General features: G+C 35.9%; 1 protein-coding gene, 1 long non-coding RNA gene and 1 pseudogene across 3 annotated transcripts; all 3 read left to right on the top strand.

The window, feature by feature from the left end:
- Window positions 1–30,591: 30,591 nt before the first annotated feature.
- On the top strand, window positions 30,592–41,350 carry GMNC (geminin coiled-coil domain containing). The gene is made up of 5 exons (XM_081234674.1): window positions 30,592–30,867; window positions 32,418–32,592; window positions 34,624–34,712; window positions 35,630–35,746; window positions 37,258–41,350. The coding sequence occupies exons 1-5, from the start codon at window positions 30,865–30,867 to the stop codon at window positions 37,873–37,875; spliced, it is 1,002 nt and encodes a 333-aa protein (XP_081090800.1). The 5' UTR covers window positions 30,592–30,864; the 3' UTR covers window positions 37,876–41,350.
- A 24,303-nt stretch (window positions 41,351–65,653) lies between these two features.
- On the top strand, window positions 65,654–123,707 carry LOC308617358. The gene is made up of 3 exons (XR_014015858.1): window positions 65,654–65,816; window positions 122,924–122,997; window positions 123,600–123,707. It is a non-coding gene; the product is annotated as an uncharacterized lncRNA (long non-coding RNA).
- Window positions 76,870–80,290, top strand: LOC308617522 (putative E3 ubiquitin-protein ligase HECTD2; annotated as a pseudogene). Its single transcript has 2 exons — window positions 76,870–76,896; window positions 78,644–80,290. The product of its transcript is annotated as a putative E3 ubiquitin-protein ligase HECTD2 (transcript).
- Window positions 123,708–144,179: the final 20,472 nt, after the last annotated feature.

Below are 144,179 nucleotides of genomic sequence, written 5' to 3'. Positions count from 1 at the left end.
CAATTTAGTGGTAGTTCAATACTAAGGAATTAGGACTCTTCTAGGTCTGATCTTATTCTTGATCTGCTCAAAAAACTTCCATCAGCTGAAATGAATGCCCTAGAATGTAGGATTATTTTAATGAGCAAATACATAACATCCACTGTGCAGGGCACCATGAGTGAGTGTCACCAGTCAGCTAATCAGACCTGGAACGCAGGTAGCCTCTGATGAAAAGCCACCCTCTTTTGGCCATATTGCAGAAGTTTTCAAAAACTAGAAGTTCTAAAGAAAGAAATCATTGATATGTGAGCTCCCGAGGTCACCTCTCAGTGTGGGGCAGGCAAGTTTTGTGGTTGAAGCGACCCTCTCTTCACTGAACAGACCCTATGGAACTCTTCTGCTCTGTGTGGCTTCTTTAACTAATGACTTTAATAATTTCTATTTTTAGACTTGATAGAACTTCACCATCTTGGTTTGCATTCACTGTTTCTATGAAATTTACCCTGAAGTGTCAGGCCACCTAATGACAATTGGAACTATATAAGAATAACATAGGTCTCTCTCTGTCTCATTTTTAGCGAACCTATATCTAGCACATAAATTTTGCCAGGACTGATGCTAAAAACCTTATGTACGTTACCTCGATTTATCTTTACACTAACTCCCTGTGGTAGATCTGGTTGGTCAGGTGCTATTTATGGATAAAGAAACTGTAAATTAAAGAAGTTAGCAATTTTCCCAAAGTCACATTGCTACTAAGTGTCAAAGCCTTGCCCAAAACTAACTACAGATTCCATGCTCTGTACTGTCGCACTTCTTGTCTTTCTTGTTCCAAGATTCTTCTGGGTGTAATTTTCAGCAATTTGTAGTTTGGGGTGTTTAAGAATATGTTGTAGCCAATTTAAAAAAGAAAATCTGTACAAACCATTCTCAGAAAAATGAACAAAAAAATAACCATATTCACACACGCACATATTCATTCACACAAAGCATTGTTCATGTGTATTCTTTATAATGGCAGAACACAGAGGTGAGTCTACTTTGTCATATCTATAACATGTCTTCCACCTGAGTTCATTAATAAACAGTGTGAAGTTGTTGGTGACCATCTAGTAAGAGAGGCTACATAATCACTTTTATATAGTTAGTAATGCCAATTTAAATGATATATAAAATATCTATAATGTCTATACCATCCTGAGTAATTAACATAAGAAAATCCATAAATGAAGGACAGGATTTGAAACTATTTAGCAAATCTTTCAAGAGGAAATATTTACTGGTTGGTAAACTCATCTTCCATAGACATCACAGAGGTTTTTTTTTTTTTTTTTTTTTTTTTTTTTTTTTGGTATTCAGAAAATTGGAGTTTTCGATTAAGTTGATATAAGTTAGACATAGATGTTAGAGTCAATGAACAAATCTCTATTGATTGTGTCTGATTTTGAGTGGAAGATTTTATGGTACAGAGACTACAGCATCCTAAACATTTGGGTACAAGTAATGGGTACCAAGTACAAGCTCTGTATACAAACTTACAGATGATGGAAAAATATTTATTTGGTATAGCTATGCAGTTGAATACCAGGAGTGTGTGTGATTTTCCAATTTACCTGATAGAAATAACATTCAAAGAATATTTCAAACTATCCACTATTAATTTCCCAAGAAACCTTCCTTTCTATAAAATAGAATATCACTTTATTCTTTGTCAGACCCAGTGACGGCCCAGTCTAATATTTCTCCTCCTTTTTATACATCTGCCTTTTTCTCAAGGTAATTCAGTTAAAAGTAATGTACTTGCATGGCTCTCACTAAAGGCTTTCCTGTAGTCTTTTCTCAAGGCTTCTCTTATTCCTCTGATGGCAATCACACCAATAAAAGATGACATCTGTGCCTCAGATCACTGTGAACCACTTCAGGTAGGCCATGTGTTGTACCTTGACCTAACATCTCATTTCTGTTCCCACCATTGTGGCCAATTAAATGGGGACCTTGTAAGGAGCCTGTTGACTGGTCGTGTGCCGGCTATCACCACAAGAGCTTAAGGGCCACAAATCTCTGTTATTACCAAGCTGTTGCTGCCAGAAGCATGCTGATTCCTGACAAAAAGAATAGATTAGGATCAATCAAATCGCCCCCAGGCTTGTCAGTGGGACTTTTAACCACACCTTCTACCTCAAACTTTCCCCTTCACCTCCTTCCAAACACCTACGCAGCAGCAAGCTAACAAGGTGTCTGCCAAACCATATGTTCATAATTAGTTGACTTCTTGCCTGTCGTTAGAGGCACAACTGATTCAGCAACAGCCTCAAGGGTGTTGGGCATCCAATAAGACACCACCAACCAGCATCGGCCCCTCCCCTCAGCAGTAGGAGAAGAGGCATACTTAATTCCAGCTGTGGCATTGTTGAGTGAATTAACTTTATCCTCAATTTAAAAAGCCAGCATGAAATCAAAGGAGATCCCAGAAAAGAAAAATAGAGAAAATGAAAAAAAAAAAATGCTTGTAGGTTAACTCAACAAGTCTGATGAATGAAACTCAACTTGTTGGCCTCATTTAGCCAATCACTGCAAAGCAGGTTTCTGGCACCGTTGTTACTTCTGGCATAATTCTTCCCTTTACTTCCCAGTTCTGTGGTTAAGGTCTCTTGTTACACACAGAGGGGATTGATGATATAATTGTTTATGAGCCAGTGGAACACATTTTTAGGTAGTAGTGAGGTTACTGAGCAATGAGAAATTAATGTCAGAAACAGCAGTGTACAATGCTGGCTAAGAAATCTCATCTCAAGGTAAGAGTGCTACATATAAAATTAAATTTGCAATCTCCTCTTTGAAGCTATGTCTGAGTGTGTGGTTTTCTTTATGGGAAAGGGTTGGCAAACATTTTTTAAAAAGTTCTAGGGCAAAGAGAATTCCGAATTCTTTTTGTTTTCATTGACTAAGGAAAAAATGTCTAATATTCTGAAAAAATGTGCATTTTCATTAAATTTATTTACATGAGTATCACTGATGGGTTTCACTATTTTCAATGAAGTAATTTATACAGTGTTCCAATAAATTTATCAATATTACTTTACAAATTAATACTAAAGGCATATATGATCCTGAATTTTAGTAGGCAAAATTGGGTAAAAACCAAGAAATGTCATTTCTTGGCTTGAAACTTTCAAGACTATGATGAATAAATTTCTAAACTTGAAAAACCTTAAGGATACATTTTCTATGAAATAAATATTATAAACTTAATTTAAACTTTATATAAATTAATGAAATTATTTAAATTAGAATGGAAAATATTAGTTAAGCAAAAATATGTATTCTTAATATATAGTCTTAAAATAAAAATTGCTATAAAAATTGAGTGCCTAAAAGCAATTGTGTAAAAAAACAATATTTATATTTTTATAAATGCTGTTATGAGACCAAAAAGGTGGATATAAACATGGAAAAAGATAGAAAATTTAAATTTAAAATAATAAAATTAAATAAGTTGTGTTAAAATAATTATAAATGAGAAACCAGTTTATTGTTTTAAACAGCACTAGTCTCAGAATATTGTGATTTTGATGTTGTAGTTGATGTTACTGTAAAATCCTCTTATGATGCAATCTAAGAACTTTGGACAATGTAAAGAAAAGGAGCAGAACAAACCCAAGATCTAGATATCTACCAAGGATAGGTCACTGTTTTAAGCATCAGCTTGAGACCTAATTTCATTGTCAATTACATAATCTCTGCTACTGTGTTAAAAATCCATTGAGATTGGCAAGGGACTCAGGGGTTTTAAGTAATAGACATTGTCATGATGATATGTGGCTTAAAATGAATTAAGAAAAAACTGATGTGGTTTGGGACCAGGGAATTAGAAAACATAAGCCAAAGGGAAACTGCAGAAACAACAGATTGGTACAAGTTACAGGCAATTTTCTTAATAAACCCCTTTACGATAATGTCAGACAAGACACGTTAAGCATCTCCTCTCTTACCCTCTATGGAACAAACCAATTTACAATCAGAGCCAAATGTTTGCTTTCAAAGGAAAGTTGCCATCCTAAAAATATTTCTTAAAAATATTTTTTTACAACTTAATTGTCATTAAGCAACATCTTTTTCTTTTTCTTTTTTTAAAAAAAACAAGAACAATAAAATAACCAGCTTAAAAACTCCCATCGATTAATAAACGCTCATTTCAGTTTAGTCTCTCTAAATTTTCAACTTTGTTATATTTTAAATAAAATAAAGCATGAATCAACTAAAAGTATAGTATTTTTTTCCTAGCCAAGGATATTTACAATCCCATAGTAGGGGGTCTTTATTTTAGCTTTTGGTGTGATTAACTTATAATGAGATTTACCTTATAATGAGTATTATATTATGGAACATGAAGATACGCATACTAGAAATATGAAATAATTTTGATCAGATTTTAAGAATTGATTTTGAGGAATCTTAAAAATCTTGCAATAAGAAATAGTGAACCATTTCAGAACAGTAAATAGTGATCTAATATGATGAACAGGATGCTTTAACAAAAAACTGTTGGTAGTGAGCGTGTAGGTTGGAGGAAAACAAGAGGCTTATTGAAGATGCTGTGTTCCATATTAGTGATAAGCACTTGGCCAAGGACAGTGACAATGGGACTGGATAGAAAGAGACAAATATGAGACATAGTAAAGACTGAATCAGATGGCTATAGCTAATGAACAAAGGAGAGATTCAAGATGATAAGGTCAAATTGGCAAGCTTGAGTAGCAAAAAATATGACAGTGGGAAACATGATGTGAAGGAAGACAAGGAGACAGGAAGTCAGTTTTTTGGCAGAAAAAATACTGAGTTCAGTTTTAGTCAAATTAAACTTGAGGCGTAATATGCATAACAGGAATAAGTATCTGACAGACCTAAGGTTCTGATGAGCAGATTGGGAACATTTCAATTTGGGAGTTACCAAGATGGTAAGGATTACTAGACACACATGAATGGTGTGCTCTTCAAGGGAGGTGATATAAATCAAGAGGAGAAATAAGTCAGGCCCTAAATGTTAACTCCCAGAGTAAAGGGGCAGAAGGGAAAGGATTTAGGAATGAGAACATAGGAAGAGTGTCAAGAAAAGAGTCAGTAACAGAGTCTACTAGACTTAATGAAATTCTAAAAAGCGAGGAAAAGTAAAAACACCTTGGGGAGCATAGAGCTCAAGTATAAGGAAAATGGCTAAAAATCCAGTTAAGCCCAGTTAAACATCATTGGCATTTTTCAAATTCCATTTGTAAAATATGGGAACAAAAGTGGCCAAACAATATGAAGGCAGTGATAAGTAAACAGAGGCAATATTTTATGATGTATTATCTAGTAGTTTACAACTATGCTTATAAGGAAACTGGTCAATAATTCTCCTTTCTTATGCCATTTTTGTTCAGATTTTGATATGGAGGTTATACTAGCTTCATAAAATGATTTGAGGTATGTTTTCTCTTTTTCTCATCTCTGCAACTATTTGCAATAAATTAAGATCATCAGTCCTTTGAAAGTTTGATTAAAAACTCACTTACAAAACCATCTGAGCCCAGTATATATGCTGGAGGGAGATTTTTGACTATGCATTTAGTTTCTTTAAAAGTCATCATGATATTTTGAGTTATTCTCTTGAGTCATTTAGTTTTATTGATATATTTCTGAGGGGTCATTTCTTCTGTTCCCAAAAATATTTGGATTAACAAATTCACTTTTTTATAATTAAAAAAATACTCAACCAAAACTAAAGTTATAGCTTCCTTTTTATTTCTAATGTTTAATTTTTTTTCATAATGAAGGATGTATGTATATCTATTGGACTAGTGTATTTCAAATAATTATTATTGGGTTTGTTGATTAACTCAACATTTTTTTCAGTTCCTTGTTGCAATTCCTCTTATTTTTTAAAATCATTTCCTCTCTTCTACTTTTAAAAATTTTGTTTTACCCTAGTTTAGATTAATCTTAGATTAAAAAGTTAGTTAATATTTGATTTTTCTTGTTTCCCAGTATTTTAATTTGAGCTTGTGAATCATCTTCTACATCTTTATTTCTAAAAAAAACTTTTTTACAAAATTATTTTATGTAGTTCTAAAAATTTTATAATATGCATTGTGGTTTTTTCTTTAGCTGATTTATTATTTAGTCATGTAGACATCGGGTTTTAATTTTTTCAGTTGTATTGGCTTTGGTTTATAGTATTGATTTGTAATTTTATTTAAAGCTCCGGTAACTTACTAGAAATTACTCACTAATCTCTGAGTTCAGCAAGGCTAAAGAGTGACTTTATTGTCATTATAGTGCAAGACAAAACATGACAGAAACTTGGACCATGATGGTGGACTGGGAATAGAAATAACTGGAGTATTAGAAAAGGCATTTAAGATTGAGATTCCATGACTGATGGGTTGTAGAAGGTGAGGGTGAGGGAGGAGTCAATTATGACTTCCATGATCATGGCCTGAGTGACAGGATAGATGGTGCCACCATTTACTGAGATGGAAAAGGTTGAGAATGATAGCAAAGATTGTGTTCAGTTTGGGACAAGTTGTGCCTGTGTTGCCTGTGAGATAGCAAGCAAAAGATTATAAGAATGTAATAAATATACAAACCTTGAAATCACAAGAGAATTTCAGGCTAAATATATAAATTTTAAAGTCATCAAGGTGTAGAAAGTCATTGAAAAAATGTCAGTGGAATAGTTTGCTCAGGAAAAATTCATAGAATAAATTTTGGAAAAGCGCAAGTTTGAAAGCTTGAACAATTCCAGTGTTCTGATAGAGGAGGAGGAGTTGGCAATGGAGACTCTGAAGTGGCAGTGAGTGAAGAGGAAGATCCCTGGTATCACAGTGGACAAGAGAACGGAGTATTTTGAGAAAAAGGGAATAATGAGCAAAGAGATGCCATTAACAATAAAGTTAAGAAGAATGAACACTATATTGATACTTAATATATATTACAGAAACTGGATTATAAACTGATGATTTCCAAACTGAAGTCTTCCTTAGTATTATGATTAATAGGGATTTCAGTAGTTCAGGAAGTCCTATGAATTGTGCATATTTTATTGATAGGATTGAATGGAACTGTCAGATCATTAAATCCCGTAAAAATTCTCCTAGCAAACTACCATGTAGTAAGAGTCTGCCACTTTCCAAAAAGAGTGATAAACACCTTATCCAAAGCAACTTTGAAAAAAATGTATAGTTTCCATCTGGAGCACAAAATGGTTTAAATAAATAAATGCCTCCCTTAGTAAAGATAGTAAAACTTTCAATTTTGTTTTGTGATTTAGAGTTTGCCAAGTACCTTTCACGTGGTTTCATTTAATTATCACTGTCGTGGAAGGAAAAGAAAAATCTCTACTTTTCTCTTCATATATCTGCCTTAACCCATAGAAAAGGACACTGTCTACAGCTCTAACTTCTTTCTTACTCCCTTTCTGGTTTCCATCCATAGGAAGAGGGGTTGGTCATGGACTCTTCTGAACATCAGTAATTGGCTTGTATTTTGCTGATAGGCAAGGCTTCATTTCTGTAAGAAGCAGGCAGATATCCTGCTTTCTCCTTTACTTGAACTCCCATGCTTTCTACTCCCATGTGTAAAGCACACCTAGTCACATGGTTCTTAGGTCTACTCTTGCAATGCAGACCATACATTCACTCTCTCTGTTCTGTCCGTGCTGTAAGGTGACACAGAATAGCTACAAATGTTTATGTAACCAGCTGAGTGAATGTAGCTTGTACCACAAAACTGGCCATTCTAGATTCAAAGGAAGCTGACAGATATTCAAGCCTAAATGCATTCCTCTATCATATTTTACCAGAGCAACCTTGTATTGGGGATTATCAGGTGAACACCCAAATTAGAGCACACACCACACACACATACACACACTTTTCCCTCATTGGGATATTCTTTTCGTCTGTGTGTACAATGTTTTAACAAGTAATCTCAGAGGAGAAGAAATTATTACTCATATATTATATACTTAAAAACTGAAGTTCTAAGGTCTTGGAACTTAACCAATTTCAAACTATTAATAAAAAGCAGATTGAGGATTTAAATCCATATCTTTTCAGTTTAGTTTTAGTATTCTTATACGTAATCTGTATTTTTTCACACAGACATTATGTAATAAGTCAACTTTGATTAAGCAAACTTCTAACACTTTTCCTTTTATAAAATCTTTGTCATATTTGTATTCATCAATAATTCCGTTAAATATATTTTATCTATTTTACTAACACCCAGTAATATATGGGCTTTATGGACTTCAGAATAGAAAAATAGTGCTCCAAGCTAAAGCAACAACATTTTGAGAGTGGGAGAGAGAATGAGAGGGAGGGAGAGAGAAAACATTAAATGATAACATAATTTTCATACCTGAATAAGAAATGAAATACTATCAAATAAATCAGTTGATGTGTCATCTTTATACAAGCATTATTAAAATGTGGGGCTCTGTCTTATGTTGCCTCATCAAAACTTTTATAGATCAGAAAAAGAAGAGAACAAATGCAGAGTCACACTTAATGGACGGAAAACAGCCATAGCTATCCCAACCTTGAAATATTATAGTCACAAAAGGCAGCTGAGAGTCTCATGTGAATAATGATGAGTTCACAATAAAAATCCTTGCACCTTCTGAGGAGTGTAAATACTCTGGGGGATAATAAATGAAATATCTGATACTAGAGACCATAGAGCTGATGGAACAGAGAAAACAATTATTTAAAACACGGATATAAATATTCTTAGAAATATAAGGGAGGATGTTGGAAAACAAGAAGTAAGAATCGGTTGGAGATATTGGTTGTCAAAAATATATTAGCTGAAATTTTAAAAAAAAAAAAAGCTGAAAGGATTGGGTAAGAGAATGGATACAGCCTAATAAAGAAATGGAAGTTAGAGACTTGTTAATATTCCCATAGTAGGAATACCAGAAATGAAGGAAAAGAATGTAGAGGAAGCAATTAGTGAAAAGAATAACTGAGAATTCCTCATAATGAAGCCATAAGATCTCAGATTGAAAAGCATTGTAAAGGTTCAAATCTTAAGAAGAAAAAAAAACCGAACACCTAAAAACATATTGAAGTATAAGAATGTCAAAGATAAAACCTAACAGATCCCAAGAGAATAAGAAAATATTCTACAAGAGAAGCAAAGAATCAGATTAATGTCAGCTCTCCTTGATCTAAAGATATGTTAGACAGTTTCTTAATTTAAAAAAATAATAAAACAAATGCAGATTAACATCTCATCTCAATCTATATTATCCTTAAGATGATGGATAGATCTTTATTTGTTCATCATAAATTTCACAAGCCTACTTTCTTTGGAATTTAAGAAAAGAGTTCATAATATTTTTATTTTTAAATGAATCTTCATCAAATTACATTTCTTCATTTTCCACAACATGCTCTTAAAAATACACAGGACAATCGTAACACTTTTTACAATATCATCAAACAAAAAGTTATCTTAGTTATGAACAATGGCTTTCAGAATCCTACTCATGATTGCACTCTCTTTCATTGGTTTAAATATTTTCATAAATTTAAAGATAGAGGATAGAAAAGTCTAGACCTGGTTGGTATTTAAAATAAATTTAGTCTCATGCTAGAAAGTCATATTAATACAAAATGTTATAAATGCTGCCACATATATTTCTTTCACATTTACTTTATTTAAAAAGTGAAATCACATTTCTCTTTTGGATTGCCGTTTAGAGGCAGTCATCCCTTCCTTGAATCTGGATATATTGGAAAAGTCTTCAGGAAGCCCCCTCTAGTGTCTGAAGGATGCAACAGCTCACTGGCAAAGGATTTGGGAGAGACAAAGTTGTGGAAATTTTAGTGTATCCTCTAAAGTGGCTCAAAGGGACCATGGAGATTGTCAACTCCAATATCTGTTCTATTTACAAATAGGAAAGCTAAAAGCCCATGAAGAAAATGTTTTGTTTAAACATGGTATATCACTTATATAAAGTCACTGGTATATCAAGTGTATCAGCTCAAATTTCCTGACTCCCAGGTCACAGAACAATCTACTCTACACTACGGACTTGGATTTGAGCCAAGCAGGCCCAGAGTAGAATAAAAGCAAGGAACTGGGGGGATGTGGGACTTTTTAAATGAACGAGGTATAGAGATGAGAGACGGGTCATTGGGATAAAGGAGAAAATAAGAAGGTTAGCATTAAGGGTTAGGGAACTGTAGTAAAGAAATGTCACTTAGCAATTATTCTCTTATTCTTGTCACCTGTCTCAATAGAGTTTACTGACAATGCAGAACATGAATGTCATAACAAGGCAATAAACCTTTATTTCCTGCCCCACTCCAGTTCATGATAATGGACTGGAAATGGGATTGTTAGTTAAAACAGTCATGATGTATTATTCTTAAATAGGATGTGCAATTTTGGCCTCCTCATCCTTCCTTCAGAATGTATAAAGTGCCGTAACCAGCTGATCTCTAAGACATGTTATTAAAGCTCTAATTACACCAAGAACAGTTGATAGTTTTCACCCCTCCCACAACTTCCCTTTCTTTCCACCACTCACATTCCTACCCAGGAGCTTTCAGTTACTCACAAGAGGGACCCAAGCCCAGCAGATTATTCTACAAATGAGTACTCCAAAAGGATGGCTAAAGTAAGTCCTATACTGTATTCAAGAGGAAGAGATCAAAATACATTTAAGTAGTTTTGGGACATCCTTCAAAAATCTATGTTCTCCCATTTTCTGGCAATAATCCCCTATCTTTCCAGTACTTTATTTACTTGTTCTTACTATGCTTGCTCTCTGACTTCAGTAAGGTACCTAGTTTCTTAACTGTTCTGTTCTAAGTCTTTCAATCCTCTTGAGACATTTTTCTTTATGATCCAACACTTCTAAAGCCTTCAAATCTGTGACTAAATTGAAGTTCCTATAAAACTTTTTAACAAACCCTCAAATAGAGATCAGTTCAAACATCCTTATTTTTCTTTCCTTTTTTATTCTTTTTTTTTTTTTTTTTCTTTTGTGGTACGCGGGCCTCTCACTGTTGTGGCCTCTCCCGTTGCGGAGCACAGGCTCCGGACATGCAGGCTCAGCAGCCATGGCTCACGGGCCCAGCCGCTCCACGGCATGTGGGATCTTCCCAGACCAGGGCATTAACCAGTGTCCCCTGCATCGGCAGGCGGACTCTCAACCACTGTGCCACCAGGGAAGCCCCTATCCTTATTTTTCTTTATTCATATGGTACCCCTCCAAAGTCATTCTCTTTATTTGAACCCTTATCTGATGATCAGCTCCCTCTTCTCTCTCTTTTGTGGCAATTTTGAACCTTCATAGATTTCCACAAGCTTGTATCTTTGTCTCTTAATAGATTGATTGTTTCCTTTACAAAAAAATTAGAAATTATCAAGTAGGTACTTTCTCAGTTTTCTATCAAAAGGTATGTGACATCAATATTCTTCCATATATTTTTATTACCAATTAGGCCCTTTTCCTATTGAAGCTCTAATTATTCTTTCTCTGGATGTTGAATCCTATATTCTTTCTGTCTCCAGGGGTATTATTATTATTATTTTATTTATTTATTTATTTATTTATTTATTTATTTATTTGCGGTATGTGGGCCTCTCACTGTTGTGGCCTCTCCTGTTGTGGAGCACAGGCTCCGGACGCACAGGCTCAGCAACCATGGCTCACGGGCCCAGCCACTCCACGGCATATGGGATCTTCGAGGACCGGGGCACGAACCCATGTTCCCTGCATTGGCAGGCGGACTCTCAACCACTGTGCCACCAGTGAAGCCCCCAGGGTTATTATTTTATTAATAATTTTGCATTTGGATACACAGTGTTCGTGTTTATAAGGCTCAATGTTGTTAAGATAATAATTATCCCCAAAATGATACACAGATTCAATGTAACCCCAACAAAAACCCCAGTAGGCTTTTACAGGCTGACATTGAAGATGTAAATGGACAAGAATATAGTCAGATAGTCTTTTGAAAAGAATAAAACTGTAAGATTTCAAGAACTTAATATAAAATTATAGTGATTAAAACAGTGTGGTACTGGAGGAAAAAAAAGATGACTTGAATAGATTAATAGGAAATACAAAGTAGACTTAATTATATGATTTATAGCAATAGTGAAAGTGCAGTGCAGTGGAGGAAAAGAACAATTGTTTTAATAGATATACTGGATCAATTGACTATGTGGAGAAAGATGAATCTTAAACTCCACCTCACACAATACAAACATTACATCAGAGAGAATGAAGATATAAATGTACAACATAAAGCAGTAAATCCTTAAGACGAAAAGATAGGAGACTATCTTTACGACCTTGGGGCAGCCAAAGATTTAAAAAATAATACACAAAGGAATTACCATGAAGGAAATATTGATCAATTGAATTATTTTAAAATTCAAAATTTCTGGACATCAAAAGATACCAATAGGAGTGCAAAGACAACATACAGAATAGATGAAGATATTTTGTTTATCTTGATAGGATTAATGTATGATGAATTTTGGATTCTCATTAAGTATTTAATTATTTTGGAAACTATGTATTAAGTGCCTACTAAATGTCCAGGACTCACTGGATATTTAAAGTCATTATTTCATTTATTCTTCACGACAGTTATGCAAAACACATGGTAATCTATTTATAGAGAAATTGAGGCTCAGAGGGATTTAGTAATTTGCTCACAATCTCACACCTACTAGGAGACAGAGGTGCAAATTAAACAATTCAAAGTCCAAATTCTCTCTGTCTTGGTTGACTTAATTCAATATGTAGATAATGCATATTTTATGTTATCTACTCCACAGATATTGTATATATTAAATTTTGAATAGGAAGAGATGTGAGTATAAATTTTATGCCATAGAACCTCTCAGTGGATTCTTGAATTTGGATAATCTAACAGCTAAGCAAGCTTGAGGCAATGCTGAAGAGAAACCAGAAGAGGAAAGGAAATCTTCAAATCTTCAGTGTAAAAGAAGAATAGGGAGTCCAGAGAAAGTCTGGTACAAGGAGACATAGAAACAAACAGGCAGACATTATATAGCTTAGAAACAGAAAAGAGTATTTCTGTGTAGTGGAAAGACTGTACCGGCCTAGAAATATGAAGAAGTGTGTCCAAGAAAGAGCTCTGCCAGGGTGTCCCGTGAGAGCCTGGAAAAGTCCCATGATCTCTTTGCTGCTAAGTACCTCTGTCTGTAAAATGAAAGAAATGGACCAAAGTGTCTCAGATGTTCCCTCCATCTCTGGTACTAAATGAATCTCTCTGTGTATTGACCAAGTGCTACACATAGGGCAAAGAAACCATACAGCCTTTACAAAATGAATACCAAATTATCTACAACTAATGCATTTCCTTTCCATTTGTTTTTCAAAGTTAGTGATCGTTCAACATTTAAATCAATGTTTTAAAGAATTGAATTTTTTTAAATCACAATGCTTTTTTTTCTGTAAACTTCAGGTTTTACTTCTTCTACTAGACATGTACTCTATATTAAATTGTAGTGAGTTCAGTCTTATCATGTCAAAGACACTGATTTAGTTTTCCACGTGACTCTCTTGGTCATTTTAATGTATATTCCTTTCACACATAGCTTTCCACATAGGTTTCTTTTATGTAAATAAATATCACTGTGCAAATCTCTGGGCCACAGTAAATAAATAAATAAATAAATAAATAAATAAATAAATAAATAAATAAATAAATAAATGAAAACAGTTTCTGTGGAGCAGCCAAAATCCCATAGAGGGCAGTGTGGTTTTAGCTGACTCAGTACTAAATCTTATTTCATTGTAAAGAATGTAATAACTCTTTAAAAAATAAAAGAGTAAGGGGCAAAAACCTGATTTTAAAATAATATATAACCAATGTAAAATCTTTGGCATACGCCAAACTAAAAATAATTTTTAAATAACAAATTATCCCTAATTTCAGACAGAACTATTTTGAATTTATATATAATTACTATCTGATTATGTGGTTTTGTATACATTTTTTTTACTTTTTTATTTTGAGATAATCATAGCTTGATAGACAGTTTCAAGAAATAATACAGAAGGATTCTACTTACTATTTACTCTGTTTATGCCAATGGTCACACCTTTTATACATTTTTTTGAAGTCATATTTAAAATGTTTCTTGTGTGATTGAATTCTTTATATGTTATTTTGAATGGATCGGTAAAATCCCTTTATAAGGATATATGTTAATTTAAACCATTCATCTCTTGATTGAATTTTAGGTAAATTTCATATTTTCACAATGAATGCTGTGAGAAACATATTTTCATTTAAATTTATGTCAATTTCTGGATATTTATTTATAATATGTTCTTAAAGTGGAATTAATGAGTAAATAGGTATTACTATGTAAATATTCTTTATATCTATCACCAAACTGCTTTACAGAAATGTTATACCAACTAACACTTGTGTGACTATAGCTTTGACAACACTTAATTTTATTTTTACTAGGAAAAATAATATTTCAGTTTATTTGTGATGGGAAAAAAGCATTGGTATGAATAATAGTTGAGAACTAAGCATTGTAAATTATCGCAGCAAAATCTAATAGGTGGTAGGCAAATAGAGTGTAAAAGCATTTTAAAGGTTTCTTGAGAGGGGCAGAGGAGAATAAAGTTGAGGGAAATGAAAATATTTTTAAAATATTATCTTATTGGAATGGAAAGAAGGAATGAGGAAGTATAATGCTTCCCTAAGGTAAACCATTAAGTCAGTGAGAATCGGTGTATCATTTAGAGTTTCACAGCTTTGGCTAGACTCAGTCTACCTGGTTTGAAAAACCTTTGTTTCACTTCTTAACTGTGTGACATTGGCTAAGTGGCTCAATTCCTCAGTAGTTAGAAATGATAAGTATGTCTACCCTAGAGGATTGCCATGCTGACAGAACTAGATAATATAGATGATTATAGATTAACTACAATTGTAGCAAACATATCACACTAATGGAAGATGTTAATAATAGGGGTAATTTGGGGGAGGGGGAGGGAAGAGGGAGTATATAGGAGCTCTGTACTTTCTACTCAACTTTTTTGTAAAGTTAAAACTGAGCAAAAAGTAAAGCCTATTAACTTAAAAAATAGTGTAGAAACCTCTGCTGGATTATATACATTATTTAGTAAAAACATTTTTTTGTCAGCTGTACAACAGAATAAATTTACATAAGCTTTTAATATGTTAATTGCTTTTATATTAATATTTCCTTAAGGTATTGCGGACACCTTAAAAATTTATATTTTTCAAATATAGATAGATAGATATACAGATAGATAGATAGATTATTTCATCATGCCAGTAATCCCAAGAGCTACTATTTATGTCTTATGGATTAAAAAAAAAAAATGGTTAACTTCACAGAACAAGAAAGTTGTTTAGTAAAAATAAAGACTAATTCTTCTGATTTCTTGGACCTTGGAATGATCCATGATCATCAATATGAAAATAAAATAGACATTGTACAAAAAATGATAAAAATAGTAAATCAAATAAATAACATAAAACAAAATGAAAGATATAAAATGTCTTATCAATCATTATTTAAGTTGGGAATGGACTATAATCTCCCTTTAAAATGCATGTTTTTAAACTAGATTTTAAAATATCCAGCTCTATGCTATTTATAAGACTCAGAGTGAAAAACAGTAATGAAAATCTGAAAGTAAATGCAATTGAGAGAGAGAGAAGACATAGCAATATTAATGTCAGAAAGCGTACTTTACAATTGAAAGCACTAAACAATATATAAAGGGGACTCATATTAATAAAAGACACATTTGGTGAAGAAGATATACAGTTACAGACCTTTGTAGCACAAACAATATAGTAGCTAAATATAAAAAGAACTATATATTAGAATATTGGCAACTTGATGAAAATATAATTACAATAAAAACCTTTAGTATGTTTCTTTTGAAATTTAAGTAAATTTAAGCACTTCCTGAACATTAACTGATTTAATCCTCACCATAATAACCCTGTGATGTGGACATGATTTTAATCTCTATTGCAATTGAGGAAAAGTACAAAAGATAAATAAATCAAAACTTTCTTTTTTTTAGATGTCTAATAAAAATGATAACCCCCCCATAAACCTGATTAAGAACAAAAGAATGGAAGTAATATATACACGATTAGAGAAGATAAGACCTAACTGTGGAGGATATTAAAAGAATAATAAAATGGCATGATATGCAATTCTATGGCAACACGTTTGAAAACTTAAAAAAAATGGATTTGGGGGAACAAAATATATAATTATCACAAATGAATGAAAAATTAGTGGAAATTTTTAAATGGTTATTATAATTGAAAAATATTGAAGGACTGGATAGGTTCACAGGTGATTTCTATCAAATATTTAAATTATAGATACTCTAGGTATATTAAAATAATACGGAAAATATCAGAAAATCTATAGATAGAGCTATTGAAAATAAATGTGATAAAATTTAGTGGTCATTCTAGTAATAACACCAAATAAAATCAGAAAGAAAAGAAACTACTAAATTTAATTCTTGACTATGCAAATAAAACAATATATTGTTATAAACAGCAAAGCTGTAAAGTAATTTTATTTAAGGTCAAAGGAGGCCAGCTTTTGTCATTAGTTTTCAGTGTTGGCTGGATGTGTAAAAAAGCAAAAAGGTAAGGGAAAATATTAGTATTGATATTGGAAAAGAAAGAGTTTCATTTCTTTCTGTTGTTGATATGATTGTATCCAACCCAGGAAGTTCTAAAACTATAATGAGACTTTGTAAGGAGTCTGAGTATAAGATATATGTAAAGAAATAGTTTTCTCTTTAGCTCTGAAGTGTATAGAAGTGGAAAGAGTGAAAAAAAAAACACCTCACTGATAATAGCAAACACACACAACTGAAAATACTTAGAAATTAACAGAGTAGAGTAGGACCTATATAATATATATATATATTTGAAGTGTATATGAAATTATATATGAAATATATATATATATATATATATATATGTATATATAATCTTATGAGGGACATAAAATATTCTCAACTAATAGAAGTAATTGTATGCTGATAGTTGAAATGTGAAGTATTGCAGCCAATTTAAAGAGAAGCGTCTAGCAGCATCTATTAAAATTATAAGACCTTTGACTCAACAAATACTCTCCTAGAAATCTACCTCTAAGAAATAAATTGCCACTACATCAGGATATATGCATGGAAAAAGTTAACTCTGTAATGTTTATAGAAACAAAAAGTATGAAAATAATCTAAATTTTCATTAAGAGAAATTATTGAATATATTATGTAATATTGTATATCCAATGTATTATTTTATAGCCAATAACTCTGTTAAAATTGTTCCAGTTTACTTAGCTTCTACAAGGTATCACTGAATGAGAAAAGAAATATTATATAGACAAATCTATATATCCTTTCCATTCTTTTGTAAAATTATGTTAAAACGTAAAATATGTTAAAAATAGCCCTACGTGGTATGTATGCATGTACTATCTATAGATGTTTAGGTACATTTAGTTACATGGGCATGGATAAATTACCTAAGTGGAACATGTTGGTGGAGGTCAATGTCCAGGACAAGGAGAGACAAGTGATCACTATAGCTGCATAACAATCCCAAAACTTAGTGGCTTAAAGCAGTGATTCTCCACTGGGAGTCATTTTGCCTCCCAAGGGACATTTTTTGACTGTCATGACTTGAGAAGGGATTGCTACTGGCAGGAGTCCAGGGATATTGTTAAGCATTCTTCTGATGCACAGGACAGCTCTCCAAGGCAAAGAATTGTCCTGTCCAACATATCAGTAGGACAAAGCCGAGAAATCCTGGCTTAAAGAAATGATAATATTTATTTGGCTCATGGATCTGCAATTTGAGTCAGGAAGAGCTGAGTGAGAAGAGCTCGTTTGTGCTCTACCCAGTGTCTGGCTAGAAGGCCAGGCTGAAATCACATGAAGCCTCTCTCGCTTACATGGTTTGGTTTTGATACTGACTGCAGGCTGAGACCCAAGACTGTCAACAGGAACGTGGATCTCATGGACCCTCTCCATGTGGCCCCGCCTTTCTCATAACAGTGTGGTTAGTTTCCAAGGAGAGAGAGAGAGAGAGAGAGAGAGTGAGTGAGAGAGAGAGAAACCATATCATCTTGTGATGTTAATTTCGTTGAGGCAGTCACGACATCCCCTGTAGTTTCAAGAGGAAGCAAAATAGACCCCAGACCCCACCTCTTGACAGGAGTGGCAAGGTTCTAAAGGCACATATAGGAAGGGAAAAGATACTCTGTCCATTTTTGAAAGATATAATTTGCCACACAGCAACAATGAAAGATACACATTTTAAAAATTACTTCTGGGCTTCCCTGGTGGCGCAGTGGTTGAGTCCACATGCTGATGCAGGGGACACGGGTTCATGCTCCTGTCTGGGAAGATCCCACATGAAAAAAAATACTTCTGTAAAATTATCTAAGTGTGTACGGACATTTTAGCATTCCTGGTAAGGTTAATTATTTTACACTTTGGTAACCATTTGCTGTTTTCTTCTGTGAATAATGTCCATTGCACATTTTTTTCTATTGTTAAGTTTAGAGTTTCCTTATTTATTTGTGTATGTTCTTTATTATTAACTATTCTCCACCTCTTTCCAGAAAACACTTAAACTCCTTAAAGGAAGAGAAAAAAATACATGAAGTTGGCATAGAAAAAATAGGAGAGACAGAAGAAGTTAAGTAAATGCAAGGACATCAACCAAGACCAAAATGAGGGTAAAAATCAGTGCCATAAAAATCTTTACCTTCCTATAGGCTCTACACTTAAACAGCCAAAGAAAAGAGGGAAAGCTGGACCAAATTCTCAATGTTCATGTTTATTTTGACATAAAGAATAGCTTTGGTCAGGGGACTGCTGGGGAACCATGAGAAAATTATACAATATTTAATTAAATACAACAATTTCATTGACATGACAAACCTCACAGTTACTCCATACAGACAATCCCCGACGTACAATTGTTCGATTCCCTTACAATGGTGCAAAAGTCATATTAACTAGTGGAAACCATACTTTGAATTTTGAATTTCAGTCTTTTCCTAGGCTAGCAATATATGGTACAATACTCTCTTGTAATGTTGGGCAGCAACAGTGAGGGTTAACACAAGTATAAACAACCATTCTGTACCCATGAAACCATTTTGTTTTTTTTTACTTTCAGTACAGTATTCAATAAATTAATTGAGATATTTAATACTGTATTATAAACCAGGCTTTGTGTTAGATGACTTTGCCTAACTGTATGCTAATGTAAGTGTGCTGAGCCCATTTAAGGTAGGCTAGGCTAAACTATGATGTTTGGTAGGTTAGGTGTATTAAATGCATTTTCAACTTAATATTTTCAACCTAGGATGAGTTTATCAGGATGTAACACCACTGTAAGTTGAGGAGCATCTTTTTTGTTTTTGTTTTTGCGGTATGCGGGCCTCTCACTGTTGTGGCCTCTCCCATTGTGGAGCACAGGCTCCGGACGCGCAGGCCCAGCGGCCATGGCTCATGGACCCAGCCACTCCACGGCATGTGGGATCCTCCCGGACCGGGGCACGAACCTGTGTCCACTGCATCATCAGGCAGACTCCCAACCACTGCGCCACGAGGGAAGCCCGAGGAGCATCTTTATACAATAGGAAAATAAACCTTTGAAATAGTGCATGTTTTTCCCCCTGTAGATAATTTTATGTACATATATGCATGTAATGGGATATTATTCAGCCATTAAAAAAAAAAGAAGGAAATCTTGCCATTTGCGACAATGTGGATGGAACTGGAGGGCATTATACTAAATGAAATGTCAGACAGAGAAATTCAAATACTCTATGATCTCACTGTGGAATCTAAAAACAAACAAACAAACAAAACAAAACCAATAAATACAGAGAAGAGATTGGTAGTTGCCAAAGGTGGAGGTGACGAGGTGGGCAAAATGGGTGAAGGTACTCAAAAGATACAAACTTCCAGTATTAAAACAAATAAATCATGTGGATGTAATGTATAGCACGGGGACTATAATTCATAATCCTATATTGCATCTTTGAAAGTTAGTAAGAGTAGATATTGGAAAAATATGCATTTATGCATAGAAAGTTATAGCTGGAGTCCAGATTACTATTAAGAATATGGTAGCTTTTTATGATATAAATACGTTAGACTGAATAAAGGTGCTTAAACAAGTGGCATGATATGGCTAATATAACTACTGTAATTTAATTTCAAGGTATTATATAAGTTTTTATCACAATATTTAGAATACCCAAAGAAGGCCATTAGAATAACTTTTTAACAGTCCTAAGCTGTAAAATAAAATCACAATAGCCTAAGACCTCAAATTTAAAATGTGACTGCCTAGTAAACATTACAGAATTATTATAATCGCTAATCATTAATAAAAAAACAATATTGATTAATAACAAGATTGGATGGAAATTTGGAGATTCAGTTTCTGGTTCCAGCTTTGCACTTAACAACAGGTGGTCTTGTGCAACTCCAGAAACCTCCTGGATGTGTCTCTGGAGATGAAAGATTAGATAGGATGATGTCTAAAGCCTCTTTCTATTCTAAATATTATGAATACACAGATTTAAAGCCTTAAGCATAACACAAGATCAATGAAAAAAGATATTTTGGTTTTGTTTTTAAATGAAAGTTAGTTCTGCCCAAGGGTATAGGGACCTGAATTGCCCAAGGTGTAACTGGTAGGATGAAGTGCATCCATTTTGCAGAATCTTGAATTTGGAAGACCATTATTTTACCCAGTAATTGGTTCTTTGGAAACAAACATCAGTTGACTCATCTAGTTAAAACCCTTCAATATTGGCTTCCATGGTGGTGCAGTGGTTGAGAGTCCACCTGCCGATGCAGGGGACACGGGTTCGTGCCCCGGTCCAGGAAGATCCTACATGCCGCAGAGCGGCTGGGCCCGTGAGCCATGGCCGCTGAGCCTGCGCGTGCAGAGCCTGTGCTCTGCAACAGGAGAGGCCACAACAGTGAGAGGCCCACGTACCGCAAAAAAATAAAACAAAACAAACAAAAAAAACCTTCAATAACTTCCCACTGCTTTTTGGACAGAGCTTGATGCCTGCATCAAGCTTTGTCTCATCTACCTCTCCCACCCATTACTCATCACTTTGTTTCTGAATATGTGTCTCAGGGTCTTTGCATGTGCTTTTTACCTTCCTTGTTGTATATTTCCCTCTCCTCTACGTGTTCAACTCCTACTTTTCCTTTGAGTCTTTACTAAAATGTCATTTCTTCAGGAAAAAAAACCTTGACACCTCAGTCTACTACCGGTTTTCTTCCTCCTGGTAAATGGGTTAGGAAAACAGGTTCAACACTCCTACACCCTATAATTAATCTTTTATTGCATTTATCACAGTTTCAATTTAGGTAAATATGTGGACAAAATTTCCCTCCTAGAGTAGAAACACCATTAAGGTAGAGACTATGTCTGTTTTGTTCATGATTTATCCCCATTACATATATAATACAGTATAAAGTGGAAGAGGAGTTCACTTACTTTTTGAATGAGTGCCTGTTTGCATTAACTAAATAACCTCTTTGTGTTCTGGTCTTTGATGGAATACCTCCAGGAATGAAGAACCTACTACTGCTTAAAGAAAAAAGAAAATTATTTCCTTTTTGACAACTCTGTTAAAAAAAATCTTCAACTATTAAACGTACATCTGTGTCCCTGTAAGTTCTACCTTGTTTCTGTTTTAGCCTCTGACTATATATAGAATAAGTCATTCCTAAGGGCCATAAAATATGTAAGACTTTGTCTCTTCCATACGTACATTTTCGGCTAGGATATAGTTACACTTCCAGTGCAAAATGAATGGTAAAACCTGATGTCTGCAGCAAAATGACTACATAAAGGAGAGCAAAAGACGAAAGGTCAACATTTGTTTCACAAAGAGCAAAAAGTAAAATACTTATTTAACTTGTGGTTTTTTTAGCCTCAAGAAAGCACAGGATTCAGTAAGACAGTTTTCACATTCTCCTTCTCTTCTGATTGCCCACATTTTTGGCCCATTTTCTCCTTATAGGCTTTTATTTATTTATTAAATTTTAAAACTTATGCAAGATGTCATCATCTACTTTGTGTATTTTTCAGTTTTCTGGACACCCGAGTGTCTCACAATCTGAAGTTCCCACAGGCATAATGAAAGCATCAATGTGGGGGCTTCCCTGGTGGTGCAGTGGTTGAGAGTCTGTCTGCCGATGCAGGGGACACGGGATCGTGCCCCGGTCTGGGAAGATCCCACATGCCGTGGAGCGGCTAGGCTCGTGAGCCATGGCCACTGACCCTGTGTGTCCGGAGCCTGTGCTCCGCAACGGGAGAGGCCACAGCAGTGAGAGGCCCGCGTACAGCAAAAAAAAAAAAAAAAAAAAAAAATCAATGTGGGAGGAATGCTCAACCTGTTAACCTTTAATTTTCCCTTGAACCCTGATAAGTTTTGAATTAGTTTAACCTGACCCATGAAGGTCCTGTACTCCAAATTCTCATTTTTCCCTAAAACTTAAGCCCTTAAGACCTGGAATGGACTCAATATATCCTCTCACTTAATGTGCTCCTTCTATTTATTATGACTAGTTCTCAGGACCTAGTGATCCTGAGATTGAAGGAAAAGATGCTAAAGGAATGGGGATTAGCAGTGATCCTTCCCTACCACCAACATTTTCACCCACAGCTGCTTCTTCCCATCTTCCAAAAACCCTTTGTCCCTATGGAAGTTCTACTAAATCACAGCAGAACTCTAAATCTCTATTCCCATATAAGAAAGGGCAAGGAGATCTCAGTCCCTTTAAAGATATGCATGGAAATTAATTACAAAGACAGATTTCTAATCTCAAAATCCTGTTGAATTGTAAGTTCTCATTATTGGAAATAATTTTAAGGAGCATATTTTCTTGGTATTACCAGTGTATGAATGAAATATAAAACATCTGAGATTACTGGTTATCTGGCCTTTTTGTGAATTTTTCTAGTGACCAACAGCTCACTACTCACAGAGTATCAAGTTCTATCTTTATATAGTACTGAGTGTTAGAATGTCTTCTTTTTAAGCTGAAATCTGGCAACTTGTTAATTCTACCTATTGACACTAGTTATATTTAATCTCTTCAATACTTTGTTTTAATTTAAAGATTATAATAATTTATTTTATTTTCTCCTTCGATATATTTTAAAAAGACCCTAACCTTCTTGTATTTTGTGATATTTTTATCTTAGTGTCAAAGCCTCACTAAGTCTTTGTAATTTTTGGCATTTTGGAGCAATGCAGTAATTAAATAAAGTGGCTATTTTGTGGTAAAGTGCTTTTCTCCTCTCTGTAGATTTGTACAATTTTTAAAACAGTTTCAAGGTTGTGGAGAGAAAAGGAATAAAATATTTTTTCTGCCCCCATTTCACCCTTCATACTGCAAATTTGCATAAAAGTAGAAACATGTGGAATACTTATTTTAATCAATATACACATAGACATTACCTATCACTACTGTTCAAGTTGCTTTAATTTTAAATATGATGTTATTCCACAAAAATTTATCAATAATGATTTTTCCCTTATTTTTTTCAGTTGTATGAATATACTTGTATGTATCTTAATATAGTTAACATAATGTTGTTTGTCCATGTCTTTAACTCTTTTACAAAAATATCTTCTATGAATACACAGCCTATGCTATGAACCTACTGCCATTTATTGAAAGAGTCTCATTGGACATTTAGAAAGTTTTTACAAATATTTGTTATACTGATATGATAATCAAAGTTGTACATTATTTTTGTTCAAATTTATTATCTTCATAAATAGATTATTTTGTGCTTGTTCCCTTAAAGGATATGGATATTTTAAAGTTCTTGAAATATATTCACATGTGGTTGATTTCATATAATTTTTTCTTCTGATTACTTATGTTTTATTACAAAGCCTACAATTTGTGTGTCCGTGTGTGTATAGCAATAACACTTTTTTTCTTTCTCTCCTGAGGCAAGAAACCAGCAACAGACATAAAAGGCAGGTACATGGATATAAAAGTTACCTTTATTACTTGAAAAATATAGGCTTGATTATCAAACATGATTTATATTTGTAGTTTTTTTTTTTTTTTTTTTTTTTTTTTTTTTTTTCGGTATGCGGGCCTCTCACTGTTGTGGCCTCTACTGTTGCGGAGCACAGGCTCCGGACGTGCAGGCTCAGCGGCCATGGCTCACAGGCCTAGCCGCTCCGCGGCATGTGGGATCCTCGCGGACCGGGGCACGAACCCGTGTCCCCTGCATCGGCAGGCGGACTCTCAACCACTGCGCCACCAGGGAAGCCCTATATTTGTAGTTTTAATAGGCTTCCTAATAGTATTTCTAAATAATATAGATTTACTTGCCCTATCACAGGTGACACTGGCTAGCTACACACAATTCCAATTGGGACAGAGCTTTCCCTACTTCATTTCCTCAGGGGAAGCAGAAATAGTTTGTGTCATGTAGATGTTGACATGAATGTGGGTAACTCATTTCCTTTCCTTCTTTCAATCTCGCCAATCAAATCAATCCTTTCTATGGGAACAGTTGCCCATTTATAGAAAAGTGAGGAGTGAAGAATAAGTCTTTGTTTCCCAACACCTTTTCTTTTCACTCTGTAAATATTTCAAGGCAATGGGCTCATTGATTCCTCCAGATACATACATATGTATATAAGCAAATATATAAACATGTACATTTATACATATCTAAATAGATACTAAAGAATGCACAAAGAATAACTGTTAAATTTTTTTTTAAAGATAAAAGTTCTTCAATATGCAACTTGCATTCTTACCAGTTGTGTTCTGGGACAATAAACCATTTTTTAAAGAGCTTAGTCAATTTGCTTGCTTGTCTTTTGGTGCCTTCTCACCTATAAATGAAGCCATGGAAATTTATTGTGTTTAAAATTATTGGCTATGATTTGGTCATGCAGGGCTAATACTGCTGTTCCAGAGGTGGCAGGCAGCAGGAAAGCTTCTGGTTGGATGAAGCAAAAACAGATTATTTACACTGTCTTCATCGTGACTCTCTTTTTATACATTAACAGAGGATTTTGGAGTTTTACTTTATTGCTGGCATCGTACTTTATTCATAGTCTAATGCTTCTGCTCATTCATTCAAGTGTTATTTAGCATTATTAATTTCATAGCAATTATAATTCTCTGTATTTTTCTCAGATTGTTTTTGAATGTATAAATGCTTCCCTTAGCTAGAGGTTTTTTATTATGCTTTCATTTTGTAAAAAAAAATGTGGAAAACAGTTTGACTAGAGACACCCAAATTTGATTATTACAAATTTCAAGTAAGTTCCTTTGATTTGATTGTAAATCAGGTGGTTTTGCCACAAATTATTGGACCAATAAGAATTCCGCTAATATTTTGTGGATTGTTATGGATTACAAAGATATGGAATTATAACTTCACTTTAACATTTTGCATCTAAATATATTTATTTGGCTTCTTTTAATGAAAGATGTCACATTGTTTCAGATTCTCTAATTCCAGGCTTAGAACGAATGAGGTTCTGGTGGTCCTGTTTTGCTAACACCATGAACTAAACTTTTTGAATAAACCAGCCAGTGATGTGTCTATTTGTACTATCTTCAGGATAAAATTAGATGTCATGGTCTGTGCCAATGCACCTTTTAGGTCTTTAGTGCCTAGTCAGCAATCCATCTACTAACCCTGAGATCAAAAATCCTTAAGAAAGATTTCAGGAGCAATGAAGGTACTGGAACCTAGTTTATGAAAGTATTACTGCTCGTGAAGCAGAAATTCATTTTATTTCAAATTAGAGTTGGACTAGCATAACTCTGATGTATAGTAATCATAATAGCTCACGATTTCCATTATTTTCTAATGTGGTTAAAGTAATGAGCAGTAGAGTTGTGTTTGTTTTATGTTGTTTGGGATTCCACATCTCTAATCTTTCTGTTAATTCAAATAACTTTCACTACTTATGTATTTACAGTGCTAATGAGATTATCTTATTTCAATTTGGCCAGAGAGGAGAGCAGGGCTTCCCAACCAGTGCACCAAAGTGAAATGAGTTAAAGCTCTGGGAGATAGTGTTGTCCCCTGTCCTCATGGTGGCCTGATAGGGCCTGGGAGAAATGTGATATTTGCCCACAAATATAATTTTCTTAAGTGCCATATTATGAGAAAAGCCAGAAAAAGCAATTTCACAGAGTACGAAAGAGGTTTCCTGCACTTTACACGATGAATACCGATTTGCATCCACTTGCTAGGTATCCTTCAATATGAAGTACACAGTTGATATTTGAAAGATTTGTGAATATCATTATAGTATATGATGGTTCTTAGTATAATACAATCCAATACAACTGAAAAATTAAGCAATCACTCAATGAGTCAATAAGTAAAGGTCTAAAGCTGGTTATAAAGCTATTGAAATAAATTCTGGTTAAAACATCCAATAAAATAGTATCATAAATCTCCATCCCCTGACCCCTTATTCTCCATAGCACTTATCTGAGTCAGGCCTGAATCGAACATTTCACTCTATAATTTGTCCCTGGCACTTCTCTTCTCTGGCTAATAACCTGATATTAACAGCTGACTTTATTTTGTATACCTTTTGTTCATGTAGAAATAGTTTTCACTAGGGCATGAGTTATTGCATATGTGATGGTTATTAGAAGCTATAGGTAGGTGGTGAAGAGTAGGCAAGACTGTCCATACCAGCATGATTGATCTCTGCACGTCACTCTGGAGGAGAGATATTCAAAACTAAAACTAAACACGTCATGGTTCTCCAGATATGCTGAAATAAAACATGCAAATGTTAAATCTCCCACTGTAAATCATTTACTGAATTGAATTTTCTCTAATTTTTTCTAAATTTCACTTTTCTTTACCTATATGTGAAAGCAGGCCTAGTATCTTTTTATTCCCGGGAGACTTAGCTGTAGAAGTTATAGGGAAATGTTATGTTTGTAAAGAGGATTTCTTAACTGTTCTTTTATTATATATGCTACTGAATTCACTAACAAGGTAATCAAATAAAGTGTCCTCCAGGGGCAAAATAAAAGAACATTCCATATGCCAATCTATTTATCTCCTTGGCCCACCTCTGATCACACTCTCCCCTTTTCTGTCTGCAGACTTGGTTTGTGTGCAGGTTAAATTACCTCCTATTTTGTTACATCTTTGGCCTGGCAGGAGGCAGTGCCCTGATTCAACAATTGGGCTGTTATTAGCCACCTTCCTTTAAACACCATCCCGTCAGCCACAATACAAAAAAGCAGTTTTAAACCGATCTTATTTTTCATAGAAGAAAAAACATCTACATGGATTGCAATCACTAAGGAAGGTATACCTTCTTCTTTGATACTTATGAATAAAAAATGGCCAAAGGAATTCACATTATTGCTTAATTGATTCATTTTTCAAAAAATAAACGATAAGGCTTGTACCTAAGCAGTGGACCTTAAATAAAAATATGAGCTTAAATCACACCTTAAGTATTTAGAAATTTTTTTCCATTAGTTTATGATTGCAGGAAAGCTTTATCTTCTGATTTATGTTAAATTGTCAATAGCTCTTTATCGTTTAAAGATTCTCTGCCACCATATACACTTCCAGTCTTACTAAGCTAAAGTAATTAATGATTTATGAAATATTTATGTGCTAAAAATCCATCAAAAAGTTTTAAAAAATATTTCTACCCTTCAAAAAAACCCCTGGGGGCTTCCCTGGTGGCACAGTGGTTGAGAGTCCGCCTGCCGATGCAGGGGACATGGGTTTGTGCCCCGGTCTGGGAAGATTCCACATGCCGCGGAGCGGCTGGGCCCGTGAGCCATGGCCGCTGGGCCTGCGCATCTGGAGCCTGTGCTCTGCGACGGCAGAGGCCACAACAGTGAGAGGCCCGCGTAGCACAAAAAAAAAAAAAAAAAAAAAAACCTGGAAATTTACAAATGTAGTTTGTACTTTTAGTTATTTTTAATAGGCAAGGCACTGCAGCATATATGTTCAGAGAAAGAGTCTTCTACACCTAACAGTAATAATAGCTACTAGTCATGATTTAGGCAGTGAATTAAGAATGTTCAAGCATTAGTGATCAGTTTTTTAACAAACCTCTCAAGTAGGTACTTCTTTCTTAATTTACCAGAGGAGCTAACTGAGGATTTGGAGACCATAATACAGCCTCAGGTGACTTAGTCTCAGAGGGTAGAGCAGGAATTTGAACCCAGGTATATTTGGATCTAAAGCCTATGCCCTTTATGTCTTACCATGCTTGCTCAATTGCCTGTTTTGTGTCATTTTTGGAGTCAAGAAACTGTATCTCCCAAAGGCTTACATGTCTCAGTTATGACAGTTTTCAAAAACAAAACAACCTCCCTCCTCCTTTTTCTTGCCCCAGGCGCTCATTGCAAAACTAATTTGGATTTTCTTTGCCCTGAACAAGATCATTGATTCCTACCACCTAAATCAGTTTTGAACTGTTGCCAGGGCATCTTTGCCCTTTGTGCAGTGAGAGAAGAGAGGGGACCACTCTTTCACGCCACTGAATGAAATGAGTCCTGTTGAGTAACTCAGGCAGTAACTTCCAGGCAGTGATCTTCAAATCTGGTACTAGTCACTTAAAAATGTGTGAATAGGGCTTCCCTGATGGCTCAGTGGTTGAGAGTCTGCCTGCCAATGCAGGGGACACGGGTTCGTGCCCCGGTCCGGGAGGATCCCACATGCCGCGGAGCGGCTGGGCCCGTGAACCATGGCCGCTGAACCTGCGTGTCTGGAGCCTGTGCTCCACAACAGGAGAGGCCACAACAGTGAAAGGCCCACATACCGCAAAAAAAAAAAAAAAAAAAAAAAAAAAGTGTGAATAAACAGTATTAGAACAGAATAAAAGGACTCTACTGAGTCTGGCACCTTCCTCCTCTTCCTCTTCCATCTCTTTCTTAATTTTGGACACAAAGCTTAATGAGCATCTGCTATATGTTAGTCACTGCTAAATGCTATGGATGGTAAATACAAGGCCGAATGAATAAAGGTTAAAACCGGTTTAGAGAAAGGACTATGCAGACCAGAATCAGAACTTTTCTCATTTCCTTCACTTTGTCTGTATGAGTTTGCTAGGGCTTCCATAACAAGAACCACAGACTGGATGGCTTAAAACACAGAAATTTATTTTCTCACAATTCTAAAGGCTGGAAGTCCAAGGTCAGGGTGTCAGCAGGGTTATTGGTTTCTCCTGGGACCTCTTTCCTTGACTTGCAGATGGCTGCCTTCTCTCTGTGTCCTCACACGGCCATTTCTCTGTGCATGCCATCCTTGGTGCCTCTCCCTCTTCTTGTATGGACACTTGTTTTATTAGCTTAGAGCACCACTCTTATGACCTCTTAACCTTCATGACCTCTTTAGAGGCCCTATCTTCAAATACAGTCACATTGAATGTTAGAGATTCAACATATATAAAATTGGGGGAAACACAGTTCAATCCATGAAAATGCTCATTACATAAATATAATGTGCAGTGGAAAGACATCAAAGAGAGTCAGAAACTATAATTATGGTAGTTAGCATGGGTGCTGGAGCCAGAGGTTCAGATTCCCAGTCTGCCACTTCCTAATTGTGTGAACATTGGTCAAATTTAACTTCCGTGTTTCATTCACTATCTTTTGAAAGAGAGACAGTAAAAGTACCAGCCTCCTGGGTTATTGAAGATGAAATAAGAGTTGGTTGTTAGTGGTAGATGAATAGTTTTCAGGATGATATTACTCATTTTTCTACTCTGGATATAACATCATAGGACTGGTGAGAATAAAATGCAAGAGGAAAAAATGGCAGAAATAAAACACTTTAAGAAGTATTAACACACTAAATTTTCTTAATTATATTAATTCATTCTATATAATAGTAGTTGTGACGAAAAGACCAACACAGAGACAGACACTTGAGATTACTACATTTGTAGCTTAATTCATTCTTCATTGAGCACCCACTACATGTTAGAAATTGTTCCGGGCACTTTGGAGACAGCAGTGAACAAAACGGACAGAAACCGCTATTCTCCTGAAGCTTACATTATAGAATGGATATAGATCGCCTCCACATTTCACACCCACTTCAGAAGCTGGAGAAAATGAGACATTATATAGAAGGAAAATGCCAATCAATCGGCAACGTCATACAGCAAGCTATTTATCAAGTGGCCAGAGAATACCCATGAGTATTATTAACCCTGGGGTTGGAAGCGTTCCCCAAGCGCCGCTCTGACTCCCGAGATGCTGGTTTGGGTTTTTCCTGACCCTACGCCCTGGCTCCCGGGCCAATCTGTGCGCCCCGCCCTGCCCGGCAGCTGCGTCGCGCGGGCAGGAGCCGGGATCGCCCTACCCGTCCGGGCGGCGCGGTCACGGCGGGTCCTGACGCCGGGGCCCGGGGGACGCGCGGCGAGCCGGCACCGGCGCGGGTTTTGAAGCCGCTCTGCGCACCCGGAGGCGGAGCGCCGTGGGCCTGCCCGGGACCCCGGCCCGCTGGTCCCAGGTCTCGGGAGGCGGTCGCCGATAGTGGCAGTGACTTTGGCTTTGGCCAGATGTCTCCTAACCCACGTCACCAGCTTGTAAGCCTCGCACCAAATCGGAGGGCGGCGCTTGCCGGGAGCCCCGGACGTCACCCGGAGCTCCCTTAGATTAGAACTCGCCTCTCCTAGCTCCTCCCCTCAGTCCCATTTAAAGCTCCCACCGGCTTTCCCGAAAAATTAAAGAGTGGGCTCAATTTCTGCAGCGCCTTCTTCCACGGCAAGATGGTAAGTGAGGAGCCGGCGTTAACTAGTCCGCTGGCGAAACCGGGGGTCTCTGAGGTCTAGTAAGCTTTGCCTTTAGAATTTCTTCCACCTTGGAAACAAGATTTCTCTGCTACCTGCCAATTAAAACAGGTCTTCCTTCCTGCTCCATCTCTCTTTCCTTCTTCCCTGTCTCCTCCTGGCTTTCTCTCTGTCTCTCTTTCTCTCTCTCTCATCCTTTCGTCCTCTCTGTTATTTCTACTCTCTGTACTTTCTCCCAACTTTCCCTTTACACCTGTACTCACTTTTCATTCCACCTCTTTCTCTAGATTATGCACGTATTTGCAAACACTTGAACTTGAGGCTAGGGGTATTTGGGGTTTGTTTTCTTCTCAGATGTCAATTGCATAATAGCTCAACTTTGATTCCAATAATAACCTCAGGGAAAGAGCCTACAAACATGCTTTTAGAATAAAAGAAAATAGCACTTGATAAACTTTTGGCGTAATTTCTTTGGTCTGCACTGCGCACGCTGGACTTGCTTCAAGACTGGACTTTTTCAAAACTTAACTTATTGGGAACGTTAACAAAGTGTGACTTAATTGACTTAACTTTCTTTTTTTTCCTCTTTTTATTTGTTTTCTCTTGTTTATGTTATGCCTGAGAAAGTTCACAAGTCAACAAAAGACTTGTCGTGGTCAAAAAGAGTTTGCCCAAAGCTGGGCTCTGCTGAAATGAATGGCTTTTACCTGATTAAACATTGACAAATAATTAGGAATGGGCTGTTGTACAAATTAACCCAGGGAGTCTGCATACCTGCCCCTAACTGGACATTTGGAAAGACTGTGTGTTTGAGGTTTGAGGAAGCTGGGGCAGGAGGGTGTTCACTGGCTCAGAACACAGTAGAGAATACATGCCAGGCAGTTAGTAATGGCAAGATAACTTTGGAAAGGCATTGAGTTGTAGTGATGGAGAGACCTAGATAGAGCTTGCTGTCTCTGCTAACTAACCTGTTTCAGTAGTGTCCAGTAGCATTTAAAACCAGAGGAAGAGAGGTAGGAGGAATGGGGCAAGTTTATAATTCAGAAACTAAAAACGAAAATAAGGAGGTTAGATTATGTGACGTGTTCTGTCCATTTCAGCCTTAGCATTCTAAGTTCTTTGTTATTTAAGGTTGTTAGAAATATAATTAAGATATTTGCTAGAAAGAGTCAAGTAGTTCTTACATGTTTCACTCATTAAGTAGAATTCCTTTTACTTAGATCTTGGGTAGCCTGTTAGATGCCTCAGACCTTGGCAACAGAGACTACTCCTAGATATTTACAAGTTTGGTCCATCTAATACTAGCCTGTTCTTTGCTGAGAGGACCTAAGGAAAGTACTGGGTAAACCAAGGAGCTGATTCCTTTTTAGTAATTATATTTGGACCACTCAGAATCAATCTGGGATCTATATTTAACACCTGTACTGTTTTTATTCACTGCGTATATTTTCTGTTTCTTTCTCCCACTCTTTTCTCCCTCCAAATTCTCATCATCTCATCTCTTGGGACCTCCCACATACTGAATTTTACAGAACACCCTTCTGCCTTGCCAAGACCAGTACTTTGTAGGAGGCCAGAGCTATAATTGCCCGTATTCCGGTACAACGTCAGAATCTAGTGTTGACGTTTCCACGGAGACTTGGGTCTCTTTCTGGGCTGCTGGTCTCCTGGACAACAGAGAGCCCCAACAAGCACCACAGGCACAGGGTAAGTTCTGCTCTTCTGCTTTCCTGGTAGATCTGAAGCCCTTTTCCTGTACTCATAGTTGCAAGGCATTATGGGCTGGAACTCTGTAAAAGAAGGGATGATATGTAAAGTTTAAGAAAGCCCAAAGACTCCTGTATTTTGCAACCTAAAAATTTGCTTTTTGTGTACTTGCCATATAGTGAAAATGGGCTTCTTCCTGTTGCTCAATGTACAATATGTATTTCTCCCTATACTTGACAGTTCTTGGAGATTTCAGAGTCACTGAGAAAGTTTGGGTCTGGGTCAATGTTATCTAAACAATACTATTGGGGTGCTTTTGGAATTGAACTACCAGTTAGAGCTTTTTTTTTTTTTTTTTTTTTTGGTATTCAGGAAAATTTCCCTGGGTATGAGAGAGAATCAAGGAGAAGTACTAACTTAATCTTTTATTTCATAAAGGAAATTCTATGAATAGTGTCTTATAAGTGGAAAGAAAATGATTCCTTTTTGCCTAAAGAAGACTTCAACTTTGGAGGGAAGTATAACTTTGATGGAAAATTACACATTAATTTTGCCCTGGGGCTTAGTAAACAGTGCTTATAACTATTAAAGGAATTTCTGATTAACACTCAAATTTCTGGAAGAACTCTAAGGCATTTCAGAATTCAATATCTGGACTGTTGGTTCTACCACAGGAATTTGTTGAATTTGAGAAAAGACACAAACAAAAAGCCCCCAAATATTGAAACACACTTACATGTAAGGAAGGAAGTTATTCAATTTTAGCTTTCTACCACAAGAAACAGAGAAAACAGAATGCCCAAGAATGTGAAACCAAAGAGTGTATAAAATTTTATTCCTGTCTCCTTGCCCATCATTCCACTTTTTTTTTTTTTTTAAATGTTGGGGGTAGGAGTTTATTAATTAATTTATTTATTTTTGCTGTGTGGGGTCTTCATTTCTGTGCGAGGGCTTTCTCTAGTTGTGGCAAGGGGGGGGCCACTCTTCATCGCAGTGCACGGGCCTCTCACTATCGCGGCCTCTCGTTGCAGAGCACAGGCTCCAGACGCGCAGGCTCAGTAGTTGTGGCTCACGGGCCCAGTCGCCCCGCGGCATGTGGGATCTTCCCAGACCAGGGCTCGAACCCTTGTCCCCTGAATTAGCAGGCAGATTCTCAACCACTGCGCCACCAGGGAAGCCCCCATCATTCCACTTTAATAAGAAATATTTCAGTAATATTTTAATTGAAGTAGAGGAGAGCAAGAGTCAGAACTGTACTAGATGAGGAAAAGAAACTAAAAGTAAACCAAATTAGCATGCCCAAGCATAGTTCTTATTGGTAGGCATAATTTGTTGTCAAATACGAAAAAAACAACAAAATCTCTTTGAAAAAGCATAAAACACTTTATAGATGATGACATTTGAAATACATGAGTTTGGGTACAGTTTTGAGATTTTCATTGAGTTCTTCAGAGAAGCAAGTTCAAATTATTTTGAAGTAGAAAGTGCTATTCCATAGAATTCTGAATAAATACTCTCTCTCAGGCTTAACTGATAGGCAGACAGGCAGAGATTTTTCATCTGGAGAAAAATGGTAGATCAAAAATAGGATTTGATTCTGGAGCCAAACACTATATTATTAAGCACTACAGCTTAGAAAACAAGATAAAAACTTGGAAAACATAGTGGAATTGCAATGTAGGTCTAGTTGAGGGTGGGACCAATAAACAATTGCATGAATTAATAAGGCAGATAGGACAGTCTTTATAAATTTAGCCAGCAGGAATATATATATTAGGAAGGAACTTGACCTCTTGACTCCTAAAAATTCACCTCTGTAGCCACCTTGGCATATAGTCTATAAATATTTGTCTTTCACAGCATGCTTGCCCCTTCTGAAAACTTTAAATGTTATTTTCCCATGTGGAGGCAATGGCTAATTTTAGAAAGGTAATTGAACCTATTACCTTTCCGAAATCCTCCAGTGAGTTCTTTATTACACAAAAACTGCATGTGTGTTTTCTCAGTTACCCATTTGGTGTTTTCACATAGAATCATCCAGTGACTCGAATTTCCCTGTTCTTAATTCGTGCTCATGGGAAGAGGCTCAGCTTTCCTCTCAGCTCTACAGAAACAAGCAGGTATGTGTAGATAATCAGAACATGAGACCGGCCATGTTCCATGCAGTTCATTCTCAACATCATACCTTAATGTCACATGGCTTCTTTTCCCTTGTTCAATTCATTGACTTTCAGTTTAGAACCAAAATGGATATTTGTCCACAGAGAAGTCAAAGTTAGGTGATCACTGTGACAGAAAATAATAACAACAAAACCAACAACTACCAAAACCCTCTAGGAAGACCTTCAATCAAGCCCTGACCTTACACATTTTAGCTGTATGATCTCTCAAATCCTCCTTTCTCTTATCTATGAAATGGAGATATTTGTGCTGCCTACCTCAGAGGGCTGGTGGAAAGATCAAATGATAGAATGAGTGTAATAGTATTTTTAAACCATAAACAGCTCATCACTTGGACAAGGGATGATGATTGTAAAAGTTCTTGCCAAGATTGCTTCATTTTCCCTATTTTGTTTGTTGTTATTTATAAGAGAGTAATTTAATCTAGTGGACGTACAAACTGACCTGAGACTGAGGGAAGCCAACCCACGTCTTTTTTTCTTTCTTCTTTTTTTAACGTGCAAGGAAGAAGTTCAACAAAACCTTTCTAAACACTGTTTTCTATATTTAAACAGTTGCACGCAGCTCATTTTCCTACATACCTTCCCGATCCCCTTGTGGTTACAATTTTAAAAGTCATATAATCTCTTCAAACACTTTGCAATGAATAAAAAATTCAGAGCACAAACTGAACAATCAAGTGGTAAGTGGGTGTAGATTGAACTTAGGCCTTTGAGGACGAGGGCTCCCTGAGATTGAGTTCATAAAACAAACAGAATAATAATCAAGTTTAAGTAGGTTAAGGATCAGTGGCATTATTATAAGGTTACAAAGTCAATATAGTGGAGCAGCCTTCACCATTGTCTGCTTTTTGCAGCTCCAAGATACTCTGGTGCAGAAGGAAGAAGAACTTGCTAGGTTACATGAAGAGAATAATCATCTCAGACAATACCTGAATTCTGCTTTAGTTAAATGTCTTGAGGAAAAAGCCAAGGTATGTGATGACCCCCTTTATAAGGACAGAGCAGTGGTTTGAGAAAGAAGACCATTTGGGTCAACCTCCTTGATTCAGTGTAAGAAGTGTATTAAGCAATGTGCCTTGAAATGCATCAATACAACAGGCAAATTTTTCTGAAGGAAATATAGCACTTTCACAACAATGTTTATGTATCATTTCCCTGAAGTATCTAGATTGCAGATTTTAGCATATATTACAAAAGGAGTTGCTTAAGAATCAAAAACCAGTCAAGGGGATTGCTGAGACAACAGAGGCTAATCAAAAGATAGAGTTGGATGGGACGTTGGAGCGGGAATTAAATCCGAGGGACATGCATTTCTTTTAATTATCTGTTTAAATTTAGGTCAGTCACTCTCCCACTTGGGACCTCATTTACTTCTTTGTAAGTGTATGGGCTAAAAGATCTTGTAAGAATCTTTCCATGTCTAAAATGTTATAAATATGGCTGGAACCCAGATCTCTTGATTAGACATAGCAATTAAACATAGCCAACTACATTACCTTTTCATGAACATTTCATTCTTACCCTTTTAAAATGAACTGTTTCTAACTCAAGGATAGTTTGCCCATAGTCCCTTTTTGTTGTTCTTCCTTTTCAGGGTTTTGTATTTTTTGTTACCTATCTGCCATTCTGTTACCATTATTGTTTTATCATCAATCTTTACCTTACTTCTAGTCAACGTACATTATTTATCTAAATCGATCATATTTCTTACAACTCTTACCCAGATATAGCAGCTCGGAGAAGAAAAACCACTCTATTTAGTTCCTTTAGAATTCAGTTAACTTTGTTAAAAAAGGGAGCACAGCTCACAGTTATTAGCCTGGGGTCCTATCTCCAGCCACCATTCTGTGAAAAAGCACAGTTATTAAATTAGTAAGTGATATTAATTAAGCAATTTTTCTCTCTTGTTCTCAATTTTGCAAGATTTAGGATAATATAATACATACCACATGGGAGTGCTGTGCAAGTTAGGAAAATTAGAGGAAGAGTGTTATGTAGAATTGTAATCAGTGGTTCTGTCTAGATTCAGGTGACTTAGGCTTAAATCTAGGCTGCATGATCATTAGCAAGTCGCTAATGTGCCTGTGCCTCAGTTTCGTCATTAAAGGAGGGTTTAATAGTATCTACATAAAATGAGATCATGTATATAACCAGTGTTCAATACATGATAATTGCTATTATTGCCATAATAATAACAATAATCATTACTTCCTGGAACTGAAGTTTTATAGACATCATTTACATCATTTCAACTTTTAAATGACTAATAAAATTATATGAATTGGAATTTCTAGGTGGTAACTTGTCATCATAGATTTTGACTTAAAAGCAGAAGTTAATCCAATCAGTTTTGCTTTTGCATGTGAAAATATAAATCTAATCAACTTTTCTAAGGAATTAAGGTGACCGGTAAATATTTGACAGTCGTAAAGAAAACCATGTTGATTATCTGACTGTGTATTTTCAAATATTACTTCCCCAGAAATTGCTGTCATCAGATGGGTTCTCCAAAGCATGTGGAAAATTCAGAAAGGGGAAGAGGAAACCCAAAGAGCAAAGATATTTTCCTCCTGAGATTCCCCATCATAAAAATGCCAAAAGAAACCTCTCTAGTGAATTTGCTAACTGTGAACAACCTGGGCCACCTGTGGATCCCTGGGTTCTTCAAACACTGGGGTTGAAAGACCTCAACACCATTGATGACACCTCATCAGCTAACTACAGTGCCCTCTCTTCTCATCCCAGATGGACCACAAGCACATTTACCCAGTTTCTGGATGATGCAGTTGATTATCCCAGTGCCTCTGGGGAAGATCTACCAATTGACTATGGAGGTGAGAGAACAACCCCCTCACACAGCACTGCCAGCCACAGGGGAGATTTTCACTTCCTTTCTCAACTTTCAAATCCACCAGGAGGACTACAAACTGTTCCTTACTATACTTCTGATGTGTCACCCAATAAGACAGAGATGGCCTTTTCCACATCCCTGAGCCCTCACTGTAATGTGAAAACTCACTCCTTCCACCAGGGACAAGCCTTTGTTCGTCGAGATGAAGAGGGAGGCTGGAAGTTTACCTGGGTCCCTAAGCAGTCTTAGTGATCCCCTCTTCTATCACAAAGGACTGCCATGAACTCTGTTTACAAGACCTGTCTTGCACTTGAACCTGACTATGTGGAAAATGCAAGCTATTGCCCAGACTGTCTCCTGCCACTTTAAATGTCACTCTCAATTACCCACTTAAATATGCAGGCAATGGCTTCCAGGAATCTATAATGAAACATGCCTGCTCTTCTTTCACCTAAATTTGACTTGTTTACACACCCACACCTGCTGTTGACTTCCTTCCTTGGCCCTATACTTGAAAAGGTATTTTCCAATTGCCTGAATATTCCTTTGAGACCTATATATGCCGTTCCAATTATAACAAGTCTAAAAGCTTTTCTTCTTTCATCGACAGTTTAAATGTTCACAGCCTTCACCTTTCCACTTTTATTTCTCTCCTGTTCCTCTTCATTTCTAAACACTGCCTTTGAAATGAGCATTATAATTGCTCCACATAGCTGTTATTGGGTGTTCAAATAACTGGGGGTGGGGTAGAAACAAGAATCTTTGCCCATTGTCATTCCTGAAGACATAATGTAGGTGTCAGTAATGTTATGTGTAGTGCAGTTCATTAACTTGAGTGTCCCATGATGGAGCTGACAAAAAAATCTCTTCAACACCTGGAAATCTACTGATAAGCAACAACACTGATAAATTAAAAGATAAAAGAGAATGAAAATTACTTCAAAATGCTTGCATGGTGTATCAGCTTCTATGGGCACCTGGCATTGTGTCTGCAACCAACAACACTCAAACAAGAAGATTTTTGAGGAACTCGTGGTAACAGAATAAGTCACTATTCTAAACTAATTAGATGCTGATACACTTCTATTCCTGAAAGTATCATCTAGCCTAGCTCTGACACTGTCTTACTTATCCATTCAGTCATTCATGTGTTCATTTGCTCATTCATCAACACACCCAAAATATTTGTAGAACACCAACTGTGTACCAGGCATTAATCTATGGGGTAATGATAAAATGTGAACAAGTTAGATGCTGTGGCCACCCGCATGAGACTTAGACACACTCATCTGCTGTGACCTTGAGAAAGCTACTTCTTTGGTATGAAAATTCAGTTTTCCCAACTGTAGAATACAGAAGTCAATGTAGATAATCACTGATATTCTGTAAATTGAGCCTGGGTCCCATCAGCTTTACTCTAACACTGCCATCCCAGGGCACTGTTCTCTGCTTTTGATTGGCATTGCAGATATGTTGGGTGAACATTTTGTATACAATTTCTTTTAAATGTGAGCCATTTGTAGTTAACAATAGAAATCATTGCTCTGATCACAGTATTCTTTTTCTGGTATGAGCCCATTTCTGGGTTAATTCAGTCTGTGTGAGAACATGCATCTAAAAAACAGACATTATTTTCTAAATAAGTATGCATAGATTTAATGGAAATATTGACATCAAAGATCTCTCTTTCTAGATTAAAAAACATGCATTCTTCATGTTCATGCTAGTTCTCCTTCTTTCCAATTCCCCAGACTCCCTATCCTTCCCAGAATAAGTTAGGTATCAAAGATGTGTACCTATGATTTTGGGGGGACCAAACTTCAGTTGATGATAAGACCCACTATGTTGTATGTCTTTCCCATTTTTCTTTATTCCACCCTTCAGTAAGTCATCTGTACAATCAACGCCTGAGAGCATGAGTATTCTATTTGGAATTCTTTGTGACTAGGACATGTCTTTTGTTTTTTTGCTGTTTGGGTTTTGCTTTATTTTGGTGATGTGAACAAATGATCTATTTTATAAAGTTTTGCTACCACCCAGTTTTCTTTCTAATCCGTGAAGGGGAATCAAATATATTAATTATTTTCATGACTTGGGAAGAAATAGAACACATTCTATTTTCTAAAAACAAAAACCAAAACAAAAAAGTGCCTTTTACATTCTAATATCTGTTCCCCTGTATGGTGAAATTTATCTCTTTTTAATTACAAATGTAAGAATTAGAATTGACTGTGCTTTAATAGTAGGAATCAAGAAAGCAACATAAATATTTTGAAAGTCTAAATGATCAAGCTGTAAAACAAAATTGACTAGTCAACAAATTGTTTTGCATTTTTTATGTGCTTCATCATGTGTTAGGTGCTATGAGGAAGCACCCAGGCTTAGCACATTTGGTACATACAACAAAGCCACATAAAATGTAATAGCTTTTAAGTGAAACTTGGTCTCAGCCCAGTTTAAAGAAATTACAGCATGTTTGTGGTAAATGATAACTCGCTCTGGCTTATGCGGGAGAAAATGACCACATATTCTTACAATCATATCTAGAGGCATTTGATATTCACAGGAATTATGTATAGAAACTTATTTTACTGACGTTTGAAAAATTAGAAATTTCTCTCACCTGAGTATATGTTCTAAGTTTATGGTTTTACCATGCCCATCCAGTAAACCAGAGTTAATATTTTACTAATATAAAGTGAGAAATAAAAATTAAATAGCACTTTTGTGATTGCAATGAATATTTTTATATTGTGCATAACATTTTCAAATAATGGATTTTCTTCTCCTAGGTTTTAACCATAATCTTTTGATGTGCACCTCTTTTGTATGGTATATGTGGCCAAACTAATATTTTCAGCATTTAAGATTCAATGGTTCTTTCCTTTATCCAGGATACATTAATGAGACTTTCAGATGTTAACTGACCTAAAAGGTCAAGTGCTTTGTGTGTACAGCATTCTCTTACCTAACCTCCCATAAAAATTAGAATCCAGTATCAGTTTTTAAAATTTGATCACATTTCCAATGTCCTCTAATCATCTGAAAATAATTCATACTTGTATCTCACTAGCATCTGGAAACTAAGGGCAATTGGAAAACCTTACTTATGCAGGTGACATTTAATTGTTTAATAGTGCAGTGATGCTAAACTATAATTTTGAAAATTTTGAAGAAAAGAAGCTATGTGTACCAATGAAAGGAATTAATCTGTTTGATCTATTTCAAGAAAACAGAAACATTTTTTTAAACTGTGACAAATCAACAACTGACCTACTACTAAGTATAGAGTTAATACACCTATGATTTTTTTTGATAAATTTACCTCTTGCCTGTAAAGTCAAGATATGTAATTTACATTTGTTTCAGTTTACCAAAAGATTCACATAAGGTCAATATTAAATGCACCATTTAACAAAATTTTAATAAATCAAAATAATAAAAATTTAAATTAATTTTTTGATAATTTTATTTGGTTTACAAGCTACAAATATATGGTATATTTCTTAACATATTTGTCATTTTTTTAGCTACATTTTTTGTTACATGAACATAACCAGACATCCAGTTATGATTCTTAACGTTGGATACTCTATAAATGTAAGATATAACTTAACACTTAATATTTTAAATGATTTTGATTTGTTTATGAGTTAAGATATTTCTAATTATATGTAACAGTCAATTTTGTAATGACTTTATATCTAATAAATAAATAAATGACAAAAAATGTAATCCTATTTTTTTGGTCTTATTTTAGAAAATATTTCAGTGAATGAACAACAGACAAAAACAAGTTTTTGGTATTTATTTCTGTCATAAATTTTGTCATAGAAAAATATATGTATTTTAACTTCCAAATAGTGGTATGATTAATAATTGAGGCACTCATTCAACAGATATAATCTGTGCCAGGCTCTGCAGAAGATATAAAGATGAAATATGGGCTCAAACTAACATAGCTATAAATGAGAGAATATAACTTAAACATGCTTAATCAAAGCAAGAGAATAATTAACGTTCATAATTAAAAAGTTTGTGCTTCAGATATAGCTGGACCTAGGTACTCAAGCAGTATTGTCAGGAATCTGGCTTGGGATCTCAAGGAAAACTGATGATTAGTAATGAATTCTGGAATGGTGTTAAAAGATAGTGTCACCACACAAAAGCATGGCAGAAACCAGGATGAGATAAGCAATGAGAGCCTAAAGAGCAGCAAGCTATATCCCATAAGATGTTGTCTAGTTTTGTAACATTCTCCTTATCTTTCACATTGTAACCCATTCCCCCCTGAAATGAATAAAGTCTCAGTTAAATGTTCCAGATTGGTCAGTCATACCATGGTAGATTATGAAAATATTCGGGTGTCTGCACATACAAATTGTGAGCAGATTTTCCCTGAGGTCACTATAAAAGCCATATATCTATCCCTAAGGGGAAGATTAATATCAAGAGAAATAATTTGAGACTTGCATATCAGGCCAATAACCCACTGTTACACAGGTTACCAGTAATGGATAATCTGGATTTTACTTAGTTTCCTTACAGGGATTTTTTTTTTTCTTGGAGACAACTACTTCTGAACCTCACTCACTCTAAATAACCCTTGGAAATGCATGCCATAAGTACAGGTTACTAGAAACATCTTGATTCCCATTTTACAGATGAGAAAACTGGCTTTAGTGTTTTATAGATCACACTGTAACAAGTAGCTGAGGCCCAAAGTAAACCCTGGCACTGACTTTAGACCCAATTCTTTTTCTTCTATATTACACAATGATGATGTTTGGGACCAGTAAGTATATTTACAGTCTGCTGTCTGATACAGATAATTATAAGCCTCAGAGCTAGAGACCTGGGAGTATGGGAGTTGTCTCAGATCTTTGCTTATATTCATCAGAAGGCTATTCTGGGGTCCAAGCTTTCTTAATCCCATCATTGCTAAAAGGGATTATTCACAAAAGACCTAATTAATCCTCCACCATTTCAAGAAAAGGGAAGTGTATAAATTGAAAACTATTGTAGAAATTTGGGATAAAGAGAGTGGGATGGAAAAGGTAGACTACGCACAGTGAAAAATATTAATATGCTTCTTAAATGAAAGGAAGATAAATTGAAAGGGCAATAAATCTCTCTTCTAATCTTGCTACTGCTGCTAAAAAGCCTAAAGCCTAAAGTAGCAGTTTATAAGCAATGCTCATGAAGTCTCTTTCTTTTTCCCTTCGTACAGGAAATAGATTTTATGCCTGTTGAAGTAATAGCATTATTCCCTCTCCTGTCAATCCTTTTAAGTATAACTCTAGGGACAGTAAAACAGTTGAGGAGGGACTTCCCTGGTGGCGCAGTGATTGAGGGTCCACTTGCCGATGCGGGGGACGGGGGTTCGTGCCCCGGTCCGGGGGGATCCCACATGCCACGGAGCGGCTGGGCCCGTGGGCCATGGCTGCTGGGCCTGCGCGTCCGGAGCCTGTGCTCCGCAACAGGAGAGGCCACAACAGTGAGAGGCCCTGCAAAAACCGTTGAGGAAGCATATTTACAATGCTGAGCCCACTTCTTCTAACTTACAGGGAGCATTCTATTCTCTCCCTTTGGAAATCAGGGGTTAAATGATATTTTTTCAGGGGCACAGCTGACGTTTTTCTTTCATCTCTTTTCCAGGCTTATAATCTGAAATAATAAGGCACTGAAAGGTTGTTTCAAGGTAATTGCTCATTTCAAAAGGGTCCCTAATACTCAGTGGATGATCCCTCTGGGATGAGGCCTAGGATCTCAGATCTGTAATCAGGAGCGTTCCAAAGGTACTGCTCCCTCAGGGTCCTCTGTTTGCTCTGAAGCTGAGAGGAGGAGAAGCCCTTTAATGAGTGTGGAGTGAGAAGTCAGAACCCCTAGTTATAATCAGGCAAAAGGCTGAATTACACCCTCCTTTCAATTTAGTCTCCTGAGATTCACCACCTTCCATTCTTCTTCCATCCCTAACCGCAGGGGAGTCAAAATGGATGGAACCTGAAAGTAACGTCTGCACAGTACATCCCCTGCCCCATCCACTGGGAGAGCTGTGGTGTACCCCAGGAATCCCAGCCTCCTTTGGGAGCAAAGCACCATATTGCTATAGACTTAGCCTTTCCTTCTTTTGATTTTAATGATCATAAGTAGTCCACCTAGTCCATCCTATTGTCCTCACTCCAAATTTCTACAATAGTTTTAATTAATATGCTTTCTTTTGAAACGATAAAAGTTGGATTAGGTTTCTTATGAGCTGTTCTGTTAGCAACAAAGGAAGAAAAAGGGCTGAACATCCAGAATAGTCCTCTGATAAATGTAAATATCTTCCTTCCAATGGCCTTGGAGTGGGCTTAAGAAAGATTGTTTAATATCTATGCTAATTATTAGCATTTATTTGTGCCAGTAGGTCAGAATACTGACAAAAGATTCACATTCCCCTCCCCTATATTTCAGTGATATTATGGAAAAAGAAAGGACTCTAGTCAAAAAATTGAGCTTCTTCCCTCACAGCTGTAACATCCCAGGAATTAATTTAGCATTCCTCAGCCTTCGTGTATTCACCTATAAAATGAAGATAATGTTTACCCTATCTCATAAATTTGTGAAATAATCTTTTAATTTTTAAGAACCATGTGTAAGCTAAGATTCTGTTATTTTTCACAATCTTCACACAGAGTAAATGTACATTCAATTTAATTCTTGAGTAAAAAACTTCATACTTCATAAAATGCCATGTCTTAAAACCACTTATACATATTTCTATTGATTCAAATCAGTAAATTCTCTCTGTTTTTCTCTTATGTTCAAAGTGCAATTTTATGTTCCAGGGGCTATGGCCCATGCCTTAAAAAAGTGTACAGGTTAGTGAGTGGAGAGGAACTAAGAAAGGAGTCATTGAAGGCATGTTGAAACATTCATTGGATATTAAGTTAGAACTGCATCTGTAGAGATAGATGCAGGAGGAAAATAAAGAGAAGAGAAGCTCAACAGGATAAACATGAGGCCTATGAAAGGAATGATCACTAGCTCAGGTGGCTTCAGGGTAGATTGTTTATAAAATAAAATATCTATTCTTGGAATCCAGCAGAAATTTCTGTACAGTGAGACCCGCTACTGACTCTACAAATGTGTTATTAATAATAGAAGGAGGCACCACCTATAGCACCCAAAAGAGTAGAGGCAATAACTTAGATATGCTATTTGCATCCTTAAAATAAAACAATTCATTTATGATTTTCATGCCTATTTACATTGGTATTGATACAGTAACTTTACATGGTTTACCATCTAAATGTCTTTAAATATATTTGCCACGCATATCTTAAGGGAGACAAATCATTTCCATGGCTGGTTATTCAGCTATTATATTTTCAACGTCTATCTGTATCTTACTCACTCAGTAAAAATTTACCTAGTAACCACCATGTACTAGTCTATGCTTTGAGTGAAAAAGGAAAAACAATGAGTATGGGAGATAATACAAAACAAACATGTATAATACACATGTTTTTAAACGTTACATTACTGAAGAAAATAAAAATAGTGATGTGGAATCTAAATATAGAAAGATAATTCCAGATTGGGAGAGGCAATTATTGCAAGTATGAATAAGTACTAAGGACTGAGGAAGTGACATTTGACTAATGGAAGTTGGAAGAACATTTGAGAGTAAAAAAAAAAAAATAATGAGAATAAAATAATGAAGGAAGGAATTTTGGGTGCATGAAGTAAAGTGATGATATATTAACTGGGAAATTAGGTGGTAATAAATTGTAGATAACCTTCTATTCATCTAGAAACATTTTATTGGGTTTAGACTTATTTTTTAGAAACTGGTGTTCATGCAGGCTTTAGGGAAAGAGAATTATCCACTTATAACTATATTTTAGGAAAATAAAGATATCAATAAATGTAGGGGCAATAAGGAGGAAGTGGAACAATAAGGGATTATGTGAATACCTTAGCACTGGCAGTAACAATAGAGAGGAAAGTCAGAAAGGACAGTATTGCATTATTTTTTCCTCAGAAGAAATAAAAATAAGATTTTATTTGTCTATCAAAAGAAAATCTTTAGCTGAAGTATTATATGCAGCATTTTTGTTGACCTTACTTAATTCTGTTGGAAAATCTACAATTGAGTATGAATTCTCATTTTTTCTTGCTCTATTTCTCATCCTCCCACTGTCTTAATTAATATTAGCTTGTTCATTTTCACAGATGAAAGAAAGGGAATAAGGGAAGAGAATGAGTTCCTGAGCTCTCTGTTTTTTAAAAACTGATAACCATTATGTGCTTAATAGAATATAGCCTAGTCATGTGTGTATAAAATTTTTAAATCCTACACAAAAGGCAGGATACACATGATCAGCCCCTTCTTTTTTGTTATTTCACTGAATATTTACATGCTGAATTGAGATCCATTCAGCATTGCATTTTTAACAATGCTTCCCCCTATATACTGAAATTCGTGTAAAGAAAATACTTGAATATAATTTATTATAGACATAATTTTCAAATAAACTGGAAAATGTTTATCTACCTTGGTAGCTATTCAAAGGTTATTCATTGAACAAATATAACGTTAATAGAGTACTTAATATGAGATGCTAAATTTGCTCAATTTAGGAAATAAATACATATGTGATACATCCCCTTGTCCTCAAAAACTTTTTATCCTAGTTTGGGACACAGATGTATAAACAGATAACTTATATATAATTATATATTTACATAAATTAAAAACTTATTGAGAGGATTTAGCAATAAGATGTAGAGGAAAGGGCACTGCAATGAGAGTCTGGAAGTCTGAGTTCTAGTTCTTTTTGTCACTTATACTCTATGAATTTGCATTCTAAGTCATTTTCTTTATGAAGCAGATTCTGATACAGAAATTTGCATGCAGGAGATTTTCATGGGAGCATTCTCAAGAATAAACTTCTAAGGGGACTACTTGCACATTTGGGAAAGAAGAAAAAAATGAATGGTGTCACGGTCAAAACAAAGCCTTCAGCTGAGATGGCCCTTCAAAATTGAAGCAAAGGGCTTAGGTTTTTGTACCCCGACATTAGAAGTGGGATTAATCTTGGATGGAGCAGCTCCTTTCAGCTGAAGTCCACCCCTGGAGAGCTGGGGGAATGAGTACTTTAATCCTGAAAGGGATTTTGGATGGTGCATCTCTTACAGCGTTCCTTATGACGTACTTCTTGCATTGCTCAGATCCAGTTGCATCAAAAATAAGTTCATTCCATATGAAAACATTTCCTACAGTATTCTGGTTGATATTTGGTCTTTTTTCCTGGAGAAACCTAGAAGAATTTTAAAACTACAATGTTCATGTAGAAGTTCATCTTGGGACTGCAACTGATATCCATTATATCTCTTGTTTATTGTCCATTCTTGGAGCACCCTAAACTTGTGCTAACACCTCTGCTTGTCTAGGTGACTCACCTTGTAGTGACTTAGACAGTTATTCTCATGTGGTCTTCTCACCATAATGATCTTCTCACCATAATCAGCAGTGGCTGATGCTCTTGTCCATTTACCATTAAATTGAGTAAGAGAGTACTAAGAGTTATTCCAGTGGCTCAAACAGATGTTAAGCATTTCCTCCATATTACCATTTTGTAATGGTAGCCCACTCTCTTCCTGATGACCAAGATAAAGTACTCATACCAGTGTTGTGATTCTTTTCCTTATCTATTAGTCTCTTGTCATAAGAGCCCAAATGACTTAGAAGTAACCACAGCATAAAATTCTATGGAACTCTTAGTGTATCTCTGATGGAGGTGTTCCTCCTCTAAGAAGAGGACATCCAGAAAGCAGATGTTAAAGCACAAATTCTCCAAGTAACTCAATGGGAGTGAGAGTAAGTGGTCCATTCTTACCTCCTCTTCTTTGATCTGGGACCCATATATTTTACTTAATGGGGGCCTAGCACCATAAAATGGGTCACTGATTTAGAGTGTAAACCACATCCTGGAGGATAACATATCACTCTTGTGGGTTATCACCCTTCAGTTGATGCCTCATCTGCATTACTCTATTATGCTGGCAGATTCTGGATGGGAAGGTATGTGATGAGCCATATGCTCACTTCCATACCTCCTTTCATGTAAAGTAGTTTCCTCTTTCTGAAATGGTATTATACAGTATTCTAAGTAGTAGATCAAAAAGTCTATATGTTTTTAGTTAGTGGTACTGGCCAAGACAGTAGTAAATGTAGGCTTGTAACTTAAATATGTATCTACCTCAGTCAAAATGAATTTCTGTCCTTTTCTGATGAAAGGGGTCCAATATACTCATCTTGAAACCAGATAACTAATTGATCTCCTTGAGGGATGGGGCAGAAGCTCTGCATTTGTCTCCATTGATGGCAGATTGATATTAAGCAACAGCTAGAGCAAGATCAGATTTGGGCTGTTGAAGACCATGTTGGTGGGTCTGTGTATGCATTGCCCTCATCTTCACCACCAAGTTTCCTCCATTTGTTAGCTCATTGTGCTCCACTACAGTGTCATTTGGGCCTCTCCCATGGTTAGAGTTTTCTCTGGTGAGTATTAACTTGTAATGAAAAGATCCTTACATTCATGTCCACTCCCAAAAAGACTTTTTGATGTATCATCTTGTCCAGGAGTGGGGCTGGGGGATAGATTTAGAGATTTCCACTTTACCTTCCCCATTTCAACAACTCTGGTCCTACAGGCCAAGAAACCAACATAGGGTTCTTCCAACAACCAAATACGTCCCTTCCAATTATGTGTTCAAGGACCAGAGAAATAGCTTCTGTGATGTCTGGAGACCCATTGGACACAATGTCAGCTGCGCCTGGGCCAGAATTCCACTTATTATCAAGTCCTCACATGCACCCACTTTAACAGCAGGACCATAATAATGATCCAGACCCTCAAGTGTTAATATCAACTTGAAATCTCTTCCATAGCCCTCAAAATGTCAGAGCATTCACATGTTCACAGTGTACAGTTATTTGATTAAATAGCTGTAAGTTCTTTGGGAGATTAGAGGAGTCATAAGTCTATACGCATGGCATGATGTTCAAAATCATTCCTCATGGCGACTCAGCCTCTCCATTAATCGATGGATTCATTAATAGGGTTTGAGAAATGGCTCAGATCTGGAAACAAGACAAGGGATTAGAATACTTTATTGGAGTGGCTATTTGTACTCTTATTGGCTGACCATCTATCTTTCCCATAGGAATACCTTAGCCTTTGAATCTTTTCCATAGTTCTTGGGCTGCACACTGACAGTGACACTCATTACCATAATGACTTCAAACTTGCTGTTATCTGGCCTCTCTTATTTTAGGATCTTATTATCCCCATTATTATCAGTGAGCCCATTTCTTAGCATCTCCTATCATCTACTTTGGACTGGAGAAGATGGCCATCACTGAGCTTTTCAAACATGCTAGTTCCTCTCTCATCAGTGCATTGTTAATCACTTTGGTAAACAGAGTCATGGGGGCTCTCTTTCATAACATAATCAGCTATTGTGTTTTCTGACTTCACTTAGTAAATCCACTCTAGCATGCCTACTTCTCTAAGCCCTCTTTCACCTTCTGCCTTAGTATTTCTGTCATTTCTACTTCACTTAGGTGTGGGCTATTATTCTTTTCTAACTTCCATTAGCCATTTTAACATTGTATCATTGTCATATCTCAGGGTCTTGTATCACTTAGCTTTGTAAACTTTCTGCCCCTCTTTGATCCAACACATTTAGGATACGTTTAACTATGTGTACCCAAGATATTCTTATGAATATTTGAAGAGGAGAGGTGAGGGATTCAAGGCATAGAAAAGGGGTTTATAAAAGATAATTATCTGTTAAGAATTAATGCATACTTATTGGAATTCTACATTAACTTGATGTTTCCCATTTACCTACATCCTTATCCTTATTGAATGTGGATACACTAAACATGGAACTTGGCCTCATTTTTTTCAAGACATCACCACTTCAAACGCACATCACTTTGGGCATGCATATGTACACACACACATACACACACACATTTACACATATGTATATACTCATACATCCTCCCTTGTGCTGGACCAAGGAATTTAAACAACAGGCTTAAACTTGGTCAAAGGATGAGAAGAGAAGTTCCAATCTTTTAATGTTTAAGTGACCCCAGTTATGCATGAACGAGAAGACTGAATTCAACTTGCCAAGTAGGTCAGCAGACAGTACTATGAAAGATCAGAACAGTCTGGACATGGATTATCTTTTCCAACACTGGTTCATTACCTTCCATTTTAGTTCATGAACATTATCCATTATATCAAGCCTGGGTTATCTAAGATGAAATAGCCCAAGGCTGCCAGAAATAAGGTGGGTGGAAAATGACAGATAAATTGTTAATTCAATATTGGAATTCTTTGGGACCTTTTTTACCAAGGTCAAGTTAAAGCATCATGAAGTCATATAGTCACAACAGAAAAACAGTCATTATTGTAAAGATGAGAAATATTGACAATTCCAAAACAGCTTTTAAATATGAAATAAGAAAATTTATTGTGACTAGGTGTTTAAAAAGAAAATACTAAGAGAAATACTGCTAATTGATAATATCTTCTGAGAAACTCTAAGCTTATTTTTTTATGATTATCAGAGTTTGGGGGTTTCACATTACCGTTAATGCCATGAAAAAAATACTGAATTTTAATGAAATCTAAGTACTTAGGTGTGTCTTTTTCTTTTATAACTTGGCATTTTATTTACCATATTTAATCATGTAGGGTATAGTCTTCTCCCTATGTCTTTCCTCATCTCTACATTTTGAGGAAAAAAATGTCTCCTCAGCATAAATCTACCTCCAAAAATAGTTTTCTTTGCATGATTTGGTTGGAAGAATTAGTCCTTATAGAGGTTTGATAAGGACACTTGAAAATAGAACATAGATTTCATTAAATGAAGAAAAAGGAAGAGTGCTTTTGAAACCTCTCAATTAATTTCATTTAAATGGCCTCATTAAAAGAAAAAAAATCATGAACCATGTGAGAAGACTGGCATAACTAAGATTGCTCCCATCAGCAGGACCATATATTAAGTGGACCCATTTGAAATTTCCATTTCTATAGGACAAATATGGTCTAATATTGGCAATTTCATATAATTTAATCTACCTGAATAGGTATCGGTAATGTATTTTAATGGAAAAATATCTGTGAAAGTGCTTAGCAAATTGAACCGGTAAACAAAATATATAAACAAAGAGCTAGAAGTGGCTGCTTTACATGTAATTGAAATTAATATTTTTTTTTTCTGAGGATGCTTGCCTTGATTGTAAAATAATTCTTTTTAATTTCAAAACTCACTGCTAAATCAGATCATTTGTAACTATTAAATACACTTTGGAGTTTAGTCCAAATGTAAGACCAGTAATAATCATTACAAAATGCCAACCTACCAACAATGCGCTTGTTACTTAAAAACTCTATCTTGGATTTTATTGGATGGAAAAGCTTTCCTCTCCATACAGAAGTGAATATCTTCACTTGGAGACCTTCAATAGACTGTAAAATTCTAAGTGTGTTAGATGGTGAAGTTATAGTTACTTACAGTCCTGAGTAATAAAGTAAAGGCTCTAATTCAGATAGTCTTCTGATTTTTGTGAGCCATTGCTGCCATTTTTGGAACAATACTTTAGAGGGATAGAAATATTTGCTGCTTATTTTGAAACCACTCCATTGAAAATGCTGTCTTTTACATGTATTTTTAACTAGGTCAACACACACCAGCATTCAGCAGTCTATTTTTATTCTAATAGGTGCAATCAAATGTAACAGTAAAGTAAGGAGGTACTTCCAAGGCCAATAACTAAGTGACTTCAGTGGCTAAAATTCAGTCTCTGGAATTACTAATGTCCTTCTGTGCTGCAGCAAATTGTAAAATTATAAAAGTAATTGTTAAAGAATGATTGTCTTGCAAGATTATTTTTTCAATCAGTGTGCTAATATATAACGAAGAAATATATGCCAAATATATCTCTAGATCCAGATAGCAAAGTAGTACATCATATTCCCCTAGTGTTTAGGGAAGTGATGAAAACATTTAACAGGTATTCAGAGAAGGTTTATTAAAAGAACAAAAGAATAAATGCATTAATTGGTGCATTAATTAATTAATAGATCTAGTGATCACATAGTACATCATATGTATGCAACACCTTACCATTTATTAAGCACTTTCAAATATATACAATGTAATTTGATACTCACAGTATGTATGATGTACTGGAATGCACATATACTTTGGAATGAGAGGATAAAAGTTTGAGTTCTGTTCCTGTAATTTTTTCTGTTTAGATAACTTTGAACAAGTAAATACTCTGAATCTGATCTTTCCACATTTGTAAATAGGATTGATAAAACCTCTATCTTAAGTGTTGCTGCAAGAATTAAGTGAAAGATTGCATATAAAAAAGTGATCAGTAAAAACAATTCAAGTGTTAGAACATCTAATTAGAGATGAATAAGCTTCAACTCTGGAAATTAAGTTACTTGATCAAAGTCAAACCAGTTTCCCAGATGTGGTTTACAACAGTACCATTATTTATCATTTTTATCATTCTTATGAGCCCCTTATAAGACCACATAGAGTGTTTGTATAAACCCTTTAAGAACACACATAGCATTCTTACATAGTTAATTCCATTTTCCCTTATTGAACATATTTTATTAGAAACATTATATTTTAACATTTCATTCAAGGCCTCAAGGTCCCCCTTTTAATGATCCTTAATGAATGGCTTGTATTCATGAATGGAACAAGGATCAGATACCCAGACTTTCCTTCACTGACTAGGGAATGCATCACTGGTACAGGCAAGTATGAACGGTCAGATTCAGGAATTAGTTCCCAATAAAACTTGTTTTCCAAGCCCTATCATTAATTTATAGACCAATCATTTTCCATCTGAGCCAATATATGTCTGTTTCTTCTTCTCAATTTAATATTTTAACTTTGTGCCAGTCTTTCTAACTAGTTCTCACAATCATTCTGATATTTGCTAGTACTCACTCTATGTAGAATTCTCTGTTAAATTCAGTGATGAATACCAGATGGTTTAGAATTAAACTTTGGCTTCTGTATATTTGAATAGAGTAGGTAGAAGTTATTCTTTAGTAGTTCAATAAATAACAAGAAGTGCCTCTGATCTTTGAGAAGATTAAATTCTAAATGCAGATAAACTTCTTCCTCTTTTCAGCTAGCTTTATTTGAAAACAATTGGCTGATACCCTCATGGATAAATTTATTAATAACTCCACATGGCAGTTTCAGTTTTTAGACTTTCTTGTCTTTTTCTTCAGATTACAACCAGATGCAGAACTTCCTTCCAAAAAAACTCCTTTTCTTATTCCTCTCAAATTAAGCTAAATTCTCTTGATTTTCTCTCCCAGAGAACCCTGAACATTTTCTTTATGGCAATTCCTACAGTTTGAGTTTTTGAGGACAGGTAAGTTTCCAATATTATTCATCTTTTTTTGCCCAATATTATTCATCTTTATTTGAGATATAGCATCACTCTACAACCCTGTTAAATGATTGCATGGACCATCCAAAGTGTTTTCCTCAATGGTCTCTCTTTCTATTAACATTCCTTGCATCATTCTGCTAAGAAGGGCTTCAATGAAGATCTGGTATTTTAGTCCAGAAAATAAATACCTCACCTTGTGCTCATCAGAGCTAGGTACAGAAGAGGAAAATTGGTTTAATAGACCAACTTTTCACAAAAATCATGAGGGAAAAGTTAAAGTCTTTGAAACTAAACAAAATATACTTTTCTTTGCATACTTCTTATACCATATAGCAATCCTCTTAGTCTGATTGCATCCCAAATCTGACCTATAACTAAATCTACTCAAACATATGGCATGCTTCTTTCTCTTTTGGTGTTGCTGACAGAAACTTTGAAGACTTTAGAGACTTGTCCTGTAAGTCCCATATGTGACTTTTTTTGTGAGGATAAAGTCTGATGGAGACAGTTGGAAATCACATATCAAAACAAGGTACTAGAATCGGAATAGTCAGGGATTCTAGGGTAGAAGTCACCCTGGTTTTCATTGTAGGGAAGATAAATATGTAAGTCTGGTGGTCTAGTGGTTTATTCTCTCCTCTAAGTGATTCTGTATTCTTACTCTTTTTTTTCTTGGCTTCTTTGGATCTCTTTGGAATGTGCTATTCATTTCAGCATGGATGTACTCAGCAGTTTGTGGCCCACTGGGCTGTTTTACTTCACCATCCAGTCGCGTTTGCCAGCTTTTGTTGAGAAATAACAGGAGGTCATACACGGTGTCAAGAAAATGTTGGCATAGTTAGAGAAACAGGTATTGTATTAGTTGCAATGAATTCAGACCTACTGATGGTAGGATTAATGAAATCCGTGTCTGGCACTCTCCACAGCTTGATGAAGCTTACAATGAGCTATAGCTTGGACCCCAGAGAGGCTCAGCAAGACCCCTGGCCTCCGGCCTGCTTGATCAAGCCAGATTGGCCCAAGGTATTGAGAAACAATTGAAAGCCTCCTGAAACACTTACCTAGAAAGGGAGGAGATGATAGAGGTGAGAAGAGAGGGGGGGGGAAGGGAAGGGAAAGAAAGGAGAGAGAAAGAAAGGAGGGAAGAAAGGAAGGATGGAAGGCAGGGAAGGAAGGAAGGAGGGAAAGAGGGAGGGAAGGAAGGAAGGAAAGGGGAGCTTAGAGACAGAATTACATAAAATATCAATCTTTAGCAACTCCAAATTGAATTAAGATAAACATTAGTAGGAACAACCCTTTATTAATTGCTTTGTTGTAGATAAATCACTGGTCCTAAACCTTTACATGTATTAATGAATGTAATCTCACAACTACACAATGGTGTTGGCCCTGCTTATATAACCATTTTACAGATAACAGAGTGGGGCACAGGGAGACTAAGTAAATTGCTCAAGAGTTCACAGCTAGGAAAATGTGGACTTAGGATTTGAACTCAGAAAATCTGACTGCAGAGTCTGTGTTCTTAAACACTAGGTACAACTGCTTTTCTCCAGAGGCTGTCACCCACACTCAACTGGTAACCCACAAATGTGGCTTGGTGGACAGGGTGAGTGAATTGGGAAGGAATCCTAGAAATATCGAATGACAGATGTAATAGACCTCAGAATGTAGATATTTTTATAGGAATACTGGAGTGAAGGAACTTATATGTCCCATGCTTTGATATGGGTAATTGATTTTTCCCCTAAATTTTGTCATGCCAGGGAGCCTATCCTCCTGTTCAATACAAACTATTTGCCCTTTAGTCCTTTCTTTTTCTTACAGACTCTGGAGATTATACTGCTTTTAGATATCATTTACTTAAATTCCTGAATGTATGGATGAGGAGGGTCAAAGAGGGGAAAGACACAGTTGTGCAGAAAGGCAGTGGGGGTTAGAGAATCCAGGGCTTCTGAATCCTAGGTGAGTGAGTATTCTTTGTATTCCACACACGGAGAGACCATGAAGAAAGGGAGAGATCAACATGGAAGGAGGCTCCAAGAGAGATGGCCAGAAACTCTTTCCCTTTCAGAGAGCCAAAGATAATAGTAATAAAACTCGTTATGTTGCTTTATTTTGTGTTTAATTCAGCAGTACACAATAGCCATCCCTACTCCATTTTCCTCCTTCTTTTAGTGTTTCCAGAACTTCAGGAGAATCCATGAAACATTGGCATCTGCAAATATCTATCCATGTTACACTTAAGTTTACATGTATAACTTCTGTATGGCTACTTCACTTCCCTCTCTGCCAGGACTCCTAAACTGACACCAGCTGTTTTACAAATCTTCAAAGCTGCTTCTGAAGAAGATCATTTAGAAGAGAAAATGGGTAAAGACAAACCCTTGAACGCATTTCTACTATTATGCTAGATTTCCTGATCTTTAACGGGGCCAGCAGGATCCAGACACAGACTAACTGAATGCCATTAATTAAAGATTCAATGTCTTTCCCCCAAACACCATGGTAAAAACAGCTGAAAATATCATTCCATTTCTGAATCACAACTTGGACATTTGCTTTTGAAGACAAAATTTTTTAAATATTAAATGATTTTGTTCTTTATTATGCACAAATGTCACTAATGTGTGTATATAGAATGAATGAAAAATATGATGTTGAAATATTCTTATAAGATTAGATAAAGTAATAGATACAGAGTTCTGTATGAGTTGAGTATACATGATATATACAATATAAAATTACTGGCCCTGTTTCCATAGTGTAGTGGCTATCAGGTTTGCTTCACACAATATAAAATTACTTTCAAACTGGGGGACTGGCAGACCACCCTCAAAAGTTTAAAAAGTGGTTTTCATCTTTTCTCCAAATAACCAAGCTCAAATTCTCAAACTAAAACCAGCATGCAGTAGATTAAAACTTATTAGGTGAGGTATGAGAGACCATCTATTTATAAAAGGCAATTTGAGGTATTATAAAATAATTAACAGTATATTTGAATAAAAGTTTGTATGAAAATGAAATTAGTAAAATCTAGTAATAACCTTAATTTGATTTTTCTAGTCTCTATCAAATAATTCAACATTTACTCAGTAGTTTGTGCTGCTTCTTTTTCACATATTACACTTGTATTTGCATTATTGTCTTTTCAGGTTTATACACACTATTCTATTAGATTCAGCATCTTTTATCAACATTAAAATTACTTGTATTATTTACTTTTATAGTCATAAAATATATTTACTAAAGCAGATCTACTTTCATTACAATTTGTTTTCTAAATATTATTACTTATTTTGCTTACTTGTCCTTCTCTGACATATTTCACTTAGCATAATACCCTCTAGATCCATCCACGTTGTCAGAAATGACAAGATTTCATTCTTTTATATGGCTGAGTAACATTTCATTGTATATGTGTGTGTGTGTGTGTGTGTGTGTGTAATGTATATACACATATGCTACATCTTCTTTATCCATACATCTATCACTGGACACTCAAGTTGCTTCCATATCTTAGCTACTGTAAGTAATGATGGAAATAACATTAGAGTGCATATATTCTTTGAATTAGTGTTTTTATTTAAATTAATTAATTAATTAATTAAGTTTTGACTGCGTTGGGTCTTTGCTGCATGCAGGCTTTCTCCAGTTGCAGTGAGCGGGGGCTACTCTTCATTGAGGTGCGCAGGCTTCTCATTGTGGTGGCTTGTCTTGTTGCAGAGCATGGGCTCCAGGTGCGTGGGATTCAGTAGTTGTGCCTAGCGGGCTCTAGAACGCAGGCTCAGTAGTTGTGGCCCACGGGCCTAGTTGCTCCGTGGCATGCGGCCTCTTCCCATACCAGGGCTCGAACCCGTGTCCCCTGCACTGGTGAGCAGATTCTCAACCACTGCGCCACCACGGGAGTCCCTGAATTAGTGTTTTTGTTTTCTTCAGGTAAATATCTTTTTGATAGTTTGTTGTTAGTGTATAGAAATGCAACAGATTTCTGTATACTTATTTTATATCCTGCAATTTTACTGAATTCATTTATTAGTTATAAAAGGTTTTTGTAGCACTTTTAGGATTTTCTATAGATACTATAATGCATCTGCAAATAATGATGGTTTTACTTTTTCCTTTCCAATTTGGATTCCTTTTATTTCTTTTTCTTTTCTGAATGCTGTGGCTAGGACTTCAACTAATATATTGAATAAAAGTGGCGAGAGTGGCATTCTTTTCTTGTTCCTGATCTTAGAGGAAATGCTTTCAGCTCTTCACCTTTGATTATGTTGGCTGCAGCTTTGTCATATATGGCCTTAATTATGTTGAGGTACATTCCCTCTATACCCTCTTTGTTGGGAGTTTTTGTCATATCTGGATGATTAATTTTGTCACTAGCCCTTTCTGCACCTGTTGAGATGATCATATTATTTTTTATTCTTCTGTTTGTTAATATAGTGTATCACATTGATTTATTTGTGGACAGTGAAGCATCCTTGCATCCCTGGGATAAATTCCACTTGATTATGGTGTATGATCCTCTTAATGTATTTTTATTTTCTTAATTTCAGATACCACATTAATAATTTCTAGGTTTTCCATTTATTTCTTTTCTACTACTTTCAAGTCTCTGAAATTACTCATTTCTTTACTCACCCTACGGATCTTTTCTTGTAGATTCTTTAATATATTTATTATGGTTATTTCAAAGTCCTTGTCTAATAGTTTCAGCATATGGATTGTCTTTAGGTTGCTTTCAATTTACTGAATATTCTGAGTCATGAGTCATGAGTTATGAGTCATGGGTCATATACTCCTGTTTTCTCATACATTTTGCAATTTTTATGATGATATTGTGTGAAGAAAGGCTGATGTAGAATATACATTATTTATCCATGAAATATTTATATATATTTATATATATATATATATGCTTCTCCAAGAAGTAATGCACTTTCCCCTTTTAGGTAGTGAGCCCGAAGGACTGATTAGTTCATTGCTTCAAACAGAAATTGAAGTGATTATGAAAGTGTTGTGACTTTAATCCCTCTAGCAGGGCTTGGAATTAAATCTCCAGGAGTTGAAGAAGTTCTCCTTTTCTTTTCAGCCTAGCTCCAACTACTTGGGCCAAATAAAGGCTAAAATTTTTATGTTATTAGGAGTTTCATTAGCTGCAACCTTAGTTAGACTGATTTCAACTTTGTCTTGTCTTTAATTGCTTTGAAAGCTTGCTCAAAACTGAATAAATAATGCAAGATGGTAAAGTCTCAATAAAGAAAGAGTCTTCTACAGCTTGAGACTATGAAACTATAATACTGCCAGACCTTCAGGCTGCAATATCTTGATGAGTCTTTGGAGACTGCAAGACTGTAGCATTATAAAAATGTAGGAGGTGAAATCCCTTTACATCACTGAAACATTATCAAATCTCCAGATAAACAAGAGCAACAGAAAACCTTTCCTTAAATTCACTGAAAAGCAATGGACCTGAGTATTTCAAAAATATGAGTAAATTCAAGAGTGATGATCGCAAGAGACAAAGGATGCTTCTCTACCTGGAGTAGGTTGGAGGTAGTGGGTTGGGAAGAAACTAACCTGCCAGAGAAGGACAGTTTCTCAGATGAAGAGAAGCCAAACTTTGGGTTAACCTGTCTTCTGGTATGCCAGAATTTATTGTGTAAAACACCCCAAAGCAAAGACAACCCTCTCTGCTAAGTGTTTCTCTTATACAGGAAATTTGCTAAGTAAGCAGAGGTTAGAGGTAGCCCTGGGTAGCAGAAAGGATCTCTCACTCTTTCAGGCTTGCAGTTTAAAAATCTTGCAGTCTTGAAGACTTGCAATTTCAGAGCCCTGTGATCTCGTGGATTCTTTTTCACAGTATCGAGTCTATCCACACACACACATACACACACAATGTGTCTATTTCTTAGGTTTAAATTTTAATATATCTCTTAACACAATGTTAATAATTGTATTTCTTTCTGTTTTATCCACATGTCCTCTATTGTATGTCATTCTACACATTCTCCCTTGTGATATAATCCATTCCCATATTTTTAATTACTGAACACTGATCTTTAACCCAGATCCCTTTCCTAAGCTTCAGACTTACTTGCTTTACTTGTTCTCCCCACTTGAATAACACACCTACTTCACATATTAAAATTGTAAACTTAATTACTCACCTACTCTCTCCTAATTCCACCCAAAACCTGCCCTTTCTCTTCCTTATTGCAGAGAATCAGCCAGATTCCCAGGTCTAAATCCTGTATAATATCATAATTGATTCTTTTTTCTCCCTTATCCTTATATCCAAATAATTACAGAGAACTATCACTGCTATCCTGTAAACATAGTTTGGTGCCATCTATTTCTCTTTAATCCTTCTACCACTAATAATTCTCAGTAGAGCATTGAGGGACTCCTTAATGGAAGCTAATTATTTGGTGTGCCTCTAGACAGGCTTTCTTTATATATCTGTTCAATTATCATTTTGAAAAAGAAAAGGAGAATAGAGAAATATGACCACTGGCAAGTGTTCTGCCTTTCTTTTATTTTCCTCAACTATTATCTCTGACTCCAAACTTGCATATATGTCAGCAAAACAAAACCTTAGTAAATATTGATAATAAGACTTACCATTTAAAATGGCATGTTGCTTTCCATCTGTGGGAAGTTTGAGTTTGTTGTTTAAGGATCTCTAGCATCATCCTAAGCAGCTTATCAAAGTATTCCTTCCAAAAACATATTGCATTCTCACAGGGAGGAGCTTTGATAATTATAAATTTCTCCATTTTCTTACATTTTCAGCAGTTTCATCATTTTGATGATTTTTCTTTTACCCTTCTGGTTTGGTATCCCCCCAAAAAACTTTCTTGCTGGCCCATCTCTCTATCCAGGTCAGCCAGAGCATTTTACACTTGGAGTTTTGCAACAACTCCCTAACTGGTCACTCTGCTTCCAGTATTGCATTATGCTCTTTTCTACCACACATACACTGAAAGATTGAGTTTCCACACTTCAGCCAGAATGATCTTTGAAAAATACAAATCTAATCATATCACTCTCATACATGAATTATTATAGTAATTTTCTTTTTCTCTTAAGCAAAATCTCAATACCTATCAGTACTTACATTTCCCACCTTACCTTTTGACTTTCCCCATCACACTATATTTCCCAGGTAAAACAAATTTCTTTAAGTTACTCATGAATCCAGTGATGTGTTTTATGTCCTCTGGTCTTTTTCAAATGTTGTCCTCTTTTCCTGGAATATTATTATTATTATTATTTGCGGTACGCGGGCCTCTCACTGCTGTGGCCTCTCCTGTTGTGGAGCACAGGCTCCGGACGTGCAGGCTCAGCAGCCATGGCTCACGGGCCCAGCCGCTCCACGGCATGTGGGATCTTCCCAGACCGGGGCACGAACCCGTGTCCCCTGCGTCAGCAGGCGAACTCTCAACCACTGCACCACCAGGGAAGCCCTGGAATATTCTTAATAGATAACAATCCCTTACTCATCATTTGGATACAAAATTAGACTTCATTTATCTTGGAAAGCCTCTCCTAACTCCTAATATCAACATGAAAGGAAGGAACTTTCCTCTGTCCTTTCACAACATCCTATTCTCCCACAATCATACACCTATCGCACTATAGTTTAATTGCCTCTTATTTTCTCTCCTAGATCATATGCTCTGAGACCAAGAGCCTAACAGGTACTCAGTAAATATATTTTGAAAAGGATGATTAAATATGTGTACAGAAAACTCTATCACTAAGGCATAGTGTGATTCACTAATCAATTATTCAATGCTAAATAAATATTGAGCAAAAGTCTAATGTTAGTAATGTTGAGATAAAATCCATAGAATCCTTTGAGTTCCCACTCCTGTCAAAGATACTTTTAAGGAAATATGAGGTATAATCTGGTTCTTAAATAATAGAAATACAGGTTCTAGAAGAGAGCTGTTAAGCATGAGGAATAGACTCTAGGGATGGAGAAGAATGAGGGGCAAATAAGTTTTCATTTTGGAAAATAACGGAGCAATTATTTAACACTTGTAGAGCTAGGTTGATGTCACCAGGATACAAACGTTCCTCTATATTAGTGAAAATCTCTCCGTTGGGGTGAATAAAATTTCTATTTGATTTGACTCACCAGAACTATTCTAAGTGTTAAAAGCTAAATAAGAGTTGTTTCAAATACCTTTATAAAAGGTTAACTCACATTTTTATACCCCCGTTTCTAAACCACACAAATGTATCTTTTTTCTGTATCAACTATTCAACATTTTTCCCTCAGATAATACTTGTCTCATTCACCTTGAACCCCCGCGCTGCGATACTTTTCCCAGGCAAGATGTTTGCTAATGCACAGCGCCATCTGCTGGCCAAAGTTTGAAACCAAATTGGTACTCGCAAAAATATTGAAGCTTGTTTCCTGTGGAAAGACTTGTTTAGCCCTGGCCATGGTTAGATGTTTGCTAACATAATGGTATTAAGGAACTGTAGTAATAGCCACTGTGATAAGCCATTCCCTTTATTAGATATGAACCTTGGATTATAAAGAGGTAAAGAGATACTATTCTTGCTTTTGTGTGTGCACGTAATAAACTACAAAATACGGATTTATAGTACGTGGTCAATTAATACTGTAGGCTGATAGCAGTCTGACATTAGACTTCATATTTGAGACTATGAAGAAAAATCACTCATATGGAGTCAGGAAATCTGGATTTTAGCTATGTGAATCTAAGTGCCTTCAGTTTTGTGTCTCAGTTTCCTCAGTTTTGTGTCTCAATCTCTCTCACTTGCCTTGGAGTGTTATTCTGGGAACAAAGTATGATAATGAATGTGAAAATATCAGTGAAATGTGAAACACATAAAAGTAACAGTCGTAGTCATGGTTAGCTAATGAAATTGGATTACACCTTTCCGGACACAATTAAATTTGAGTTCTGATACCATTTCAAGCAAGGATTATAACTGTGATGCTTTGTTGGGCTGAGAAAAAATGGAGTATACAGATTATTCATAAAGCCACTTGTGTTCCTGGGAAAAACAGAAAATCCATCCCTCCAAGGATAATATTCTCATTCCCATGAAAGCCACAGTCAACAAGGGCTGAGCAGTGACTCAGAGAAGGAACCCATCCTACCTGGAAAGAGGTGGCTTCACCACAGGGTGGTTAAAAACTCTATGTGAGGGTACACACACACGGTCAGTGCAGTTTTATCCTCTGCCCTCACTCAAAGTCCATATAGGAGGAAACACAGAACAGATTAGTGGCAGCTCCTCATCCCATTCCCCAAACAACAGTTGTACCATTTGCTCTGATGTCCATCTTCTCACTTAAGATTAATTGTTAATGTACATTTTACCTTTTTGAAAATAAAGGTTTGGGGGAGTTGTGTTTATGACTCTAGTGAACAGTGAGTCCAACTTTTATTTTTTTTTAACAGTTGAGAAAACTGGTAACCAGAGTAGAAGCAGCAGAAATTTCCTCCTGATATCACAATGATGCTAGATAGGGATCCAGATATATTGAACCCCCAACAAGTGTTTGGTTTGGTCTGCTTCATTTTGATGGGACTAGTTGTTGTCCTGGCTTTGTGGCTCTCTTGATCTACATACACTCCAAAGAATGATTCTGATTACTGAACACCAACATCATAAAACTGATAACATCCGATGGCCAAATAGCTCCTCCCTGGCTTAAAAACAGAGATCACAAACATAGATCAGAAGTTCCATCAGTGGTGAAACAGAGAGGGTGGGTACTTGGGTATCCAAGAGGGAGAGACAGCAGAGAAAGATGGGCCCAGCTGCAAGTAATTAAGAAGGTCCAATAAGGCTGAAAACAAGTCCAGAGACAGGCAAATGTCAGCCACCCACATAGGTGTCTGGTGTCATGGAGGTCAAGGAGGAGACAACCCAGGTGATGACTAGACCTGTGGGCAGGCAGTAGCCAGGGGTCTGGGCCCAGGTAGGCAATGGAACTCTCTTCTATATTAGGCCAAAGCCATGGTCCAGGGGTTAAAACTAGCCACCCCTCCTCAGTGAAGGAGTGAAGATCTGAGCTGTTTATCAACAGTGAAAAGTATTCTCCTCTTACTTTCTCCAGACTACATCAGAGAGTCTGTGGGACCTTTCAATTTTGTTCTGAACCAAGAGCAGCTCTTATAGCTTCTGACTCTAGACAGTGAGCACAGCAGTGGCTGCTGACTCTGACCTTACATTTGAACACTTTGGAGGCACAGGTTGGAATTTCATTGAGTTTTGGAGACTATTCAAGCTCCAGAGGGAAACTAGACTCCTGAGAGAGTAGGTGTGGAGAAGCCTGTAGGGCCCCGACCAGCAGCTTTCCTCACTCAGGCCTCCATCTGACCCCTTAGAAGAGTACATGGGACAAACACTCATTTAGTTAGCTGGCTCTAACTTGAGGAAACACAGGGTGTGGTACTTGGAGTATGATCTCATGTGGCTCTGGACTGCTTCTTTTTTTTTTTTTTCTGCTCAAGGGCCATGAGCATGTCTGTTTCTGGACCCAAAATCTATAGGAGATAAACAGAAGGCCAAGAAACAAGCTGGCAACTTATGTATAGATTCAGGTTTGAGCATCCTGAAACCCAGAGCTGCAAATTCTGGAAGAGAAACCTCCTTCCTGCAGGTCTCCTTAAATTTTATCCAATACCAAAGAGAAATTCAACAGGGGTGTCTGAACTTTACTCAAGGGAAACAAAGAAGGCATATCCATTGCTAGATACATAAGTCTATGTGTATCTAGAAAGCATGGCCTAAGCAGGACTAAACACAGAGAGTTCTGGTCCTTCCTGACCTAGACACAACTTGAGACAGTTACTTCTAAAGGTCCATATAGCAACGCTCATTCTGCACTGTTAGTTATTAACACTGGCTGCACGCTCTGGGCCCATCAAAGCATAGTGGATTTCTACTGTCGTTTAAACTGCAACCTTGGGCCCTGTGTCAGACAGCATGCCAAGGAGGATGGAGGCACATTAACAAATAAAAAGGAGGCCTGAAACATACCACCAAATTCCTCTGCTTCAACTATTCATTTTGGAGTCGCTAATGTTTAATATTTAATGGGTGCAAGTATAATTGATCATTTTAATTCCTTGTTTATTTGCACACATTTAAAAAACAGCCAGCTCAGCTGCCTGTCTGTTGACCCTGTGGGGTAAATGTTTCTGGTCAGTGACCTGGGAGCAGTCTAGACTTATTCACGGCAGAAACCTTCCTCTTCAGATTTTTCAGTGGCTTCTTAGGAAAATATTAAAGTTTGAGCCCTATCTGGAGTCACTCACTGTGACTAGGATAACGCTGGGCCTGAAGTCACATAGGCATCTCAGGAAGAGTTCTAGGAGTGATTTTTAGAGCCATCTCTGAATAGTTACTTTCATATTCTATTATATTCAACACACATTTACAACAACCTATTATCGAGATGGGCTATGAGGATTAAATCACAAAATTGATGTGTGAAGTGCCTAGCAGCATGCTCAGAACATAGGGGCTAATATGTGTGTTAAAATACATACCACTAAGGTAATAAATATTTAAGCAGATATCTTAGAAAATTCAGATAACATCAAACATAATAAAATCACCAGTCAGCTCCTGCCGCAAAAATAATCCCTGTTACCACTTTCCAATCATTATCCTACCTATCATTAAAATAATGATAGCTATGTAAATTATATTTTCTAACTATGTTGTGGATACTAAGATAGCTATCCCTGAGAAATGTTGTGTAAAGAGTACTGAATTAAAAGTGGGAGATTAAGGTTTTAGTCTAATTCTGCAGTGAACTAGCTTTCTGACCTTGAGAGATTCTCTCCATCTCCGTAGTTTCCATTTTCACCTCTATAAATGTGAAAGTAGAACTAGAAAATCACTAATGGCCATCTCCACTATAAATGAACATTAGAAATAAAGTTCTATTGTCCTCTTTTCTCTTTTTTCAACACATTCACCCTAGTATGCAGAGACATGGAAAGGATTAAATCAGTTAATGTGGTTGAAACTATTAAGAAGCAAAATTAATTCTCATGTACATTTACAATTTTGATAAATGATCACTTATGTATAGATATAAACACGCACGTGTGCACACACGTGTACAGACACAGACTACACACATATTACTGGTAGCACTAATTACCAATAGGTCATATGTAAGACCTGTCACAGTTTCAGCAATCAGGGAAGCTAAATCCACTTGGTCTCTTAACTTGTCAGTAAAAAATTGATGCGTTGTGCCTGCTCAAGCTCTGAGCTGAGGTCAAAGCACCCTTGAGGAGACAAGAAAAAAGAATAAGTGATTTACAGATAAGGCCAATAGCCTTGGCACCAAGAGCTTTTGTTTTCTCAGCTCTAGGCCCTGGGAGAGAAGTGTATCTCAGCGGGGCACAAAGTGTTCCTCAAACAATGTTAGACACACGCCAAACTGGAGACCAGCCAGGCTTCAGCTACAACGCTGAATTCCTGCTTGCTGCCCATGGGCACACACAAAAGGCGAGCCCAGGTTACCACAGCCTCCCAAGTAAGGACCAAAGCTGCTATTTTTCATCATTAAGCGAATAGGTCATTCTTCTTCCTTCTGTACTCTAATCAGTGGCAGTGAAACTGGACTGGAAAAAAAAGTGGGACAAAGAACAACTCCAAATTATGGACTTAGGTAAGAGTGAACTCCCTTCTCTCAACTGCTTCTATGTCAGGAAACTGCCAAATTTACTACTGATTCTCTGTGTCATCTTGAGTTATCTGTTTTTCTAAAAAGCTATATAAATATTAATATAGTAATTCTTCTCTGAATATGAAAGTAATGCTTATCATTGTAGATTTAGAAAATCAGAGGAGTCCAAGAAAGAAACTAAGAAGCTCTCATAATCTATAATCTAAAATATGGCTACAGTGACCATTTTCGTGTGTATTATTCTGACCATTTTCATCTATGTGTAGTGTATGTATATATAGCTCTACACACAAGTGAGTAGATGTGGAGAATCACTATTTTCCATAATTAGTAACACACAACACATAATGTTTTGTATTTTCTTCATTCAACAACACATCCTGGACATTTTTTCAGGCACTGAGTAAATTGTAAAATTGGGAAAACAGTATCGTTCAGGGTCATTATAAGTACTAAACAAATAAATGTAAAAGCCCCTACAATGGCACCTGACAGGTAGCAATCACTGATATAATGCTAATTCCATTAGACTCTAATAAACATGAAATGATTTTTCTGTTTAAAATACTCAAAACTATAGAGCAAAGCCATATCTTCAAAGAGAAGGAGAGTGTAAAAGTGTTTTGCTGAAGATCACAAGACTAAAAATCAGTGGCCTTTGAGTTATATGGTATTTCCTCCCGTCCCTTCCTAACGAGTGAGCTTGATTATATGTGAACAGAGTCCACTGGCACAGAAATCATTCGATACTAACACAGCCCATTCTATTGTCTGGCAGCTTTAGTCATTAGAAAATGCTACGTAATGTCAAGATCAAATTGTGTCTTTATATCAACCCGGTGATCCTAGTTCAAGGTGTTCAACAAAACAAAAAAGTTTTATTTCTTTTTTTTTGCTCAAGACAACTGTGCAGACAATGTAGGACAGTAATGTTAAGAACTGAATGTGTACTCCCCTGTGTTCTAATAGAGAGCACTCTTTTATCTTATGCTCAGGGTACTTTGCTTCTATTTCTGCAGTCTGATAGCTGCAAGTTATTTATTTATTTTCTAACATCTTTATTGGAGTATAATTGCTTTACAATGGTGTGTTAGTTTCTGCTTTATAACAAAGTGAATCAGTTATACATATACATATGTTCCCATATCTCTTCCCTCTTGCATCTCCCTCCCTCCCACCCTCCCTATCCCACCCCTCCAGGTGGTCACAAAGCACCAAGCTGATCTCCCTGTGCTATGCGGCTACTTCCCACTAGCTATCTATTTTACATTTGTTAGTGTATATATGTCCATGCCACTCTCTCACTTTGTCACAGCTTACCCTTCCCCCTCCCCATATCCTCAAGTCCATTCTCTACTAGGTCTATGTCTTTATTCCCGTCTTACCCCTACGTTCTTCATGACTTTTTTTTTCTTAAATTCCATATATATGTGTTAGCATACAGTATTTGTTTTTCTCTTTCTGACTTACTTCACTGTGTGTGACAGTCTCTAGGTCCATCCACCTCACTACAAATAACTCACTAACGTTTCTTTTTATGGCTGAGAAATATTCCATTGTATATATGTGCCACATCTTCTTTATCCATTCATCCAATGATGAACACTTAGGTTGCTTCCATCTCCTGGCTATTGTAAATAGAGCTGCAATGAACATTTTGGTACATGACTCTTTTTGAATTATGATTTTCTCTAGATATATGCCCAGTACTGGAATTGCTGGGTCGTATGGTAGCTCTATTTGTAGTTTTTAAGGACCCTCCATACTGTTCTCCATAGTGGCTGTATCAGTTTACATTCCCACCAGCAGTGCAAGAGTGTTCCCTTTTCTCCACACCCTCTCCAACATTTATTTTTTCTAGATTTTTTGATGATGTCTATTCTGACCAGTGTGAGATGATACCGCATTGTAGTTTTGATTTGCATTTCTCTAATGATTAATGATGTTGAGCATTCTTTCATGTGTTTGTTCACAAGCTGTATATCTTCTGTGGAGAAATGTCTATTTAGGTCTTCTGTCTATTTTTGGATTGGGTTGTTTGTTTTTTTGTTATTGAGCTGCATGAGCTGCTTGTAAATTTTGGAGATTAATGCTTTGTCAGTTGCTTCATTTGCAAATATTTTCTCCCATTCTGAGGGTTGTCTTTTGGTCTTGTTTATAGTTTCCTTTGCGGTGCAAAAGCTTTTAAGTTTCATGAGGTCCCCTTTGTTTATTTTTGTTTTTATTTCCATTTCTCTAAGAGGTGGGTCAAAAAGGATGTTGCTGTGATTTATGTCATAGAGTGTTCTGCCTATGTTTTCTTCTAAGAGTTTTATAGTGTCTGGCCTTATATTTAGGTTTTTAATCATTTGGAGTTTATTTTTGTGTATGGTGTTAGGGAGTGTTCTAATTTCATTCTTTTACATATAGCTGTCCAGTTTTCCCAGCACTACTTATTGAAGAGGCTGTTTTTTCTCTATTGTACATTCTTGCATCCTTTATCAAAAGTAAGGTAACCATATGTGCAGGGGTTTAACTCTGGGCTTTCTATCCTGTTCCATTGATCTATATTTCTGTTTTTGTGCCAGTACCATACTGTCTTGAATACTGTAGCTTTGTAGTATAGTCTGAAGTCTGGGAGCCTGATTCCTCCAGCTCCATTTTTCTTTCTCAAGGTTGCTTTGGCTATTCAGGGTCTTTGGTGTTTCCATACAAATTGTGAAATTTTTTGTTCTAGTTCTGTGAAAAATGCCATTGGTAGTTTGATAGGGATTGCATTGAATCTGTAGATTGCTTTGGGTAATATAGTCATTTTCACAGTATTGATTCTTCCAATCCAAGAACATGGTATATGTCTCCATCTGTTTGTGTCATCTTTGATTTCCTTCATCAGTGTCTTATAGTTTTCTAAGTATAGTTCTTTTACCTCCTTAGGTAGGTTTATTCCTAGATATTTTATTATTTTTGTTGCAGTGGTAAATGGGAGTGCTTCCTTAATTTCTCTTTCAGATATTTCATCATTTATGTATAGGAATGAAAGAGATTTCTGTGCATTAATTTTGTATCCTGCTACTTTACCATATTCATGGGTTAGCTCTAGTAGTTTTCTGGTAGCATCTTTAGGATTCTCTATGTATTGTATCATGTCATATGCAGACAGAACAGCTTCTTCTTTTCTGATTTGAATTCCATTTATTTCCTTTTCTTCTCTGATTGACGTGGCTAAGACTTCCAAAATTATGTTGAATAATAGGGGTGAGAGTGGACAACCTTGTATTCTTCCTCATCTTAGGGTAAATGGTTTCACTTTTTGACCATTGAGAACGAAGTTGGCTGTGGGTTTGTCATATATGGCCTTTATTACATTGATGTAGGTTCCCTCTATGCCCACTTTCTGGAATGTTTTTATCATCAATGGGTGTTGAATTTTGTTGAAAGCTTTTTCTTCATCTATTGAAATGATTATATGTTTTTTCTCCTTCAATTTGTTAATATGGTGTATCACATTGACTGATTTGCATATATTGAAGAATTCTTGTATTCCTGGGATAAACACCACTTGATCATGGTTTATGATCCTTTTAATGTGCTGTTGGATTCTGTTTGCTAGTATTTTGCTGAAGATTTTTGCATCTATATTCATCAGTGAAGTTGACATGTAGTTTTCTTTCTTTGTGACATCTTTTTCTGGTTTTGGTATGAGGATGATGGTGGCCTCATGGAGTGAGTTTGGGAGTGTTCCTCACTCTGCTATATTTTTGAAGAGTTTGAGAAGGATAGGTGTGAGCTCTTCTCTGAATGTTTAATAGAATTCTCCTGTGAAGCCATCTGGTCCTGGGCTTTTGTTGGAAGATTTAATCACAGTCTCAATTTCAGTATTTGTGATTGGTCTGTTTATATAATCTATTTCTTCATGGTTCAATCTCAGAAGGTTGTGCTTTTCTAAGAATTTTTCCATTTCTTCCAGGTTGTCCATTTTATTGGCAAATAGTTGCCTGTAGTAATCTCTCCTGATCCTTTGTATATCTGCAGTGTCAGTTGTTACTTCTCCTTTTTCATTTCTAATTCTATTGATTTGAGTCTTCTCCCTTCTATTCTTGATAAGTCTGGCTAATTGTTTGTCAATTTTTTTTATCTTCTCAAAGATCAGATTTTAGTTTTATTGATGTTTGCTATTGTTTCCTTCATTTCTTTTTCATTTATTTCTGATCTGATCTTTATAATTTCTTTCCTTCTGCTAACTTTGGGGTTCTTTTGGTTCTTCTTTCTCTGATTGCTTCAGATGTAACTTTAGATTGTTCATTTGAGATGTTTCTTCCTTCTTGAGGTAGGATTGTATTGCTATAAACTTTCCTCTTAGAACTGCTTTTGCTGCATCCCATAGGTTTTGGGTCATCGTGTTTTCATTGTCATTTTTTTGTAAGTATTTTTTGATTTCCTTTTTGGTTTCTCAAGTGATCTCTTGGTTATTAAGTAGTGTATAGTTTAGCCTCCATATGTTTGTATTTCTTACAGATATTTTCCTGTAATTGATATCTAGTCTTATAGCATTGTGGTCAGAAAAGTTACTTGATACAATTTCAATTTTCTTAAATTTAGCAAGGCTTGGTTTGTCACCCAAGATATAATCTATCCTAGAGAATGTTCCATGCGCACTTGAGAAGAAAGTGTCCTCTGTTGTATTTGGATTGAATGTCCTATAAATAGCAATTAAGTCCATCTTGTTAATGTATCATTTAAAGCTTGTGTTTCCTTATTTATTTTCATTTTGGATGATATGTCCATTGGTGAAAGTGCGGTGTTAAAGTCACTTACCATGATTGTGTTACTGTTGATTTCCCATTTTATGGTTGTTAGCATCTGCCATATATACTTAGGTGCTCCCATGTTGGGTGCATAAATATTTACAATTGTTATATCTTCTTCTTGGATTCATCCCTTCATCATTCTATAGTTTCCTTCTTTGTCTCTTGTAATAGTCTTTATTTTATAGTCTATTTTGTCTGATATGAGAATTGCTACCTCAGCTTTCTTTTGATTTCCATTTGCATGGAATATCTTTCTCCATCCCCTCACTTTCAGTCTGTATGTGTCCCTAGGTCTGAAGTGGGTCTCTTGTAGACAGCATATATATGGGTCTTGTTTTTGTATCCATTCAGCCAGTCTATGTCTTTTTGTTGGAGCATCTAATCCACTTACATTTAAGGTAATTATCGATATGTATGTTCCTATTACCATTTTCTTAATTGTTTTGGGTTTGTTATTTTATGTCTATTCCTTCTCTTGTGTTTCCTTCTTAGAGAAGTTCCTTGAACATTTGTTGTAAAGCTGGTTTGGTGGTGCTGAATTCTCTCAGCTTTTGCTTGTCTGTAAACGTTTTAATTTCTCCATCAAATCTGAATGAGATCCTTTCTAGGTAGAGTAATCTTGGTCGTAGGTTTTTCTCCTTCATCAGTTTAAATATGTCCTGCCAGTCCCTTCTGGCTTGCAGAGTTTCTGCTGAAAGATCAGCTGTTAACCTTATGGGGATTCCCTTGTATGTTATTTGTTGTTTTTCCCTTGCTGTTTTTAATATTTTTTCTTTGTATTTAATTATTGATAGTTTGATTAATATGTGTCTTGGTGTGTTTCTCCTTGGATTTATCCTGTATGGTACTCTCTGCACTTCCATGATTTGATTGACTCTTTCCTTTCCCATAATAGGGAATTTTTCAACTATAATCTCTTCAAATATTTTCTCAGTCCCTTTAGTTTTCTTCTTCTGGGACCCCTATAATTTGCATGTTGGTGCATTTAATATTGTACCAGATGTTTCTGAGACTGTCCTCAATTCTTTTCATTCCTTTTTCTTTATTCTGCTCTGCAGTAGTTATTTCCATTATTTTTTCTTCCTGGTCACATAACCGTTCTCCTGCCTCAGTTATTCTGCTATTGGTTCCTTCTAGAGAATTTTTTATTTCATATATTGTGTTGTTAACCATTGCTTGTTTGCTCTTTAGTTTTTGTAGGTCCTTGTTAAAAGTTTCTTGAATTTTCTCCTTTCTATTTCCAAGGTTTTGTATCATCTTTACTATCATTACTCTGAATTCTTTTTCAGGGAGACTGCCTTTTTCCTCTTCATTTTTTTGTTCTGGTGTGTTTTTACCTTGCTAATTCATCTGCTGTGTGTTTATCTCTCTTCTCATTTTGCTTAACTTACTGTGTTTGGGGTCTCCTTTTTGCAGGCTACAAGTTCGTAGTTCTCGTTGTTTTTGGTGTCTGCCTCCAGTGGGTAAGGTTGGTGCAGTGGGCTGTGTAGGTTTCCTGGTGGAGGGGATTAGTTCCTGTGTTCTGGTAGTTGAGGCTGGATCTTGCCTTTCTGGTGGGCAGGTGGTGTGTTTTGGGCTGTCTGTAACCTTTTATGATTTTAGGCATCCTCTCTGATAATGAGTGTGGTTGCATTCCTGTCTTGCTAGTTGTATGGCATAGGTTGTCCAGCACTGCAGCTTGCTGGTCATTGAGTGGAGCTGGGTCTTAGCACTGAGGTGGCAATCTCTGGGAGAGCTGTCACTGTTTGATATTATGTGGAGCCAGGAGGTCTCTGGTGCACCAGTGTCCTGAACTCAGCTCTCCCACCTCAGACGCACAGGCCTGACACATGGCCAGAGCACCAAAACCCTGTCATCCACATGTCTCAGAAGAAAATGGAGAAAAAAAGAAAGAAAGAAAAAAAAGAAAAGAAAATATTTAAATAAAAAAGTTAAAAAATATTAAAAATTAAAAAAATTAAAATGTAATTTAAGAAAAGAGAAAAAGAGAAAGAAAGAAGAGAGCAACCAAACCAAAAAAGAAATCCACCAATGATAACAAGTGCTAAAAACTATATTGAAAAAATCAGACAGAGAGACACCTCAGACAAATCACACAAAGAAGCATACACATCACACTCAGAAAAAGGGAAAAAGGAAAATATATATATAGATATCTACATTTAAAGAAATGGAAGAGAGCAACCAAATCAATAAACAAATCTACCAATGACAATAAACTCTAAATACTAAACTAAGATATACATAAAACCAGAAACAAATTAGATGCAGAAAGCAAACCCCAAGTCTACAGTTTCTCCCAAAGTTCACGACCTCAATTTTCAGATGATGTGTTGTCTATATTCAGGTATTCCACAGATGCAGGGTACATCATGTTGATTGTGGAGTTTTAACCCGCTCCTCCTGAGGCTGCTGGGAGAAATTTCCCTTTCTCTTCTTTGTTTGCACAGGTCCTGGGGTTCAGCTTTAGATTTGGCCCTGCCTCTGCATGTAGCTCGCCTGAGGGCATCTGTTCTTTGTTCAGACAAGATGGGGTTAAAGTAGCAACTGACTAGGGAGCTCTGGCCCACTCAGGCCACGGGTAGGGAGGGTTACAGAATGCAGGGCAAGTCTGTGGTGGCCTAGACATTGCAACAGCCTGAGGCGTGTCGTGTGTTCTCCCAGGGAAGTTGTCTGTTGATCACAGTACCCTGGCAGTGGAAGTCTGTACAGCTCCCAGGAGGGGAGGTGTGGATAGTGATCTGTGCTTGCACACAAGCTTCTTGGTGGCTGCAGCAGGAGCCTTAGTGTTTCATGCCCGTCTCTGGTGTCCCCACTGATAACTGTGGCTTGCACCTGTCTCTGGAGCTCGTTTAGGTGGTGCTCTGAATCCCCTCTCCTCGAGCACCCTGAAACAGTTTTCTCTTTCCTCTTAGGCAGGTCCAGACTTCTTCCCAGTCTCCCTCCCAGCTAGCTGTGGCACACTAGCCACCTTCAGGCTGTGTTCACGCAGCCAACCCCAGTCCTCTCTCTGGGATCTGACCTCTGAAGCCAGAGCCTCAGCTCCGAGCCACTACCTATCCAGCGGGTGAGCAGACAAGCCTCTCACGCTGGTGAGTGCTGCTCAGCACTGACCCTCTGTGCGGGTATTTCTCCACTTTGCCCTCTGCACCCCTATTGCTGTACTCTCCTCCATGGCTCTGAAGCTTCCCCCTCCCCCCCACCACACCCCATCTCTGCCAGTGAAGGGGCTTCCTGGGGCATGGAAACCTTTCTCCTTCACAGCTCTCTCCCAGAGGTGCATGTCCCATCCTTATTCTTTTGTCTCTGTTTTTCTTTTGCCCTACCCAGGTACGTGGGGAGTTTCTTGCCTTTTGGGAAGTCTGAGGTCTTCTGCCAGCATTCAGTAGGCATTCTGTAGGAGTTGTTCCACATGTAGATGTATTTCTGATGTATTTGTGGGGAGGAAGGTGATCTCCACTTTTTACTCCTCTGTTATTTTGATGGTCTCTGCAAGATATAATTTGAAGGTAGAGGCAATGGGATTTCCTTACAAAATGAATATAGGTTATTAAATGAAGAAAACAATCAGTAATGTCTCCAAGGTTTTTGTTTGTTTGTTTGTTTGTTTTTGCCTGACTAAATGGAGAGACAGAATTGCTATCAATTGAGAAGGAGGACACAGAAGTTGGAGCAAGTTTGGGGCATAGAAGTAGCAGTTCATTTGAACAGGTGAAGGGTGAGATGCTATAAATTATCCAAATGGAGATGTTGAGGACACAGTCGGGTATACAGAGCCAGAACTTGTGAAACAAATTTGGTAACCATCAGCATAAAGTTGTCATTTAAACCTATGAGACTAGATGAGATCATTAAGGGAGTGAGTGAAGATAGAGAAGAGAAGATCAAGGACTGAGCCCTGGGTTCTTCCATGTTATCAATCTGGAAAAGAGGAAGCCCAGGTAATGACACTGAGCAAGAGTAACCTATGAGCTACAAGGAAAACCAAGATATAGAAATGTGAGTATTATTAAGGAATATGTAGTTAATATTCTCTTTGGGAACATTGACATGCTTTTTTTTAGCCATTTTGTAAATATTTTTATTATGAGCAGAGAGCTATGGTTTTTGTTTTACAAGAAAGAGCATAAACTATGAAGGCCAAGATCCTGAATAAAATTGAAAAAATTTACCTCTAACCAACTATGTGATGCTGGTCAAGTGCTGTATATGTCTTTAACCCTCCATTTTTCATCTGCAAAACATAATGGATATGTAAAATGTGTGCAAATAAGAAACTTTACTTTTATCAATTTGACATAAAATATCCTATATCTTTTATTTCCCCTACATGCTATGAATAATTCCAATATTTCTTCATATTTTGACTTGCTTGTTGTAGAAGGAAAAATTATATAATTAGTATGTTTTATAATTTCATAATACATGTTTAACTTCTAGGGAAACTGTGCTTTCTCTTATTTAACAGCAAAAACTGTTTTGGTTCTTTACCCAAAGCCTTACATTTTCAATTCTTAACTGTTCTGGCATATAGTAATTTGTATAGTTTGTAACAGGTCTTTCTCTTTTTTTTTTTTTTTTTTGCTGTACGCGGGCCTCTCACTGCTGTGGCCTCTCCCGTTGCGGAGCACAGGCTCCGGACACACAGGCTCCACGGCCATGGCTCGCGGGCCCAGCCGCTGCGCGGCATGTGGGATCTTCCGGGATAGGGGCACGAACCCGTGTCCCCTGCATCGGCAGGCGGACTCTCAACCACTGCGCCACCAGGGAAGCCCGGTCTTTCTCTTTTGTTTCAAACAGAAATAAACTATTGTTGTGAAATATTTACAGACCTAGATTTCTTAATTTCTCAAAGTCCAATTGTGTACTAACATTCTGTTAATCACTGAGCTTTAGAAGAGTGCTTCCCCAGGAAGGAAAACATAAAACACCAGAGGCATGAGATCTGAAATCTTTTTATATCAACACCCAGTGTTTAGATCTGGTTCTGTTTAACATTTGCTTGGTAGAATCCGATATCCTAGAAGAGTAGGTAGTCAACTCCTTCCCTTTTCCTCTCTCTACCTCCATGTCCTACATAAACAAAGCCAATATATTTCCTTCAAATCTTGTATGTTGGAGCTTTACCCATCCCTTAATGTCTAACAAAAATACCACTCTTTCTATAAAAACGTTCTCATCTCAATCATTTGGAAATTTCTGATTACCACCATTTTATAATTGTTATTATTTTCAATGGGGATATATGTATAATTATTTTTATAAATAGATTTTCTTGGACCATTTTATTAGATACTCAAGGATAGAGACTAGGCTTTATGTATACATTTACCTCATATAATTTAAATTTATTGGTTACTCAAATATATAGGTTGATACAACAATAACAGAATACACTTTTTTTTTTTTTTTTTGCAGTATGCGGGCCTCTCACTGTTGTGGCCTCTCCCGTTGTGGAGTACAGGATACGAACATGCATGTTCAGCGGCCATGGCTCATGGGCCCAGCCGCTCCATGGCATGTGGGATCTTCCTGGACTGGGGCCTGAATCTGTGTCCCCAGCATTGGCAAGCAGACTCTCAACCACTGTGCCACCAGGGAAGCCCAGAATCCACTTTTTTAAAAAACACTATGGAATATTCACTAAGATAAACTATATCCTGGGTCATAAAATAAACCTTAACAAATGTAAGATACTTGTAATTTTTATAGTATGTTCTATGAAAATAATAGACTCAAACTAGAAATTAGTCTAGTCTCTAAAAAAGTCTCTATACTTGGAAATAGCCTAAATAATCCTTGAGTCAAGGAAGAAATCTCAATGTAAATTAAAAATTCATAGAACTAAATAAAAATGCAAATACAACATATTAAAATATGTGAGATTCACCTAAAACCTCTACTCAATAATGTAAAAAAAAATTTTAAAGAATAACAAAAACATAGGAAAAGAATAACAAAATATACCCAAAGCAAAAATAAGGAAGAAATAATAAAAACACAAGTAGAAATCAATGCAATTGAAAACAGGAAAACAATAGAGAAAATCAATGAAAAAGAAGTTGTATCTTTGGGAAAAAATAAAATTGATAATGCTCTACTAAGACTGACAAAGAAAGCAACTAACAAAGACATAAATTACTAATATTAAGAATGAAACAGAAACACCACTACAGATCTTGTAGTCATTAAATGCATAAGAGGAGACTCCTACAAACAATTCTGCAATTAAATTCAATTTAGAAGAAATGGACAAATTCCTCAAAACCTACAAAGTACTAAGGCTCAGTAAAGATGAAATAGTCAAATGAAATAATCTTATTACCTTTAAAAAAATTGAATTTGTAATTTAAAAGCTCTCCAAAAAGAAACCAGACCCAGATGTTTCACTGAAGATTTCTACCAAACAGTTAAAGAATACAATAATTTTATATAATCTCTTCCAGAATATAAAAGTGTGTAAAACATTTTCCAACACATTCTATAAGACTAGTATCAACATGATATCAAAACCAGACAAGGACAGTACAAAATAAAAAGGAAAGAAAGAGGAAAAACATCTATAGGCCAGTATCTCCATGAGCTTACAAATAAAACCTGTCAACAAAATATTAGAAAATTGAATCCAGAAAAGTATTAAAAAATACATCATTACCAAGTGAAATCTATAACAGGTATGGAGGACTGCTTCAACATTTGAAAATCAATCAATTTAATTCACCATATCTATAAGCTGAAAAAGAAAAATCAAGTGAGATATCAATTGACAAAGAAAAAGCATTTTAGAAAATCCAACATTAATTCATGATAAAAATTCTAAGCATATTAGTAATAAAGTGGAATTACCTCAACCTGATGAAGAACATCTACCAAAATTTCTGGCTATCACCATGCATCAAGAGTGAAAGACTGCCTTCAACATAGATCACATGCTGGGCCACAAAGCAAACCTTGGTAGATTTAAGAAAATTGAAATCATATGAAGCATCTTTTATGACCACAACACTATGATATTAAAAATCAACTACAAGAAAAAGAAAAAAAACAGAAAAAACACAACCACATGGAGGCTGAACAATATGTTACTAAACAGCCAATGGATCACTGAAGAAATCAAAGAGGAAATTAAAAAAAAAAAGTAGAGACAAATGAAAATGAAAACAAGATGATCTAAAACCTATGGGGCACAGTAAAAGCAGTTCTAAGAGGGAAGTTTATAGTGATACAAGCTTACCTTAGGAACAAGAAAAATCTCAAATGAACAACCTAAACTTACACTGAAAGCAAGTAGAGAAAGAAGAACAAACAAAGCCCCGTTAGTAGAAGGAAAGAAATCATAAAGATCAGAGCAGAAATAAATGAAAGACAGACTAAAAAAAAATCACTGAACCCCAAAACTGATTGTTTGAAAAGATAAATAAAATTGATAAACCTTTAGCCAGAATCATCAAAAAAATGGAGAGGGCCCAAATCAATAAAATCAGAATTGAAAAAAAAGTTACTACAACCAGCACCACAGAAATACAGAAAATCATAAGAGACTATTATGATCAACTATACACTGATAGAACAGGAAACCTAAAAGAAATGGACAACTTCTTAGAAAGGTACAATCTACTAAGACTGAATCAGAAAGAAATAGAAAGTATGAACAGACCAATTACCAGGACTGAAATTGAATCAGTAATTAAAAAACTCCCAAAAAGCAAAAGTCCAGGATCATATATATATATATATATATATATATATATATATATATATATATATATATATAACTGAATCACTTGGAATCACTTTGCTGGACACCTGATAGTAACACAATATTGTAAATCAAATATACTTCAAGTAAAATAAATTAATTAAAAACAGAGTGAGTTATCTGGGTTCTTCAGTGGAGTTAGTGCCTGACTCTGAGAGGGCTCACGCTAAGGAGTACTTTCCAGAACTTCTGCTGTCAGTGTCCTTGTCCTCAAGGTAAGACAGAGCCACCCTCCGCCTCTGCAGGAAACCCTCCAATACTAGCAGCCTCAAGACATTCAGAAGACAGTATTAAAGGGAATCATTAACAGCCTGTTACAAGAATGGAAAAGTCCACGAACAAAAGATTATCTTAGTGCATATTTTATAATTTTACAATTTAATTTATACTTTTACAATTTAATAACACACCTACATATGTCATCTATGCTCACTTGCTACGACAGATAGCTATGTTAGTGGAAGCTGACCATCATTTCCTAGTTCACTGGTTTAAAAAATTATCCCAGAAGATGTTCAAACAATTGGTAGAGAGATTGCTGCAGTTTATTTCTTTACACCTGTTTCCTGCAAAGCCTGAAGAATTTCCACCTATATCAAAGTGTTTCTGGTAGATCCCATCATCATCTAAAGTGTTGGCTTTACTTAATACTGCAAACAATTTGGTTCTTCCTCCCCTTATTCCTTATACTGATTTCTATAATTCTATATTGGATCATATTGATCTTATGGAAGAATACCACACCTGGCAGAGCTTTGGAAGTTCTCACAGCAAAGTCTTGTGGATAAAGTATCTAGAAGAGAGAGACCTGATATGAATATGTTATTTCTAAATATGAAAGTAATGTGGAAATATCTGGTCAGCGATTCTCTTGATGAGTTAACCCAATAAAGAGCAGACTTGAAAAAGAAGTTGAAACTTACCTTTTTAGGGGAAGCTGGTTTGTGTATGGGCGGCTTGACTAAAGAATGGTTCCTTCTTCTAATTCGCCAAATTCTTCATCCAGATTATTGCATGTTTATGTATCATAAGGATTCATACTGCCATTGGTTTAGCAGCTTTAAATGTGACAACTATTCTGAATTCTGATTGGTTGGAATTCTTATAGGACTAGCTGTTTATAACAGCATTGTTTTGGATATTTGTTTCAGCCCCTGCTACTACAAGAAATTATTGAGCCCTCCCGTCATTCCTAATGACCAAAATCCACCAGTAGGCACCTGCAGTGTTACCACTGACGACCTGTGTCAAATTATGCCTTAGTTGGCCCATGAATTAAGTGAAATCCTGTCATATGAAGGCAATGTTGAAGAAGATTTCTATTCAACATTTCAGGTGTTTCAAGAAGAATTCGGAATAATTAAGTCCTATAATTTAAAGCCAGGTGGTGATAAAATTCCAGTTACCAATCAAAATAGGAAAGAATATGTACAGCTTTATATTGACTTTCTTCTCAACAAATCCATCTATAAGCAGTTTGCTGCATTTTATTATGGACTTCACATTGTGTGTGCTTCACATTCCCTAATGCTGCTTCATCAAGAAGAGGTTTAAATTCTGGTCTGTGGAAGTCCTGACCTGGATATGCATGCCCTGCAGAGAAGTACTCAGTATGATGGCTATGAGAAAACTGACTTGACTATACAATACTTTTGGGATGTTGTGCTTGGATTTCCTCTTGATCTTCAAAAGAAGTTGCTACATTTTACCACAGGAAGTGACAGAGTACAGTAGGAGGAATGGCTGATTTGAACTTTAAAATCTCAAAGAATGAAAATTCTACTAACTTGTTGCCTGTGGCCCAAACTTGCTTCAGTCAACTTTGCCTTCCCACCTACAAGAACAAAAAGGACCCGAAACAGAAATTGATTATTGGAATTTCAAATTCAGAAGGTTTTGGACTTGAGTAACTTAGAAGACTTGAAATATATTTTATATGTAGCATTCACTTCCCTCTTATTGTGCCTTTAAGCTTTTCATGTTTCTGTCTCAAAACAGCTTGACAGGGCTTTCCTGGTGGCGCAGTGGTTGAGAGTCCACCTGCCGATGCAGGGGACACGGGTTCGTGCCCCGGTCCAGGAGGATCCCACATGCAGCGAAGCAGCTGGGCCCGTGAGCCACGGCTGCTGGGCCTGTGCATCCGGAGCCTGTGCTCCGCAACGGGAGAGACCAAAAGAGTGAGAGGCCTGCGTACCGCAAAAAAAAAAAAAAAAAGAAAAGAAAAAAAAACAACTTGACAAATCTCACCAACTTTAAAATACTGATTTTTAAAAAATCAAATATGAAGTATGTTCAGTAGAGGCATGGTTTTCTAAAAATACGACACTGCTTGGGTGAGAAAAAGACCAGATGGTAGAGATAGGTGTGGGTCCAGTCCTTCTTTTTTATAGCACTTTATCATTCTTCATAAGTAGTTTGTCGCAGGTGTTCCACTGGGAAACATCATGCAGTAGAGAATGCACTGATGACAGAGTGGAGACCAGTGGCAGCTTGTGTGCTGTTAGCACACCGTAGCAAAACAGACAGCTGCATTATCATAAATGTAAGGCATGTAGCCATATTTTCATATAGCAGTTAAACGACAGTATAATTACAAAGGCAATTTACAGGTTTTTTTGATATACTGGCTTTCGTCCTCTAAGATTCTTTTCAACCATTGCTGAAAAGCATGTAAATAACTACATAATAGCCTGAGAATAATGGGATTTTGATAGTGCCATTTATTGCTAAAGATTTATTTTTATAAAGTAAATTCAGGGGTTTAGATGTGTATACAGCTTTTACAAATCAATAAAGATGATTGTACAAGGGTGTAAAAAAACAGAGTGAAAAACTGAATATATTCCCTCTAAAATTGAGATAAGTTGAGGATGTCTGTACTCACTACTCTTACTAAACTAGAAGTTCTAGATAGTGCAATAGGGTGAGAAAAACATTAAAGAAATAAATTGGCCCTATTTCCATATGATATGATTGTTTACATAGAAAATCTCAAGGAATATACAAAAAAATTCTTATAACTATTAAGAGATTTCAACACTGTTGCAAGATTCATGAGTGACACATAAAAATCAATTATATTTGTATATACTAAGAAGCAATCCCACTACTGGTTATATACCCAGAGAAAACCATAATTCAAAAAGATACATGCACCCCAATGTTCATTGCAGCAATATTTACAATAGCCAGGTCAGGGAAGCAACCTGAATGCCCATCAACAGATGAATGGATAAAGAAGATGTGGTACATATATATACAATGGAATATTACTCAGCCATAAAAAGGAATGAAATGGGGTCATTTATAGAGATATGGATGGACATAGAGACTGTCATACAGAGTGAAGTAAGTCAGAAAGAGAAAAACAAATATCATATATTAATGCATATATGTGGAATCTAGAAAAATGGTACAGATGAGCCAGTTTGCAAAGCAGAAATAGAGACACAGATGTAGAGAACAAACATATGGGCACCAAGGGGGAAAAGGGGTATGAGATGAATTGGAAGATTGATGACAAATACACACTAATATGTATAAAATAGATAACTAATGAGAACCCACTGTATAGCACAGGGGGCTCCACTTCATTGTACAATAGAAACTAATGCAACATTGTAAAACAACTATATCCCAATTTTTTAAAAAAATTAAAAATCAAAAGAAACATGTAGAAATAAAATTTTAAAAAAAATTTACAATTGTTCTCCAAAAATAAAATACTCAAGTATAACTGTAATAGTACATGTAAAGGACTGTTATTATAAAAATCACAAAATGTTGATGAAAGAAATCAAAGAAGACCCTAATGGATTCATGATTTACAATTCACGTTCATGGATTGTAACACTGGACATTGTAAAGATGTCAATTCTCTTTAAATTGTTCTATAGGTTTAAGACAATTCTGTAAAAAAAATATGTCAAAGACATACTTGATCTTAGCCAATTTATACATTGTCCATATATACAGAGATTGACATTTTATCAGTATTTACAGGCATAAATTTTCACAATTTAACTCTCTTAATATTATTAAATTTCTTCTCACATTTCACATTGGTATGGTCTAAAATTTACTTTTTTTTTTTTAATCAGTACGCAGGCTTCTCACTGTTGTGGCCTCTCCCGTTGTGGAGCACAGGCTCTGGACACGCAGGCTCAGCGGCCATGGCTCACGGACCCAGCTGCTCCGTGGCATGTGGGATCCCCCCGGACCGGGGTATGAACCCGTGTCCCCTGCATCGTCAGGTGGACTCTCAACAACTGCGCCACCAGGGAAGCCCTAAAAATTACTTTTAATTAACCTTTTCCTGGGTAGAAAGTGTTAAATGTCATTTGGGATTAAGAAGCCTATAGATTTTGACTGATTTCCAATTTACAGAATTTCAAAAACTGTTATATAACATTTTCAATGCATAGATTTGTACACTTATTTCTTCAGCTTTTTAATTTAACAATAGTATGACTTACAAAAATGGGAGAGAGTTGTGAGCACTGAGAAGGTCCTTGGTTTTATTCCCAGCTTCAGATAGCAAATCTTGCAGTCATCTTCATGTGCTTTTATTCCACAGATGCTAAAGCTGTTTATTTTTAAATGTTTAGAATCACGTCTTCTTCTGATCTTTAAAACTAACAATGATTAGAGAATCTAGATTTTGAAATAAAGTACGTCCAAAGATATGTCAATGGCATTAAATAAAATCTGAAACTGAGTTTTTTAGGACGACATATCCTTACTCAGATAAGGATTTACTTCATTTTTCTTTCTCCCTGTATTTGGTAGAATTGAAAGTATTATTGCTTCTTGGCTTGAATGAGGGAATGACTTACATTTATCTAATACAATTTACTCTTACAAATTGTCTCAAAAGTGAGGTAATCAGACATTGAGGCAATGGAAGAGAGTTATTATCATAATAAATTTACAAATTTATGTGCATTCTTTCTCTTCTTTATAAGTCTGTGAGGTCCTTGATACCATGCATTACATGTGAGACCTCTCAGTTTCCAGATCAATGTTTTATTTTATGCTTCAATATATCAGAGGATATTCTCATACTCAAACCAGTTCAAGCAAAAATTTTATTATTTCACATAACTGAAAAGTCCAGGGACAAATTTGGCTTTCAGGAAAACTGAATCAAAGATGCCATCATAATTCTGTCTCTGCCCCTTGATTCTGCTTTCCTGTGTTCTGGCTTCATCCTCAGGGAGATTCTCCCCACAGAGCAGTGTGAAAGCTTCACACTTATATTCTATAGCACTGTAAACCGAGTGGAAAGAGTGCTCCTACCTTTTATATGTCCAGTTAAATTTCGAAGATTGAATGATAAACCTGGAGTAAGTCATGTGTTGATCCCTAAATCATTTACTGTTGACAGCACATGTGCTGCTCTGATCAGATGTGCATGCATCAACCCCACCCAAAGTCACAGATGGAGTGCAGCACTGGGTGTTTTCTTGATGGAAATTGAGAATTTATTATTAGAAAATAGTAAGTTGGTGCTGAACTGGCATAAATGAGATATCCAAACAATACACATCCAATGCAAATGCCTGAAATAAAGTAATGAAAGCAATTAAATAATAAAAGTAAAACACGAATTAAAGAATGCTCTGAGATTTACATTTGAAAGAACAGTGTTGGAATTATGGTTCTGGCACTTTCAAGCCCTGTGGACTTAAATAAATGATAAATACTCTGTGAGCTTTACTTTCCTTGTTTTTTTAATTTTTGAGGAGTAAACAAAATGTTTATAATCCACTAATGAGATAATTGTGTGCAGAGATAAATTCAAAAGCATTTGGAAAATAAAATAATGTAACAGTTCAACAGGTTTGTTGGAACTTAACAGATATCATAAAAATTAACCCTAACTTTATGCTTTAATAAATGGTGCAACACTGAAATTAAAAGAAATATACTATCTAAAATGCTAACAAAAATATAAAGCATTCAAGAAGAATGCCCCACAAATATGTATGAGACCTCCATAAAAAAAGAAATTAAAAAAATTAAGTCAGGTTTATTAGGCTATAATTTATATACAATAAATTCTTCTTTTTTCCAAGTACAGTTCTATGATTTTTAACAATGCACGCTGATGTGTAACCAATAGCACACTAAAGATAGTGAACAATTGCATCATCCCCACAAAATTCTCAACTGCTCCTTTGTCAACCTACTTTTCCCACATCCAGCCCATGGTTACCACTGTTCTTTTTTTGTTAGATAGATAGATATACACATCAAAGCCTTTACAACATCTTCCTGTATTCCTTACAAGCTTGAAAAGGTGAAATGTTATTTTATCAGCAAGGTATTAAAACGCATTTATAAATTCTTCTTGGCTTCAGTCATGAATAAATATTTGCTGTTAGCAATTAAAAAAAAACTGACAGTTTTGACTTTTCCAGAATATCATGTTAATGGAATAATACAATTTGTGACTTTTTGAATCTGGCTTCTTTCACTTAGCGTCATGTATTTGCTAGTCATCCATGTGTTGCATACATCAGTAAATACTTCCATTTTATTGCTGCATAGAATTCTTTTCCATGGTGTTCCACAGTTTGTTTATCCATTTAACAGTTGATTGACATTTGCGTTGTTTCTAATTTTTGGCAATTATCAACATGCAATAAAATTTCCCATACAGGATTTTTTGTGAACACATATTTTCTTTCTCTTGAGTAAATATGCAGGAGGGAGATTTCTGAGTCAAATGATAAGTATCTAACTTTGTGAGAAAACTGATTTCTAACATGTCTATACTAGTTTGCATTCCCACCAACAATGTATAAATATTCCAGTTGCTCCACATTCTTGCCAGTACCTGGTACTGTCTGTTTTATTTTAGTCATTCTCATACATGTGTAATAATATTTCATTGTGACTTTAATTTGAATTTCCTTAATGACTAATGGTAGTGAGCATCTTTTCATGTTTTTACTTGCTACCTATGCATCATCTTTGATGAAGTTTCTGCTCAAATCTTCTGCACATTTTTAATTGAGTTATTTTCTTGTTAAGTTATAACAGGTCTTTATATATTCTGAATACAAGTCCCTCATCAGAGAATAATTTTGTATATATTGTCTCCTAGTCTTAAGTTATCCTGTCATTTTCTAAAGAGTGCCTTTTGAAATGCAAGAGTTTTAATTTTGAGGAAGTCCAATTTATCATTTTTAAAAAAACATTATGGTTCATGACTTTTGTGTTATAGCTAAGAAAATTTTTGTTTGACCCAAGGCCACAAGGATTTTCTTCTATGTTTTATTCTAACATTTATAATTTTAAGTTTGATATTTATGTTTATCACTTATTTCAACTTAATCTTTGTATAGTGCAAGGTGAGATTGAGAGTTCTTTTGTAGAAAAATATCTCATAGTTTCAGCATTATTTGTTTAAATTACTATCCTGAACTTCCTTGGCATCCTTGATGAAAATTGGTTAAACATATATGTGATCCTATGTCTGGAATATCTTTATTATTATTTACAGTTCTATCTTTAGCCAATACCATAGTGTGGTAGATTAAACAGATAGATAGTAATGATATAAATGTATATATAAGATAATTATATATAAATATATACATATTTATGTTATTTTTATCATTTAGTATTTATATAATTGGTATATATTGTATATAATTATATTATATGTATGCCAGAAAGAGAATATAAATTATTTTCGAGCATACATCGAGTATATTTGTCAGGATCAATGAAATTATTTTAAAAACTCTTAAATGCCTGCTAGCAGACAAAACACATTCTGTAATCAAAAACAAGAAAAATTGAACACAAATGAGCTAAAAATTTGAATCAAGAAGCCAGAAAAAGAAGCATAGACTAAGTCTAAAATACATAGAAGGGAGAATAGATAAAAGCATAAATTAATAAAATAAAATTGTATAATATTTCTTATACTAAATATTGCAGAGAATCTAAAAAGGGGATTTTGTACAACTAATTTTATAAACCTAGTGAACTATGAAATCAGTGATAAGGACAATATAAAAATTATAGAACATTCTTACATATGAACATAAACTGTAAATATATTAAATAAGTAAATCTAATACAACTGTGTGTGTGTGTGTGTGTATGTCTGAATTATATCATCAATCAGTGGGATTTATCATGAGAGAAATTATACTCAAATAGAAAAGTAATTGATTTACTTATATATTTTAACACATTAAATTTGAGAAATATTCAGATTAGCTTAATAAATAAAAAATTACTTAAATTAAAAATTTGTTGATAGCTAAAAATAATAACAATAATGTTTTAGCAAAGTAGGAATAGAGAAAATTCCCTTAAACTGATTAATGAGATAACTACTAAAAGTCAACCATAAACATCATGTTCTATGATGAAAATTTAGGTGCATTTTAATTAATCTAAGAATTAAGGAGACCTTCAGGATGATGGGGGAGTAAGACATGGAGATCACCTTCCTCCCCACAACTACATCAGAAATAAATCTACATGTGGAACAACTCCTACAAAACACCTACTGAATGCTGGCAGAAGACCTCAGACTTCTCAAAAGCTGTGTGGCTGACAGGGTTTTTGTGCTCCTGCCAGGTGTCAGGCCAATACCTCTGAGGTGGGAGAGCCTAGTTCAGGGTATTAGAACACCAGAGACCTCCCGGCTATACGTATATAAAAAAGAGAAAGCTCTACAAGAGATCTCCATCTCAGCACTAATACACCAGAATATACAGTGCTGGACACCCTATGTCAGACAACTAGCAAGACGGGAACACAACCCCACCCATTAGCAGAGAGGATGCCTAAAATCATAATAAGGTCACAGACACCCCAAAACACACCACCAGATATGTTCCTGCCCACCAGAAAGACAAGATCCAGCCTCATCCACCAGAACACAGGCACTAATCCCTTCCACAGGAAGCCTACACAACCCACTGAACCAACTTTAGCCACTGGGGACAGACACTAAAAACAACAGGAACTACAAACCTGCAGACTGCAAAAAGGAGACCCCAAACACAGTAAGTAAAGCAGAATGAGAAGACAGAGAAACACACAGCAGATGAAGGAGCAAGGTAAAAACCCACCAGACCAAACAAATAAAGAGGAAATAAGCAGTCTCCCTGAAAAAGAATTCAGAGTAATCATAGTAAAGGTGACAAAAAACCTTGGAAATAGAATGGAGAAAATTCAAGAAACATTTAACAAGGACCTAGAAGAAGTAAAGAGCAAATAAACGATGAACAGCACAATAAGTGAAATGAAAAATTCTCTAGAAGGAATCAATAGCAGAATAACTGAGTCAGAAGAACGGATAAGTGACCAGGAAGATAAAATAGTGGTAACAACTATTGCAGAACAGAATAAAGAAAAAAGAATGAAGAGAATTGAGGATAGTCTTAGAGACCTCTGGGACAACATTAAATGCATCAACATTTGAATTATAGGGGTCCCAGAAGAAGAAGTGAAAAAAAAAGGGACTGAGAAAATATTTGAAGAGATTATAGTTGAAAACGCCCCTAATATGGGAAAGGAAAAAGTTAATCAACTCCAGGAGGAGCAGAGAGTCCTATACAAGATAAATCCAAGGAGAAACACACCAAGACACAGATATATCAAACTATCAAAAATTAAATACAAAAAAATATTAAAAGCAGCAAGGGAAAAACAACAAACAATGTACAAGGGAATCCCCATAAGGTTAACAGCTGATCTTTCAGCAGAAACTCTGCAAGCCAGAAGGGAGTGGCAGGACATATTTAAAGTGATGAAAGGGAAAAACCTACAACCAAGATTACTGTACCCAGCAAAGATCTCATTCAGATTGGACGTAGAAATTAAAAACTTTACAGAAAAGCAAAGGCTAAGAGAATTCAGCATCAGTAAATCAGCTTTACAACAAATGCTAAAGGAACTTCTCTAAGCAGGAAAAACAAGAGAAGGAAAAGACCTACAATAAAAAACCCCAAACAATTCAGAAAATGGAAATAGGAACATACATATTGATAACTACCTTAAATGTAAATGGATTAAATGCTCCAACCAAAAGACATAGACTGGCTGAATGGATAGAAAAACAAGACCTGTATATATGCTGTCTACAAGAGTCCCATTTCAGACCTAGGGACACATAGATACTGAAAGTGAGGGGATGGAAAATATATCCCATGCAAATAGAAATCAAAAGAAAGCTGGAGTAACAATTCTTATAGAAGACAAAATAAACTTTAAGGTAAAGACTATTACAAGAGACAAAGAAGGACAGTACAGAATGATCAAGGGATCAACCCAAGAAGAAGATATAACAGTTGTAAATATTTATGCACCCAAAAGAGGAGCACCTCAAAACATAAGGCAAATGCTGATAGACGTAGAAGGGGAAATCGACAGTAACACAATAATAGTAGGGGACTTTAACACTCCACTTTCACTAATGGACAGATCATCTAAAATGCAAATAAATAAGGAAAAACAAGCTTTAAATTATACACCAAACAAGATGGACATAATTGATATTTATAGGACATTCCATCTGAAAACAACAGAATACACTTTCTTCACAAGTGCTCATGAAACATTCTCCAGCATAGATCCTATCTTGGGTCACAAATCCAGCAATGGTAAATTTAAGAAAATTGAAATCATATCAAGTATCTTTTCTGACCACAACGCTATGAGACTAGATATCAATTACCGGAAAAAAATGTGTAAAAAACACAAACACATGGAGACTAAACAATACACTACTTAATGACCAAGATATCACTGAAGAAATCAAAGAAGAAATCAAAAAATATGTAGAAACATATGACAATGAAAATATGATGACCCAAAACCTATGGGGTGCAGCAAAAGCAATTCTAAGAGGGAAGTTTATAGCAATACAATCCTACCTCAAGAAACAAGAAACATCTCAAATAAACAACCTAACCTTACACCTAAAGCAATTAGAGAAAGAAGAACCAAAAAACCCCAAAGTTAGCAGAAGGAAAGAAATTATAAAGATCAGATCAGAAGTAAATGAAAAATAAATGAAGGAAATGATAGCAAACATCAATAAAACAAAAAGCTGCTCTTTGAGAAGATAAACAAAATTGATAAACTATTAGCCAGACTCATGAAGCAAAAAAGGAGAAGACTCAAATCAACAGAATTAGAAATGAAAAAGGAGAAGTAACAACTGACACTGCAGAAATACAAAGGATCATGAAAGTTTACTACAAGCAATATTTGCAATAAAATGGACAGCCTGGAAGAAATGGACAAATTCTTAGAAAAGCACAACTTTCTGAGACTGAACCAGGAAGAAACAGAAAATATAAACAGACCAATCAGAAGCACTGAAATTGAAACTGTGATTAAAAATCTTCCAACAGGGCCTCCCTGGTGGCGCAGTGGTTGAGAGTCCGCCTGCCGATGCAGGGGATGCGGGTTCGTGCCCCGGTCTGGGAGGATCCCACATGCCGCGGAGCGGCTGGGCCCGTGAGCCATGGCCGCTGGGCCTGCGCGTCCGGAGCCTGTGCTCCGCAACGGGAGAGGCCACAGCAGTGAGAGGCCCACATACCGCAAAAAGAAAAAAAAAAAAAAAAAAAAAATCTTCCAACAAACGAAAGTCCAGGACCAGATGGCTTCACAGGCGAATTCTATCAAACACTTTGAGAAGCGCTAACACCTATCCTTCTCAAACTCTTCCAAAATATAGCAGAGGGAGGAACACTCCCAAACTCATTCTATGAGCCCAGCATCACACTGATACCAAAACGAGACAAAGATGTCACAAAGAAAGAAAACTACAGGCCAATATCACTGATGAACATAGATGCAAAATTCCTCAACAAAATAATGGCAAACAGTATCCAAGTCATATTAAAAGGATCATACACCATAATCAAGTGTGGTTTATCCCAGGAATGCAAGGATTCTTCAATATACGAAAATCAAACAATGTAATAAACCATATTAACAAATTGAAGGAGAAAAAACATATGATCATCTCAATAGGTGCAGAAAAAGCTTTCAAAAAAATTCAACACCGATTTATTATAAAAACTCTTCAGAAAGTATGCATAGAGGGAACTTACCTCAACACAATAAAGGCCATATATGACAAACCCACAGCCAAAATCATTCTCAATGGTTAAAAATTGATATCATTTCTTCTAAGATCAGGAACAAGACAAGGCTGTCCACCCTTACCACTATCATTCAATATAGTTTTGGAAGTTTTAACCACAACAATCAGAGAAGAAAAAGAAATTAAAGTATTGAAAAATGGAAAAGAAGAAGTAAAGCTGTGACTGTTTGCAGATGACATGATTCCATACATATAGAATCCTAAAGATGCTACAAGAAAACTACTAGAGCTAATCAATTAATTTGGTAAAGTAGCAGGATACAAAATTAATGCACACAAAGAGCTTGCATTCCTATACACTAATGATGAAATATCTGAAAGAGAAATTAAGGAAACACTCCTATTTACCACTGCAACAAAAAGAATAAAATACCTAGGAATAAACCTACCTAAGGAGATAAAAGACATGTATGCAGAAAAATATAAGATGCTGATGAAAGAAATTAAAGATGACCCAAATAGATGGAGAGATATAGCATGTTCTTGGATTGGAAGAATCAACATTGTGAAAATGACTATACTACGCAAAGCAATCTACAGATTCAATGCAATCCCTATCAAACTACCACTGGCATTTTTCACAGAACTAGAACAAAACTTTCACAATTTATATGGAAACACCAAAGACCCTGAAGAGCCAAAGCAATCTTGAGAAAGAAAAACAGAGCTGGAAGAAACAGACTCCAAGACTTCAGACTATACTACAAAGCTATGGTAATCAAGACAATCTGGTACAGGCACAAAAACAGAAATATAGATCAATGGAAGAGGATAGAAAGCCCAGAGTTAAACCCGTGCACATATGGTTACCTTACTTTTGATAAAGGATGCAAGAATGTACAATGAAGAAAAGACAACCTCTTCAATAAATGGTACTGGGAAAACTGGACAGCTACATATAAAAGAAAAAAAAAATTAGAACACTCCCTAACACCATACACAAAAATAAACTCAAAATGGAATAAAGACCTACATGTAAGGCTAGACAATGTAAAACTCTTAGAGGAAAACATAGGCAGAACACTCTATGGCATAAATCACAGCAAGATCCTTTTTTACCCACCTCCTAGAGAAATGGAAATTAAAAGTAAATAAATAAATGGGACTGAATGAAACTTCAAAGCTTTTACACAGCAAAGGAAACCATAAACAAGATGAAAAGACAACCCTCAGAATGGGAGAAAATATTTGCCAACGAAGCAACTGACAAATGATTAATCTCCAAAATTTACAAGTAGCTCATGCAGCTCAATATCAAAAAAACAAACAACCCAATCCAGAAATGGGCAGAAGGCCTAAATAGACATTTCTCCAAAGAAGGTATACAGATTGCCACAAACACATGAAAGAATACTCAACATCATTAATCATTAGAGAAAGGCAAATCAAAACTGCAATGAGTTATCACCTCACACCAGTCAGAATGGCCATCATCAAAAAATCTATAAACAATAAATGCTGGAGAGGGTGTGGAGAAAAGGGAACCCTTTTGCACTGCTGGTGCAAATGTAAATTGATACAGCCACTATGGAGAACAGTAGGGAAGTTCCTTAAAAAACTACAAATAGAACTACCATACGACCCAGCAATCCCACTACTAGACATATACCCTGAGAAAACCATATTTCCAAAAGAGTCATGTACCACAATGTTCATTGCAGCACTATTTACAATAGCCAGAACATGGAAGCAACCTAAGTGTCCATCGACAGATGAATGGATAAAGAAGATGTGGCACATATATACAATGGAATATTACTCAGCCATAGAAAGGAACAAAATCGAGTTATTTGTAGTGAGGTGGATGGACCTAGAGTCTGTAATGTAGAGTGAAGTAAGTCAGAAAGAGGAAAACAGATACCATATGCTAATATATATATATATATATATATATATATATATATATATATATATATATATATGTATGGAATCTTAAAAAAAAAAAAAAACTGGTTCTGAAGCACCTAGAGGCAGGATAGGAATAAAGACCCAGACGTAGAAAATGGACTTGAGGATACAGGGAGGGGGAAGGGTAAGCTGGGAAGAAGTGAGAGAGTGGCATGTACTTATATATACTACCAAATGTAAAATAGATAGCTAGTGGAAAGCAGCCACAGAGTACAGGGAGATCAGCTCAGTGCTTTGTGACCACCTAGAGGGGTGGGATAGGGAGGGTGGTAGGGAGATGCAAGAGGGAGAGGATATGGGGATATATGTATATGTATAGTTGATTCACTTTGTGATACTGCAGAAACTGACACACCATTGTAAAGCAATTATACTCCAATAGAGATGTTAAAAAAAAAAACTTTCAATCTTTTCACCATCAAGTAATAGGTAATTCTTAGTGATTAACAAACCAGTGACCAACTTACAAGTGCCCAGAAAATATGACAACAACAAAGTGAAGGGACCAGATGGAAGTGGCAGTGTAAATGTGGAGATATGCATGTCTCTCCAATGTTTCACACCAGGCTTAGCTTGCGGTCAACACTCAGTAAATGTTAAACAACAATAATAATAATAGGCACCATCTGGATGCCAAATTTAGACTGGTAGAATCATACAGGCCAAACTTCCCTTACTGATTATTCCCAATGCGTACAGCTTTTTTCTTAGCTCAGTTAATAGGATATTCTTTCAGTCACTCAGGCAAAAAGTCACCTTTATCTTTAATTCTCCCTGCTTCACCATCACTCAGAAACCCTTTCAGAAATCTACCTGTCTTCAGTCTCCTTCTCTTCTAAACCAGACATAGCATTGCTGTTATTGTTTCCATAAAAAATGCAAGTCTATATTACTAGCTCAGAAAACCTCTGATCATGTTCTGTCACCTACGAGGATAAAATCATAATATTTTAACTTGGTATATAAGACTTTTTAATTTCCTCAACTCATGTTTCCAACATAATATCATGCTACGTCACTTGAAAATCTTCTCCTGCTTTCTATTTGCCTCACATATGAGGCTAATGAATATTTTTTAAAAGATACCAAAAAAGAACCCTCATGTATTTCTAAGTACTCACACTTTTCTCATATGGAATGATCTTCTTATCTCTACCTGTTTGATTTCTATGCATTCTTCAAAGGTCAACTTAAAGTCATCTCTTGTGTGAGAACATCACTGGTCGTCCCATGAGAATCTAATTTCTCTCTTTCATCTTCCTTTAATATATTGTTTTTGATCTTCATACCATATTATAGTCTGCTTTTTCTTAATAATTATAGCTAAAATTTATTAAACTCTTATTATGCATCATATATTCTTCTAAGTTCTTTTATTATTATAGTAATAATATTATATATTAACACACAATCTTCACAACAATCCTAGAAGAGCATTATTAACCATTTTACAGATGAGAGACCTAAAGTATAGAGCAATCAACTAATTTGAGCAGAGATAGTAAGTGACAGGGCTGAGATTTGAACCCAGAGTGCCTGCTCTCAACTGCTAGACTCGTGGTGGGCTACCTGTCTTGCTACTAGATTCTGAGCTACTTGAGAGCATATGATTCTCTTAACACCACTTCATCAAGTTCTACCTTGACCCCATCCCCCATCCCACATAAATATCCGATTCCTCACAGCACCTAACAGAGCTTCTTATAGCTGGCAAATAATTATGCTATGAAAAGGAAAAAGAAAAAAAAAATGATTCAACTGGTATCACTTAAAGACATTATTTTCAGTATTATTATTATTAAAATATTATTATCTCAACAAAGAAAAATTAAAGCATCTCTTATTTATTCTACCCTTTACCCTCTAAGAATAGAGACTAAGTAGGCTCTGGAGTTATTGAGTTCTAGGCTATCTTCCCCACTAGGAATAATTAATAACATTTTATGTTTTATGTACTCTAACTGGAATTGGAGCTGCTCTGAAGACATTCACAACATACACAAGTTCTGGAAGGCTTAGGCCCTTGAGGGAATTAGGTCAAATTATTCACAAGGAAGCCTATGGACTAGAAAAGAGGAGAGTGCTATGGACTGAAGGTTTGTGACCCCACTAAAATTCATCTGTTGAAATCCTAACCTTCATTGTGATGTTATTAGGAGGTGGTGTCTTTGGGATGTAATTATTCATTAGGATGGAGACCACATGAATGGGATTAGTGCTCTTATAAGAAGAGATAGAAGAGTTTGCTCCCTCTCTCTCCGCTTTCTACTATATGAGGATACAGCCATCTGCAAATAAGAAAGCAGGATTTTACCAGACACTGGATCTGCCAGCACCTTGGTCTTGGATTTCCGAGGCTCCAGAACCATAAGAAATAAGTGTTTGTTGTTTAAACTACCGAGTTTATTGTAATATGTTATAGCCGCCAGAGCTGACTAAAACAGAGAGTAACCCTGGAAACTGGCTAGGCGTGGTCTCTCTAAAAACTGGATAGAAAACAGCCATGCAGGTTCCTTTAGAAGCTATGCTCAAACAACTTCAGCTCTAGGGGATCCCTGTGTTCCAGGAACACTAAAACCATGAAACTCATAGTTCACAACACACTGCCTGAAAAACCAAAGGAAACAATGATACTGATGAAAATAACCAGACTCTAAGACTTCTCTAAATGTACCTATTTTTAGGACCATGTAAGTGCCAAAGAAGGAAAGCTGTCCTTTAATCATTGATAATCAACTTCTTGACAATCCTACTGAGCTGAGAGTATATAGGAAATTTAATTTATAAAAATAAGGAAATGTTGTAGAACAATTAATACCTATTAGAGTTCTTGAGTGAATTGATCACTCAAACCACAGTTTGGAAGCCACTTGTAAAATAAAAGTTTATTGAGAATAGACAATATTTTGCTTTGCTTGATTTTGATAGATCATAAAATCCATTGGTAGAGAAATAACAGTGACAATATGGTTAATTCCATTTAAACTTTTATGAAATTACATAATTAAATAAGAAATTATAAGAAACTGAATAGACTATCATTTTTCTTTCTTAAAAGAATCACACAAAAATGGAAGAATTTACAATTTATTTTGAAATATCCCTACTTGACTAAATCCTAATCTTGTCAATTCTTCATACAGGAATAATGCCAGAGGAGTAAAAGCTGTATGTGAAAAGATGTCCATCACAGTATTATTTATAAAATAATAAAGTTAACCAAAATTGTATAATTTATTCAAATTGGGCCACTCTTTAGAGAGAAAGATAGCACTAAAAGTGAACAGGCATTTATTGATCTATAACAGTCATAAATTAGGACTATCTTTTGAAGACTGGAAACTATGGTTACATCAATAATGAACTTAGTTAGGTAAATTACAGTCCACTCATTTAAAATAATGGTATGGAGACTATGCTTAAAATTCATGTTCAATTCAACTCAATAAATATGTATTACACAATGAGTATATAGCAGTGAACATGTTCCTTGTCCTTATGGAACTGAAAGTTTATTGGCTTATGAAACTGTATCTATAGTGTGACTTCCCCATATAAATATTCTTAGCATATATATACTAATAATTAAAAAATTAAGAATTTGTGATTTTAAGGTGATGAATAAAATTTGGGGTGTTTTTTTACCTTTTATTTGTGTTATTTCTACAATATTGTTTAGACAATACATTTAGAAATGATAAATAATGAACTTGAATATTCAATCCATTGGCATTAAAAATTAGAGTTAATTGGTAAATATTTATTGAGCTCTACTAGGTAATAGGTATTGTGATAAATGTTTCACTTATATTTCTTCCTTTAATTCTTACAATAACTGCATGTGATGAGCTTGAGGCTTAGAGGAATTAAGTGATTTGCCAATGGTCAAACACAGGATAAATAGCTAAATCGAGCATCAAAATGTTGATTCTGAAAGCTGGGCTCTTAATCACTATTGCTCACCCACTGGAGAAGGCCCTGTTCTGTGGATGTTCCACACCTCACTTAATTTCCTATTGGTTTCAAGCTTAACATTAAGCACTCAAAATAAAAGCCTTAAATCTGGCTGTGACCCAATGCAAGATCTCCCAGGAGATTGCTAGCCTGGTATCAGAGATCCCAGATAGGAAAACCATATAAGCCACTTTCCTAAGCTTACTTTGGCAGCCAGATGGAAACTGCAAGTGAACAAAACCAAACTGTACAGCTCAAATATGCAGGATTGATTCAACTCAAATTCTTTTATTTTAAGTTAAATTTTTTTAAAGTGAAAATCATGGGATGGATAACTGTCAAATTAGAATTTTTTTTGATGTTGTCTTTTGACTATAAAACGTAGCCCTCTAAATCATAGTGAGGAATTGGAAAGATAATGCCTTACTTCAATACATTTAACCCTTTTGATAGGCAACTTTCATGGTTTTCCCCTTAGGTCTTCGTGTTTTCCTCATGTTTTTTATCCTGCTTTCACTTAACCATATTTGATAGATCAGGTACCCATCACCCGATAAGAAGGCAAAAGGTTTCTTCCCTCTCAATAAAGGGATAGGGAATTCCCTGGTGGTCCAGTGGTTAGAACTTGGTGTTTTCACTGTCAGGGGCCCAGGTTTGATCCCTGGTCAGGGAACTAAGATCCCACAAGCTGCAGGGGAAAGCCAAAATAATAATAATATAATGGGGCAAACCCAGATGCCATTGGAAATAAGATTATTTATAGTTTAACCTTAGTTGTAAAGCTTAGATTCTCCCTCATCCTGCCCTGCTGCTTAAACATTTCTAGGATAAGGTATTAATATCAACACTTAGAAAATATTCCCTCTTCCGCAAATTCAAAGGACATACTTTTTACTGTAAAAATGTTCTAGGCTAAATCTTTATTCCATCAGTCATCAAGCTGCGTAAGCTTGGACAATTTATGTAATCTCACTGACCTTCAATATCAGTGAGTAAGGGAACTAAAGGTAAAGATGGTTTGGTGGATAGAAGTCAGCTTATAAATGTTGTCCATTAAGGCAATATCTCAGATTTTATTCTGCAGTAGAAATATAATTTCTGTGGGAGGTTTTGTTTTTCTTCTATAAGCGCTGACATTAATGGCTGTGTGTATATGATGTGTTGTGTCTGCGATGACTATATGTAGGTCTTCGGTTTTCTACCATGAGTTTTCTGTGTCTGTGTCTATGGTCTATATTCTCTTTGGTGATTGCCCACTTTTTTGATACTGAATGATCTCCTTTAGTTCAAAAATGTCTCACTTTGCAGTTTAAATTTTATCAAATGAAAAATGCACCTCTCTTGAACAGAAATTTGCATATATAATATAAAATGAATTTAAAATCCTCCCTCTATCACATGGGGCTCCACCCCAAAATGCAGGATGTCTTCTAGTTTTAATGCAGTTCCATGTAATCACTTTATGTTAGAGATCATGTGTGAATGGCTACTGAGTGTGGAAAACAAAAATTACCAAGTATAAAATGGAAGAGTTTATTAGTAACATTTTAAGAGAAGTCACCAAAGGCTACCTTTAAGAGACATTTTTCAAAATATGTAAAAGGCATACTACTGTTTTTAAAACCTATTTAAGCAATCTTTCCTCTCCTGCACTCCATACTTTTACAGAAAAGATTAGAAGCATCTTACCATAAAAGCCACATTATGGGCTTCCCTGGTGGCGCAGTGGTTGGGAGTCTGCCTGCCGATGCAGGGGATGCGGGTTCGTGCCCCGGTCTGGGAAGATCCCACATGCTGCGGAGCGGCTGGGCCCGTGAGCCATGGCCGGTGAGCCTGTGCGTCCGGAGCCTGTCCTCTGCAACGGGAGAGGCCACAGCAGTGGAAGGCCCAAGTAACACCAAAAAAAGAAAAAAAAAAAAGCCATATTATGCTGTAAAGCTAGATATTAAAATAATTTGGGGGAAGGGACTTGGGCTAGGGGAAAAAATAAAGTTATAGAAAGACTAAATTAACAATAGTTACTGTAATTGAACATTAAGTATAGCTCACAAACATTTTATGGGGAAGATATAGAAACTTTTGTGTCAAGTCTTCCATTGAAATTATAATGTCTGATTCTTTTCTACCATTTAGGGAAAATTAATAACTTCTCTGGATTTTAATTGTGGAAGAGCAGCCCTACCGGGGTCTCTGAGGAAGAAATTATGCCAAAGTTTCACAAAAGGGGAAGAAAGGGAAGAGACAATTATTTGATCAGTGAGAGAGATACAGCTAGACCGGGAAGGAAAAGTTGGATTCTCTATAGGTAGAGTGTGGAAGTGTCAGAGGACTCAGGGGTGATGACAACTTGCACTCTACCCCACATAGAGAATGGGCTGGATACCTGTGAGAGGGTCAGGCCAATGTATGTGCAGGATGGCTTTTCAGTACCACTCCTTGTGAGTAACAGTAGTTGTGCCACTGGGTATAGTCTTTGAGCAAAAAATGGTAAAATGCTAACATTCAAAAGCTACATCTTAAAAAAAATAGCTACATCTTATAGCAGAGGGAGCAGAGCTAACCATGTGACCACAGTAGCAAAAGGACCCTACATGTTCCCACTATCCTGACACCAAGTAAGATTGATGAACACCATCATGAGTAACACAAGATACTCTGTTAGCATGGGTGACAGGGTCTCAGATCGAGGTTTTAGTCAATCTGGAAAAAAATGCAAATGTGGTATTTCTTACACACAGGTTTTACAGAATAAATTCATAATGCTACATGTAAAATGAGCTATATCATCATAAGATTTTCCTACTGAAAATACCATGTGTCATCTATGAAAATGTTAAATCTCTGCCATCTGCAGATCTGTTTAAATATTTTTGAAAACAAGCTTCTTTGAAAGATTCACAAAGTAAAGCCTTTAAGTATAAATCTTGTTTCCAAAGATGAGGTATTTTCAGTTTTGAATATTCAGCAAAATGTAGGTGATGTCTTGTAAAGGAAAGATTGAAAAGAATATGGACATTAATTTAAATTCAACAGCTTTTTCAGGTGGATGTATGGATATCTTTGCTGCATGGCAAAGCATTTGCAGAACCTCCCACTCACTCAACTACTGGGATTAAATCCCATCATACTTCCAGTTAAACAAATTTTCAGACCACTTTTCTTCAAATCTTGACATCTTGCAGATGTCAAGACAGTTTGGTACTAGACATCTAAATGGAAAAGATATGAATTCCAGAAATCCCTCAGCTAGTACTTTTGTATAATTCATCCTGAATATTAATTATCTCTTTTCAGCTGAAAAGTGGTGTAAAAAGATTAATGACTTTTTTTTGACAAACTGTCTCCTTGATTTTTTTTTTTTGGCAATAGTGAAGAGATGTAAATATTTAAGTAGACATATTTTGAGTGTGCTGCATGTGAAAATTCACCAAAATATTTTTTATACATTTTTATTATATAATTAGAAACAAACCCTACAATCAATATCTGTACTTTTGAGACCTATAAAAGATACCTCTTAATGTGCTACTTCAAAGCTTCTTGGCCTCATTTGTTTCCTCTTTGTACTCTCTGCTGTGAGTTCCAGCTTTGCATGGGTTATGATAGCACTGTCCCTGGCACCTATGTCACATATCCCATTTTCTGCTCCCAAGTCTCCCCTGTTAATTGGAAGGCTTGAGTAGCTAAGCACCCATGAAGCACAACTGAGAATTGTCCATCCTTGGGTGAAACATTGATAAATGGGAAACAGAAACTAGTGAGTAATTCTCCTTCCCCACCACCCCCAAGATTGGCTCTCCTGGGATGAAGTTTATGCAGATACTGGTGGCTGGGATATCAGCAGTCAATTATATTTTGTAGCAGCCAAATCAATAGCATGTCACAGTAATTGGCTTTTTGTTTTCGTCTGCTTCACTCACCTTTTCCCTCACTCCTGCCACCTGGTATTATACTTCCCAATAACATGGTTTCATATAAGCCCTTTAGCTCAGGTTCTTCTTTCTGTGGAACTCAGGCTGAAGCAAGACTCTCTATAAATTTCTCTGTCAGTTTTTAATTCAATTATTATATATTGTTAAAATACAAAATGTATTTAATCTTTTCTTAATTTTGAAAAGAATGCTGTATATTTACTTTGAAAAATAAAAGATTATTTAATTAAAAGTAAATGTGTCATATTTTTATTTTAAATTTATTCATATATAATCATGATGTGGGCTACTATAAATAGGATTCTGTTTTAAAAATGTGTAATTTTTGAGTGAACTGATGAGGATGATTATAATTTTTGTGACTTTCTGAATAAAAATTAAAAAATAAAAAAACTATAACAGAAAAAAAAGTGTATAATTTTTTAAGAAGGATTCAATGTAAAAAAATGAAGAGCAAAACCTAGGTAAAACATTACAAAATGAAAATGAGCAGACAATTGATTACTTGTATTAAATGTTACTGATGATTCTAGTCGAAAATTTCAACATAGGAGGCTTCTGAGCTCACCTACTCCCATGGACACACCAAATCTACAGCTACACAAGAGTCAGTTCCCTCTGAAAAAAATCCAGAAGCTAGCTGAGTGAATTCTATACATTGAGCAACAAGAAAATACTCAAAATGAAATGGAAGGAAAGGCTGAGACACATTCCGGCCATCAACCTCAGTCTTACCACAGCAACATGTAATTGGGAGGGAATTCACAACTCACAGTTTCTCTCTGAGGGGCAATTGGTTTGGACCCAACATCAAGTCCTCTAAGTTTTAAGAATTCCACCTGAAAGATAGAACCCCAAAACACCAATGAGGTTCGAGTCCACAAGACCCACAAGATTACAGCAAATGAAGAAAGAGTTCTTAACAGGCTCAAGAGGACTTGCTGTGGCTATCTCCAAGTGCCTTTAGGTCAGGCTTCTAATTTAATTTCCATCTAAGGGCTCTAATGGAAACAGTAGACAACATGCAAGAGCACATGGATAATGTAACGAGAGAATTTTCAAGAAAGCATCAAAAAGAAATTTCTGAGACCAAAAATGTTCTTTATTTAGAAATATAGAAGGTATTTGATGGGCTCTGGACATGACGGTAGACTGGACATGGCTGAGGAAGGAATCTCTGAGCTAGAGAATGTAACAGTAGAATCTTCAGAAACATAGAATTCCTTTATTCCTTTTTAATTTCTGTGGAATCTGTAGTGATGTCCCTCTTTTCTTCCTAACATTAGTAATTGTATCTATCTCCTTTTTTTCTTAGCTTAGCTATAGGCTTATTCATTTTATCAATCTTTTCAAAGAATCAGCTTTTGATTTCATTGATTCGATTGACTGAGCATTTAATAGGATTCCACTTTCTTTCCTTTCTTAGCATATCTGTTATATCAATACTTTGTTTACTTTCTTTAGTGACTGCCCTTGAGTTTTCAATATACATTTACAGCAAATCCAAGTCCACTTTCAAATAACATTATACCACCTCACATGTAGTGCAAGTACATTATTATAACAAATAATTCTAATTCCTTCCTGCCATCCCCTGTAACATTGCTGTCATTCATTTTGGTTACACATAAGCTATAATCATTGAATACATTGTTGCTTTTATTATTTTCAACAGATTTTCTTTGATCAATTAAAAATAAGACAAATAAAAGTTTCTATATTACTTTCACTCTTTTCTTTATGTAGATCTGAGTTTCTGACCTATATTATTTTCCTTATCTCTAAAGAACTTCTTTTAACATTTCTTGCAAAGCAAGAAATCCCCTCAATTTTTATTTGTCTGAGAAAATCTTTATTCCTCCTTCAATTCTAAAGTATAATCTTGCAGGGTAAAAATTTGGTTTCAGATCGAACAAATGCAAATTTATTGTAAACTGTGAAGTATCAGGTAAATTATTTAAAATCAATCTCTCTCTCCCTCTCCCCCACCACCTTTCTCTCTTCCTCCCTTCCTCTCTCTTGAGCCTATTGGATCTCTTTCTCTGGAGAACTCTAATACAGGGACATACATTAATAAATCACAGGTGGCCTCTAGAACCTGGCAAAAACAAGGAAACATATTCTCCTCTGGAGCCTCCAGAAGGAACCAGCTGTGCTGACACATTGAATTTAGCCCAGCGAATCTAACTTTGGACTTCTAGTAACCAGAATTGTGAAAGAATACACTTGTGTTATTGTAAGCCACCAAGTTTGTGGTAATTTTTACCCCAGCCCTAGGAAACTAAGTCAGGACCTTATCCTCACTTAATTAGTAAATTATTCCTGTTCTAATATATGTTTTTTTAGATAACAATACTTCTCCTCTTATCTAAATGACAAGTATAACTGACTTAACATGTGTCTCCCTTTACGTTATTTCAGCTTCCCTTTTTATTTCAGTTTTTGTTGTGTCAACCTACTGTGTGCAAGTGTAATCCAAGTATAAGTCACTTCACCTCAGCTGTATGGAATAAATTTATTTATTTTCCTGTGTTTTTCTTCCACGGCCTGAGGTATAATGGCCAGAAAATCATCAGCCATTCTGACATGGAAAAACTCTCAAATTTTGAGGAAGTTAAACCTTGCATAGCTGCTTTTAACCAATGAGGGATAGAAACCAATGGAAAAATAACTTCCTTCTTCTGCAATTCAGGGAAAATAAATAAGTACTCTCTACCTGGTTCCTCCAGGGAACCAGATCTCTCTATCTCTAGCTACTCACTGTGGTGATTAACATGAAAATTTACTTCCTTCCCACTACCACTCCTACTCCTTGGGATCACTTTCAAAAATAAACCATTTGCATGGAGGCCCATATTTCATGCCTGACTTTTGGAGAAACCAGTCTAAGATGGCTGGTAACAGAAAAGACCCTGGAAAGCACACCATCAGATTAGGATTTTAAACTAGAACACTCATCAGTCAGATAGCAGTGAGGACTACATTGCTGGTGGTAAGTGGGATGATAACTCTTGCATGTCATAGCCTTATATTTACTAAGAATCTTACCAATGATAGATTAAAATAAGGTATGGACAGAAGAATAAACTTTAGCTTCTGAGGCAATTTTAAAGGGTTGATATTTAAATATCACATAGGGACAATAGTAATTCTAAAGATTGTCATTTGGCTGGCTTTTATTTACAGCTTCAAAAGTTTTAAAATATAAAGTGATAGACTCAGGTAGTTATACTTTGAAAATAAAAAAGAAAGCCTCCATGGCAACGTGTATAAAGACCATCATCTCCTGTAGCTAAGGCAGAGGCCCAATTTTTAATTATAAAGGTAGCACAGTTACAACTAATTCTATAACCTTAATAGGTCTCTTATGTCAAAGACAAGGTGCTAATAGAAAAAGAATGAGACTCGAGGCCTGTGGTGGGACCATTTGATTGAACGAGCTTAGAACTTCTAACTTCTGGATTCTCCTGAGTAGTCTGACCCAGCAGAGGCAGTTTCCTTTCCCTTGTAACAAAAAAGATGCCTCTCGTTCCCTGGAGTTTCTGTAAAGACATCTGATATTTTTGCTTTGCAAGATCATATTTGATTTCATCAAAAATGCCCTTGCTTCCCTTTATTGTCTCCACAATAATAAATACAGTTGGCTTGAACAGGAAAATAAAGCCCTTATTTCAGGAGGAAGTAGACAGAGAGAGAGAGGGAGAGAGAGGATCACCAAGTAAATGGGATAAAATGCTAACAATAGATGAATTGGGGTTAAATTTTTATGGATGTTCTTTGTTCTCCTTTTATTTTTGCAACTCTTTGTAAGTTGAAATTATTTCCAAATAAAAGTTTTAAAAATGTATATCTTGCAAAATGCACTTTAAAGAAATGAGAAAAAATAAGGTTTTTCCTCAAGAGATTCCTAAATGCTACATCTCTAAGGAGAGCAAAAGTTAGACAACTATTCTTTGACTTTAAGATATTAAAGGGGGCTAAAATCTTTTAAAAATTCACACACAATATCCCCAAACACATTTCAGAATAAGTTTTACATGATTAGTTGGATGAGTAGCTTTTTATATCTAATAAAACCACTTTCCTTAGACATGCCAGAGCAGGAGATTGTGAAATTGGTATGAGCTGGTTCAAAAGTAATCCGAGTCCTTGCTTGCATTCCAAACAAGGAAGATCAAAAAGTAAGCTCAAGGAGCGAGTTGTTCCTTAAATATTTGACTTCTTTGACCCTAAAAAATACCTGAATTTTAAGGGACAAAATAATATCCATGAAATTGAATTTCCTAAGACCTTAAAATGTAAGATGTAATGTAAATATCCAAAATGAATACCTTCTTAACTTTAGCTAAAAACTATTAGAAAAGTATCTTGCATTTTTTTTGAGTTTATAATATATGACAGGGAAAATAATTTAAAAAATAGGTCTGAGATTGTTTTATTATTCCATCTGATGAAATATTTTCATGCACTTCTATAATCTAATGTCCAAATTACAAATGGTAAAGTGCTTCAACTAATATATAATATCATCCTGTTGGAAATATTTAGGATGAGTGGTTCTTTATTTCTCTAATCTAACCACTGCTTGTCTGCCTCTTCATTGCAAAATTGGCATTCTATGTATATTGTGAAACAAAAGAGACATTTAAAACCTCTTTTTGTGAGATAAGTCTCATAAGGCTTGGCATGCGGAGATGAAAACATGTCTCTCATTGCAGAGATAATAATTCCTAGGGAAAGTCTTAACAGTTCTTTCTCCTTTCTCTCACTTTCCAGAAGCAGCAGTTTAGGGCTTAACTGCTTAATCAGTTCAAGCTCCCATATTAGGTGAGCTATAACAGCAAATTAAGACTTCTAAGTTGTGCTAAAAATAGGTGATTCTCTACTCTGGGATAGGCAAACTATATTTGTCCTACAAGTCATACGTTCAATAACTAAATTTTATTTTAACCCACTTACTTTACATCAAAATAAATTGTGGCCTAGACAGGGGAGGTAACTTGTCCAAAGATGAGCTGGAATTAGCATCCAGGCATCCTGTTTCAGTCTAACATTATATGCATCACACCTAGAAAACTATTCTTGTTTATTCTGGCTTTACCCTGCTGGTGACTTCAGCCTGAATACAAGGAAAAAGTTCAGACTCCTTGTGTTGATGACGATAGTTGAATGATTGTCTATATATTAGTTTTAATGTGGAACAGGATTGTTCCCATGTGAAATCTAACTGGGTCTGCAGAGTTCAAACTCGTTGTAACTTTTTGGGTGGTTGATGCTCGACTTTAGCTTAAGTCTTCAACATATATTGTTTTTGCTATTAAAAATGGATTTTTAGAGCTGCCCCGTTGGCGCAGTGGTTGAAAGTCCGCCTGCCGATGCAGGGACGGGTTCGTGTCCCGGTCCGGGAGGATCCCACATGCCGCGGAGTGGCTGGGCCCGTGAGCCATGGCTGCTGGGCCTGCGCATCTGGAGCCTGTGCTCCACAACGGGAGAGGCAACAACAATGAGAGGCCTGCATACAGCAAAAAAAAAAAAAAAAGGATTTTTAGTATTTCAAGATAAAATAGAGACTAGGAAAACAATAGAAAATACGAACATAACTAAATGTTGTTTTTTTGAAGAGATAAAGTGCATTGACAATTCTTTAGCTAGTTTAACCCAAAAAAAGAGAGAAAAGACTCAAATAAACAAGATTGTAATGAAAGAGGAGGCATTACAACTGATACTATAGAAATTCAAAGAATCATACTAATATGAACAATTATACACCAAAAAATTTGGATAACATAGACGAAACGGATGAATTCCTAGAAACATAGAACTTACCAAGACTGAATCATAAAGAAACAGAAAATCTGAACAGACTAATTGCAAGTAATGATGTTGAAGCAATAATCATAAACCTCCCACTTGTTCATCATAAACATCCTACTTGTGAATTTTACTAAACATTTTAAAAAGAATTAACACCAGTCTTTCTCAAACTCTTCAAAAAAATTAGAGAGGAAGGAACACCTTAAGACTGTAAACTCTTGTTATGAGAAATACCCATGGAAAAATTTGAGGCCTACATTGATGTTGTATTCTTCCAAAGAGAATTTGTGTTTTCTTCTGCCACATGACTGGGTATGCTATCAACTTGGGATCTTTTTATTTTATTTATTTATTATTATTATTATTTTTGCAGTATGCGGGCCTCTCACTGTTGTGGCCTCTCCCATTGTGGAGCATAGGCTCCGGACGCACAGGCTCAATGGCCATGGCTCACGGGCCCAGCTACTCCACGGCATGTGGGATCTTCCTGGACTGGGGCATGAACCCGTGTCCCTTGCATCGGCAGGCAGACTCTCAACAACTGCGCCACCAGGGAAGCCCATTGGGATCTTTTTAAATAAAATTCTGAGCTTCAGTTTTGTTGGATCAATTAGGTACGTAACCCTGAGTTACATAACCATATGAGAATCAGCTTATGTTTGTAGGGCAATTATGGAATTTGAACTGACACTGGATCTAAAACATGGGTTCACAAATACATTGTATACCCCTTATTAGGATGAGAACTTGTGGAAACCAGGTGATAAATGGAATTATGGTCCAAATGTATCTTACTATATGTGAAACAGGTCCTTGGACACATCCTCAGGTCATTCCCTGATCCCCAGTACATAATTGAAATGCATATATTCAGAAGATAGTAGAACCCTCATATTGATTATCTTGACTGCAGAGTGAATTGATATTATAGTAAGAAATGCCAAGTGAAAACTGAAACTCTCCCCTCACACTGCCAGAATAGTAAGTCATCTGCATTACCACATGCCAGAAGGAATTGCAGAGGTAAATGTAATCATCAAAAATATAAAATATGATGGGGTGGTGACCCGTCATTCAATTCAGCAGTACCATGCCTGAAGATTCTCATCGATAATAACAGGTAACAGAAATACAATAACTCTCACCAAATGACAGTATTCATTGCAGCTCTACCAACTGTGGATGCTTGTTGGAATAGGTCAAGACAGTCTCTGACCCTTGTTATGCAGCTATTGACCTCGAGAATGTATTTTTATCAATTCTCATCAGTAAAGGAAAAATGTGTTTGTTTTACATGAGACAGACAGCAGTACGCATTTATTGTTTTGACCCTGAGCTATGTTAATTCTCTTGATCTTTATCACAATAGTTGGCAGGTACTCTGATTATCTTAAAATTCTACATAATATTATACTAGTCCACTACATTGCTCCACCATGCTAGTTGGACTTGGTAAGGAGGAAATTTCAAGTACTTTGTGTAATTTTTCTATGACTTCAAAAATGATAAAATATTATGGCTTCAGAAAACTAACTGCATTTTTTAATGTATCTAACTCTTTAATCTAACCTTATATAACTTTGGTCTACCTTGAGAAGTTAAATTTTTTTTCTAATTTTCTAAACATTTATTCTTCTTATTAAATAAGACCCAAGCTCATTATTGATTTGCAAATGTCTTCAAAATATGTTACATTCATTGGCAGTCTATTCTATTACCTATTTTTTATTTTGCACATCTATTTTATCAAGTACAATATTTTTTAATTTATAGAAATACTTAAACTATGTCCATTTTTACCTTTAAAATATTCTTTGATATTCTTACCTGTTTATGATTCCAGATAATGTCTATTGTCTCATTATAGAGTTCCAAGAAAAAACTTGATAGGTTTAGTAGTGAAATTATGTTAACTCTACTAATTAATTTGGGAAAATTGAAATCTTTACAGTTATTAGACTTCTTATCCATAATAAAAGTTTCTGCACTTATATATTCAATAAATTGTTACTGTTTTATATAAAATATGCATATTTTCATTGGGTTAGTCACTAAAAGGAAATTTTGTATTATTCCCTTTGTAAACACAATCTGCATTAATAAATATTTTATTAAGAAACATCAATGAATAAAGCAAACCAGGAAATAAACCCTGAAAAAAATGTGTTTTACTTTCTGTGTAAATCTAAACCTTATAAATGTAGATATACTTTAGTGTGTGGAAAAAGAAATAATAATAGTGAAGAGTCATTGGCATCACATAGAGAATTAATTGAAAAGTAACAGTATTTAGCCTATATAGATGAGAAGTTATAAGTTAATTCTATTGGAAAGTTTTTCATGTGGACACAATAGATATATCTGTGGTCATAATAAATATAATTGTACCATGGATAGAAATCTCTAGGCAACAGATTTTGACAAAGTATTTTAATAAATTCAGTTATAGATAACTTAGGCTACCCTAGGTGGGAATGAGTTAGTTCCCTGCTCTTGCAGAAGCTGATACCACTTGGAAGGGTACCTGTGAAACAGATAAGATATTAAACAGTGATATTTTGAATTTGTTTCAATGATAAGTCTTTGATAGCATGGAACTTACTGTATAGTTTATTCTTCATTCCGATGGTCTTCTAATCCCACGCACAAAATTTATGATCTTAAAAAAATATAGTAGATCATCATTCCCATGACTGTATTGTTTCAGTTCTTAGTTCAGTAGTCATTTTTTTTGGCAGATGTAAAATTGCACTTGTAATGTAGGATAACGTTTAAGGATATAGCTCTTATTTAAGTTCCTTCATGGTTCATTTTAAAGTTAATGGTTTCAGCTGATGTGTTGGATTTGATTCACATTGTTAAATGTTTTAATACAAGTTGGAAAAGCCAACTTTACATTCTTTTGCTTGTGAGCAGCATAAATCCTCTAAGACAAAAACCAAGAAGGATGATTGACCTAACTCAGCTTTTGTGCCTTTATTTGTTAAGGAAGTCAAAAGTGCCATGAGATTGATTAAATCAAATAAATAGGTTGGGGTTGACACTTGGGTAATTTGTACAATTCTCTTTGTTTGGTCTCCCTTCTAAGTATTGCCAAGCCTGTTGCCATGTGGACAAACATGACCGTTTACTGGTAAATTACCACTTTTTGGAAACTGAGCTAACAATAATTCTTCACTTAAAAAAAATTGTTAAGTCTAGTGTAAATACCTAACAGCCCACCCCTGTTTGTGTTTCGGTTGGGTGGCTTAAATGGTTTGTGAATTTTGTGTTCCTCACATACAAAATCAGCTGATTTTCTTAGCCTCCAACTCGAAACTGACAACTTCTGCTCCTTTGAACACAAATAGAACAGATTTGAATCTCTGGGAATAGATTTTAAGAAAACATTTATTATTATTACCATTAATCTATACATTTTCAAACATTTCTGAGTGGCACAGTGAGTGAAACAAAGTACCTATCAGCTTTGTTCAGTGAGGTTGAGGCATCTGTTGAAACCTACTGTACTCCAGGACCTATGGGGGCTTCTAAGGAAAGAGAATGAGCCCAGTTTCTTGCAGAGTTGCTTATGAAGCAATAGGGGAGGAAAGAAAGAAGCATAATTCATTATCATTCAAAACAAAACCTAAGTGGCACGAGAAAGGGATTAAGTGCCATAAGGTTTCCTGCACAAGAATAAGCACCTTCCATTGGGAAAGATTTTGTGAGCTCAAAGGTAAACAGAATTTGAACCAGGAAAACAAAAAAGAAGAGGAATTGAGGCCCAATAATAGGTAAGTAATCTGCTTTCTAAGTGAGTCAAATAATTCACTAAAGAATTTTAAAAGGCATATGCTTTAGTCTACGGTAAGGTGAATATTGCCCTTTATGGCAATTATTTTTATAACCAAATTAGGACATCCAGAAAGGCTTGATTTTTCAGGGACATTGGAAGCATACAACACTATAAAATCTCCAGAGAAGCCTGACCTGATACTGCATGTAATTGAGACATTCCTGCTTCCTTCAGGGAGTAAATCAGTTGATTTTCAACTCTTTTATTCACCTCTAATTTAAGTGTCCTCTTTCTAAATGGTAATTTGACCCAGAACATCTCTGAAATGTCTGAGACATTTAGGAATTCCTCAAGGGACTATTACACCTGTGAGTTATGATGAATTCAGAAGTTGGAACAAGTTAATGACTTTTGAAAAAAAAATGTATTTGATGTGGTAGGATTCACTTCCAGGAAATCACTTAGCATAAAACTAAAGGTCAGGAGGATGGAAAGTAGAAACATGATTGCCGAATAGCACTTCCTTTAATGTTAAATAAGGAAAATTTCTGAGTACTTATCAGAAGAGATGCTTTTATAAACTGACATCAGAAAGGCAGTGTGATATTGTTGAAAGAGGACTGGGGTAGGAATTGGGAGACCTGAAATCAGTTCTGATTTTGATACAAATTTCTTGTGTAACTCTAATCATATACTTCTCTTCCTGGGGCCCCAACTTCCTCCTGTACCTGTCTGTTGAAAGAGTTGGAGAAGATCAACTTTAAGGTCATTTCTAGTTCTGACAGTGTTATCTTACCTTATCATGTGTTTGATCCTTTCATACTTCTAAGAGTGAGAATTAAGATGGAGTCCTGGTTTGAGTTTACAGGCTTGAAAATTTAGAAGCTATTCTAGTAGTGAATTGTACAAAGCCAAATCACACCTAGACTTACATTAGAAATGAAGCTGAGAAGTTTAGGAATACATTACTTGGCCATAAACCAGTGTCTAAGAATCTGATGTTAAAAGAAACAGAATATATTAATAAGTAATAATTTGAGGTTTTGCATTACATTTGAGGCTCAATTTGAAAGTCTTAAAATAGCAAGTGTTTGCAAAATCTTAGGCCCAACAGTAACTACTAGGAAATTAATTGAACAAAAGAATAGAGTGACTCAGAATTCCCTGTCAGTTCAGTGGTTAAGACACTGTGCTTTCACTGCAGATGGCCTGGGTTCAATCCCTGGTCGGGGAACTAAGATCCCACAAGCCGCACCACACAGGCAAAAAAACAAAAATGGAGTGACTAATTTTCTGATCCTAATGACAAAAAAAATAGGTTGATTATATTTAAATGGCAGCCTAGAAAACCAGTTCAGAAACTGGAAATATCAGGGTTGGATAAGGCTTTTCAGGCTGACACACTCATTTTATAGATGGAGAAACTGAGGCACCAGAGAGATTTGTCTAAGGGAAAGAGAGTAAAGAGAAAATGGAACATAAAACAAAATTGACTAATGTATATACATATATATTAAATATTTTACATATATATATATATATATATATATATATATATATATATATATATATATCCATGCAAGATCCTATGGGGACTTCCTGGGGAGAGCTCCACCCTCCAAATATCCCCTGCTTCTTGTTTGTAGAAAAGCTTTAGCCTTCTAGACCTTTATCAAGTTCCAAAGAGCAGATTTAATCAGGGAAGTGAGAAAGTGTGGAAAAAAAGGAAAAATTCAAGCAAGACAAAATAATAAATGTTTAGCCATAAAACAAAGTCAAGGACATTTAGTTCCTCCTCAAGGGCTATAGATAATATTCTGAGCCATATCCTTGAGTTGTTTTGCAGCTACTAAAACCCACACCCCACCAGGAGGAAGAAGTTAACTGTATTCTGACTACCAGCAGGTAGACTCCACACTCCAGACTGGTTGGAACTAGAAGGTTGGTGATTTTAACTCCTGAAACATCACCCTGTTACCTTACTACCAACCAATTAGAGAGATGCCCACGAGCTGATCACACACCTTTGATCCTCTCCCTTACCTTGCCTTTAAAAACCCTTCCCTGAAAGCCTTTAGGGCATTTGGGTCTTTTGATCATGAGCTGCCCATTCTCCTTGCTTGGCCCTTTGTTGGACACCCTGCAGTAAATGCTGTACTTTCCTTCATCACAACCTTGTGTCAGTAGATTGGCTTTACTGCTCAAGGACAAGCAGACCCAAGTTTGGGTTGGTTATATATACATATATAGAGAGAGGGGAGGTAGGGAGAGACAGAGACACCTTGTACTCAGATATGTAGAGCTGACAAATTTAAAAGGTCTAGAAAAACATTTAACTGCAGAAAATATCAGAGACTAGCTCTCTGATTTGAATATTATTGAGTAGAAGTATTTGTCTTCTTGGTTTCAAATTAAGCAAATGTAAATTTATTGTAAACTATGAAGTACTAGGTAAATTCCAGGGATGTTGTTAATATATTAGCTCTCTAAAGTTATCTGTGTTTTAGAAGGAAATTCCTGCAGTTGTGATGACCTTACTTTAAAGGACTGATAGATTCAGAAATATTGGGCTCAGTGGCAAGAACTGGACTTTGAGTCATACTCTGAAATTTTAGAGGGATAATTCAGGGAAGTTTCACAAACGTGATACTGAGAATTGGTTTGCATTCTGATTATGACTTGACCAGGCAAAAAATGAAGAAGAACCTCCCCAGAGAAAAGACTAGCATGTGGGAAGATACAGCTTGTTTAAAGAGCCTGACATATTTGAAAAAAGAGTGGGGAGGGTGGTTGCAGTTGGACCTGGAGGTGTAAGTTGAGGCAAAACAAAGAAAGATGCTCATTTGCTGAGGTGTTTGGATTTTATATTGTAAGCAACAAGATGTCAAAAGAGTTTTTTAAGCATGGTAAATAGAGATCAAATCTGCTTTTTAGGAAGGTAGCTCTGGAGAAAAAACACAGTAAGGAAAAAAAGTATGTGAAATTCAATATAATGTTCTTTGGCAGAAGTACAGGTGAGAAATGATTTTTTTCAAGTAAATCAATGAAAGTAAGAATAGACAAGAACAGAATTCCTAAAAATATAATAAGTCGGATTCTGTGCCCTTTGCAACAAATCTCTTTGGATTTGGATATAGAGCCTGAGAAGAGCAAGCAAATGACCTTGAATTTTCTAGATTGGAAAACAAGTGGATTAGACACCATTATTCAAGATTGAGACAACTTGACTTATGATTCTGAACAATCAAATTTGCACAGTTACATTATATGTTTACTTTTATTGGTTTTATTTATCCCTGTTTTATGCCAACAGGTACCTGTATGGCTGCAGATATTTCTCTACCCTTTGAAACTTTCAGTCTACTTAGGGAGTTGGACATGGATCCAGTGACATAAGAAAGAATGCAATAAGAATTATGAGATCATAGTACTAGGTAGTGCCAAAGCAGAAAGACACTGATTCTGACTGCTCATTCACTGGGTCTGTGTCTCTGCAGTTAAATTGCAGGCTTCTTGAGGTCAGGAACTGGATGTTATTCATCTTTGGATTTGTGAACCTAGCACAGCATCTTGATCCCTAGTTGATATCCAGAAAATGTTTATTGATTGGAATTGGTTGTAAATATATTAACAGAGAAGTTTTTTGTACACAAAACTTCAGTAAAGAGTACCTGTTAATCTCTCAGTTTCTTATAGTCCAATAGAGAAAAACAATAAGTGAAAACAAATTCAGTTTTGAAAGAAGTTGGGCAAAACTAATTCAGAAGATATGTATTTTTGTATGGATAAATCTTCTGTGAAATGAAGAGCTGGTTTAACTGGGCACGTCTCTGGGACCTTACCTCAAACTTTTCAGTCAGAGTTTTTAGGGACAAGGACTTGCCCTCCACCCTTTATTATTTTGTTTCACAGGTAATCCTCATATATCTTACCTAGTTGAAAACAAGGATCCAATGTAATATGTTGGTGGGTGAGACAGAATCACATTCTCATTTATACAAACAAACAAAACACAATGATAAGATTCACTGTCTCTAGCTACCTGGCCATCTCTTCCCTAGGGTATGTCTCAAGTTTTGATGATTCTGTCTCTCATTAACTTTAAGTAAGCAAACATATCCTTAGAGTATTTCTTATAAAGGTAAACTCCCTACCTCATCATGACACCTGTAATTTTTATAAGATTGAATTAGTTCATAGGAAAAATACTCCAAAGAATTTGATGAAACCAGAGCAATTCATTTTTCAAATTGAGATACCCTCTGATACTTTTGCCTACCAGTTATTAGCTGGACTTTTCTTCTATATCTTTAAGCTGTCTGTAAAGTTTTCTCTGCCCCCATTTTTTTGAGCTGAATTGTAGCTCCTAAACACACGGCACGGACCCCAGAGTGTATGACTATCAGCAATGCTTAATCCTGTTAAAGCACTTCTCTAACCACAAACCCTGGAGCACCCAAATATCACCTGCTGCCTCCCAGGCTATCCTTCAGAAGAAAGTTGGAATTATTTCCTTAATTAATATCTTCAATATCTCTAGTCATTTTCACATTATGTACTCCTCAAGAGTCTTAAATGAAGTCACTCATTTCATTTGTGATGGTTGCTCATGAAGACAGGCTGCCAAATCCCTGGATTGTGAGGATGTGATTGTTGGGATGTCCAGGCAAGCAATTGACTCATGATCCCTTTGTCTGCACATAATTCAGAAGCATTCAGTTTTGAATAAGTAAGGCTGTAAAAATACTAGCCCTAGAGTTCTAAGACTCAACTCTAATTCTTGAAATAACGGGATTTCTGAGCAGGTGGTAAAACATAGGTAAAACACTTTAGACTTCTGAGGTAAGTTTCTGTTAGGGGCCATGTTTTCACTGGGCTAGATTCTCCTTTTGAATCTAAAGCAGTTTCAGTTCAAATAAGAAAGGAAACTCTCTCCCTGAATATACATACATTTCTTCCTGACTTCTTCCAACCCAATAGGTATACATTTGTTCTGAGTCACTCTTGATTTCCTTTGCATGAAAAGAATAACTGTTCCATCCTACTTTATAACATCCCCAAGAAAATATGTAGGTAAAAAATATTTCTTACTAGGTAATAAGCAATACTCAGAAAAAATGATTTTATAAGGTTTAAAATATTTTGCAGGGTGACCATCCTTGAAATATCATATCAACATTATCAAAATTACTATTACTGTCATTGTAATGCTCATGGTAGCAGTTGTAATAGTATTACCAATTTTTTAACAAGGTGAATACCTTGTATTCATGTGAATGATTCCTTCTTGGTAAGGGAAAACTTAGTTGAAGGTTCAAGTTTAAGAGAAAGTCCGTAAAATTTTGAAGATACTTTATTTTAGAACTGCTGGTATTTTACTTAGAACACTGTACAATCATCTTTTTAAGGACAAACACCTGAAGGAGTTACTGTATCTCCCTCAGATCATTAGTTTATTCTCTGCAAAGTGTCATTATCATCATCATTCCTTGAATATGAAAATTTTAGTAATGTATATTTTAGATCAATGTTCATTTAACATTCATGAAAACTCTGTTAGGCAGATATTACTATTCTTATTTTACACACAGGGAACTAAGGCCAAAGATGACATGTGACTTGCCCTATACAACAGAGTATTAAGCAGTGGAGGCAGAACTAAGACATTAGATTTCTGACTTGAGTGCATTTATTAAGAAGAACTTATCCAAAGCAAATAAAATTGTACTATGGGAAGATAGGTAAATAGCATCAAATAAAATCATCCACTTTGACCTAGTTAACTGTCTGACACCCAAGCTGCCAAGACCATTTATCGTACGGGCACTATATGTCTCCTGAGACTCTACAGCTCTTTACAACACAAAAGGTTATTTCAACCTTAGACTGATTTTTTTTTTTTTTTTTTTTTTTTTTTATGAACTGGATATTTTCATTCCAGGGCGAGGAACTCTTAGATAGCAATGTAATGTCCCAGGTTAAAAGAGAAATAACAGACTTAGGACTGAAGGTAGAAATAAGAATGCAAAACTTGTTTCTTGAAGAATCACAATATGCTATGGTCGGAAGAGACCATATACAGCTATTATTTACTCAAGGTTACTCAGAAAGCTGTCAACAGTGCTAGGACTTCTAATCAAATTCAGCTCTCCATATGCAGTATAGTGCTTTTTCTACCATCTTGCTCTATAGCATTGTCCTCTTTCCCACTGCCCTAGTATACAACTCAGGTCTCCATATTATACTGGTCCATAGCTCCCTGAACTCCAAGAGTTCGACTGAAAACACTCCTGTTAACTTCAAGCTGATATGAGAAAGTGAACCCTAACAGCAGAAACAGTATTGGGATTGCAATTTTTTTTGGCCATCTGAAGTTAGTTTCCACCTCCACTTTTGTGAGAAGGCATCCAAAAAATACCAGTTATTCACCATATGACACTAGTATAAATACATCACTTACTAAAAATGCCAAAGCTCAAAACACGGTGTTTAAGAGAAAGGACTTCTTGTGATTTTGCAAATAATAAGCTTGTGCTAGCTGGCTATAGTTTCAGTAATTGTATCCATCATTATATTTACATTCCTATAATTAGTTGCAACGATTTAGGTCTCTAGTTTAATGCAGTCATTATTATCAGTTAGTAAATAATAAGCTTGAATTCTACTGATATGTTTGGAAAGCACTAATTTTAAAAGAATACATTTCAAATGCAGCCCTAGTCTCAATCCAACAATTACTGAACACCCACTTTTGGCAAGAAACAGGGATGGTAAGAGGTAGAATTCATAGACCTCACCTCTAAACAACTTACAGTAAAGTTGAATAAAGTGACATAATAATATAGAGCCCAGTATATAATAATATAAGATATAATAATATATGAGGGTCCAGGTGAATGGTATAAACTCTAGGAGCTCAGAAAGGGAAGAGATTGCTGTTAACTAAGGGGAGAAGGACTGTGAGGACATGTCACTTTCTTTAGTAAAAACAAAGTCCATTACTTATAGCAATATTTTATCTGTAAGAAAGAATATTAAAATTTAAGTGTGGATTTGAACTCAGACATCTTACTCCTAATTTAGTCACATTTCCCATGACACTTAAGGTCTTATTAGTCATAAATTTAACAAAACATTTAGGATCTTATTCTCTCAAAAATCTATTTTCCTCTCCACTTTTCTCTCAATATTATTTTGTGTTTCTAGAAAGAAATTATATTTCCTTCAGTATACTACATCTGTTTTACAGAGAATATTTGGAGATAATAAAATATTTGAATTAAAGTTTGGACTCATTGTCATTCATACCCTCATGTCACATCATCATTTTCTCACCTAGAAAAGCAAGAAGCTGAGCACTTTAAAGCTGGTATTACTTCCCAGAGGAGGTTTGTTCTTTGCATTGTCCAGCCATCAGTTTGGCCATTTGCCTCTTCTTAGTGAGGGAGGAACACCTTTAGCAACAGCTTACCTCTTACTAGTTAGAGTAGTTCTTTTAGGAAAGAAACTCCAGGAATGTATTGAATAGGACACCCCTTGGTTCACTCAGTAGCTAAAGTTAAAGGAGTCATAATGAAGAGATCGCTAATGATTCCAGAACAATCCTCGGAGAGGTTATTATTGTGTTAATGGTGTTGGTAGGCCCCTTAATTAGAGAGTAAGCAGCTTTACTACCAAAAGGTAAAATTTTAAGGGCAGAGATTATCTTCATACACTCTGCTAACACCTGCATGTGCAACACAAGCCACAAGGTTTTGCACATAGCACACTGATTGCCTACTTAGTGAATGAAAGGCAGTAGAGCAAAATATCGTGATTAAGAGCACAGAAATCAAGGCCCATCACTGCTATAAATCACTGAGTAATTGTGCAGAGAAGCAGAGTCAGTGCAAAGCAGTGGTAAGAGCATGGCTGGGGGAGGACGACAGCAGTATTTCAGTCCCAGTATTATTTCGTTAATAATCCACCTCTTATTAATGGAGACTGAGGAGTATCTTAACCTCTCTATGTCTCTATTTCCTCATCTAAAAATTGAGACTAACAATAATATCTACTGAGTGGATTTTATTGTAGATTAAATGAATTAATATGATTGTGTTTTTAAAACCAGGGTCTGGCAAATAATAAGCATTGGATAAGCATTTATTATTATCGTTACCAATTTATTTGACTCCCACCTTCCTCATCTGTAAAAGGGAAAGATAGATAATACATTTAACTCATAATATTGATTTGTAATTAAAAGAAATCATGTAGGTAGAGCACAAAATACAGTGACAGCACATAGTGGGATCACATATTTTATCTATTATTATTATTGTTATATGGAACATTGACTTTATTAAAATATGACAATTTAAAATGTGTTTAGTTGCTTTATATATTTGAGTGTCCCATTAAATAACATGCATGCCAATAACCTCATAGTTCTCTAAAGGCCATCAGCCTCTTTCTATAAGTAAATCTGATCTGTGGTCATCAGAATTCCTTCTGGTAATTCTCTCTTCTGAGTAGCAAAGGAGCCTGGAGTGTCATTTAGGAGATGAAGTGTTCTTTAATGGTACACCTGGGCAAGAAAAAATAAGTTTACATTAGTCTCAAAAGATTGTCTTCACACATGTTGCCCATTTTTGAAAAAAAAAAAAAAAGACTCTCCTGGGTGACAAACTCATCAAGGAAATTTCATTGAAACCTTTACTTTGTAGTGGAATAGGTAAGGAAGTAATCCAGCAGGGAAAAAATGTAACAACCTGTTTCATAGGAAATGTTGTTTGGATAAATCCACAGAGAATACTCCATTTCCCCTTCAAAGGGTCTTTTGACACTAGTAAATATATTCCTAGGAGTAGTCATTTGATGACTTCATTTTTCCTCATCAGCCTTTAGCAATAGAGTTGATATGTACAGTCTCAGGGACTACTTTCTGATATGAAGGCTGAAGGCTATTCTAGGTACTGCCTGTTTTAGATCAAAAACACTGAAATTTAGCTTAATAGAAAGAAAGAACCAGGTATTTCATATTTGGTCATCGCATCTAAAGAGATGACCCTTGTGCATACAAGTAGCAGAGCAAGAAGGAAGAAATATATTTGTTCTGAAAGGATTCTTGCCACTTCACTGGAGTGGATACATTTGAAACCAGATAGTCACCATGGCTTTCTGACAGATGAGGCCAGAAAAAGAAACATAAACCATGCGTTTAAAATGTCCTAATGGATTTTCTTTTTATGTGGTTAAATATGTGTCTAATTCATTCAGATTCTTAAAACAATAATAAATAATCAGAGATCCTCTACTTTTTAAGTCATGTAAATGGATTAATTACTCTACTGTGATTTACTGACTGAAAAAGTCAATAAGATATCCTATTAGGAATATAGATTAGACACTGACTTTTTATAGAAACTCCTCCTCATATGAGTTCCATTGACAATTAACCAGTGGACTCTTGATCTAGAGAATACCTGTTTTCTCCAACTTAATAAAAATGTGATTACATTTACAGTGAACCATCTGGGCCTTAGTTAACTAGAAGCTTATATGTGTGCAAATATCAAATGTGCTTTTTCCAGGCAATAAATTTATACCAGTTCACTGACTAGTAGTAGCTTAACAGATGGAAAATTTGTTTACATAATGTTAAAAACAGATTGAGGGGCTTCCCTGGTGGCGCAGTGGTTGAGAGTCCGCCTGCCGATGCAGGGCACACGGTTTCATGCCCCAGTCCGGGAAGATCCCACATGCCGCGGAGCGGCTAGGCCCATGAGCCATGGCCGCTGAGCCTGCACATCCGGAGCCTGTGCTCCGCAACTGGAGAGGCCACAACAGTGAGAGGCCCGCATACCACAAACAACAACAACAACAACAACAACAACAACAAACAGATTGAGTTTGGCCAAAATGTTGAGTTTCATTTAACATATGCTGTTAGGTTGAAAAGAAACAAATATTATTTTGGATTAATTTAACAGGGACTGTGAATTCAGTTAGTGACTAAAGCATACATAGATCCAATTTCCCTTCCACTTCATGGGAGAGTCAGGAGACAGGTTTCTTAAATGAAGGAATCAAACTGTGGTATCCCTGCAGCAATATTTAGAAGGCTTTTTTTAGGAAGTTGGACACATTCCAACATCAAACCCTCAGGTGGAAGAACTGAGGTGATTCAACACCAGAATTGTAATAAATATCACAAGCAGAATGGAAACTTACCTTCTTTTCCTGAGGTAACAAGGCACCAAAACACTAATTTCAAACTGTAATTACCAACCACAGTCAGAGGTCCTCCATGTATCCCAAAATGTTGGATTAAAAGAGGAACTGTTTGCACTGTATTGGCATTTCTTGGTAACATGGCTAGTACTAAATGGTTCAAATGATTATTTCAACATAACCTTGCAAATTGACTATAAAGATGTCAGCTTTTTCTCCCTCCCTCTTAACCTATAACTTTTCACATCCGTGATGAAAATTTGACATAAATAGCACAGGAATGCTTACTGTATCTCATAACAAAGGGACTCAGATGACCAAACATTATTAAAAGAAATGTATTAGCTTTCACAAACAACATTCATCCAACCACAGAGATGTATGCAAACATAGTCAGAGTTGTATCTCATGACAGGGAGATAAATAAACCTGAGATCAAAAAAATTATTTTTGTATTTCTTTAATATTCAGTCAAGAAGTCATAAATCTATAGCATGCTGAGATTCTTTAGTGCGAATGTTCTCTTGTCTCCTTATTTTCCCCATTTCAGGAATCTCAGGGATCAACAATGTCACACTGATAAAAACCACAGTCAAACACTATTCATCTGTATAGGGCTGAAGAGAAACTACCATATTGAATATATTCAGAGAGGAAAACTCAGATGTTCTGTTTTTCCAGAAGTATGAGATAAGAGCATGGCAAAAGAGAAAAAAAAACAGAAACATGAAAAGGCATATTTCAGATGATTGAATATTCTTAGATAAAATGGAATGAAGTAGATATGAAATTTGTTTTAACTATAAACAATAAAGATCTAAAGGATTATTTAGTTATTGCTATTTAGTGAGACTTTTCCTTATGGGATCTTTCTATAAGGAACATTTTGAGGGAAGGAATGATTACATAGTCATGTATGAATTCTCACAACAGACCTGGTACACAGTTAATGTTCAGTAAATGCCTTGGATTAAATAATGTTATTTATCTCGGTGTTCTATTCTTTAATACAGTATCTGACCATAATAGGTGCTTAATTGCTTAGGGTTATTTTTTATTGAACAAATGATGACTACATAAATAACTACTACCTTTCAATTCCATGTGCATCTATTGCACATTCTCTCCCAAGCATTATGATCATCCTTGGGTACGAGTAAGATAAAACCAATCCCAAAGATAGGATAGAACCTCCTTGATTGTCAAAGCCTGCTGCATGCTTTGTTCCTGATACCATAGCTGTTCCAGTCTTACCCTTTCCAGTAATTGAAATATGAGAGAACTCCATCAGAAGAAAGCCTCAGCCATTTAAGTGGGAAAAAAGCAGTAAATAATGGAGAGTAGTTCTACCATTCCATCTTATACACAGGTTGAGTTAAAGAAATGCAAGACAATAAATGAGGACTAAGTGTCTACAAACACCCTAACATAAGTGAAATAGCACGCTTGACTCACTCTGGGAGGAGAGCAAATACCAGAGCTCTTGCTTGGCTTCTCAAGCATGATGGGGTGTTCTTTCATGGGTTTGTTGTCTTTCTGGTTGTATAGTGTAAAAGAGCAGAAACTCCAGGCGACAACATGACCTCCTCACTTTAGGCCCCTTTAGCAAAGCTCTTTTTGCTGAGGGATGTCAAGAGGACAGTCTTGGGAAAGACCTTGTTGGTGAGCATTTTTACTTTAGTCCAATAGGATGTCTCAGTTATAAAAAAAAGGTTTCATTGAGAAAAGATTAAAATATTTCACTGAGACATATTCATGAAAATGATGTGTCTTAATTGGCCTAATATATAATAAATCCTTACCTATTATGTACTTGGCACAGTGCTTTTAATTGTATATACAATCTCCCTCTTAATCCTAGCAATAATCTCATAGGATACTGGTAAAGAAAACAAGGCATAGAAAGGAGAAGTAATTTGTCCTATACTATATATCTAGTTAGTGGTGATATGCTTTCCATTGTAACTGAGCTATTGAGACAGTCTCTCTTAGATGGCGATCCTCTCCACTTCTTACTCTAGTTCTCTCTTCCAACACAAATACCACTCTTCTTTCATTATCACCAGAACTTTTGTACTAAAGCAAAGATTTAGCTATGCCCTCATTAATGTTAAAAAACAAAACCAAACCTGTTTAGTGACCCACTGTCACTCCCTTGCTGAATAACCTTCAATAGCTTCCTACTGCTCATGAAAGAAAGTGCTCTGTTAGTCTTTAAGGTGCCTCATAATCGTGCCCAAACCCAGAACCTTTCCATTCCATGCCTTTTATGTCTCACCCAAACCCATTCCCCCAATATATCTTCAGCAGATTCTTACCTCAGGACTTTGATCTCATGGTTTCTCAATTTGAAACATTTTTCATCCAATTCTACAACTAGCATACACACCCACTTATCTTTTAAGACAATTCAAGTTTCCCTTCATTTAAGACTAAAAGGACTGAGGAAAGATGCAAATATAATACCTCTTTCTTAAGCATTAAAAGACAAAGATAAAACCATGAGGTGAATGCTGTAAAGTCAGTGGAGGTAGTTGCTGTAGATAAAATATAAAACAAAACAAAAGGAAAAAAACACTAAATTATATCATGGTGTACAGACAGGAAGAGCTAAGAAATGAACAAATAAGTCCTAATTTGAGGTTTTTGAGTCTGTTCTCTATCCATGTGAAACATATATGTCATCTATCCATTCTCACATGTATCATGATTGTGCTCAAATAAAGGTATGAGTTCTTTGAAAAGTTCCATTTCTACAGACTTTTATTGATTATTTCTCTTCCTTTCTCCTCCTCAGGAGTTCATCTATAGTTCACTAAAGACCAAAACATCAGAGAATTTAGATCTTGTCTTTTTCCTTGCATCAACTAAGTAAGGCACCCTGACAACTCACTGCAACTGTTTCTACATATTTTAAATTGTATAATAATACCTCCCTATGTGCCTCACATAATTTTTTGTGTGAATCAAATTGTTTAATTTATCCAAAATGCCTTTACAGCATATTTACATATGTCAAGCATTATGCTATGAAAAAATATGATTGAAACATTTTGTACATTATTTAATCTCTCATAATATAGTTAACAATGGATGCAAAAGCCTTTTGAAAATGCTAAAATGCTTGTAAGGTATTATCATGTGTAAGGGATTATCATCAGTAAAGGTGTATAAGGAATACTTTTACTACATAGGTTAACTTTTGAGGTTAATGTCATAACAACTCCCTATGTTTTCTAAATACTTGTCCTTTAGACAGCCTTTGTAAAAAAAAAAAAAGTCTGCAGAACAAGACCCATTGCTTATTGATATCAATGTGACATGGTTTTCTTCAGTTCTTATAAATTTGCTTAGTCCTAGTTTCAATAGTGAGATTTCTACAAAAGCTATAGTTAGTAACTATCACTAGTAGTCAACATCTAGGCATTTTTGGTTTTGTGAAATACTAAAATCAGTATTATTGCTTTTTATAGTTTCCCAAAGAGCTCTCTGGGGTCATAGTTCAAATGTGGTAGATCTGGACCCACTCATAATTTCCTTTGAAGACAGCTTCCTATGGTGGTATGGGGAGAAGAAAGAAGTATTTAACAGATTAGAATGAGGAAACACTGTCATCTGACTACCCATGTACTGTCAATCACTGTAAATTAAAACCTAAACTTTCTTCACTAGTGTCTTCCTTCAGTTTTAAGTGTCCGTATCACAAGTAAGGCAATAGGTTAATCAGTAGTTTCCTTTCCAGTCATTAATTTAATATTAGTTTGTAGCCATCTTGGCATCTTCCCCTACACACAGTTACTGGCAATTGCATGTTTAGAAAGCACATATTCTTCTCAGTTTTAGGGGTGTTTCATTTTCAAGTCCTTTCATGGCAACTACTAAACAGGTCATACAATGGACATTTAATTGCCATATTTTAATTTTCTGTTCTCTGCTTCCTATGGTACTTTCAGACCACTGTTTCTCTCACAGCAACTGATATTTACTCAGGAAACATAGTTTTTAATTTCAATGTTGGATTAAAATCAAAACAAAAAAAATCTTATGAAAGAAAATCTGAGCCTACTCAAGGAAGTTCATCTTATCAAAAATAAAAATTAACACTTTCCTGGTGGCACAGTGGTTAAGAATCCACCTGCCAATGCAGGGGACACTGGTTCGAGCCCTGGTCTGGGAAAATCCCACATGCAGCGGAGCAAGTAAGCCCATGCACCACAACTACTGAGCCTGAGCTCTAGAGCCTGTGAGCCACAACTAATGAAGCCCGCATGTCACAACTACTGAAGCCTGAGTGCCTAGAGCCCATGCTCTGCAGCAAGAGAAGCCACTGCAGTGAGAAGTCCGCCCACTGCAATGAAGAGTAGCGCCCACTCACTGCAACTAGAGGAAGCCCATACACAGCAACGAAGACTCAACACAGCCAAAAATAAATAAATAAATATATTAAAAAGTAAATAAAAATTTAAAAATACATGGTTTAAGGCTTACTTTAAATTTTTGAAAAAATGTGCAGAGCTTCTGGCAATGTTTGAAAATCATTTGAAATCCACATTTTAGAATGGAGGGCCATATAATATTAAGCCAGAAGAACCTATAGAAATTTTTCCAGTCCAGTCTGTGTACCTCAAAAATAGCTAAAGTCCATTCTTTTTTTTTTTTTTTTTTGCGGTAGGCGGGCCTCTCACTGCTGTGGCCTCTCCCCCTGCGGAGCACAGGCTCCGGACGCGCAGGCCCAGCGCCATGGCTCACGGGCCCAGCCGCTCCGCGGCATGCGGGATCCTCCCAGACCGGGGCACGAACCCGTGTCCCCTGCATCGGCAGGCGGACTCCCAACCACTGCGCCACCAGGGAAGCCCAAGTCCATTCTTTTTCTATTTGATATGACGAAGGTGACTCATCAACTTGGTGGCAGAGCCCAGGCATCCTGATACTTTCTCAATTCACTTTACTATCTCCTATCAACTGGGTTCTGAAAACCTCATTTTGTGAATTCATAAGAGCACATTGTCATCTGATAATATGCTTCTAAATTTTGTGGTTAGAATTAGATGCAAAAACACAAAATGAACGGTATGAATTTTCAGATTCTCTAGATTATTTTTCTAGTTACCTAAATATTACATGTAGAAAATCGGAAACATTACAAGAAGCATAAAGGACTTAATTGACATGGGGAGTATAGATTTTACCAGACCTCTTGAGGAAGTGATTTAAGATGAGTTCTGAGGGATGATCCTGAGGTAGCCATAATTGGTGGTAATGGGAAGAGCATTCTAGGCATACAGAGTAACATAAATAAAATACCTAAAGTAGGAAATATCTTGGGACTTTCAAGGATTTGAAATAAAACCATTATGGCTGGAGCATAATGAGTAAAATAAAAGCAAAGTTTGGAAAAACAGATGGAAATCAACTTATGCAGGCCTAGTGGACCATGTTAAGGATTCATATTCTAACATTTTTGTTATTATGAAAAACCTTTACAACATTTAAGCAGGAAAGGACATGATACATTTGAAAATATTCTTCTAGTTTCTATATGCATTATGTTTAAAAAGTGGACAAGAAGGATGGGAAGTCATCAGGTAGAAAGCTACTGCGCTAACCTAGGAGAACATGAGTGTCTGGAGGGTATAAGAAGACACAAACTTGAATCTTAGTTTGGAGGAAAAATAGATTTAGAATAAACTTCTCTTGTTGAAAGGATTGGAAATGTCCAATTAATTATGTATTCAAGTAATATTGTTTCTAACACTGAAGTGCTTTTTATATTGATTCTTTCTTCATCCATATATATAGGAACTGTCAGATTCTCATAAAGTATCAGAGAAACTGTTTTCTGAGCCACAAGTCTTTAGTACCATGTCTATGAAATAAGCCTCCTCTGTGTTCAAATCTTGACTTATCCACTCAACAGTTATGAGAACATGGACAACTCATAAAACCCCTTAAACCTCACGTCCACAAGGATAAGATTAACACTTTACACTCACCTAACTCCATCTTAGTTTTCTTTAAGATTTAGTAAGGTAATGGAGACATCCCAGTTTTTTAAAAAAATTCATTTTGATCACAGCCACCCCCTCTCCAAAAAGAAAAACACAAAATACACCAAAAATATGTTTTAAGGCATTAAACACAGAATGACAACATTGAAAGTGTCTTTTCTTCCAATCTGGCCGGTCTAGGGAGAAAGACTAAAATCATGCTGAGAGTCCAGACAGACTCACCTTACAAGTAACAAGCTCTGCCCAAGCACTCAGAGAATCCAATCCACTCTAGGGTCCCCATTTTTAAACATGAACAGACAACTGCCAGTCGTGGAAGAAAATAAATCCAAACTGAAAGAAATATGAGAACTCAGGATACAAAAAGAAACATCTTACAAGCTTCTAGAGAGGAGAAAGACACAGCTAGATATTGTACATATGACTGCGATTCAGAATGACAGGACTTCTCAACAAACAACACTTGCAGCAAGAAGAAAACTGAACAATGCCTTCTGAATTCTTAGTTATGTAATAAAAAAAACCCTAAAATTTTAACCCAGCCAAATTGAAAATTAAACCTGAAAATAAGATAAAAATATTTTAATTCACAAAACATTTTCATGAGCCATTCTCATAAAGCTTCTGATTTTTTCTTTCACTTTAATACACTATTCAGGTGATCCAACACAGGAGACCGGTAAGGACACTCCCAGGATAACAAATGTACAAGAGACATAAAGAGCAACCAGCCCAGATTTAAGCCAATGAAACAGACCCGCTAATGGCTCTCATCACTAAAATACCTTCTGCTCTGGTGAGCCTGGTTCAGGCTCGTGCTGATGAAGTTCCTACTCTCACTTCCAGTCACTATTGTCAACTAAGGACGTTCACCCAATTGTACTGAAATTTCCTGAGAACTGGAGTTGGCTATGGTGAGCTCAGGATTCCAGGGAAAAAAATTCAAACTATCCCATTCCCCCCAACCTTATCCACTATCCAGCTCATTTTACAGATCTGACAAATGCCAAACCGTGAAACTTTTTGTATTTCCCAAGGCTCATTTACTGCCTTTACCACCAAATTCCCCAAAACAATTTTTTTTAATAACCTCAAAAGGAATCTAAAAACCAAACAATGATCCAAACTCCAACTAAGTTGTCTTCTGCTATGATTCTTGTTCTTATGACAATATGACTTTTCTTACAGAGTCGTTCATGCTTCCTAATCAATTTCTATATGTATAAGTCTTCATATTTATTCAAAAATAATTTTAAAATAGGGAAAAATCTTTTAGAAAAATATATGAAGTGTTTAGCATCGTGAATATATATGGTGTTATAGAAAACTCTCAATAAATCATAAGTACAGTTGTTATAATTTTATGTAGTCCTTCTATTCCTTGGTATTAATTATTTTTCTGAAACGCAGTTTGGGTGAAAAAATCTTTCAAATAGTCATATGATACATGTGCCCCAAATGCCCTTTCCTTATCACTGATAAACACAAATCCAAACGTCCTCGAAATATTAACAATAAAAACCCTCAATTATATTATTATCCATAAATGAGTTATGTATTAATTTTAATAAAAATATTTGATGAATGACCTACATAAAGATTTTAATTCACATTCAAATAATTATGTTCATGTAACACATATGCAGGTATAAGCTAGAAAAAATGTAGTAGGGAAAAAAAAAGAAAACTACTTCAACAATCAAGAGAACTTGAATCTAGTTTGGTAGGGTCACTTCCCTCAAGGCAGCAGATTTCTTGTTTGCAAAATTAGAACACTGGACATTGTGCTGGATTGTGCCTTGTCAACTTGACCAAGGCTGGGGACTAAATTTCCCAGAATCCCTTTCTCTATATGGTTTTAGGCTAGAGTTGCCAAAAGAGGAACTTGCCTGAGATTCGGAAGGTAAAGCACGTACCATTACTTTTGGGAGACTGTCTCAGTCTGGCCTGACGTTGAGCAGATGCAGGGTGTCTAGTAGACCTCAGCTTATGTTCATTTTCTTCTACTTTGCTTATAACTTACCTTCCCCACTGCTAGGCCCACCAGCAGGGACTTGGCTGCAGAATTGCAAAGATAACAGCTACACAGAAGCATAGCTTCCTGAGAGGTGGCGATTTCCATTCAGCTCCCCTCCAGCTTCCCCCTTTGTGGTCCTCACTCACAGACTGAAAATGCTATTAATCCTGGATTCCCAAGAAAGCTTCTGTTTGTTCACTCTCATCAGTGATTCAGTTGGACTGGTCAGTGACCTTTTCTCAAATCTTCCAACTCCCCTGTAGACTCTCACTTCTTCAGTGCCTCCCATATTTGGGTAAGTTCTAATTCCTATAATAAATCCTTTATTCACATAATACCTATAGTGGTTCTCTTTCTCTTACTTACAACATGTGATGACGAGCTCTAAAGCCCCGTCCAAATCTAATATGCTAGGATTTTCAGAGTCCATTCTGTATGATATTATATGATCTGTGCATATCTCAATAAACAGCAGGAGCAGGTTCAAGTCCATTCATCTATTTCTAGCAGACAACAGGGAAGTTGGGCCACATTGTGAGTTTTCATGTGACTTCCCAGAATACCAACAGAGTATTGAATTCTCCAATTTCAGATATATAACCAATAAAAGGATTTACAGTGACTGCATATGGATTAAGTAGACACACAGGCTCACCTGCATAATAGTATATATTTAGAGCACAAGTGCTTAAATAAGAAATTAAATAAGAAATAACAAATACTTCTATTCATGCTTCTTAAGTATACAAAGATAAAATGGAATCTAAAGATTTGTTCAGTGGCCAAGGTCACAGCTGAACCCTCACCCTCAACTCCTTCCCATTAGTCCTCAATTGTTGCAAAAGCATTTCACTTGTACCTAAAGGAGAACAATATCTCAGAAACTATTCCAAGACAATAAATCAAGAAAGCTGGTTTGTTCACATTTTTTTTATTTTCTTTCCATTCTTGAGGTAAACCTCCCACAGAGAAAGTTATACCATGAAAAGGATTCAACAAAATGAATGAAAATATATTCATATCACTCATGGATTACTTTTCTGTGGCACAGTTTCAATCAACAGACCTGGAGAAAAAATGTGTGTGTGTGTGTGTGTGTGTGTGTGTTGTATGTTTGCTTAACTTTATAATTGCAGCTGTTCAAACATTTATCATTTCATGTTACAAAATAAGGAATTCACCAAAGCACAGAGAAGCCCCATATTCTTCCATCAGTTTAGCATTAAACAAAGTAAGTTAAGAATGCATGTGGTTTTCACATAAACTAGTGTGGCTTCTTCAAACCAATTCCAAAATTATCCCTTTTTTGTTACCTTCTTCGGCTGAAAGCATTATCGATTCATCTTTGCCTGCCACATTAGTTATAAAAGTTAACACTGGAATATTATTTTATAGCTTAGAAAAATGCTTTTATGTACATGAAATAGATCAACAAGGTATAGTAGAAAAAGATACTGGCTTTGCAATCCAAAGATCCTTACCACCTGTGCAACAGAGTGAGTGGGGCTGAGGTAGGGGATCACCGCTATTCTGAGCCTCAGGATTCTAATAGAATTTCTGTAAAATTTAGATGAGATCATGTATGTGAAGGTGATTTGTGAAAGGCCTGGAATGAGACAAATAAAGGGCGTTAAAATCAATTTGCATTTTACAGATGAGGAACAGCCATTAAATGATTCACCCAAAATTAAATAGAGGCATATCAGGACCAGAAATCCAATGTCTTGACTCTGAGTGCAATATTCTTTCAACCCCATTTTACTGCCTCTCATTCATTAATTTTGTTTAAAAACAAAAACTAGTTTTTAGTATGAACCACATCATTTTGTGTAGAAATTTCAAAAGAAACAACATATCTTAAAGATGAAGGATTAAGATCAGGAGATTAGAATCCAAACGTTCTGGGTTTAAATCTGAGATCTCTTCCTCACTAGCTTTGTGACTGAGTACATTAATTAATTTTTCTGTGCCTCAATTTCACTATCCTTAAAATCAGGATACAATTATCATCAACATCATAGGGCAATTTTGAAGATTGTTTGAGTCAGTATATTGTAAAGCTCTGAGAATAGTCCTGGTATAAAAGAAGCATTATATAATATTAGCAAATTTTATGTAAAGAATCATACAGGGTCACTATGTAAATGAGATCTATCATACCTGATATTATACTGAACTTGTCATCAATAGCAAAAGGACTGGTATCCTGGTATCCTTAAGAGCATTAGGCATAAAGTGAGGAGGATATGTGATGCTGACTTCATCACCAAAGCCTGTGCAGAGCTTCTAAGGAGAAGCTCCAGATTCAAAATAAACAAAACCATCCATTGCTAGAAAGTTCAGAGCTCATGGAACAACCACATTTAAATAAAGACATGCATTACTTATTTTATCCCTTTCAGTAAAACTGTAGCATCCTTGAAAGGGTTAACAATGACTAGAAAATATTCAAGATGGACTGTTTTTGATACTTAGAGTTATTTAGAAGCTTAATTAATAGAAGAGTCATTTGATTCAATATATCTACAGTAAATGCTGTACTCGAGAAACACAAACCTTAGAATGTTAAGGTGGGAAGGGAATTTACAGCACATCTGGTCACATCAATCCCCATACAATCCAATAATTAACTTTCTTCTTCAGCATCACTTATAAGCAATCTTTCAGTCACTAAAAAATTCTCACGTCCTAATAAAGTTCTCTTACCTGACAGTAATAGATTTTCAGAAAGGTTTTTTTCTACTTTTAATGCAAAAATTTTTCATAGCAACTTCTAGCAACAATCCTGGTCCAAAGAGAATGATAATAATTTATAAATAATAAGAACTGTGTAAAGGTACTATAAAACTTAAGTTGTTGCTATTAGTAACCATTATAAAATAATCAGTATTTGAGTATCTTGAGATGGTCCTGACCATTATGGTCCTGAAAATAGACATCTGAAGCTTCTAGTCATTATCTTTTACTTTTCACACTAGATATAACCCATGTCTACACCATGTGCCCAATTTACACTTTTCATAAATGAATCCACAGTTTAGCTTATGTAGACATTTATTTCCTTCTGCTCAAATTCATTTGTTGATGACATATTTGTTTCTATTTTTACCCCATTCTGACCTACATTTTCATTACTGTTGGAGGAGGTCATCTAGAGGACATGACCACTGGTTGACCAGCAAGCTGGACCTGGGCAATTGAAGGCTTCTCACCCACTCTCTTGCCCTTGCAATGTTCTCTCTGCTCACTGTTCCCATAGCCAGAGCTATTTCAAGGATACAACCTTGGGAGAGTTATGTGTCTTGAGACTATCAGGATGGTATATGTGACTCAACACTGTTAAGACTTTCAAGAATTCTGGCAGGTGGGTGTGAAGATTTACTTGTCTTGTGACAGACCAAGACAAACCTCTTATGTAAGTTCCCTTGCTAATTAAAACTGCCACCTACCAATCTGGAGTGACCTGCTTCTTTCTTCGGTCTCTCCTTGCCCTCCATGTATGGGGTCCAGTTTCAAATTTCACCTGGGGAACTTCTAAGGTTGAAAGCAAACAATTGGAGAGCCAACCAGGAGACTGAAGAAATGGGTCTTGGGAAAGAGGCACTTGTTGGGGAAATCCTGGGTTGGCCATTGAATTCTATATGTGGAGGGGTGCCCTATAGATTAGATGCCTGTGGATTGCTTTGTGAGTGTCAGGATACCCCAAAAGTGCCAGCTGGTGTGATGTATTTTTTTTGAGAAACTGTGCATAACACATTGTAACAAAGAATGGAAACAAATGGTTGCCTTGGTGGGTTGGCCTCTACTATGACAATTCAGCTGACCACCAATGCCCAGCTAGAGGCTGAACCTGAGTTAGAAAGTTGGAAGAAATGCTTAGGTTAGAGAAGTTGTCCACTTCTCTACTAGCTTCTTGGTGAGCAGACAAGGTGGGAGCTCAGGATAATGAGTTGCAGCACATAGTGTGTCATTTTGCAAAGCTAGGAGGGTGCAAACTGCTACAGATTTAGAGTCTAAGTGCTTGTGACAAAGCCTGATTGAGATACTAAGAAGTGGAACTCTGGAAAAGTGATGAGAACAAAGAGGAGGATGTTGTGGTGATTGACAGTGAAGAGGACAGAGCATCTCATGCTGTCCAAAACTTAATTCAGAGGGAAATTTTAAATAGTAATTACCCTAGATTTCTGATAATAAAGAAATATACTCTAAAACCCCTAAAAGAAAAACTTGCATTCTTTCTCTGTTCCTTGAAGGTTTAAATTTTATCATGTCACTGAAAAAGGGGGGGGGGGGACAAGTTTTTAAACATACACTATTCTATAGAAGCTCCCTTGCCCAAAATCTATCTCACAGCCTCCATAGGATTATCCATCTAGAGCAAATATGCATCTTAAAAGTCTTCTCCATAAAAATTAGTGAAAAACTTTAGCCATGTGAGTAACTAAGCTTAACTTGACACAATTTGTATTCAACTATTGTTTATAACTAGTGAGTTTTGTATTGTTGTACATGATTAATGGCTAAAATTTTGGAATGAAAACTATAGGGTCTTTATGCCTGTTTGTATGTTTCTGTATGTCTATGGATGTATGCTACATATATGTGATATGCTTATACCGTTAGATGGTATAGCCAAAATTAATTTGTAAAAGAGCTTATTTAATTGACTAAAAATAAATGCATGTGTAAATTATGTATTCCTAAAACTCTCAGAAATTTAGAAATTAATGCAAATAGTTTTCAAGTTCATGTGATCTGGGTTAATCTTCAGTAAATAAAAGCTAGTTTAAGTTTGTTGGCTTAATTAAAATAAATATGTCTTCAGAGTTATCAGCATTAAATTTAATTCAAGCATACAACTTTTCTTCTACCTGGGTTTACTAGTCAAATAAATTCATATTGTCTCTATTACAAAATTTGTTGGCAAGAAAAACAATTTAATATGATGGTTAGCTATTTAAAGTCTCATGAAATTTTCATGAGTAATCTAAACAAAATTGTTAAGAACAAGCAAATTAAATAGATGTAAATGGTTATAGAGAGTTGGGAAGAGAGATAGAGAATCTTACCTTGTACAATTTAACCTTGTGTAATTTCAGCTGACTAAAACTGGATGAATTTGTTATAGTTATTTTAAATAAGCTTTAAGATAAATTGTGTATGTATGTAATGCTAAAACTTAATTTTCCTTCATCTGCTGAAAGGCAAGTTTTCTTGAACTATCGGTCAGCTCCTGATAAGAGATTACAAAACGATTTTCTTTACCTTTTAATTAATCTTCCTAGAAAGCAAAGATTTTGTATTTTATCAGAATAATTTCCTGTGCTTCATGTTGTCTTTGATTACTTTAGAAAACTGAATCTTCTCAACATTAAAAGAGCTGTTTCATTCACAACTATGTAAGCTTCTGTATTTGTCTTTAAAATATTTTATTGTCACTTTAGTTAAATTGATAATTAAATATTGTTGCATAAAAATCTGTGTCCTATTTAGTCAACTTTCGATATTTCCCCAAACTCAAGTTCTAAATGAAATCAATGTTTTTGACTCTTTTTAAGTGTGATTTTTTTTCTCTTCTTAAGTTGAAAGAATAGTTGATTTGCTTTTAATCATTTTTATTTTCTAATTAATGTATTTATAGCAAAATAATTTCCTCTAAATACTATTTTGACCTCATCCTGTGTATTTCCATACAGTGCTATCATATATTCAGTAAGTAAGCAGCAGGTCTCGGAGAGATGACCAGCATAGTTGTTATACAATTAGTTACTTGCATTTTTAGTTTTCAATTCTTGTTTAACCAAACTTTTGTTTTTTGGTTGTCTTTTTTTATATTTAATTTTTACTATTATTAAATTGTGGTCAACAAATCTGATCTACATCATTTTTCAATTTTTTGAATTATTGAAATCTTATAAATACTCCAGGGTGTGGAAAAAAATATGCATTCTTTCGTTGACTCTATCTTCTAGCTTAGATATTCACTCTTCAGCTGTATTTGTTCTATTTTCACCTACCTATTTTTTGTTTCTGTAATCCTGTTTTTATTTTTGAAGTCTGATTTTTCTTTTCAAACAGCCTGTACATTTTCATGAATGAGAATCCTCAAAATTTTCTTTAAGGATATTAATTATACCTAGCTTTCTTCTGGTTCCTAAATTAAGACCTTGGAGTTTAGTTATTTGATATGATTATTTGAAATCCTGATTAAGAGATATTGGGAAGATATGAAGATTTTTTCACTCCACCAGAAATCTTTATTGCCATGAATGTATAGGCAGATCTGAGAGAAGGTTAACTAGGAGGCTTATTCCCTGAGCACAGACACATCTTCACTTAAAGCCTGGAACCACTGCAACTACCTTGCAACCATGGTGGGAGAAGCCATGGAGACATAGCTAATGAGCCAATGATGCCTGGGTGAAAAGTTTAAAAGGCTCTTGTCCTTGATGTTATTGATGTAACTGAATAAACAATCCTGGAAATGTCCTATCTATGGATTTTTTATTTTGGTTAATACATTTTTAAACTTTTATATTCACTATGAGTTAGGTTTTCTATAATTAGAGCCACAGCCATACAAATCAAAATATCACTTCCTACAATCCATTTCCCAAAAATTAATCAGAGCAATCTTAACAGCATACAATACATTATGCTACTTGTCTACCTACAATTCTCCAGTTAGCTTTTTGTCCTATTTAAAATAAAATCCAAACTCATCTCTTACATGATCTGAACTCTGCTTCCCTCTGTGACCTACTTTTTTACCATCACCCCACTTGCCTTCTTTCAGATCTTCAAACATTCTAAGATCATTCATACCTTAGGGCCTTTGCACTATCTCTTCTGTTTCCCAGGAATTTTTCCCCAGATCTTTAAGCAGTTGGATCCTTCTCAGTCAGCTCTCAACAAAACATCAGCTTCTTAAAGAGCTCTTCCATAACTATCCAAATTAGAATGACTACTCAATACTTTTTCTATCATATTACTTATCTTAATTATATGCATTGCATTTATCACAATCTGATATATATGCATTTTTATATATATTAAATGTCTGATATCCCTTTCAATAATATAAGCTCCATGAGAACAAAGACATTTAACATTTTGTTCCTTGCAGTATTCCCATCACCTAGAAGAGTGTCTGGCATATAATAAGTCCTCAACAAATACTTGTTGAAAAAGTGAATGAATCTACTCTTTACCTTCCAGAAATCCTTCACTTCTCTGATCAGCTGGTGGTACTTTTCTCCAATTACTCATACTGCTATGGATCTATTTTCATATCTGTTACATCATTTCAGTAGGATTTGGGAAGGAAACATAAATAAAATCTTATATTCAGTAGCATTTTTATAGGAATCAGAGATAAATTTTCTGAATGAAATCATCATTGCCCTTGAACATTTTGGTAATGTGAACACCAAGTTGATTTTAACAAATATGAATTTTCTTACACTTCCCAAATTACTATAATTTCAATGCCTGAAGATAAACAGAGAGCCAGAAAGGAGCATCAAACATGAACCACATACAGAAGGTGCCCATTTAGTTCTTCCTACCTTAGACTTAAGTTGCTTTAAATAAATATAAATATATAAATAAATATAAAATAAGCAGTCTCTAAAGTCTAAGTATAGACTAGAAGAAAAGTATATTAGTGAGAACTCAACCCCAAGTTTTCTTACCTGAGATGTAATAGATCAGTGATTCCCAGATTTTTCATATTGTAGATCATAGTATTTTTCAAATAGGAATTAACTTTTTATTTTACCCACCTCAGGCATTTATGAATACTATCATCATTGTTATAAAATAAAGGACACTATAACACCAAATATTGCAAAGATTATATCTAAGAATAAAGACCACTTCTTTAAATGAAAAACTTTCAGGTTTGTGAAAATTTTACTTCATTGTTATTTTTCTCATTTTCCAGTGGGCCAGTGGAAAACTTATTAGTGTTCAGCACTAGTTTTAAGAGTATTTAAAAATTCCTGGGACTTAAAATCTGAAGATGTGAATTTCAGGGTTAGAATAAATACTTAATCTTCTAGAGATCCAGTTTCCTTATCTTCTTTTTATCTATCCAGGTGAATAAGGTTGAGAACCAAAGGAAATAATCATCCTTGAAGATATTTTATAAGTTATAAATCTCTTTATAAATATAAATTATGGATTTGATATAAGGTATGAGTGAGGGGGTAGGGTGACTCTTGTCTTTTTCACCTGAGGAAGTGGAAATGGATTTAAACTGAGACAGGAAAACTACATTCTGGAGGAAAGATCAGGAATTTAGTTTTGGATATGTTAAGTCTGTGTTATCTATTAGACACTCAAGTAGACACGTCAAGTAGGCATTTTGATATAGGAATTTGGAGTGTATGGGAGAGACACAGCCTGGGGCTTTAAATTTAACAATTAATTGTTAGCCTACAGGTGGTTTTAAAAGTCATGAAGCTAGAGGAGATCACCAAGGAAATGAGGCAGACACAGAAGAAAATTCGTCCAATGTCTATCCCCTGGGCATTCTGCTGTTCTGAGACCAGAGAGGAGAGGAAAGTCAACAACACTGAGGAGGAGCAGTCTTTGATGTCACAGACAGTCCAGGAGAGCACAGTGCTGAAAGCCAAGTGAAAAGTTTTCCAGAAACATGAGGTTAGAATATCTTCTTGATGCCCTTTAATGCATGTAATGAGCAGGCAGAATTGAAAATTAACAGGGTACAGGCTCTCACAGGGGCACAGCTTCAAGGTGCTCAAGGAAGCATCAGTGGCCCACGAGCAGAATCTGTAGATATGCTAAATGACTGCTTGGAGAGTTGGAAATCTAATTTATGTTTTGCCACTGGTCTAGTTGGGTAGTATGCTATTCTACTGAATCAAGTCTCAAGTAACTTAGCAAAGTGTTACTCTTTAAATCAATGTAATAAGGAATTCGTAGGTGTGTTCAAGTATTAAAATGATATTTTGCTTTCCTAAAGGACCACTTCTGATTTTGGAAAGACCTGTTTATGCCATCTTTTAATGGTGAAATCACCTATCATCATTAAAACAGGTTTTGATTTTCAGAAACTCAATTTATATTAAACTTTTAGGTAACATACTGATGACATGACATGTATCACATGCAGCCATAATGCCATAGTCAATTACAACATCTATGTTAACAGTGTGTGGGCTGAGAATAAAATTTGGGGAAGCACCCACCCCATGTTGACAGCTCTTTTTTAAACTTCAGTCTCAGTTCCAACAAAATCTTGCCTTGAGATACTTAGTTATAGCTTAGTTTGCCCTGGTGCTGTCTGACCCTATTGCCACATCTCACCTTTGTTCCTTAACTTTCTCCCAAGGTAAGGGGTGCTATTTACCTCTCTCACTGCTGACTGGCAATGCCCTCCAGTGGTCATTGTGGAAAAAGAGCCCTGAAAATAATGTCCCAACTTGCCAATGGACTGTGAGAATAAGAGCTAACTGATACTGAGAAACTATTGCTAGAGTATTTTAGCTTGCACCAGTTTTTTTTTTTCTTTCATTCTTCTTTATTTGGTTCCTCTGGCAAGCTATTTTTCCTGATATTCTTTCCAAACATTCTTTCTTTCTTGACATTATTTCTAAACATATAAATCTGTATCTAATATCAATGTGATTTTGATACAGATTTATATGCTTAGAAAGAAATTATGGCTATCAGGCAAGCAAAGGCAGATGGTGAAAATGCTATTTTAAGCTTGGATGGATCCTAGAACAAAGAGGAAGATTATTTGAAGAAATTTTTATTCCTGGAGAATAAGTGCAAACACAGTATTCACCGCATTCTTTTCCTAAAATATGTTGCCTAGAGACCAAATTGAATCAATTGTCAATTGATCTGGTGGGAATCTCAATGGATGGTCTGTTTGACTACCCTTTATGAGGAAGAATAAGGATGAGTTTGTGAAGCTCTATCTACCCAGAGGAAAGGAATCTGTGGCAAGAAGGAATTAGAGAGGGGGAGTAGAACTAAGGACAGGAAAGAATAGAAATAAATGAGAGCAAAAAAAATGGTTCAATTTAATTTGTTGAAAAAATGATTATTTTTTTATCTAAAAGACAAGAAGGAATAAGATAGAAAATGTATAACAATAATTAAAGAATGCATGTACATTGCCGGGCTTTATATATGTTTACATGTTTAATCTCTACAACTGTCATATGAGGAAACATGTATTAATATCATTCTCCTTTTATATTTGAGAAAATTGAATCAAAGAAAGTTAAGGAATTTAACCAAAGTAGAAGATAGTCTGGGTTCAGAATCCATTTCCTTAAGAAAGAACATTATGAAAAAATATTTTTTTAAAAAATAGGAAAGAGAATGTAGAAGTTTGGAAGTAAAACAGTAAGGACATTTTAAGACGTTTAATGTACCTACATATATTAGCTCAGGCTGCCACAACGAAATACCATAGCCTGGGTGGCTTAAACAACAGAACTGTATTTTCTCACAGTTTTGGAGGCTAGAAGTATCAGATCAAGGTGCCAACTGATTCGGTTTCCCGTGAGAGCTCTCTTCCTGGCTCGTAGACTCCACTTTCTCACTGTGTGCTCACATGGCCTGTCTTCTATGAGCACGTAGAGAGAAAGACAGAAATATACAGTTAGACTCTTCCTCTTCTTGTAAGAACACCAGGCTTCTGGGATTAGAGCCCCACCCTCTGACCTCATTTAGCTTTAGGTACCTCCCTAAAAGTGTTTTCTCCAAATACAGCCACATTGGAGGTTAAAGCTTCAATATATGAATTATGGGGGACGCAATTCAGTCCACTACAACATATTTTATCCTATATAAATAAAACAAAAAACTAAAAGAGATATCAAAAAGTTCAGGGGAGGGCTTCCCTGTTGGCGCAGTGGTTGGGAGTCCTCCTGCTGATGCAGGGGACACGGGTTCGTGCCCCGGTCTGGGAGGATCCCACATGCCACGGAGCCGCTGGGCCACGCGCGTCCGGAGCCTGTGCTCCGCAGTGGGAGAGGCCACAGCAGTGAGAGGCCCGAGTACAGCAAAAAAAAAAAAAAAAAAAAAATGTTCAGGGGATATGTACAAGAATATTTATTGTAGCATAAGCCATAGTGGTTAAACAAAACAAGACAAAACTGAAAAACAAAGAGAATGTTCTTTAATAGGGCAATAGGTGAATAAATCATGGTTACATCCATGTTGTAGAATATTATGCAACCATTAAAAAGTGTGAGTTAGAGCTAGTTGATGTAAAAATTTAAGTTAAATAAGCAAGAAAAAGAGATGTGTATATAACATGATCATACTTTTATATTAAGACAGAAACAAAATAATCCTATATATGTTCCAGGTTTTATTGAGACATAATTGATGAATAACATTATATTACTTTCAGGTGTACAACATAACTATTTGACATATGTATATGTTACAAAATGATCACCACAATACATCTAGTTAACTTCCATTCACTAAAGAAAATATTCTTCAATTCAGTATGTGCAATACAATTAAATTTCATACAGCATAGGTGGCATAATCCAGAGCTAGTTTAGCATTCAATGAGAGAACAGATTAGATTTCTAAAAGGAGCAATTAGTGAAGAAAAGATGATCAGGTCTTAAATCAAAGCCTCAGAAACGGAGATTCTATATACAGGCATGTGGCATGACCCCAGGAAGGCCCACAGAGCTGGATTAAATTAGAATATAATTTGAGTAGAGTATCTTAGACTCATCTTTCCAAAAATTGAACTCTTCATTTCCATCCCAACATAAATCACTTTCCAGTAAAGAAAGGTGTCCTTTGTGTTTCCCCCAAAACACAGAGGGAGGTAAACATTCAAATGATCCTAGGAAACACAGAGATGTGGGGAAGTAAAACCTGAAATGGAAGAATACCAAAGAAAGGTGCATTATAAAGCCACTTACCATTACGGTTAACTGGAGCTAAACCCACCCAGAAACTCTAGAACTCTAGTACAACAGAGTTCATAGGTATACTTCTGAGGGAGAGGAAGCTGGAGTATTGATATGTCAGCTCCCCATATATCATGGGTTGGGGACAATTCTCATTATTTCTGGGGCAATAACTGTAACACATCCAGGTTCCTCTTGAGTGTGGAGCCAGTATGTTCCCACAGTCAGGAAAAAAAATCCTCAAGCAAGCAGTAGCATTTGTTCCCAATAAGTTTTTTTTTTTTTTAAACTCCGCTTGATGTTATTCCCACTAAATGTCTTTCTTTTTAAATTTTTTTTATTGAAGTATAGTTGATTTACAATGCTGTGCCAATCTCTGCTGAATAGCAAAATGACTCAGTTTTATGCATATATACATTCTTTTTTTAATATTCTTTTCCATTATGGTTTATGCCAGAAGATTGGATATAGTTCCCTGTGCTATTCAGTAGGACCTTGTTGTTTATCCATTCTAAATGTAATAGTTTGCATCTACCAACCCCAAATTCCCAGTCCACCCCTCTCCCTCCCTCCCTCCCCCTTGACAATTACAAGTCTGGTCTCTATGTCTGTGAGTTTCTGTTTTGTAGGTAGGTTCATTTGTGCCATATTTTAAATTTCCCTTCTTTTTTTAACATCTTTATTGGAGTATAATTGCTTTGCAATGGTGTGCTAGTTTCTGTTTTATATCAAAGTGAATCAGCTATACATATACATATATCCCTATATCTCCTCCTTCTTGTGTCTCCCTTCCACCCTCCCTATCCCACACCTCTAGGTGGTCACAAAGAACGGGGCTGATCTCCCTGTGTTATGTGGCTGCTTCCCACTAGCTATTTTGCATTTGGTAGTGTATATATGTTAATGCCACTCTCACTTCGTCCCAGCTTACACTTCCCCCTCCCCGTGTCCTCAAGTCCCTTCTCTACATCTGTGTCATTATTCCTGTCCTGCCCCTAGGTTCTTCATAACCTTTTTTTTTTTTTAGATTCCATATATATGTGTTAGCATACAGTATTTGTTTTTTTCTTTCTGACTTACTTCACTCTGTATGACAGACTCTAGGTCCATCCACCTCATTACAAATAAGTCAATTTTGTTTCTTTTTATGGCTGAGTAATATTCCATTGTATATATGTGCCACATCTTCTTTATCCATTCATCAGTCTATGGACACTTAGGTCACTTCCATGTCTTGGCTATTGTGAATAGAGCTGCAATGAACATTGTGGTACATGACTCTTTTTGAATTAATCTACAACCAGTAAATCCTGGAGAGGGTGTGGAGAAAAGGTAACCCTCTTGCACTGTTGATGGGAATGTAAATTGATACAGCCACTATGGAGAACAGTATGGAGATTATTCAAAAGACTAAAAATAGAACTACCGTACGACCCAGCAATCCCACTACTGGGCATATACCCTGAGAAAACCATAATTCCCAATAATTTTTAAGGTAAGATAATCTTCTCTAAACTGTTGTTCATCACCACAGATATCTCTGATCTATTTCCAAGTTTTGTTGTTTCTACATCTCTAAAATCCTTGAATCCAGCCACATCTCAACATTCACAGCACTACCAGGCTAGATCAATCACCATCTCTTGCCTCAGTGGTTGCACACATTTCTAATAGAGCTTCCTCCCTTCAGTATGCTTTTTCCAGATTATTCTACACATGGAAGCTTGACTGGTACAATATAAATATAATCATGATATTTCTCCACTTAAAACACTGTGATGTTTCCTCAGTGCCATTTGAATAAATTCTGAATGTGTTAGCCTACTTTAGACTTCTTAGCATGGTCAAGAAGGTATATTTCAAGTGCCTATCTCCCCTATACACATACTTACAGACTCACACCACTTTATGTTATTCCCGCTAAATGTCCATCATGGTTAGCAAACCTTTTCTTGGCCTAAGAAGTGGATCTCTGAAAAAAAAAAAAAAAAAAAAAAGGGCTTCCCTGGTGGCGCAGTGGTTGAGAGTCCGCCTGCCGATGCAGGGGACACGGGTTCGTGCCCCTATCCCGGAAGATCCCACATGCCGCGCAGCGGCTGGGCCCGCGAGCCATGGCCGCGGAGCCTGTGTGTCCGGAGCCTGTGCTCCGCAACGGGAGAGGCCACAGCAGTGAGAGGCCCGCGTACAGCAAAAAAAAAAAAAAAAAAAAAAAAGAAGTGGATCTCTGCAACTTTTTCATGCTTCTCATTCCTGAGGGAAAGTATCTCAAAAAAGATAGGAGCTATAGATACACTATTTCCCTAGATGATCTTTTCCTAGAAGGATATTCTAGGAATATCATTTCCTAGAATGTTATAAATAATCTCAGCCTCCCAATCCCATTGTATAGGATCATTATTTCTTGTGATGCTGGTGATCTATTCCACACTTCCTCTGTTGCTTGCAACCCAACCCAGAGATGATTCTATAATCCATCTCTTCATTTAGGTCTGATAGAAGTTTCTGCAGAAACTTCTCAGGCAAGCTTAAGATGGGAGGCTACATTCTGAGAGGCAATCCCTGGTTTGGAAAAATATTTAAAACTAATTTACAGAAAAAATACCAGTTTGAATTGAGAAAGTTGTGGATTAGTCACACCTCAAAAACAAAATCCCATCCTCTGATTCTCTTTTCTGGCTGGACCTGTAATGACTTCTGTAAGACCACATGCATAGAGGGGCTTTATGTATTGCTGAAGGATAACATAGTTCTGTTGTCACAAAATATCCTCTTCTATAAGGGACAAATTGCTGAGGTTGGAGGGACAATTTGCCTGTTTCAACACCAGTTAGTAAAATTATTGACAGCAAAACTTTCCTCTTATTTTTACTTAAATCTGAAGTGTGTTGCATAGTGTCTGGTACAGAAGATGCTATATAAACTATAATGCTAGGAATAGATAAAGATGCTATATTAAGTAAGTGAAGTAGAGTAGACTTGGCCACTCATCTTTTCTCACACTAGGTACCAGCCCTGGTTTAATAGTCTGTCCTAAAATTTAGTTTAAGTCACTCTAAATGTCCTGGCTTCTCAGGTTAAATGATCAGGGAGACTCATCCATAAACCTCACCTTCTTTCCTTCTGATCCAGATAAGATATGAATTTCATGATGATTTCAAGGAAGAAATGTACAACTGCAGGAAGGTAGTGGTTGGTCTGAAATTTAGTGGAAAATTCCATGGGTCCAAGGACCTGAAATCTTGCATCCTCAACTCTTCCTACTCTTTGGCAGTTATGTTAACTCAATGATCAAACCCTGTCAATTATATTTCAATAATGTCACTAGAATCTTGTGTTCTCGCCACCTTTACTGCTACAGCCCTAGTTCAAGTTCTTTTCCTTTAATCTTTTACCTATAAGATGTTCACAGATTCCTTCTGTCATCCAATCCCCTACAGCTCCTTACTCCCCATCCCATGTCATTGTCCACACTGCAGCCAGATGGACCAATTATAAACAAATATTATCAAGTCATTCCCTTTTCAAAATTTGTATGTTATCATCTTTGCTTACAGAAAAAAAAATCCATATAAGGTATTTCAAAATTTGTCTCATGAAAAAAAGAATAATAGTTAATGAATAACATTTATTGTTTCAAATTATTTCTGTAGTGGTGACTGCTTTTCGTGCATCAAAATTTTTGGGGGGGGTTTACAGCAAGAATGTCCTGAAAATTATTCTTGAAAATTTTTGTTGTAATATATTTTGCTGTTACACTGAGCACCTGCAATGTCTGATACTTTGCTAGGAGTATCCAGTCGCAAAAGAATTGCGATTCAATGTCAAAGTTGGTTTTTGTTTAGGACGGGCAAGGAGGTCCACAGCATTGTGAAAAGTTGCTTAAGAACTACTGGGTGGTCTTACGTTTCAGGATCCGCCACCAGGTGGCGCCAGATAAAACTTTTTCAAGCTGTTTCCACACAACATTTATCAAAAAGTAACAGGGTAACACATATGATGTGATTTTCCTCTTCTGAATTCTTCATTTTGGCTGTTTTTTTGATAATTTTAGTAGATTCATCTCAGTAAATGTGGAAGCCTTCCAGATTTAGGGGATTCCTCAAT

Source organism: Mesoplodon bidens (genome assembly GCF_964165515.1).
Source record: "Mesoplodon bidens genome assembly, chromosome: 5".
In the NCBI taxonomy this organism is placed as follows: domain Eukaryota; kingdom Metazoa; phylum Chordata; class Mammalia; order Artiodactyla; family Ziphiidae; genus Mesoplodon; species Mesoplodon bidens.
The sequence above is the reverse complement of the archived record's forward strand: the minus strand, read 5'-3'. Positions and strand labels throughout refer to the sequence as shown.

What these genes read in the sequence shown, in the direction of transcription:
- GMNC (XM_081234674.1), top strand. An exon ending in ACAAGCACCACAGGCACAGG is followed by an intron (nt 32,593 to 34,623) that starts GTAAGTTCTGCT and finishes GTTTTCACATAG; the next exon opens with AATCATCCAGTGACTCGAAT. An exon ending in AGCTCTACAGAAACAAGCAG is followed by an intron (nt 34,713 to 35,629) that starts GTATGTGTAGAT and finishes TGCTTTTTGCAG; the next exon opens with CTCCAAGATACTCTGGTGCA.